At 41.6% G+C, this 144179-nt stretch overlaps 3 protein-coding genes across 12 annotated transcripts; 2 read left to right on the top strand and 1 right to left on the bottom strand.

The window, feature by feature from the left end:
* The first annotated feature begins 561 nt into the window (after positions 1–561).
* Positions 562–85590, top strand: TMEM150C (transmembrane protein 150C). 6 transcript variants are annotated; one of them, XM_008525790.2, is made up of 9 exons: positions 562–731; positions 3463–3630; positions 69484–69573; positions 70434–70487; positions 70613–70645; positions 71093–71160; positions 76760–76887; positions 79530–79707; positions 83354–85590. In XM_008525790.2, the coding sequence occupies exons 3-9, from the start codon at positions 69494–69496 to the stop codon at positions 83560–83562; spliced, it is 750 nt and encodes a 249-aa protein (XP_008524012.1). In that variant the 5' UTR covers positions 562–731; positions 3463–3630; positions 69484–69493; the 3' UTR covers positions 83563–85590. The 6 variants fall into 6 exon arrangements, with proteins under 6 accessions (XP_008524012.1, XP_070470644.1, XP_070470643.1 ...); XM_070614544.1 differs by lacking the exons at positions 562–731; positions 3463–3630 and adding exons at positions 3782–3893; positions 56497–56581; XM_070614543.1 differs by lacking the exon at positions 3463–3630 and having other exon boundaries at positions 605–731.
* Positions 85591–99404: 13814 nt separating this feature from the next.
* ENOPH1 (enolase-phosphatase 1) lies at positions 99405–131788 on the bottom strand. Its single transcript, XM_008525791.2, has 6 exons — positions 131420–131788; positions 112339–112440; positions 110704–110906; positions 108303–108435; positions 106223–106346; positions 99405–100530 (listed from the first exon to the last, which is right to left on the bottom strand). The coding sequence occupies exons 1-6, from the start codon at positions 131501–131503 to the stop codon at positions 100391–100393; spliced, it is 786 nt and encodes a 261-aa protein (XP_008524013.1). The 5' UTR covers positions 131504–131788; the 3' UTR covers positions 99405–100390.
* A 486-nt stretch (positions 131789–132274) lies between these two features.
* Positions 132275–139337, top strand: HNRNPDL (heterogeneous nuclear ribonucleoprotein D like). Of its 5 annotated transcripts, XR_545755.2 has the most exons (9): positions 132275–133103; positions 133901–134069; positions 134172–134333; positions 134814–134945; positions 135100–135214; positions 135753–135923; positions 136274–136366; positions 136740–136844; positions 137532–139337. XR_545755.2 is itself a non-coding variant. In XM_070614538.1 (8 exons), the coding sequence occupies exons 1-7, from the start codon at positions 132661–132663 to the stop codon at positions 136342–136344; spliced, it is 1263 nt and encodes a 420-aa protein (XP_070470639.1). In that variant the 5' UTR covers positions 132275–132660; the 3' UTR covers positions 136345–136366; positions 136740–139337. The 5 variants fall into 5 exon arrangements, 3 of the variants coding, with proteins under 3 accessions (XP_070470639.1, XP_008524014.2, XP_070470640.1); XR_011538639.1 differs by having other exon boundaries at positions 136274–136844; XM_070614538.1 differs by having other exon boundaries at positions 136740–139337.
* Positions 139338–144179: the final 4842 nt, after the last annotated feature.

A 144179-nucleotide genomic window follows, 5' to 3' on the forward strand; every position in this document is an offset into this window, starting at 1 on the left:
TTTTAGTCAAAAATACAGTCTTTATCGGTCATTAATATGTCTGGTACAGTGAAACAACAAAAACCTCCATACTTCCCTGGCAAAGAGGAGTGATGGCAGACTCCCTCTGTATTTCTCCCAGCCTGGGGCTTCTCCCCTCCCACACTCACTAGGCTGCCCAGCTCCTCCAGGATTAAAGGGAGGAAGAGAGAGAGAAGGAGGCAGAACGGCCTTGGGGGACTCTAGCCGGCGCGTGGCTTACTCTGGCCATGGAGATGACACTTTCTCTCATGGGCACTTTCATGGGTTTGTCAGAACCATCCTCACCACCACCACCCTGGGGAGTCTCTCACCACCCATTTCCTTGTCTCAGGCAAGTTCATTTTGTCTCTGATTGGTTGCTTAGATCCCCTCCTCCCCGCGGTCCCCTCCCCCTTCCCTGGCCCCTGGGCATCTGGAGGCAAATTTCCAGCTTCTTTCTGCTGAGTTCTCTGCCTTTCCAAGCAGCGCTGTTGGGCAAGATCAAAGCCAAGCCCACACTGTCTGTCTCACTCTTAGACTCGTCTTCCGTGGGAGTAAATTACTTCCCCCACCATAGTCCCTACCCTGTGTTCGAGCCGCTTTGGCAACCCTGGCCCTTTAGATTTCTCAGGCATGAGCCAGACACCAGTCCATGGTGTTCACCAAACAGCAGGGGACACATCCTGAGCTCTCTGAGAGGCCTGCCTGAAGTCCCTTTCATCAGACTTCAGGTGAGAGAAAGCCCCCTTGGCCCATCCCCGGGCGGGGGGGTGGGGGGGGTGCATAGGAGGGGCCTCTTAGAACACTTACAACATCTTTTACAGAAACCCTTCTTAGTCCACAGCAGTCTCCATTTCAACCCTGTTATACTTCAAGATAAGTGACAGGTTGAGGGAACACTCCTTTGCGAGTCCTACCTGGTAGTCCTGCGCCCTGTTCAGAATGTGAGAATGGTGGGCAACAATTACCTGGGGCCTCTGTCAAAATGAAAATAAAATAATAGCTCTCATTTAACATCCTGTTTCCAAATGTATTCTCCTCTTTGCAATGATCTCTATAAGGTTTTCTTTAATAGGTAGATGTTGGTAAAGGTCAAGTGCCGTTTCGATGAACTTTGTATGGTTTTGTTGTTTATTGGAGATTATTTGAATTATCGGTGGTTGGATAAGGATTGGCAATAGCTTTGTTATACAGCGATCTTTTTTGTTATAATGAGATTCATTGCAATCTGACCAGCAGCTGGATGCCCAGAATCCCTGGGATCGTTAGTTATGAGTTGCGCTTCTCAAATCTGTTTTTTCAACTGAATCAGGGAAGTGATTTGAATCATAAACAACAACAAATTGGCTGCCCGAATGAAAGGAAATGAGCCAGAATATAAAATTTCTTTGTAATTCTAATTGTTCTGTAGTGGTTTCAGTTAGATAACAAGTTGACTTGTATCAGAAAAACCACCATCCCTACTCAGGTGGATGCACGCCTGTGCTGCCCCCCAGCAGGGTCAGCAGACTCGCTAGGGCAACATGGTGTCAAAATCACTTTGTTTCCTCGTGGTCCTGTGGACCCTGCATATTGGTCTCCATCCTACCCTGCAGTTTGTGGCCGGCATCTACCTCCAGGCCTTAAACGCTGTTTGTTCTGTACTTGGCCCTTTCCTCAAAGCCTGAAGCATTTTGGAACCCTGTCGACAGATCATTTAAGAACACAGGATGAATCTTTATATACATTTTTAAAAAAGACAACCAGCTCTGGGATAGTATCTCGATTTTACACCCATACATGATTTAAAATATCTAAGGTCATATTGAGCACATAGTGGACAAATTCTGACGGGTGGGATATCAAGTCCAATAGAAGAAAGACAAATGCACGGAAAAACTTGTCTTGCTGGTCTTCAGTTCTCTTGAAGCATCACTAGAACCCTCAAGACATTAACAGAATCTGCTTATAGCAGCCAACTCTTCTCCGTGGCCAGCATTTTAACATAATATTTGAGCTGTCAATGTCACTGTCAGGAATGTAATTTATTTCACTCTTTATGTTTATTTGGATGGGCATTTTGGAGATGAAGGTAGCAGTGATTTAGTGCTGCTGACAAATGGCACTCAGCCTGATGTCCTCACCAATCCAGGTTGGTTTCTTAAGCAGAATTGGGCTTGGCTCTAGGTGAAAATTAAAATGTTCAAATAAATTAAACATAGCATAAGGGTTCTCATTCCTCCCATACAGAAAAGCAAAAGTAAGGGCATTTTACAAATTGGGATCCTATTTCCAGGAAAGCCAGTGACTCAGTCAACGGCGAGTCAGAATCACCTGTGACTCTCTGTAAAAATATCATGTCCAGGCCCCATTTCTCCCCTCAGCCCTCACCCTAGGTTCTGACTCAGGGGGTCTGAGGTGGACCCAGGTATTTGCATTTTTTGAAGCCCCCACTGGTGATTCTGATGTACAGAGTTGAGAGGGATCACCAACAGCTTGGGTGGACCCAGAAGTTTTAAAAGAATGGATTGGAAGAAGGTCTAGCTAGAGGACTCCTTCAGTGACCACGCAGAGCAATGAATGGCATAGAGGGGATGGAGGGTGGTGGGAGTGTCACATCAGAGCGGGGGTTCATGAACCTCCTCAAGCAATTCTTAACTTTGAGGGAGTCACAGATCACTTTGAGAGTCTCGTGAAAGCCACAGCTACGCTCCTCAGAAAAATACACAAGGCTAACCCCCACAAAATTTAGCACATACTTTGAGGGGATTCTAGATTAGAATTAAGTTTTTGGTTTTGTTCTTTTAACCAGCTGGATGACAGTCCCATTCATTCAGGTAAGGAAAATGAGAGAGGCCAGCTTCCTGGCCTCAGAAAGCTCACAGTCTAGTAGCCAGGAGAAAGCAGTAGCAACAAATCAATATGCACAAACGTAGACAATGATCACAAGAGTTGTGGGGGAAGGGAGAGTTCTGGAATGTTGATTTGGAGAATTTGAACCTTGTGCTTTGAGAGGCAACAGATCATAGGAGACAGGTGTGGTATGAGGCCCCCCCAAAAGAATGGAGGTCAGTCTGACTAAGGGAGGTTGATAAAGGAGGACCTACTGTGGGAGTCCCAGGAGGCTACGTTTGGAATAGAAGTTCACAGACAGCGTGTGATAAAAATGGCATTGATCCACGCTGCTGCTGGAGGTCACCGACCTGGTGCCACCGGTGGGTTGGGGTCTAGGGTGGGGTAAGTTGTTAACATGCCGATGAATACGGTTTTATAACAGACTCGGAGGAGACACTGGGAGGAAGAGAGCAAGCTGGTGCTGGGACGGCGGCCTCGGAGCCGCTGTTCATCGCCAGGGTCAGAAGTTGGCCCTGTGTTTGTTCTTGAGGATGAAAGAAAACCGCGGGAGAACGCTGAGCGGCGGAGAACCACATTCAGCCAGTGGGCATGGAAATGAATTTTAGCTGCTATGTGCAAAACCCCTAGGTGTGTGGACCGAAGGAAGCCAGCCAGAAGGTTGCAACGGGTCAGGAATAAATAACCAGCAGGCGGAGGATCCCAGATTCCGTGCTGCCTTTTGTTGGGTGAGGAGCGCCAGGCAAAGCGTCCACAAAGGCTCTGGAAAGCAGCGGTCCACGCTCGGCTCCACCGCGGGTAACTCTTGGGGGCCCCGCGGGGTGGGAGCAGCTGGAGGCCCGGGGCGGTCGGCTCTCCCCCGAGGCCTCGCAGCCGGGACCCCAGAATAAGTCGGGGGCGGGCGCGGCGCGGCGGGAGGGGGCCGGGCGCGCAGATCCCACCCCTTCCTGAAGGAAGCGCCCTCCTCGCCGCCACCACCGCCGCCGCCGCTGCCGCCGCCGCCGCCGCAGCCGCAGGTCACGGCCCCGCGAGGCTGCCGCGGCCCCGCCGCACCGGAGCAGGTAGGCGCGGCGCCCCTCCCCCGCCCGGGCCCGCCGGGCAACCAGGGGGCGTCGGCCCCGCTCCGCGCCCAGCCGGGAGGCGGAGATCCGGGCGGCGGGGTCCTCCCGGCCGCGGGGCCCCGCTCGGCTTCGGCGCCCTCCCGCAGCGCCCCGGGCGAGGCGCGGTGCCCGGCGGCGTCCCGGGCTCCCGGCGGCGCTCCCCGCGCCCGGAGTGGGGAGCCGGCACGACCCGGCTCCGCCGCCGCCGCAGTGCCGTCCCCGAGCCTCCGCGCCGCCCGCCGCCTGCGGCTCAGCTCCAGTCCTTTGACAGGTGTCCCCGATCGCCGCCCCGTGCAGATCCCCGGGCCTGTTGTGGTCGGGTGGTCTCTGGTCAAGTTTGGCCTCCCACTCTCACTGCCGTTCGCCGTTCACTTTACCGTGAGCCAAGTCAGGCTGGGTTGAGAAGCGGGGGACCCGGGAAGGAGGCACGAACTTGCCTTGCCCTGTGCACCGCCCCCCGCCCTAAATGCACAGTCTTGCTTTCCTGTCCTGGGTGCACACTTGGGAAGAAATGGGATTTTCGGTTTCTCCGGGAGACGGCGGTGGGTGGGTTACCGAGGCTGTTTGGTCGTCCGTTGCAATAAAAAAGTGATTAGCTTTGGGTTATGGAGAGAGCCCTTGCCTGGTGATTTTTCTCCTCCTGAAATGAATCAAATCGAGAATGAGAGTGGTTTTCCCATTTTAAATCCACAATCCTTTTCTCTCTACTCATCCCTCCCCTGCGTCCACCCCTACCTCCATAGCACTTTCTTATATCCGGAACACTGCACTGGTTTTTTGGTCGGGCTTATTGCAGCCAGACTGTCTTTCATGGCTGAGCCAGGACTGTGACCACGAATGTGAGAACGTAGCCTGGTTGGGGTGGAAGCTCCTCTTCTCCAGGAAACCCGCTCCGACTTCCTGCTTGCCAAGTGCTGTGAGGGAACCAAGGATACCAATAATATGTTTTTTAAAAAAGTTCTTGGATCTATTACAACAGCACAGCCTAAACGGTAATATGAGTTTCTGCTTCATTTCTCTGCTTGAATCAAAGGCAAATTTTTAATAATGCAGGGCTGTAACTCCATCCTGGACTGCACTTCATCAAAGGATAGGCAAATGTGGATGTATAGAGTCTATAATAACAGTTAATAAATTGACCTACTTAAAGTTGTCAAGGAAGAATTGTTAGGTTCACATATGTGATATTTGCAGATCAAAGAATTTTAGTCTCAACTCTCATGTATTAAATTCCAAACTTTTTCTTCTCTTGTGTCCTAGAGACACCATGTTTCCAAGATTAGCTGTAGCTGCCATCTCTTAATGAACTAGAAATGTGAGTTTAATCTTCAAGGCAAAGCATAGGAATTTTAATGGTGTGTCTTTATTTATACATTATTTAATAAATGTTTTGCAAACTCCCTAAATTGGAAGCTCAAAAACCGGACATGGTAAATGAGAGGATAAAGAAGTTTTGCTAACAATAATGACTAGTTGGTAGATGTTATGACTTTGAACAAACATATTAAAGTATTTAGAAAATGCGTGTTTATTATATTCTGCCATTAGCTGAAGGCAATGTGTTTGAATTATTTAAAGCGTCTTTATAGCAGTTGCTTAATTCGTATATTTCTTATCAAATGCCTTTCACAGGTTGCCTTGTGAGGGGAGATAGTTTGCTCTATGGAGTAATTTTTTTTGCATGCACATAATAATGCCTAATGTTTAGGCTTTGTTGTAGAACGGCCACAGACCGCAGTCACGCTCACAACGACCTTGCAGGGTTTTTGTGCTCACGTTACCTGCTTTGTGATCCTCAAGAGGGAGGATACTTTGCTTTGCAGTCTTGTCTGTACCTCTTGTTTCCCCTGTGACCTAGGCACACCTCTGCAGCACAGTGGCCAGATTAGCAAGGCAGCCTGGAGCCACCAAAGAGGAAAAGCTGGCTGGCCCCTGCAATCCTAGCCATTGGGTTTCATTATAATCTGGCCATTTGGGATCAGTTCAGAAACCAATTAAGCAAGACAGACACTGACAAGATAATGTATTACCTCTCACTCTCCCCTTCCCGAGAAGAATCTACAGCACTCAGAATCCACACTCCCGTGGTGATTAGAGTTCCGTGAGGCTCAAATGAGCTATGTGCTAAAGTTCTCAAAATGTGATACAAAGACCAAATGTTACTGAATCCGAGTTTAAGTTCATGAAAAGGCTAGGAACAGTCCCAGGGGTGTAATAAATATTTTCCTTATCTTAAGGCAACAACAGAAGTGCATCCCTACTTGTTTAACTGTGAACTTTTATTCCTGGAGCTGACGTGCCATGCATCTTTGTGTTTTTTCATAAGTTGCTCTAAGGACTTGCAAACTAGCTCGTAAATTAGTAGAAATTTAACAAGCTATTGTTATCGCCAAATTATCATTTCCTGGCATGTTTGGATCTTGAAAGATAACTTGTGTCGATGGAAAGTCTTAATGCAAAGAGATTTTAGACAGGCTGATTGGAATGATACTTTGAGATAATAATGGAATCTTTGGCAATCGCCTTGAGATTCAGCCCCACAAGCCAGCTCTGCTAGATAGTGCTTGGAACTCTTTACCAAATGAGAAATGAACAATTTTCTTTTTAGCATGTGTAAATGGCCTTTTTCTAGATCAGTGCTGTCCAATAAAACTTTCTGCAGTGGTGGAAATGTTCTATAATCTGCACCAAATGGTAGCCGTGAGCCACAGGTGGCAATTGAGCACTTGCAATGTGTCTAGTGTAATTGAGGGAACTGAATTTTAAATTTTATTTAATTTTAATTAATTTAAATAGCCACATGGGGCTAGTGGCTACCATATTGGACAATGCAGTTCTAAATTCTCTCCACTCGTTTCCTGCAGAGATACCACTTGATAGCAATTATCCCTTAATTAGAAGAAAGTGGAACTTGGCATTGATAGAACCAGGAGTTAAGATTTGACTCCGTGATCCTGTTGTTATGAAAAAACACTTGCAACTACTCTGAAGAAGGTGTTTTACGTTGAAGTTCAACTCTACTCTAAAAATAAAGTTTCTTGTTTTAATTTCCAAGTGTTGGCTAGCCACAAAAGTAAGCATCCCCCAGAGTTGTTTAGATGCTTGGCCTCAGGTGTCTGTGTTCTTGAACTTATTTTATTATTTGCTGTTTTGCACAATATAGAATCGTTTCTTCTTAGAGTCAGTTTCTGCACTTTTCAGTTTTTCAAGGGGAGGGGGATTTGGAGGGAGGTAGGAAGCTGATGGTGATGCAGAACTCTTCCCCACGCCCTCTCCTGCAATCACAGAAGCCCTGTGAGAAGTCTGACGAAGGAGTACCAGTGCCTCAAGGAGTGGCTGAACTCTCTGCCTTGGCTGGGCCCTTCTTGTTTGGTCTCTTTCCCTTGGGCTTCAAACCCAGATCCTCTCACTCAGCCCAGCCCCTATGGATAAACAAATCCACTTAAAAAATAACCTACCATTATTTTTAGTAAAACCATTGAAATGGGATTTTATTTAGCATCTACCATGTTGGCTCAGTTTTTAAACTAATTTGCTTTCATTAAAGCCGTTATTTTGACCATTTAGAGGGACACACTTTTAATTAGACTTTTTCACAGGACACTGTCTCTCATATTCCTTGGGTGAGTGACGCTCTGTCCCCCAGCCGTGCGCCTGGGAAATCTCTCCCCAGGCCAGAGCTCAGGGTCCTGGGGCTTCTCCTTCTCTGGGAGACACTCTCCCTCAATCAGGTATTTAGAAATTTCTCAAATGTGTTTGTGCATACTAACTAAAATATAAGTTAACCCCTAAGTTGTCTCTGTCCTTAAGGTGTTAACCCTCTAGGATGACATTTCCCAAATTAGTGTCCACCCCACAAGGGGATGGGCATGCTCGAATAACTTTAGGAAACGTCCCACATGATCTTCTTTTTTTGGAGATTTACAATGCACAATAGCATAGTAAAGCCTCTAAAATGAGATCTATATACTTATTTAACTTTTTTATTGTTAATGTTTGCCAAAAATATTGTCATACAACACTTAGCATAGTATTTTTCAAATCACACATCCTGGTCATGAGATCAATTTAACAAGTTAGGGTCAGCATTTCTTTTAATGAAATGGAACATAGGCTGGGAATTATCATTGCATCCCTCCGAGAGAGGGTTACTAGTGTTTGATGAAACTTTTGGGTCCCAGTGTAGAGCAAGTGCAAGGCCACGAGGCAGTGGAGAGTGGTGGTTAAGAGCGCTACAGAAACAGGCCCCCTGGGTTCCAATCCTGACTCTGCTCTGCCCAGTCCATGTGTAGTAAGCACTATATAAGCATGGTCATTATTTGTATTATTATATAAATGTATGTATGTATGCCGGATCACGATGTAAAATATAAAATACTGCCTTGGAAAGTAGGCTTGGGACCCACTTTGGGAAACATTGATCTAAGACATATGTAATAGCTAACAATAATGAGCAACGTTACTGAGTACTTACCAAGGGCTCCAGGCTGCCTGCTGAACCTGGGCAGCCTGGTGACAGAGCCCACGAGTTCAGCCACCTCGCCTCCCATACTGCAATGCAATGGTGGTAGATAGATGGACGTCTGCAGACCTGTGAAACGCCAGCATTGTCCAGCATTGCACAAGTGCGGAAATGAGCTGATGACAGCTATTTTCTGTGTCAGATGAGGCCAGATGGGTGAGAGGGAAGTCATTGCACATTTAGGCCGGAAGAGACCTCACTGCTGCCAGCCTGTGGCCTCTGAAGGCTAATGCCTTTGGACAGAGAGCCTGGTGCCCAAAGAAACCCGAATGACCCAGAGACTAACTACAAATTGTGTCTCCAGACTTCAGTCTTCCTTCTCACTTCCTAACTTACGCATGCTGGTTTGTAGCAAATAGTCACAAATATTCTGAATAGATATTTCCGTCCCATAAATCACTCACTTTCTTCTACATTCTGAATTATTTGTTTTTCAAAATTACTTCCTGCCCGTAAATGCTTCACGATATATTCTTAATAAATGGAAAACAATGTTGTTTTAATAATTTCATATAAAAGGAGATATCTTTTTGTCATCGTTGTTGTTGTTCTTGTTTTGAGGACGATTAGCCCTGAGCTAACTGCTGCCAATCCTCCTCTTTTTGCTGAGGAAGACTGGCCCTGAGCTAACATGCCCATATTCCTCTACTTTATATGTGGGATGCCTACCACAGCATGGCGTTTGCCAAGCAGTGCCATGTCCGCACCCAGGATCTGAACCTGCGAACCCCGGGCTGCCAAGAAGAGGAACATACGCACTTAACCGCTGCGCCACCGGGCTGGCCCCTCCAGCTTCAATTTTAAGATATCTCCTGTGGCCGGCCCGGTGGCACAGCGGTTAAATTTGCATGTTCCTTTTCTTGGTGGCCCGGGGTTCGCAGGCTCGGATCCCAGCTGCGGACATGCCACCGCTTGGCAAAAGCCATGCTGTAGTAGGCGTCCCACATATAAAGTGGAGGAATATGGGCATGGATGTTAGCTCAGGGCCAGTCTTCCTCAGCAAAAAGAGGAGGATTGGCAGTAGTTAGCTCAGGGCTAATCTCCCTCAAAAAAAAAAAATAATTGAGGCTGGAAATCTTTTTTTTTTCCCAGTGCAATCTAGAAAGTAAAACTCATTTCATTTTAGAAGTAGATTTCAGTTTTCCTCAAAGGTCAAACTACATTGAAGTGATCGCCTCTCTGTAGACTGTGCCAGGTAGGAGAGAAGAGGCAACAGGCTGTCATTGTGGTTACTTTTCTTCTTGAAAAGGTACGGGGAGGCCAGCCCGGTGGCATAGCGGTTAAGTTCTCACCCTCAGCTTTGGCAGCCTGGGGTTTGCTGGTTCCCATCCTGGGCACGGACCTACACACGCTTATCAAGCCATGCTGTGGCAGGCGTCCCACATATAAAATAGAGGAAGATGGGCACAGATGTTAGCTCAGGGCCAATCTTCCTCAGCACAAAGATTTAGGATTGGTGGCAGATGTTAGCTCAGGGCTAATCTTCCTCAAAAAAAAAAAAAAAAGTACAGGGCTCTGTCTAACATACTAAAAATCCTTAAGATATTCAGACTTTGTTCAAGGCTGTGGAATCGTCCATCTCCGAGAACAGTGTGCAGACTCTATCTGTAGAATACAAAGGAGTGAGATGAAGTGTCTTTGAAAAAACATAAAAAGTCATGTAACACTTTTAGGCAAGTATAGACAAAGCTTAAGAAGTAGTTGTGGTTAACTTCGGCAGTAGAGGAAATTAGCCTGTACTTTACATGGTGTTATTTAAGTCTGAAGCAATTATAGTGAATTATAATGGTTTTCAACTAAATGTAAACATGAATGTCTCCAAAAATAGCATAGCCTTACTATCATCAGACATTTCATTTATTAACAAAGTAGACTTCTTGTGTTTTTTTACACTTATGATGACTTAGCTGCCAAAGAAATATTTTAGATGGTAATCACTGGAAGTTTGAAAGCATAAATTAAAACTGTACATAACTAAAATGGGTATTATATTTTTTTAACTGGGCTGGTCAATAAAATAGTCTTTCAAATTATTTTTCATTCTGTTGATTCATAAGTGAAAAGGTGTCAATTAACAAATGTTGATACCATTGTAAAGCAATCCAAATAGAAATATTATTTTTCCCTGAACTTGGAGTGTTTGTGAATTATAATTCTGTGGTGGAATTGTCCTGTGATTTCTAATGGAAATACAGCTCCTGGAATTTCAAAATTCTACTTTTCACTAAGACTTAAAGTGTATTTACATAGAAATGTTGGTAACTAAACTGTGCCTACATGCTGTAGCAGGAATATTAACTTGTGGGTGGCAGTTTTTCTTCCTTGTGGTATTATGTTCCCACGTAGCCTAGACTTCAAAAGTATGTCATTTTGAAAAATTATCCAGTGTTGTCAGTGACAGCACAGTGTTCACAAGAACCATATTTATCTCCCTGTAATTTTAGCAGCTAATAGACTTGTTCTTGAGAAAGCTGATTACCTTTTCCATGACATTTTGATTGGTGTTTTTCCATTTTAATTTGAGCTTATATGTGGCATAAAAATTGATTTAAATGAAAAGGAATGGGTTGCCATTTGTATACCAAAATTTTTGTTGTATGTGTATGTGTGTAAAAATAAAGACAAAAATTTTCCATTAACTAATCTAGGGAAAGGATATTATTGTGATCAAATAGTGACACATCGTGGTCTTGTGAGATCAGGCCTCTGAACCAAGTGAATGTTCACTTACGAGCCATAAATCTGGCAATTCAGAAATGGTGTCCTTTATTAGCTATTGGGCAATATTTGTGAAATCGAAAATTTGTGAAATTGGGAAATATTTGTGGTCTCTGGCTCAGAGTAACTTTTGTTTTGCACTGTTACTTCCTCCTTATTCATAACACAGATTTTAACTCATTTTATCACATGGGAAATTAAAGAGGATTGTTCTGGATGATAACTGCTCCCCTACTGAGCATCTAAGAGCTAGAAAAAGCCTTTGAAAGTCACGTAATTTATTTCTTACAGTCTTGGCATGACCACGGTCATCACAGAGAGGTGATGTGTAGACTCCATTCTACTTTTAGACTATGAATATTTTACATTAGTTCTTGACATGCTGTTTATCCAGGCTGACTTACCTGAACTTTGATGTTGAACCAAGGCTCACTTCAGTTTCATGTATCTCCTGGTTTGCTTGCTTGTTGAGTATTTACCTTGTCTTTTCAATTAAATCATTGTTTCTTTGTGTATGAATTGTATTATGTAATTTTTTGGTATCCCGCTGGGTTATCTGAGGACAGAGGTTGGCAGACTATTTTGTAAATAAAGTTTTTTGGAACACAGTCATCCGCATTGGTTACATATTACCTGTGCCTGCTCTGCATCACCACCGCAGAGTTGAGTAACTGAAGCAGAGCCCATCTGACCCATAAAGCTGAACATCTCTACTATCTGGCCCTTTATAGGAAAAGTTAGTCAACCCCTGTTCATCTGATACTCTTCCTATGGGGTCCTTGAAGAAAATGTGAAAAAAATGGCCTATTACAAATTATATATGGCCAATTGCTCGCTTTAGGGACAGATTACACATCTGAATGACCAAATGAATGTTGAATATTTTCTCTCTTCCTGTTCCACTGGCCATTGACTGTGAAAGAAAGTGTCATCAGCTAGTCTTAGGTGTTATATAGACCTGGGTCACTAGCTGTGTAACCTTGAATAAGTTACTTATATCTTTTAAGCCACTGTTTCCTTGTGTACAAAATGAAGATAAGAATGATACCTCCTGGGGCTGGCCCCCTGGCCGAGTGGTTAAGTTTGCGTGCTCCACTGCAGGCGGCCCAGTGTTTCGTCAGTTCGAATCCTGGGCGTGGACATGGCACCACTCATTGAGCCATGCTGAGGCGGCGTCCCACATGCCACAACTAGAAGGACCCACAACTAAGAATATGCGACTATGTGCCAGGGGGCTTTGGGGAGAAAAAGGAAAAAAATTAAATCTTTAAAAAGAAAAAAAAGAATGATACCTCCTGTTGGGAGATAATTCTCCATGCATCCCATGCATTTCGACAGGTCTTACAAAGAGAGGCACTGACTGCCTTCTTCTCAAGGATGTTCGTGTAGTGAACAAACAGTCTTGGATGATAGGGATAGTGTTGCCCTCAGAAGTAAAGTGCAGGCATGCTTTTATCCAGTATAATAGATTTGAGTTCCCCCAGCTCAGAGTTCCTGTCCAGTGATGCTACTCACTGCGAGTGCAGGTGTCATGTGGCCCTCTTTGTGACAACCTGCAGGAGTTGGAGCTGGGGAACTGGTGCAAGAAAATGCTGATTACTCCAGCTACTGCTATTGCTGTGAGTAATAAAGTCTTTTGTCTCTGACCCCGAAGTCTTGTGTCTTCTCCCAGCATCCATGAAACTGGGGCAGGCTAGCTCGTGCAAACAGCATAAACTCTCAGACTTTCACAGTTCTTGGACAACTATTCTATGGATTTTTTATGAGAATTGAATAAGGTAATGAATATAAAACATTTAACACAGTACCTGGCATATAGTAAGTGCCCAATGAATGTTAGCCATTAATTACTATCTAGCTGGCTATTAACCTCCAGTGTGAAGTCGAGTCCCAGTTTTGTGTGGACAACTAATATCTTAAGATGATGTTTTTTCAAACTGTAGGTCACCGAGGCTATGCAGTTAAGTAGGTTTATTTTTTTAATGAAACAGGAAATAGAATATAATTGAGTAATAAAATATCCAAATGTAATATGTAGTAAGGATAACTATTGATTTTTAGGACTTTCAGTTTCAGTTTATATATATATATATACATATATATATATATATATCTGTATACAGGATTATGATAAAAAATGTATTTTTTTATTGTTGGTCAGGGTCAAAAAAAGTTGGAAAGCCACTGCTGCCCTAATACATGTATGGAACTGTTCAGGAAAACTTTTGTTCATGAGAGCATCAGATTACTTTCTTAGTTCTCCTTCCTGAAAAGGGCTCTAAAGGGCCATCCTGACACATCTAGATGTCACTGCCGAGAAGAAAAGACCAGAGATTCAGTTTGTTCACCCTCTGCATACTACATGGCTCAGTTTTCCCATGATTGGCAGGAAATGAATATAACCACCCAGGTTGTTTTCTGAAGAAAAGGATTTTTGTATATTAGCACTGTTCAATAGAACTTTCTGTGGTGATGGAAATGTTCTGTTTCTTCACTGTCCAATACAGTAGCCACTAGCTATTGAGCACTATTGAGTGCTTGAATATGCAACTGAGGAACTGAATTTTAATTAAAAAAATTTAAAATTTGGATTAATTTAAATTTAAATAGCCATTTGTGGCTATTGGAACACACAATTTTAGGTTGAACGCAAAAGTGTGGTTTCCTCCAGTACAATTAACAGTATGAGTTGGCTTCTGGTACTATCCTAAGGTGTAGTGACCTTCCACTGAGTTGTTCAAACAGCCATTGACCCTTGCCCATGGCTAGCTTGAGCAGACACTGGGGGAAAGAAGTGCTTGACAAGCTGCTACCTTGGACAGCGCCACAAGCCCGGAAAATGTCGCAAGGACATAGGGGGCAGAGGTTCTCAACCCTGGCTGTGCAATGGAATCATCTGAAGAGCTGAAAAATCAGGCTGCACCCCAGGCCAATTAAGTCAGAGACTTTTTCTTTTTTTAAGATTGGCCCCTGAGCTAACAACTGTTGCCAATCTTTTTTTTTTTTTTTGTCTCTGCTTTTTCTCCCCAAATCCCCCCAGTACATAGTTGTATATTTTAGTTGTGGGTCCTCCTAGTTGTGGCATGTGGGATGCCACCTCAACATGGGCTGATGAGCAGTGCCATGTCCGCGCCAGGATCCGAACTCGCAAAGCCCTGCACCGCCGAAGCGGAGAGCGTGAACTTAACCACTCAGCCACAGGGCCAGCCCCTAAATCAGACATTTTTAAAAAACTTCCCCGGGTGTGCTATTGTGCTCTCTCAGCTGGGCAGCATCACAGGTGGGCAAGGCAGCCTGTGTGCTTTGATGCTCCGTCATAGTACCAGAGGCATGCCTGTGGTCAGAGGGTAGGGGAATGGGCACATGAAAGACAGTGGACCCCTATCTTATCTTAAGCAGAAAGACTCCAGCTTATCTTTGGTGTTGGGAGCTGAGTTGTTTTCCTACCCAGTTGCCCTGGCAACAGAGGCTCCCTTGCTCAGTGAGGCCAAAGTGCGAATTTGTGTATGACAGAGTTGAGTTTCAAAGATGGAAAAAGATGGGCTCTTACTGACTGACTCACATGTTCAGTGCCTTCCATTTATATATTCAGTAAATATTTATGGAGTCCCTACTGTGTGTTTGAGATATGCTGTTCTTGCTCCATCTAGTCGGGGAGACCAACATGTAAACAGTTATCATACAGTAGGGTAAGCATTATTATAGAGAGAAGAATCATAGGGGCCTTGAGAGCACCCAAGAGGGGGCACTTATGGGGGGAGAGACATCAGGGGGCTTTCCCAGAGGTGGTGACACCCAGGTTGAGTCTTATAGTATCAGAAAAAGTAGTCACATGAAGAAGGGAAAATGAAAAAAAGAGCATATACAGCCTGGGAGGAGGCCGTGGCCGACATTTTCTGTCCCTCTCAGACTGAACACTGTAAGACAGCTCCCTCCTAGGGGAGACCCTCCCTGCTGTTTTAGTAAACCTCATGGGATATCCTTCTCCTAACCAGCCTTCATTATTTATTCACTCACTCACCTATTCGTTCAACAAGTGTAATTTATTGAGACATTACTATGTGTAGACATGATCTGGGTGCTGGTGATGGAGCAGTGAACAAGCAGACAGTGTTCCTACCTTCAGGGAGTTTTATATTCTGGTGGGGAAGACTGACCAGAAATAAATGAGGAAATAGTATAGTGTATGGCTATGTGCTATGGAGAAAAATAAATTATGGTCAAGAATTTGGAGGTACTGGCCATCCACCTATGTCCACAACCACATCGTCCTACCGCCTGCAGGACCGTAACTTGTGCCAACACGACCTCTCATACCCACCTCCCCTACCCCCATATATCACATCTTGTACTTTCACTACCTCTTAACTTTTTCACTTCTAGTCCTCTGTTGATTTCCCCCTATTTTTTCCTCTTCACCCTGGGAAATCCATGATTAATAAAGTTCTCGACGTTTTTGGCCGATTACTCTCTCACCCTCCTAAATGGGTCACTGCATAAAAAGGCTTGTCATCCCCAACTTTGAGGCTAACTGTGGTAAACCACCTCTCACCCTTCCTCATCCCTACGCTCCATCCAGCTCCTAGTCACTTCTGTTCATTTCTTGAAGAACTGAAGATCTGGCTCTGTGTCTTCCCTTACCTCCCTGACTTTTGTCATAGTCCTTGGTGACGGCACCATCCTGGCTCATCTGACTATGAATGTGTCTCAGAATCCATTGGACCTTAGTGAGTTCACCTCCACTAAACCATCACTACTCTCTTCCAACCCTCCATCCAAATTCTTGTCCAGCAGGTACTTTTTCACCTCACAAATCTTAACCCTGGTATCCCATTCTCTGAACAAAGCTATATCTCCTTCCAATTCTTTCATACCCTACTTCCTCTGCCTCGTTAACTTGAGATGTCCAGTCTCTTGACTTCCTTCTACTGTCAAACTCTTCCTTACACATGCAAATATATTCATATGCATCTTTATCTCCTTTCCTCAGAAGATGTGGTATCCATTTTTCCCCATGTTTAAGGCTGGCCATTACTTGAACCTTGAATGCCATCTCCTCGTGCCTCCTTCGGAACCTTTTCTCTGTTAACATTCCCTTCTCTTCTGTGGTCTTGTATCTCTCTCTACTCTTTACTGACTTCTTCCCGTCAGCCAAGCATTTGCAAGTTTCTTCCATCCTAAAAAATAGTCCTCCTAGGTTAAGTAAATTAAGGTGGATCTCTATAAGAGAATACTATACAGTCATCTGAACTATTGGTGGAAGTGTATATATCTCACGTGGAAAGATGATCACAAAAATAAGTGAAAAAGTATTAAAACAGCTTTATTAGTGATACTCTTTTCCAAATTTTATTTATTTATATTTTTATTTTTAATTATGATAAAATACACGTAATATAAAATTACCATCTTTAACCATTTTTAAGCATACAGTTCAGTGGTGTTAAGTATATTTACATTGTTGCGTAGCCAATCTCTGAAGCTCTCATCTTGCAAAACTGAAACTCTGTGCCCATTAAACCACAGCTCCCCATTTCCCCTCCTCCCCCAGCCCCTGGCAACCACCATTCCACTTTCTCTATGAATTTGACTACTCTACGTACCGCATGTAAGTGGAATCATACAGTATCTGTCTTTTACTGAGTGGCTGTTTCACTTAGCATAATATCCTGAAGGTTTATCCATCTTGTTATAGCATGTGTCAGAATTCCTTTCCTTTTTAAGGCTGAATAATATTCTATTGTATGTATAGGGCACATTTTAAGTGATTTCATTTTTGAAGAAAAATAAATTTGTTAGTATATGTAATTATATATAAAATATATACACGCACACGTAAAAGATTGTACATCAAAATGTTAAAAGTGATTTTCTCTAAATTGTGGAATTTTGGATACTTTTCATCTTCTTGTTCCTGATCTGTACCACCTAAAGTATTTACAATGAACGCAGTTCCCTGTTGTAAAGGCCAAAAGAGACAGACCTTCAGTGGCTCCCCGTCAGCTCCAGTCTAGTCAGCCCCATGATCGGCCCCTGCTCTCCTCTCCAGCTCACCTTTCACCACTCCTTGCCTTACCCATGTGCTCAGAGCACCACAGAACTCTGGTTCCTGCACACACGGAGGTGGATGCCTTGGGGCCCCTGCCCAGGCCACCGCAGCTGCATGGGAAGCCTCCACATCCCCGAAGGCTCAGCCGGGGTCACTTCTTCCTTACCTGCCCGCCCCCACTCTCCGTGCTGGGTCGGCTGCCTCCCTTTGGAGCTTCCTACTTCCCGGTACCAGTCTCTGGTGCTGCGCTTGTTTCCTAATTATCTGTGAGCTGCTTGGGGGCAGGGACTGTGCGTTCGTCTTTGTATTCACAGCACTTAGCACAGAGCCTGGCAAATAAAGCTGGGCAGCTTGGGGAGCCGCTGCTTGTTCAGAGGGGCTGGATCGCTGGATGCTCAGAAATGAGGCTGGAAAAGTAGGAGGAAGACTTGCCCCAAGGCCCTTCATTCAACCACATCCTGCTGCCCCTTGCATGAACCCTGTAAAGATTTGGAAATACTTCACATTCCGCTAAAAATAAATTAGATATTAAAATTGTTGAGGAACACTACATTTCTATCTTAATGATACCGGTGAACTCTGGCCCCCGTCCTTGGTCATGTGGCTATGCTGGGCCTCCCATTGTGTTGGGCTCATAACATGCGTTCGGTAAACAGCCGTCAACCTCTTTAATGACCCCGTAGTTCCCTGCCATCAACTCTCTCTTCTCTAAATTCAGTGACTTTCACAGGCTGAGACAGGAGTTATTTGGGAGCCCAGAACACCTTTATTGTCACCCTCCAAGTCATAGGATAGTGACTGGCTGCTTACATTACGTGTATGATTGATCCCGGTCAGGACCCTTTTGAGAAATAAAAAAGTCGAAAGACCTACTGCTGGCATAGCTTTGGGTGCTGTGTTTAAGCACCCTGGTGAGTTAAGACTTGACTAGTGAATCCTTGTTGCACTTGATGTTGGACTGAGAGGGGCTTACGCTCGTATTGTGAGTAATAGTGGTTTACACTGGAAAGCTGTAATGGGCCTCTCAAATTTGTAAAACAAATTCCACAGGCTGGTACAGTTTAGTAGTTTGAGATAATTCTCTTACATGTAAAAGGTGGCTTCTAGGCCTTCTTTACAGGGGGATTAAAAGGGCAGAAGGAAAAATGGAAAATAGTTTTAATTTCCGTGGAACTGAATCAGTTGGGGCCATCTTCAGCTTCTCAGCCCACTAGGATTTATCTTGTTTTTCCTTGAGCAAAGTGGCCCACTGTAAGGGATTCACCCAAAGCATCTGAAATAATTTTAGCAAAAATTATTGATGACAGGACATTTAATGTTTGAAATGATCTACTTTTCAACTGTTGCACCAATACGTGGTATATTGGCCTGTGCTGTTCGCATCAGAATCACAGTGGCTTCATTTAGTGTTTCCTTCTTACCAAGATCGGACTCTTTTTGTAGAAGTTTGGCTAGACTACATAGTCCTGGTTATGATGTTGTCTTTTTTCTGTTGTTTTTGCCCAGTAGGCCAGAAAAGGAAGTAGCAACCTCACTTGGAACAAGCATTAGACTTGGAGATAGGATGTCAGCATTTAAGTCCCGGCCTAACCACCCTCTATACTGGCTACGTGCTTGGATAAGTTATTTAATTTATGTGTTAGAGTTTCTGTTGTTCATCAGTGACATGTGGATTTGTTCGTCAGTCTTGCTCACTAAACTGTAAGCTTCTTCAGGGTAGGGGTTGTGGCTCGCCCATCATTGGAAACTCAGTAGGTGGGATGGGGCCTGGCAAGTCAGAACTCGAGAAATACTTGTCGAATAAATCAGATTCATCTTACTTCTTTCATGGATTGTTTGGAAGAGTGGGTCGGATGAGCAGCAGTACAGTGTAGTATCAAGAGCACAGACCTGTGGGGCTGGCCCGCTGGCACAGCGGTTCAGTTCGCACGTTCCACTTCGGTGGCCCAGGGTTCGCTGGTTCGGATCCCGGGTGCGGACAGGGCACCGCTTGGCAAGCCTTGCTGTGGTAGGCATCCCATGTAGAAAGTAGAGGAAGATGGGCACAGATGTTAGCTCAGGGCCAGGCTTCCTCTGCAAAAAAGGAGGATTGGCAGCAGATGTTAGCTCAGAGCTAATCTTCCTCAAAAAAAAAGAAAACAAAAAAGAGCACAGACCCAGAGTTGGGCCCCTGGCTCCCAGTCTTAGGGACATGACATCAGGCAGGTTACTACCCTCTCTGCATCTGGGAAAGTGAATGATTGTACCTGCCTCCTAGGATTCTGAGCATTAGATGTGCCTGCCACAGAGGAAGTGCTGTATACATACCAGTTATTGATATAACATGTGAAAGGCCTTTGCAGATTGCTAGTCACATAAAGGTAATATTTATTCGATGAGGTCTTGCCAAGTATTGGACACAGCGTGAAATACTTACAGCACTGTGTCTTTCTCTAGCTTAACGAATGGTAATTCCCTTCTGTTTCACATTTTCCCAAGGCCAGCTAGGGTGCCTTTCACTTGGACCCTTCTAATGACACCCTTGATGTGAATGTAAGGTTCAAAGAAGGGCTGACCTTGGGCTGCCCAGCCCGGAACTGCTGCTTGCTCTCTTTTTCCACTGTTTGCTGTGTAGAAATAACTCTGGTCAATTCCCAGGCATTACAGATTTTTAAGATTGTGTTAAATAATAATGATTTCATATGGGAAATCAGTGTAGTAGTTTCTACGCTGGTGTCCCTGCCTCCGGCCTCTTGGTCACTTGAGTCTGTCGTGCACAGTGCTGTCTGCCTCATCTTCCCAGCATTTCTCTTTATAAGGTTTCCTTGGCCCAGGAACGCTGGTTCCTGGACCAAACCCAAGCTACTGGTGTTGGCGTTCAAGGCCATGCATAATGTGAACCCATTTTATCTATCCATATTTTTCTTCCATTTCCTAATTGTAGACTTTTACTGCCCTCTCACCTGGATCCAATCTTCTTACTTTCGTTTTCATGGTTCCCACACTGAAATGCCCTTGCTGGCCCATTTTAGTTATTTACATTTGCCCACAGCTTTTCTTTCTTTCTTTTTTTTTTGTGAGGAAGATTAGCCCTGAGCTAACATCTGCTGCCAATCCTCCTCTTTTTGCTGAAGAAGACTGGCCCTGAGCTAACATCCGTGCCCTTCTTCCTCTCCTTTATATGTGGGACGCCTACCACAGCATGGCTTGCCAAGCGGTGCCATGTCTGCACCCAGGATCCGAACCGGTGGACCCTGGGCCGCTGAAGGGGAGCCTGCACACTTAACCGCTGCGCCACGGGGCCAGCCCCTGCCCACAGCTTTAAGGCCCACCTTTTTTTGTAGACCTTACCTCTTCCTAAATACTGATTGGCTTCTTCCTATATTGTTGCATTTGATTATATTTAATTTAGAGCATTATGAGGTGCCCTTTTAAAAATCAGTATCTTCTCATTAAAGATTCAGACCAGTGCAGGGGAAAAAATTGTTTTTAAGAAAGGACTCAGCGGCTGGCCCAGTTGCACAGCGGTTAAGTTCGCACCTTCCTCTTGTTGGCGGCCCGGGGTTCCCCGGTTCAGATCCCGGGTGTGGATGTGGCACTGCTTGGCAAAAAGCCATGCTGTGGTAGGCGTCCCACATATAAAGCAGAGGAAGATGGGCATGGATGTTAGCTCAGGGCCAGTCTTCCTCAGCAAAAAGAGGAGGATTGGCAGTAGTTAGCTCAGGGCTAAACTTCCTCAAAAAAAAAAAGAAAGGACTCAGACTGTTAACTTGATAATATTCAAATTATTATAAGTTTACCAGCTAGGCATTCAGGAAAACTATACTTGTTTTATAGGCGTAAATAAAAACAAATTAACATTTCCTCTTGGCAGCAGTAATTCCACCCTACTGCACATAAAAAAAGCCCTGGAGTCCAGACCATATGCGGTAAAACAAAATAATATTGTAGAGCAAGACAGGGTTACTGTTGCTGTGAGGGGACTCATAAGTCTCTATATCTGGACTTTTATAATGCATGAGGCTTCAGCTGCTTCAGTATATCAACGTTGCTTCACTATTAGACTATGGATAGCCTATGGAATTAAGAGTCAGAACCCTGAAATCACTCAAGTATGTAGTAGGATTCCATAAATGTTGTCAACAGACTCATCTGTGGTCTGTTTTTTGCTCCTCCCTGATTTAGTCTGATTTGTACATGTCAATTCACCTCTCTGTACGCATTTAGTACATCTTCTAAAATACCAAGATCTTGTTAAACTTAAGCTATAAGGAAGTAAAATCCTATTGTTAGAGTATGAACATATTACCCGTATCATGAGAATCAGCATCATCTTCCTTTTCTTTCCCCCTCTTTCTTCTTTTCTTTCACATTATGTGACATAATTATATCCTCATCACAAATATTTGAGGGGCTGGCCCTGTGGCTGAGTGGTTAAGTTCGTGCGCTCTGCTTCGGTGGCCCAGGGTTTCACCGGTTCGGATCCTGGGCACAGACATGGCATCGCTCATCAGGCCATGCTGAGGTGGCGTCCCACATGCCACAACTAGAAGGACCCACAACTAAAAAAAATACACAACTATGTACCGGGGAACTTTGGGGAGAAAAAGGAAAAATAAAATCTTAAAAAAAACACAAACAAATATTTGAGGTAGGTACATTAATCTACTTTTCAAAAATAAATAAATTCGAATACACTGCAGAAGAGGCATTCAAATCTAGACCACTCTTTTTTTTTTTTTTAACCCAACTTTTTAAAATTTTTTTTATTTTTTCCTTTTTCTCCCCAAAGCCCCCCGGTACATAGTTGTACATAGTTGTATATTCTTCGCTGTGGGTCCTTCTAGTTGTGGCATGTGGGACGCTGCCTCAGCGTGGTTTGATGAACAGTACCATGTCCGCGCCCAGGATTCGAACCAAGGAAACACTGGGCCGCCTGCAGCAGAGCGCGCGAACTTAACCACTCGGCCACGGGGCCAGCCCCTAGACCACTCTTTTATTATACCAACTGGTATTTATTACAGTATAAAAATAAAGTTTAATATGTGAATGAAAAAGATTTCAGTGAGTACTTTTAAATAACCACAGAGCTTTGCAGGGGTTCACGTTTCCCTAGAGGAAATTAGCCAGGATAAAAAGGAATAAAGTACAAAAGAAATAATGCACAGGAAAAAAAAAAACTTTTTAAGAAAACGCCCTTCGATTTTGAAGGCTGCCAAGTAATGAACACTAATCTCTTCTTTATTAATTTAACTACTGAAAGAACAGGTAGAGACATCGATGACTTATTTCATGAATCTCCAAATAAAACTAACGTTCTTCAAGATGATTAAGTAGATTGTAAAGAGGGACTTAGACACAAATTTCTTTATGTAGTTGTGTGTTGTGTGTTTCAACTGTTATTCCAGATGAACGTTAGAAACACTGTCAAATTCCAAATTAATCCCCTTGAGTTTTTTTATTGAGTTCTTTGATCTCTGTAAATTAATTTGGTAACAGCGGCTTTCTTCACAATATTTTAATTAACTTTCCAGGAACATTGATTCCAGTTTTTGTGTCTCTCAAAGTTTTGTGGGGTTTCTTCATGTACATTTCTTATTACAGATAATCCTAGATATTTTATGGTTTTTCTTGCTGTTGTAATTCTATTATGTTTCCACTTTTTTCTGTATATAAAAGCTGTTTGAATTTTCCTCTTTTATCCAGCCCTTTATATGAACTCTCATTAATTCCAATAGTATTTTAATCAATTCTCTGGTCTCATTGTTGCAGATAATAATTCTATTTCTGTATTTCTTATAACTAGACCCCTTATTTCTGTCTCTTGTCTTATTGAATTGGTAAAAAACTGTCAGAACAGTGTTAATAATCATAGTAATAGTATTCATTCATCCTAGTTTTGTTTCATAGGAAAGCTCTTTTTTCACACCAAAAAATGATGTTGGCTGATTGTTTTCAAGAAATACTCATCATAGAATCCTTCTGTTCCTAGTTTTCCTAGATATTTTGTAAGGGATGAGCACTGAACTTTATCAGTCTTTTCAGCATCCTCTTAAGGATTCTCTTATTTGACTTATTAATATATTGCATTATATTCATAATATAATGCTGTATTTCCTAGGATAAACTCTCCTAAGTCATGGTTTATTTTTCTTTTAGCATACTGTTGACTTCAAATGCAGTTTTCTATTTGGGGCTTTTTACTCATATTATTCATCAGGGCAATATGTATGTGTATTATATATAGTTGCGTTTGGGGATCACCTTGTATATACACTTTTTTTTAGGTATAATTGATATACAACATTACATTAGTTTCAGGTTCAACATAATGATTTGATGTTTGCGCATATTATGAAATGATCACCACAATCAGTCCAGTTAACATCTGTCACCATACATAGTTACAGAATTGTGTTTTATGATGAGACCTTTTAAAATTTATTCTCTTAGCAACTTTCAAATGTGCAATACAGTATTATTAACTATGGCTCCCATGCTGTGCATTACATCCCCAGGACTTATTTATTTTATCACTGGAAGTTTGTACCTTTTGACTCCCTTTACCCATTTCGCCCACTCCCCTGCCTCTGGCAACCATGCATCTGTTCTCTGTATCTGTGAGCTTGGTTTTTTTTTTAGATTCCACATATAATTGAGATCATACGGTATTTTCTTTTCTCTGTCTGACTTATTTCCCTTAGCATAATGCCTTCAAGGTCCATCCATGTTGTTGCAAATGGCAAGATTTCATTCTTTTTTTATAGCTGAATAATATTCATTGTGTGTGTCTGTGTGTATATCTATCTATCTATCTATCACATTTTCTTTATCCAGTTATCCATCAATGGACACTTAGGTTGTTTCCATGTCTTGGCTATTGTAAATAATTGGCTATTGCAATGAACATGGGGGTAATTGTACATACACTTTTATATCCTGAATTTTCTTCTTTCTATAATGTAAACATTTTCCTCTGGCATTAGAAATTCTTCAGAACATATTTTAATGGCTGCACAATATATTATGGATGTATTATAACTTCCTTAACACCTTAAAAATATTTTTCATTGCTTTAAGTTTTTCCTAATTTTTTGCTGTTATAAATAATGCAAAGATGAACATCTTTATATATAAACCTTTGTTCATATCGCTGATTGTTTCCATGGTATATTGGTTTCCAAAGGCCACCAGAACAAATTACCACAAACGAATGGCTTAAAACAGCAGAAATTTATTTTCTCACAGTTCTGGAGGCCAGAAATCCAAAACCAAGGTGTTGACAAGGCCATGCTCTGTTTGAAGGCTCTAGGGGGAGAATCTTTTCTTGCTTTTTCCAGCTTCTTGGGACTCCTGGCCTTCCTTGGCTTGTGGCAGCATAACTCCAATCTCTCCCTCTGTGTTCACATGGCCTTCTTATCTATGTGTGTCTCTCTGTGTCCTCTCCTTTTCTTACAAGGGCGCCAGTCACTGGATTTAGGGCCTACCCTATATCCATGATGATTTCTTCTTAGGATCCTACAGTCATGCTCTGAATGATGATGTTTTGGTCAGTGATGAACCACATGTACAACAGTGGTCCCATAAGATTAGTACCGTGTAGTCTAGGTGTGTAGTAGGCTATACTATCTAGGTTTGTGTAAGTGCACTCGAAGATGTTCACACAATGATGGAATTGCCTAATGACGCATTTCTGAGAACATATCTCCATTGTTAAGTGACTTGTGACTGTAATAGCATCTGCAAAGGTCCTATTTCTAAAAAAGGTCACATTCACAGGTAACGAGAGTGAGGACTTGGATATATCTTTTTTGAGGAGGACACAATTCAACCCACTGTGCTTTCTGTGAGTAGAAATACAAAGCCAAAGGATAAGCCTTCTAAAAATAAGCCTTTTGATACTTACTACCAAATTGTCTTCTAGAATGTGAGAGGGCCCAACTTGTTTATCATTGATGATATAAAGAGTACCCATTTATCTACATCTTCACCTGCATTAAGTATTACCATTAAAAAAAAATCTCTGACTCTTGGAAAAGATAAAAAGGGAAACTCATTATTTTAAAAATTCTATTTCATTAATTGTTGGTGAAGTTGACAAAATTTTTATGTGTTTATATGGACATTTGAATTCTTCTATTGTAAAATGTTTGTTCACGTCTTTTGCCCATTTTTCTTTCAGTGCATTAGCCATTTTCTTATTGATAGTGTCATTACTTATGAAGAATATTAGCCCTTTGTCATGATGCTTGTAAATATTTTCCGAATTTCTCATTTACCTTTCCATTTTACAAATGTTTAACTTTATGTGGTCAAATATATCAGAATTTCCTTTGTGACTTCTTCCTTTGTTTCCAAACTTCAGAAAATACTTCCTTATTCAGATGTTAGCTAGTTTCCTAACCATGTTATAGTTTCAAGTTTTATATTTTACTCTTTATTTCACCTGAAATTTATTTATGTGTATTATATGAGATAAGGATCTAAGTAGATGAGGTTTTTCCCCTCTTTTTAAAATTTATTTTCCAAGCACATTTGTAAATAATTCCTGTATTCTTCATTGGTTCCTTTAAGGCAGTGTTCTCAACCAGAGGTGATTTTTGTCTCCCAGGGACATTTGACAATGTCGGGAGACCTTTTTGGTTGTCATAACAGGAATGTCAGTGCTCTGGGCATCTAATGGGGAGAGGCAGGAGGATGCTAAATGTCCTGCAATGCATAAGTCAGCCCTCCAGACAAAGAGTTGTCCTGCTGCAAATGTCAAGCATGCCACTGTTGAGAAACCCTATTTTAAAGTTTATCTTAAACTAGTGAGCCTTCCGCATATTAGATATTAGATGTTATTAAATATATAAGCCACTGCTGCTACTCGCTCCAGAACCTATGCCATAGGTGCTCTTGTGAGAAACAGCTTAGTCCCAGGTCAGTGCCTACATTTCCTTGGGCCTCAACCCTCCCCACCCCAAATTGGAGGCCTTTTTACTTATGGAACACACCTCCTGACGGAATTGCATGCCCTCTCCTTGTTCTGGTTTTCGTGGTACCTCTCAGGTGTACTGTATTGTAAATTGGTAAATCTTCATATTTTCCTGATGCCTCAACATCCCCACAGACTGGCTGGGAGCACAACGCCGCGGCCCGGCCCCCCCGCCCCCCCCTTATACTACAGGTTAGTGTAATAAGGCTGGTCCCTGCCGTGAGTTCCCCTCTTGCCCTACCCTCACTGTGACCTAGTGACGTTCAAATGCGCCAAGGAAGTCCCCTGGCGCCTTTTGCTTGGGTCCTCCACTCCGTCCTCATTCTGCTCCCCACCTGCTGGGCTGAGCTGCTCCTCCCACGTGTCCCCCCTCTGCTCCCCTTACCCGCTTGCTGGGGCCTGTGTGTATCCTCAGCTCTTTCACTTTCATATGCCTCTCCGCGGGGTTATTCCCTGTCCGCACCAGACTGATCATCAAAAAAGAAAATAACCCCAAACAACATTTTAAGTAACATAATTCTTACAACACGATTGGCGAGGAGGACAGGATGATCTAAGGCACCGACAGAAAACCCCACGGAGATGCCCTTGGACCGCTCCTGGCTGACTGCTGTCTCCGTTCTGTGGGAAGGCTCTTCGTCTTGGCCGCTGTGCGCTGCCGTGTGCTGCCCCAGGCTCCCTGAAAGTATTGATCGTGCCTCAGTGGAGCGCCCCAGGATCCTGTCTGCCAGCCGTGGCTCGGCAAGAGAGGGAAAGTCATCTTGTCGCTCCCCGGGACACAGAGCCACTGGACAGGTGGGCTGTCATTTCGCCTGCAGCCCCCAAGGTTGGACTAATTAGGGAAGAACCCCTGCCGGTGCGGTGGTGCAGGCGCTACGGAGTGGCACCGAGCGCTGTTAGCCGGGAAAACAGGGTCGCTGTGTCCTAGAGTACGGGCTGGTGACCCCGTCCACACCGCTCAGTGGGTCTTTGAGTGACACTGGTGAAAGGAGAGTACTGCCTCCTCGGAGAGTCCGCATGGGGCCCTGGAAGGGTCCTTCCTGCCGGGGTTGGCGACCCCTTCTCTGCTGCACCCCTTGCTGCTGTCCCTCTTCCGTCCCCCAACCCCGTGGGATATCATGGATCCTATCCATGCCGACTGGTGGCTCAGTGTTAAAACGAACAAACAAACAAAAAACAGAGGAAGAGAGGCAGGAGCGTTTTGATCCGGCTCCCCTAAGACGCCTGAGGGGTCTCTCAGCTCTCGGAGATTCCGCAGCGCCTGGTCAGTGTTTCTGGGCACTTGGAAGAGCTGCTAGCTATTGACATGCTAAGAATTTCCTTAAAATTAAATTGTCACAAAGCACAGCATTTAAAAGACAAAGTTGAGGGCACTATTGCCAGCCCCTCTGAGGAAGCACTGGAAAAGATTTTGTTTACCAAAACAGAAAAAAAGAGACGAGGGGGGGCAAAAAAGGACAGATGATCCCGTGGTGGCTAGGGGACAGTCCCAGGGAGAGGCCACTGCCTAGAGACACCAGGTGCCATCCTTCTCCCCCCTTTCCTCTTACCAACGAGAGACAGAAACCAAAGCCCAGGGCTTCAGGTGCCTAAAGCCTAAAACAGAAAAAAAAGGGAGGCGGAGAGGGGAAGGGAACTGCCACGTTTGGTGGCTACAAACCCAAGGGAAAAAATGAAAGAAAAAAAGGAATTTTAAACTTTACATACTGAGCAAACCCCAGATCTAGCAAATATAGTGGTAATCCTGAATTACTTATTAGTTTAAAAAAAACAAGATAACAACCCTAAATACAGGAAAAAATAAAGATGATTAAGTGAATTATGTATACGCATATATGTGTGTGTGTATATATATATAACTAAGTTAAAAGAAGTTTCCATAATTTGATCCAATTGGAGATCCAACGTTTATATTCAATTTGTATATGCTGAGGAATTTCTGTAACAAAAAGATAAAAAGGATGCTGATTGGCTTTTGCGCCCCTGTAACCTAGATTCTACGTTACCTTGAACATTTGCTAAAATGCACCAATTGACAAAACTTCCAGGACTTAGTACTGGGGCTCAAATTATAGTTATACCTGGGCAGCCTGCTATCTTGAAAAGGTAAGTAAATATGAAATAGAGGAAAAATAGGTATGCCTCACTTTAACTGTAACCTTCCTAAATTTCCCATAGTCATAGTATACCCATTGCCTTGAAATATTCCATAGTAGACATAGATGCCCTAATATAATGAATAATAAATTTAATGTAAGTTTTTGGTGCTTACAAATTGGCTTGATAAATGCAGCCCCGTGAACCCCAGTTAAAATAGTTAATATATTGGGGCCGGCCCCGTGGCCGAATGGTTAAGTTTGCACGCTCCGCTTGGGTGGCCTGGGGTTTCGCTGGTTCAGATCCTGGGCGCAGACATGGCACCGCTCATCAGGCCATGCTGAGGTGGCGTCCCACATAGCAGAACCAGAGGCACTCACAACTACGACTATATACCAGCGGGGCTTTGGGGAGAAGAAAAAGAAAAAAAAAAAGATTGACAACAGATGTTAGCTCAGGTGCCAACCTTTAAAAAAAAAAAAGTTGGGGCTGGCCCGGTGGCGCAGCGGTTAAGTTCGCACATTCTGCTTCAGCAGCCTGGTGTCCGCTGGTCCGGATCCTGAGTACAGACCTACACACTGCTTGGCACGCCATGCTGTGGTAGGTGTCCCACATGTAAAGCAGAGGAAGATGAGCACTGATGTTAGCTCAGGGCCAGTCTTCCTCAGCAAAAAGAGGAGGATTGGCAGCAGATGGTAGCTCAGGGCTAATCTTCCTAAAAAAAAAAAAAACCTTAATAAGGCCCAAAATAAATTAAGATAGGACCTTCAAAGATTAAAACTTGTGATATAAAACCTAATAAAGAAAGGAATGATTATCCCCACTACTTCTCCATTTAACAGTCCAATTTTGCCTGTTCTTAAATCTGAAAAGTAAATAAATGGCACCTCATGATGGTTTACTACGACCTCGTTGCTATGGTCCCGTCCACCAAGGCTCCCATACCCAATACCCAATATTGTTGAAATTACTGTTTCTATTCAATCAATGACCAGTAACTTTTTTTTTTTTTTTTTGAGGAAGATCAGCCCTGAGCTAACTGCTGCCAATCCTCCTCTTTTTGGTGAGGAAGACTGGCCTTGAGCTAACATCCATGCCCATCTTCCTCTACTTCATATGTGGGATGCCTACCACAGCGTGGCTTGCCAAGCGGTGCCATGTCCCCACCCGGGATCCGAACAGGCGAACCCCGGGCCGCCAAAGCTGAACGTGCAAACTTAACCGCTGCACCACTGGGCCGACCCAACCAGTAAACTTTTGCTCTTACAGAGTTTTGCTCTTATCGATTGGCTAATGTGTTCTATTCAGTCCTATTTCAGCAGTCTCTGAGCTGCAGTTTGCCTCCACCTCCGAAGGGACACAACATACCTTTCCCAGCTCCCCGTTTGGGTACCTTAACAGCTTTGCTATCACACTCAATCTCTGCAGACAAGACCTTGGCTACATCCACCTGTCCTCCAAGAGCACAAGTATGACACTACGCTGATAACATCCTCCTCCAAGGAGAGTCATTTGACACACGTGTTAATGACACGTAAGTCCAACATCATTTAGTTTTTGGGGGTTCTAGTGACAGCATACTCCTTGGTTACAAATTTTATTTACAAATTAAAATCAACAGGCCCCCCTCTTAGTTCTTTCAAAAACTCCTTCACCGTTGAGGCTTTGTGGTCTCTTCTCCTGCCTCGTGGAGACTCTGAACCACTTATGATGGCCACTGGTTGCCCCCGGGCTTCTGATACAGGAAACCGTCCCTCTCGGTTCCATGCTGTACATCATTAAAACAACAGATGACTGGCTGCCTCCAGGGTTCTCCTGGAAATAGAGGCTCTCACAAACCGCGAGCCTGTGACCCTCATATCCACTTGCGCTTATTCTTTAAATCATAAAAACAGCACCCACAAGCTCGGCATGGCTACTAGGGCCTCCTTAAGACAGGTTGGAGCTGAACCTTGGCCTTTTGACATATTCTGCCTGCAGGAGGGGGTGGCTTCCCTTGTCCTCAGTCCCTTGCTAGATGCCAGGGTGCTGGAGGAAGTCACCCCTCCCCTGGATGCCTGGCCTACCTGGGGAGCCTCTTGGGATTAACTGAGTGCACAGCAATGAGAGTGGCATTGCTAACCCCATATGTGATGGAGCTCAGTGGGATGCTGCTGTGTTCCTTCCTTTAGCCAGAATGTCCCTGATAAAGGATGGGACCCAAGAAACAACATACTTGGCCAAACTTAGGCAGTCATCTTAGCACCTGGATGCCATAGCCAACAAATGGCCCATCTTCACATTGATTGTAAACTGTTGGGTTGCTGCCTAAAAATTATCCCCTTCAGGGTAAAATATTTTATAAATCTCTTGCCAAAATATAAGTCAAAATCATGCAGACCTCTACCTATACTAAGGTCACAGCACAAAGCTTCTCCAGGACACTCCTTATTCCTTCAGAGTTACAGACGTTACTTCTAGTAACCAAGACACACATTTGCACTTTCAAAATACGCAATACTGGATCTTGGAAGAGGCAGTTAATAGAACTGTCGTGTGCCTGATAGGTGCCAGATAGCTAGATTAACTGAGACATATGGTCTTCTCAAACCACTCCTTTTCAAATTCCAGTACAACAAATAAACTCTAATAGTTCTCTATCTTGCCCCAGGCCATAACTTATTTTTATAAATTTTAATTCTCACCACCATCCCATAGGGCTGGAGGTCAGATCAAGGGCATATATTCTCCTAGGACTCATTAGTCAAAGATTGTCCCACAGGCCAGACAGCTGCTCATCTGATATAGGACCCATTTGAACCTAAACTTCCACCAAAAATAAACAAAAAGCCTATCAGATGTGGCTGCACACTGTTCTGTTGACTGTTGGTCTTGTTACTACTGGTTTGGTTGCTTTCATTGGTTTATGATCTGGAAGCCAACAGCACCTCAAGTGGGTACCCTCTTGGAAAGGATACCCCAATCCCACATCCCATACAACATTGCCGTGGCCCAAAATCTCACTGCTGGAGATGACATAGCCCCAGATGACGTTACTCCAACCCAAGACCTTGCCATTGGAGGTGACTTTACCTCTTACACTAACATCTCCACCACAGGGATACCCCATGGATCACCTCTCCTGTGGCACAAAGTGGACACATATTTTCTTTTCTTCTTAAGTTTTCTGTCTGCTTAGCCCATGATTCTGGTATACTCCTTGCTCTCTGCTAAAACATATACCCTACACTTCTGTGCTTAAAGGGAAATCTGCTGGAGGTTACTCAAATTAATGGAACTTATCTTTCCCTGGGAGGCACCTGCCTTGAATCAGTCAACCCCTTGCCTCCCTAGGGAGAGGACCACCCATCCCTGGATGCCTTTTCCTATACACCTCCCCCTCAGCTTTTCTACCACAATCTCTTGCCTCATGTCTCCAACCATGACCACTACAATCACTGTTTCCCCTTGGTTAAACACAATACCACATTCTCAAGGGTACATTGCCCTCTAAATAACGGCACCTCCAGGTACCAATGGGCCCAGACTCATAGGCACAGCACCTTATATATTTTTCTTTGTTGACTCCCCAAAATAGTTTCCCTAATAAAACCATGCCCCAGTGTGCAGTGGGTACACTGGGGATTCCCGTAGTTCTTTATCCACCAGGCCCTTCCTCGTTTCCATCAACCCAAGGATGCCAGGCAAAACAGACAGTATTTCTTACTTTCATAATAGGACTTGCCATAGCCACAGGAGCAGTCAGTGTTGGCACCAGAATAGTGGCCTCTCAAACAAAATCAAATCATAACTGGCAACCAGCACCTTTCAGCGGCCCTTTCAGATCATTCAAAGGCTGCACAAAACATTGTCCCTTATGCAACAAAGCCCAAATGGTAATGAATAACAGGCTGGCTCTTGATGACTTACTAGCCAGTAACCGCATTGTTAACTCTGGACCAGTATAGGCCAGACTCCTATAGGTATTGGAGGTATAGGAGGAATGGGCCATGAGGGAAAGATCTCTCATAACATAACCAACATCTTCCAATAGATTCCCTCAAAACCAGAGATGCCTGGCCTGTTCTCTTGGCTGTTGCCCACAAAGTGGGGTGCCTCGTTGCACATTTTCTTGTCATATGCCTAGTAGGACTCTTCCTAGCTGTCACCTTTATGAAGGTTGCCTTCCAGTGGCTAAGTCAAGCCTTTAACAGCTTCACAATCCAGGTGGCAAGTGTTATCTGTCCCAATTAGTATTGGTAATGATACTGAGACATCACAGTGTTGAATGCATTATCAGTTTGAAACACTTCATATTTTCCTGCTGCCTCAACATGCCAGCGAACAGGCTACGAGTACCCCGCTCAGGCAAACACCAGTGTGATAAGGCTGGTCCCTACCACAAGTTCCCCTTCTCCTCCCCTGACTGTGACCTAGTGACATTCAGATGTACCAATGAAATCCCCTCTTGTCTTTTGCCTGTGTGTTCCCCCTGACCCCCAATAAAGGCACTTGCCCTCCAGTTCTCTCTCTCTCTCTTTGCTCCCCGCCTGCTTGATTGACCCAGCTCCCTGCCCCTCCCATGTGGTCCCTGCCATGCCTCCCTCTGTGAGTATCATCAATCTCTCTCACTTTCCTATGTCTCTCTGTGGCATTATTCCAGGTCTGCACCAGACTGATCATCAAAAAAAACCCATTTTAAGTCACATGATTATTCCTTACAACACATGTACCTGTGACCCCCATCCCTGCCAACCAAACTGCTTCTATTGTACGAAACATCAGATCGTTCCAAACAAACCCTCCAAATTGGGTGGAAAAAGATGCAGCATTTTTCTGGTGATGCAATAGTTGACACACAGAAACAATTTTACCTCTGTAACAGTATAGGAATTTGTCTTGGGACTACTCTGTTAGTTACTTTGTTTGTTGGTTTTTGCAAAAGACCACATTATTTTTATTAGTGAAGTGTATGACATACCTTATGTATATACTTTAAGTTTATGGTAATACTTTAACATATGTTAGAGCAGCCCCCTTCTTGGATCTTATTCCAGATGAAGTTGGAATCTTACTGAAATTTTATGAAAGCTGCATAAAGCTGTGGCCAACCTTGGTGGTTTAGTGATTAAAATTCAGCACATTCACCCCTGTGGCCCTGGTTCCTTTCCCGGCCAGGGAACCACACCACCTATCTGTCGTCTGTCGGTTGTCATACTGTGGTGGCCGCATGTTGCTGTGATGCTGAAAGTTACGCCACTGGGATTTCAAATAGCAGCAGAGTCGCCCATGGTGGACAGGTTTCAGTGGAGCTTCCAGACTAAGACAGACCAGGAAGAAGGACCTCGCCACCCATTTCCCAAAAAATTGACCATGAACACCCCATGAATAGCAGCGGAGCATTGTCTGATAGAGTGCTGGAAGGTGAGAGGATGGAGCAAAAAGACCGGGCAGGGTTCCGCTCTGCTGTGCACAGGGTCGCTGGGAGTTGGAATCGACTCCACAGCACTAACAGCAACAAACGTAAAGCTACGGTCGTTAAACTTTAAAGTGTATTAGCATCACTTGGGGAGCTTGGTGAGAAAGCAATTTTCTTGAAAATCTACCTTCGCCCTCTTGTGATTCTGTTAAGTCTGGGCTCAGCCCCGGAATCTGCATTTTAATAAGCATCCGAGGGATTTTAAGGCAGTAAGCCCTAGACCCCATCTAGAGATACACTGCTGTCAGTAATTGACACAGTACTGACAACTTTTTACTGCCTCTGCATTTATCTGGGTTGTCTTTTTATCTTTTAGCACAGTCTTCCCACAATATGTTACATCTTGCACCTTGTGAATGTTTTTTTTTCTATTATGTTGTGTAGTTATTATTGCTAGTACACAGGAAAGCTATTGATTTTTAGGTGTTGGTTTTGTATCCAGCCACTTTTCTGTTCTCTCGTTAAATCTAATAGTTTTTCAGTTAAACCTTTCGCAATGGTGAGGTGAGGGCGAGAGTGGGAAACCAGCCCAGCACCCGGGAACCCTTGATTTTTGCCTCCTCCTTTACGACATTATACCTATCTAGTTTATGTGTCACTGCATTGTCCGAAGCTTCCAAGACATTGCTAAATAAACACTCAGAGGGCCCACCCTTAATTTGTTCCTGATTTTACAGAGAACACCTCTATTATGGTTTCATCGTTAAGAGTGATTCTGGCTATTGATTTTACAGGGACCTTCTTTTTTTTTTTTTTTTGAGGGAGATCAGCCCTGAGCTAACTACTACCAATCCTCCTCTTTTTGCTGAGGAAAACTGGCCCTGAGCTAACATCCATGCCCATCTTCCTCTACTTTGTACATGGGATGCCTACCACAGCATGGCGTTTTGCCAGGCGGTGCCATGTCCACACCCAGCGTCCAGACCGGCGAACCCCGGGCCGCCGAGAAGAGGAGCGTGAGAACTTAACCGCTGCGCACCGGGCCGGTCCTCACATGGACCTGCTAAAAATTATGTTAAGGAAATAGCCTTCTGTTCCTAGTCGTCTTAAAGATGCTTTTTTTTCTTTTTTAAAATAAGGAATGGATGTAGTATCTGTAGGGAGGAAAAATTCTTTTTCCTTCTACCCCTCTATGTTCTCTGGCTGGGGCCCTGCAAATTGACTGGCAAAAGACAAATGAACAAGAGAAAACAAGGTTATGAGCATGTGCGTCCTGATTACACGTGCAAGCACCCAGAGATGAGGAACTCAAAGGGGTAGTTAGAAATTGCGGTCTAATATAATGTTGTATGTCAATTATGCCTCAATAAAAAAGGAGTTTGGGGTCTATATACCTAACTTGCCATGGGAGGGGGAGAAGGGGCACTTATGGAAAAGCAGATGACGTCCTGAAAAGATGAAAGGGCCCTTGGGAGAATGCTGAGAGACACGCTAGGGTGTGATAATGTCTTCCTGGGTGCGGTGCTGACGTTCTGTCTCTGAGAAGAGGTTAGAGTTGGTTCTGGGAGGGGATTTATGACAATTGAGTTCCTTTAGGAGGCTCTTTTTTTGGCAGATAAGGGATTTCAGGAACTCCAATGCCTTCAACTCAAGATAATTCTTATGTCAAAGAGACATATTCTGGGGTGGCATGTCCTGACCCCCTGCAAATCTTACTCGATGCCTTCTCCGTGTTTATTTAAGTGATAATATTATCTTCCTTTTCTTAAAAAAAAATGTATATTAATAAAATTCCTAACCCATCCTCACCCTTCTGAAATAACTCATACTTAGTTATGGCTTATTCTTTTCACATGTTCTGAATTTTAGTCCCTGCAAAAGCAATCTCTCACCAACTGTGAGAGTTTTAATTCTAAAAGGTAGCTTGCCACAGTTGTCAAAACCAAGGTTTTAGAGTTCAGTTTTGAGTACATAGCTAAATTCAATAAAGGGAAAGTTCTAGGTGGTAACCTCTTCCAAAGCAAATCAGATTTATTGATATTAAAACTTGTGCAGATAGGTAACTTTTTTTCTGATTCAATTTCTTTAATCAGAAAAATTCCTGTGGTTTTCTAATTCATTGAGGGACTGAATGTGCTTTGGTCTTGAAGTCTCCTTGTATGTTTTTTCAAATCTGGCTAAATACTCCTTAAACTACAGTCATTTAAGAAAATTATCAAAGTACTTGATATCCATCAAGTGATGCCGGCTCGGTGAGCTGAGGAATCAAAAGAAAGACTTCTTGGACTCTCAAGGTGTGGTAGTAGCACTCCTTTATTCAGAGAATAGCAGGGGGACAGGACCCACGGGCAGTGAAGAGCTGCAATGGGTTGAGGGCAGGGCTAAATTTATAAGGCATAGGTATGTGAGTTCTTTCTTTTTTGTTTTTTTTGAGGAAGATTAGCCCTGAGCTAACTGCTGCCAATCCTCCTCTTTTTGCTGAGGAAGACTGGCCTAAGCTAACATCCATGCTCATCTTCCTCTGCTTTATACGTGGGACACCTACCACAGCATGGCTTGCAAAGTGGTGCCGTGTCCACACCTGGGATCCGAACTGGCGAACCCAGGGCCGCTGAGAAGCGGAACATTCGAACTTAACCGCTGCGCCAAGGGGCCGCCCCGTGAATTATTTCTTTACAAGACAAAGGAAAGGTCATGTAAAAAAGTCGTTAAAATGGTATCAGTGCAGGTGGGGTCTGGTTACTGAGTGATCCTGTAACTTTGGATGTGAATCAGGTGTGATCAGGTCAGGACGTCCTGAGGATGATAGAGATCAATATGTAGGACAGGGCGCCTTGGGCTTCTCTCCCCAGGGCACTCTTGATCCTCATCACAAGTACTGCCTGATGATCAATCCATGTATTGAGAAGATGGAGCCAAAAGAGATCTTTCTGAACTACTCAATAGACTTACTCACAAGATCTAAGGACAACAATAATTGTCCTTTTTTTGTTGTTTAAGGGCATATAGTGTGGATATGTAAAAAAAATCAATAATTCGTAATTTTTGGTAAAGAATCATAAAACTTCATTGATTCAAAACTGTGAGTTATCTTTTATTTTTATTCAGAAATAAACTTGGCCTATAGTTTTCTTTTTTTGGAGGTATGCTTATCACTTTTGGTATCAGAAATATTCTGTTTCCAAAAAAAATTTCTTTGAAAATTTTTTCCATGTTCTAGTATGATATCTTTAACTTTAATATTAGCTTTTCCTTAAAAGTTTGAAACTGTTAAAGGATAAAATTCAGAAAAAGGTAAATTTATGGCTTTCATACAGATATAAAAATAAACACATGTTGTAGACTTTATTGTACTCATTAATCAGTGAGGGACCCAGGTCAATGTTATAACCAGTTAGGAGAGATCTTTAGAAATGGACACATTTATAGACCCACAATGCTGAATTGTAGATAAGCGATATTGAATGAATGAATAAATGGACAAATAGAAGCAAAAGTGATTTTTTCATGGGGAAGGGGGAATCAAAGTTCTACCAGACAGAACAGAATTTGCATGTCTATAGACAAGCATCATTTTGCATTGCTCTCAGTTACCTGTAACTTACTGTTGTGAAATAGCTCCCATAGAATCGGATAACCTGGAGGGCTGGCCTCTAGATGATGCATAGTTTTCCATTGAACACAACTTTTTTCCTACAAAAATGACACATTAGTAAAACTAAAGAAATCATTCATTCAACAAAAGTTTGAATTTCTATCCAGTGCCAAGAAGCTTTTTCAATTTCTTCCTGAATTTGATCCATTTGGACTGTCTACATTTAGAGTCAATTTCAGAAATTCATATTTCCTAGAATATAATCTGTTTCATTGAGATTTTAAAATGTATTAGTGTTCAATTGCTTATACTATTCTCTTATGATTTTTTAATAATCTGTATTTTCTAGAACTTTCTCTTTAGTACTTTTTGAATTCCTGTGATTCAAATATCAAAAACTATTGAAAGTTAGACAGTGAAAGTCTCTCTCCTGTTTTTTCCTCCATTTGCCTTAATTCTCACTCCACCCAACCAGTAACTCCTATTTGTTTTATGTTTATGTGTGTGCGTGTATATATATAACTAAATACATATAGTTTTATATATATTGTTCTCTGTGTGTGTATCTGTATGTGGATACACACCCTGATCAATGTAAATACATATTATAGATACTTTCTAACCGTATTTTTGCATATTTTTATTTTTATTTTTTAAGACTTTTAAAAAAAATTTTCAATTTTTTTTTTTTAAGATTTTTTATTTTTCCTTTTTCTCCCAAAGCACCCCGGTACATAGTGTGTGTTTTTAGTTGTGGGTCCTTCTAGTTGTGGCATGTGGGATGCCACCTCAGCATGGCTTGATGAGCGGTGCCATGTCCACGCCCAGGACTCGAAATGGTGAAACCCTGGGCTGCCGAAGCAGAGCGTGCTAACTTAACCACTCGGCCACGGGGCCAGCCCCTATTTTTAAGACACTTGATTTGTCAAATTTTCTGTGGTGGAGGTGGTGGTAGTTTAAGAACAAGCTCTTGGATTTCTTTATGTTAATTTGCTCTTTTTTTTTCATTGATTGTTGCTTTTAACTTTATTATTTCCTCCCTCTTTGTTTCCTTATATTTGTCTCTTTTTCTAAATTCATGATGAGAATGCTTCTTTTTTTCTTCCTTCCTTCCTTTCTTTATCATAATGAAAATATTTAACACCACCAGTTTATCCCAGAGTATAGCTTGGGCTGCATCTTCCTACATATTTGACAAATCCAGAAATGCATTATGCATTATCTCTAGCACTGAGTATTGTCATTTTTATTAAAATTTTTACTGACTTGGTAGGCAAACATGTTATCTCATTGTCTTATTCATACTCTTGTATAGGCTCTCCACTGGCTTCTTGTCAGCCTGTACAAACCATTGTGCTCAGTTTTGTCATAGTTCCCACCCAAAAAGACCTTTCTTTGATTCTGCTCTTGTTCAAACTATTGCTCCATCTGTCTGTTTACCAACAAAGCTCTTGAAAGAGTACCTCCCATTCCCTTCTCAACCCAATTGTAATCTGGCTTCTGACCTAGGACTCTATGAAAATGGTTCGTGCCAGTGTCACCAGTGACCTCTGAATTGCCAGATCCAATGATCTCATCTTGTTTCTGGTCTTTGTTGAGCTCTCAGAACATTTGATCTTGTTGACCATCTCTTTCATTTGAAACTCTGTTTCCCTGGCTTTCATGGCAATATTCTTTCCTCCTTTTCCTCAGCATCCATGACTACTTTTTCACCCTCTCTCCATTGCCCCCTAAACATGAGTGTTCTCCCTGGCTGCATCCTTTCTTCTCATCCCGCACAGTTTATCTGGGTTATTGCCATGGCAACCTTGGCTTGCATCTTGAATCTTGCCTGGAACCTCTATGCAGTAGCTCTCAAATTTCTGTCTTTAACTTCACCCTGTCTTTAACTTCACCCTCTTTTTTGAGCTACCAGTTATTATTTCTAACTGTCTCATTCTCTTCTGAATGTTCCAGAGGCATCTCAAGTGCAACTTGTCCAGGCTATCAAACTTGTCCGTTTCCTTAGGCGTCTTGATTTTCTTTTTGTTATTCCTATCTTAGTTAGTAAAGCCTTACGTGTTACTAAGTCTTTATCTCTGCTCCCTTGTATTATGCTGCGTCTGCCTTGCCTTGGATGCGTGACCCATCCATCTTTTATGCTCTTGTATATTGACTGTTGATCACTGCTAGAGAAAACTCTATGGAGACAAATTCAGGATCTCCCATCTAATTTAGGCCTTCAGTGTGGAACAGGATGGTTTTTATAAGTCTGCTCACTCTCCCCAAACTTCAAAGTGATTACCCTCTTCAGACCCCTATATCCCACTGCCTTCTCTCTCTCTCTCTCAAGAGATGTCTTCACCCTAGCTTTTTACTTTCACAGAGGAAATGGAGATTACCAGGATGAGTTTACTGAGATTTCCACTCTCCTGTGTTTCACCTCTTCCCTCCTGTGGTGGATAATCCTCAAGTACCCTTGAGCCAGTTCCCATACCTCCTGCAGGATCTGGAGCCGTTGGGTGCTCATTCCCTCTCTCCATGTTTTCAACCTCTCCCAGCTTTCCCATTGGCCGTAAAATATGCTTGAATCTCTCTTTTTGGAAAAAGAAGCTTCTCTCTTGACCTCTACGTAGATCTCCCTTTACTTAGGACTGCATATCTTTCCTTCCTTTCTTAGCCAAGCTTCTCTTGAAAGTGGTCCACGTTCACTTCATCTACTCCCCGCTCCCTGTCATCCTGCATCGTCACAGTGAGACTTCTACCCTACAATTTTGCTGAAACTGCTCTGATAAAAGCCATCACTGATCTATTAACTGGCAAATCCCTCGGCTTCTCTTCAGCCCTCAACTTGACCTCCCTGAAGTCTTTGAGACAGCTGACGCTCCTCCTTCTTGAAACCCTTCTGTGGCTTCCATAGCAAAACTGTGTCTTGTTCTTCTCCTGTCCGGCTGATTATTCCTACTCATTCTCCTTTGCAGCATTCCCTTTGTCCTCCCATTCCAGGTGTCCCCCTTCCTCTGTCCTTGGCCCTGCTGAGCTCTGCTCTCTCCCTTTCCCTTCCCACTTGCTCATCTCCTCCCTGTGTGTGCTCTCCTGAAGTGGTGTATCCCCTGCACTTTCATGGCTCCCACTGTCACCAGTATGCTTAGACTTCCAAATCAGTATGTCCAGCCTGACTGTCTTCCTGAACTCCAGCCCTGGATTGTCACCTGCCTTCTGAACATCTCCACTTTCATGCCTCAAAGACACCATGAAACTTGATTAACCAAGATGATGGGCAAAGAGGGCCAAGGAAGTCGAAACAGTAAGAGAGAAGGGAGAACAAGAGAGGGTCATGGGAAGGGGAAAAAAATTGTAAACAAATTTTCATGCTTCTCTTGCTTTGCCCCTGCTGTGTCTAGGGCACTGGCCACCCCCATCCCCACTTTTCTCCACTAGAGCTGTGGTTCTGAATGTGGTCCCCAGGCCACTAGCATCAGCATCACCTGGGAACTTGTTAGACATACAGATTTTCAGCCTCTGCCCCAGTCCCCGTGAATGAGAAACTCAGGAGTGAGGCCCAGCGATCTGTGTTTTAATAAGCCCTCCAGGTGATTCTGACGCCTGCTGATGGTTGAGAGTCCCTGCAGCAGTGGGTTTCCTGTTCATTCTCCACGGCCCGGCGTCAGTGTTACCTCATCTGCAGAGCCCTCCCCGATGATCTCAGACAAAATTAATGACTTCCTCCTCTGTTCTCCCACAGTACTTTATTCATGCCAATTATACAGCACTTATTCTATTATACTTAGCTCTTTAAGAGTCCTTCCTCCCCCATAGATTATAAGGTCTAGGGTTATTATTGATCTTTATATTTCCAACACAGGGCACCGCGCCTGGCATGAAGCAGACGTGTGTTACATTATCACAAATTACATCCGTTTTTTCTCCCATGACCCCTTTCACTCCCTCCTGACCATTTCTTTTTCTTCCTTGAACCTGGCTTCTGTGTATGAGTAAATCATCAGGATGAGATCTTACCATCCAAAAGCAATGTTTTCATTGGGTCCAACTTTCAACCCCTTCATTTCTCTGAGTCAGGGTTCAAAGAGAGAAGCAGAACGACAGGTGGAGATAGATAGATTACCTGTGATGGCCTACAGGTTTTGGACTTACGCGATTGTAGAGCTGGTTAAACTGGGCCAAGCTGTTGTCTTCACGTCTGTGCTGGAGCTTGAAGTTCACAGGGCAGACATTTGGGAAGAGAAAGATAGATGAAAAGGGGATGTGTCAGGGGGAGGAATACTGGATCCAACAAGCACACAATGGAACTCATGAGCATGAACTGGAACCCATGAGGACAGACTGGAACCACGTCAGTTCTCCTGCCTCCAACCTGGAGGAAGTGGATGTCCTGCCACAGAAGTGGGTGCCTCCTGCTGTCCCAGCGGCTGCCACACACGGAGGAGGGAGGTAGCAGATAAACAACCACGTGCGGGAGTTACAAAAGCGTCTGCCCCAACCTTCCGAATGTAAAAGCAAAAGAGCTCTGTGCATCTAAAATTATTCCAAAATAAATGTGGTTTGTTTTTAATGGCTGTTGCTTCACTTTCACCTCCAAATCTCATGTGAAAAATGTCTCTTGTAGCCCACTCTCACCAGAAATATCCCAGCAAGGAAATTCTGGAAAACTTTGTTCAGGCTAGCCAAGTTGACACATTACAAAGCCACCACAAAATGCATGTATCTGATTCTCACATGCCTGGTATTTACTCTCTGAACTAAAAGATCTGAGATAGGAGCAATAGTTTGCAAAAAGAACCCACTGTGGGCTGGGTGGTGAGGCAAAACCCTTCCTAGATTGGCTGGCAATGGAATTGGTTCCAGAGAGATGGATAAGAATTACATGAGGACATCCCAGGGGAGAGAAAATCATGACTCAACGGAAGACCCTGAGTCGCCAGTGAACGGCATAATTATGCTGAGTATACCGTCTGTACTGAGGTAAGATAGATTTTAGAAAGATTATCAGTAAGAATTAAAAGCAAAACCATCTGAATTTACTTAGAACATCATCCACACATTGTAGTTAACGGAGGGTTTTTTGTAAGTAGCAAGTGTAATAAAGGATAATAGAGTGTAGTGGAATGTAGTGGGCAAGAGCTTGGACTCAACCCTTTACTAGCTGTGTGACCTTGAGCAAGATATTAAACCTCTGTAAGCCCTTGTATTCTCATTTGTAAATTGGCAATAATAGTCTCTACCTCATAGAGTTGGTGCGATGACTTAGAGAATTCCTGCTGCCAGTATCTCGTCATCACCGCTGTTGTTGTTACTGTTGTTGTTATTATTTCCCTACCAATACTTTGCAGGCCGGTTGATTCCAAAGGCTCAGTAATACCTTTGACCTCTCTAAGTAGCAGGTCAGTTTAGCAGATACGATCCAGCATTGATTGCCAGAAATTTGCTCTGCTTATTTTTATGCTTCCTTTAGATTCAAATATAGTTGCCCTTGTCTCCTCAGCCCCAACCCGAAAATGCATTCCTGCGCTTTCCTGTAAAAGCTCTCTTTTCTTTGTTTAAGAAAAGGGCTTTGCAGCTTTTCTCTACTCCCTGCTCTCCTAGCCCTTCAGCAAGGATGGTTTTAGAGCCCAGGGTACAATGGCTGGAGCTCCAGCTACCCTGCCCATTCAGGAGGTAGTGGCCTGACCCACTCTCATGTCCTAGAGGGAGGAATGGGGTGATGTTAAGGTGATGGTGTGGCCTCCCTGTAGCAGAGTCTAGGGACTTGTTTTGTGGGGCCGTGGAAAAATTGACCAATGTTTGCCCACAGCCGTGGGTATCATTTTATAACCATAGCCAGAAGCTGTTAAGTGTTTTTCTGCCTGAGAGAAAAGACTGGCTATCTCTTTATCTTTGTTAAACAATAAAAAAACAAAGAATGGAATGTTATCCTTTAATTAAAGAGCTATGCTAAGCTCTTTCTTTATCCTGATTGTCACTGAGTTTTCATAGATCTTTATCTCCTGTGTATCTTCACTCTCATTCCTCTCTCCTCCCATCTTTAATTGGGTTTTCTGGTTTGTGCCCACTTTAACGGGAGACAAATCACTGAAGTAGAATTTGGAAATAATATAGTCCCTTCTGGTTTTATTACTCAATTTCAGTATTGATTGGATCCACAAAAGGTACTTTCACTTACATACCTTTCTTTTAGAACAAAATCTACTGATCCTATCAATGCAATAATTATTTTTTCCTTCACTAAACCCAAGCTGACTTTACTACAAGTACAAAATTTCCCTCGGTGGAATAAACTAAAGGGTTTCTATTCATTGAAAGTTGTGTACTGCAGGCCCTACCTCAGCTATGTTTTCAAGAATGAAATCTATCAACCATTTTTTCTGCTTATACCTCCCACCTCCAAAATATTTTTTTATTATTATTTTATTAAGATCATAATAGTTTATAGCATTGTGAAATTCAGGTGTACATTACTGTTTATCAGTCACCATATATATGTGTCCCTTTACCCCCTGTGCCCACCCCCCAACCCGCTTCCCCTCTGGTAACCACTAATCTGTTCTCTTTGTCCATGTGTTCGTTTATCCTCCACATATGAGTGAAATCGTGCAGTGTTTGCCTTTCTCTGAGCGCCTTATTTCATTTAACATAATACCTTCAAGGTCCATCGATGTTGTTGCAAATGGCACAATTTTGTATTTTTTTATGTCTGGGTAGTATTCCATTGGATATATATACCACATCTTCTTTATCCATTTGTCAGTCGATGGACACTTGGGTTGATTCCACATCTTGGCTATTGTGAATAATGCTGCAATGAACATAGGGTGCATAAGTCTCTTTTAATTGTCAATTTCAAGTTCTTTGGATAAATACCCAGTAGTGGGATAGCTGGATCATACGGTATTTCTATTTTTAATTTTTTGAGAAATATCCATACTGTTTTCAATAGTGGCTGCACCAGTTTTTATTCCCACTAGCAGTGTATGAGGGTCCCCTTTTCTACACATCCTCTCCAACATTTATTATTTTTTGTCTTGGTAATTATACCCATTCTAACAGGTGTAAGGTAATATCTCATTGTAGTTTTGATTTGCTTTTCCCTAGTAATTGTGATGTTGAACATCTTTTGATGTGCCTATTGGCCATCTGTTTATCTTCTTTGGAAAAATGTCTGTTCAGATCCTCTGCTCTTGTGATTGGTTCTTTGGTTTTTTGTGGTTCAGTTGTGTGAGTTCTTTATATATTTTGGAGATTAACCCCTTGTTGGATATATGATTTGCAAATATTTTATCCCAGTTGGTGGGTTGTCTTTTAGTTTTGTTCCTGGTTTCCTTTGCCTTGCAGAAGCTCTTAAGTTGGGTGTAGTCCCATTTGTTTACTTTTTTCTTTTGTTTCCTTTACCTGAGTAGACATGGTATTTGAAAGATACTACTAAGACAGATGTCAAAGAGTGTACAGCCTATATTTTCTTCTAGGAGTTTTATGTTTCACATCTTACCTTCAAGACTTTAATCTATTTTGAGTTAATTTTGAGGAAGGCGAAAGATAATGGTCTACTTTCATTCTTTTGCATGTGGCTGTCCAGTTTTCCCAACACTATTTATTGAAGAGACTTTCCTTTCTCCATTGTGTGTTCTGGGCTCCTTTGTTGAAGATTAGCTGTCCATAGATATGTGGTTTTATTCTGGGCTTTCCATTCTGGGCTTTCCATTCTGTTCCACTGATCTGTGTGTCTGTTTTTTTGTGTTTTTTTAAAGATTGGCATCTAAGCCAACAACCGTTCCCAATCTTCTTTTTCTTTCTTTCTTTTTCTTTTTCATCTTTCTCCCCAAAGCCCCTCAGTACATAGTTGCATATTCTAGTTGTAAGTGGCCCTGGTCATGCCATGTAGGATGCCACCCTAGCATGGCCTGTTGAGCGGTGCCATGTCTGTGCCCAGGATCCAAACCGGCGAAACCCTGGGCCTCCAAAGCAGAGTGCACAAACCCAACCACTCGGCCACAGACCCTGTGTGTGTTTTTGTACCAGTACCATGCTGTTTTGATTACTATAAGCTTTGTAGTATAATTTGAATTCAGGGATTGTGATGTCTCCAGCTTTCTTCTTCTTTCTCAGGATTGGTTTAGTTATTTGGGGTCTTTTGTTGTTCCATGTGAATTTTAGGATTCTTTGTTCTATGTCTGCGAGCATGTCATTGGGATTCTGATTGGGATTGCATTGAATCTGTAGATTGCTTTAGGTAATATGGACATTTTAACTATGTCTATTCTTCCAATCCATGATCATGGAATGTCTTTCCATTTCTCTATGTCATTATCAATTTCTTTCAGTAATGTCTTATAGTTTTCAGTGTATAGATCTTTCACATCTTTGGTTAAATTTATTCCTAGATATTTTATTCTTTTTTGTTGCAGTTGTAAATGGGATTGTGTTCTTGAGTTCTCTTTCTGCTGGTTCATTATTACTGTACAGAAATGCAACTGATTTTTTGTAAGTTGATTTTGTACCTTTAACTTTGCTGTAGTTGTTGATTATTTCTAATAGTTTTCTGATGGATTTTTAAAGTTTTTCTATGTATAGCATCATGTCCACAGCAAAGAATGAGTTTCCTTCTTCCTTACCAATTTGGATACCTCTTATTTCTTTTTCTTGCCTAATCACTCTGGGAAAAACCTCCAGTACTATTTGAATAGGAGTGGTGAGAGTGGGTCCCCTGGTCTTTTTCCTGTTCTCACAGAGATGGCTTTTAGCTTTTCACCACTGAGTATGATGTTGGCTGTAGGTTTGTGATATATGGCCTTTATTTTTTTTTTTTAATTTTATTTTATTTCCTTTTTCTCCCCAAAGCCCCCCCGTACATGGTTGTATATTCTTCATTGTGGGTCCTTCTAGTTGTGGCATGTGGGACGCTGCCTCAGCGTGGTCTGACGAGCAGTGCCATGTCCGCGCCCAGGATTCGAACCAACGAAACACTGGGCCACCTGCAGCGGAGCGCGCGAACTTAACCACTTGGCCACGGGGCCAGCCCCGATATATGGCCTTTATTATGTTGAGGTACTTTCCTTCTGTACCCATTTTATTCAGAGTTTTTATTATAAATAGCTGTTGGATCTTGTCAAATGCTCTCTCTGCATCTATTGAGATGATCATGTGGTTTCTATTCCTCATTTTGTTAATATGGTGTATCACATTGATTGATTTGCAGATGTTGAACCATCCCTGCATCCCTGGTATAAATCCCACTTGATCATGGTGTATGATCCTTTTAACGTATTGCTGTATTTGGTTTGCAAATATTTTGTTGAGGATTTTTGCATCTATGTTCATCAGCAATATTGGCCTGTGATTTTCCTTCTTTGTGTTGTCCTTGTCTGGCTTCGGGATCAAGGTGATGTTGGCCTTGTAGAATGAGTTAGGAAGTGTTCCCATCTGTTTCAATTTTTTGGAATAGTTTGAGAAGGATGGGTATTAAATCTTCTTTGAATTTTTGGTAGAATTCTCCAGGGAAGCCATCTGGTTCTGGACTTTTATTTTTGGGGAGGTTTTTGATTACTGTTTCAATCTCTTTACTTGTGATTGGTCTATTCAGATTCTCTATTTCTTCTTGATTCAGTTTTGGGAGGTTGTATGAGCCTTAAGAATTACCCATTTCTTCTAGATTGTCCAATTTGTTGGCATATAGTTTTTCATAGTAATCTCTTGTAATCCTTTGTATTTCTGTGGTATCCATTGTAATTTCTCCCCTTTCATTTCCAATTTTATTTATTTGAGTCTTCTCTCTTTTTTCTTAGTGAGTCTGGCTAAGAGTTTGTCAATTTTGTTTATCTTCTCAGAGAACCAGCTCTTTGTTTCATTGATCCTTTCCACTGTTTTTGTTTGTTTCAGTTTCATTTATTTCTGCTCTAATTTTTATTATTTCCCTCCTTCTGCTGTCGTTGGGCTTTGTTTGTCCTTCTTTTTCTAGTTCTGTTAGGTGTAGTTTAAGATTGCTTATTTGAGATTTTTCTTGGTTGTTAAGGTGGGCCTATGTTGCTATGAATTTCCCTCTTAGTGCCGCTTTTGCTGCATCCCATATGAATTGGTATGGTGTATACTCATTTTCATTTGTCTCCACATATTTCTTCATTTCTCTTTTAATTTCTTCATTGATCCTATGGTTGTTCAGTAGTATGTTGTTTAGTCTCCAGTTATTTGTCACTTTCCCAGATTTTTTCTTGCAGTTGATTTCTAGTTTCACAGCATTATGATTGGGAAAGATGCTTGATATTATTTCAATCTTCTTAAATTTATTGAGGCTTGCTTTGTTTTCCAACATATGGTCTATCTTTGAGAATGTTCCATGTGTACTTAAGAAGAATGTGTATTCTGCTGTTTTTGGATGGAGTGTTCTAAATATATCTAGTAAGTCCATCTGGTCTAATTTTTCACTTAATTCTACTATTTCCTTCTTGACTTTCTGTCTCGATGATGTATCCATTGATGTAAGTTGGGTGTTGAGGCCCCCTGCTATTATTATGTTGCTGTTAATTTCTCCCTTTAGGTCTGTTAATAGTTGCTTTATGTACTTTGGTGCTCCTGTGTTAGGTGCATATGTATTCATAAGTGTTATGTCCTCTTGGTGGAATATCCTTTTTGTCATTATATAATGCCCGTCTTTGTCTCTCATTGCCTTTTTTATCTTGAGGTCTACTTTGTCTGATATAAGTATGGCAATACCTGCTTTCTTTTGTTTGCCATTTGCTTGGAGTATTGTCTTGCATCCCTTCATTCTGAACCTGTGTTTTTCTTTACAGCTGAGATGTATTTTCTGGAGGCAGCATATTATTGGGTCTTGTTTTTTAATCCATCCAGCCACTGTGTATCTTTTGATTGGAGAATTCAATCCATTTATATTTAGAGTGATAATTGTTATATTATGGCTTAATACTGACATTTTATCTCTTGTTTTCTGGTTGTTTTGTATTTCCCTTGTTTTTCATCCCATGTATTTCTGACTGCCATTTCAGTTTGGTAATTTTCTATGATGGTTTTCTCTTTATTTAGCATTTGTGTCTCTATTTAGTGGTTACTGTGAGGTTCATATAAAAGATATTGTAGATGAGATAGTCCATTTTCTGATAGCCTCTTATCTCCTTAGCCTAAGCAATTTCTGTCCCTTTTCTCTTCCCCATCTAAGTTATTGTTGTCACAATTTATTCGCTTTGGTGTTATGAGATTGTGATTGAAATGAAGTGATTATAGTCATTTTTTCTGCTTTCCTTCACTTTATATTTAATGTTATAATTGTTTGCTAACCTGTTCTGATGGAGAACTGCAATTTTCTGATTTTGTCTGTCTGTTTATCTCCTTGCTCAAGGCTTTGTAAACCCTCTTCTTTTTTTCTTTTTTTTTTTTTTCCATGTATGAGGGCCTTCTCGATCATTTCTTGTGTGTGGAGGGGGGTCTTGTGGCAATGAACTCTTTTGTTTATCTAGGAAAGCTTTTATTTCGCTATGATATCTGAAGGATATTCTCACTGGATAGAGTATTCTTGGCTGAAAGTTTTTGGTCTTTCAGAATTTTTAATATATCATTCCTCTCTCTCCTAGCCTGTAAGGTTTCTGCTGAGAAATCCACTGAAAACCTGATAGGGGTTCCTTTGTAAGTTATTTTCTTCTGCCTTGCTGCCCTTAATATTTTTCCTTTGTCATTTACTTTTGCCAGTTTTACTGCTATATACCTTGGTGAAAGTCTTTTAGCACTGATATAATTAGGAGTTCTTTTGGCTTCATTTACATGTAATTCCAGCTCCTTACCAATGTTTGGGAAGTTCTCAGCTATTCTTTCTTTGTACAAGCTCTCTGCCCCTTTCTTTCTCTCTTCTCCTTCTGGAATACCTGTGATCCTTATGTTGCATTTCCTAGTTGAGTCAGATATTTCTCAGAGATTTTCTTCATTTCTTTTTTTTTTTTTTTGAGGAAGATTAGCCCTGAGCTAACATCTGCTGCCAATCCTCCTCTTTTTGCTGAGGAAGACTGGCCCTGAGCTAACATCTGTGCCCATCTTCCTCTACTTTATATGTGGGACGCCTACCACAGCATGGCTTGCCAAGTGGTGCCATGTCCACATCTGGGATCTGAACCAGCGAACCCTGGGCTGCCAAAGTAGAACGTGCAGACTTAACCGCTGTGCCACCAGGCTGGCCCCTCTTCATTTCTTTTTAATCTTAGTTCTTGCTATTCCTCCATCTGAAGCATTTCTATATTTCTGTCCTCTAAATTACTAATTCTGTCCTCCATATTGTCAACTCTGTTTTTTAAGGATTTTTGGATTGATTTTTATCTCATTCATCATGTTTTTCACCTCCAGCATTTCTGTTTTTTTTTCTTTTGAGAGTTTCAATCTCTTTTGTGAAGAATTCCCTCTGCTCATTAATTTTATTCCTAAGTTCATTGAACTGTCTTTCTGAGTTTTCTTGTCACTCATTGAGTTTCTGTGTGATAACTATTTTGAGTTCTCTGTCATTTAGATTGTAAATTTCTGTGACTGCAGGATTGGTTTCTTGAGACTTGTTATTTTCCTTCTGATCTGGAGTGTGAATGTATTTTTTCATGCTGTTTGATGGAGTGGACCTTTGCCTGAGCATAGCAGTAGTATCTGGTCGCAGATTCCACCTGCCACCACTGGTGGGGGCAGGAGCTGTGTTTTCTGAGCCCATTGTGTCACTGGCAGTTGTGCCCAACCGTTGGAAGCTGTTCTGACAGAGCCCATCTGCATTTGCTCACTAGCTGCCACTGCTTCACACATGTTGGTGCAGGTGCTCTGGTGCAGTCCCCTGCGCTGAGCAACTGGCCAAGCTGGTGCACCAGGTGGGATGGGGAGGGAGGAGGTCCTTTCTTTCCCACCCGTGCTCCTGCTCTGCCCTCATCAGCAGCCTGCCTGGGTTGCTTGGCTTGGTGGGGTGGCCCCCATGGTAACTAAGCCACCTGGGTGTGGAGCATTCCCATGGGCTGAGAGGCAACTCTGAGAGCGAGAGCATTCCTAGGAGGATTGCCTTTTCCCTGTCTCCTCTCAGAGTCGCACGCTGGCCCCTGCGTGAGGTCCCATGCCCTAGAATCCTGCTGTTGGAGATGGGGAGGAGAACTACTTCCCTCCTTCCACTTCCTGGGGGACCCAATATCCCTGCCTTCAGATGTACAGCTGTGTGGATCTCTCAGATGTCTGTTGTGCTGTGTGGATATCCTCTGTTGGTTAATGAATGTCCTTTTTGTTGTATCTTAGTAGGGGAGAGCCTAAGGGAACAGCTCACTCCACCATGATGCTGACATCACCCCAAAATATTTTTTGAATTCATCGTTTCATGATGTCCCAACTGCTGCTCCTTTGGTTCAGGATACCAGTGTCTCTCTCCAGGAACATTGCAATAGCTTCCTGCTCCCCTAATACTATAGCCTTACTGAAACCCTCTTCACTGATAAAATAAGTTCGTGATCGAATTGCATTTCTGTGGCTTTGTCTGTACTCTGCCCAGAATGCCCTGTATTTTCATCTGTCTGGTGAATTCCTTCAAGACCATCTTAAATGTCACCTCCTGTGTTAATCTCTTCCCTCTTTCCTCACTGGGATTATGTATGCCTTATTTTGGGTTTGGTGGGGCTTGTTTGTATTATGAAAGTTACTACATTTGCACTTATAATTATTCAGTTGTGTCTGCCTCCTCCTCTAGACCCCTTGAGGACAGAATCCTTGCCCTCTTTGTACCTGTGCCTTTCCTGCTACCCATACAGTACCTGACCCAGATATGTCACTTGGTAAATACTTGTTGTATGACTGAAAATACAGTCGTTTTTTCAGGTGGTTATGTAAATAAGAAGGAAAAACATAATAAATAAGTCAATTACTTGGATATTTTTCTGAAGAATCTAGAGAAAGCTGCAAGCAGCTTGTTTGCATTTTAAAAGAAATGGGCTTTTCATTTACAGCTAGAGGATGAAATGCAGGGCTCCCAAGACACACTTCTCTCTTTTTAGAAGTGTGTTGTGTCTCCATAAATGTATAGTGAATGTCTTTGGAAAGAGAAGAACACAGATTTTTCTGCTGCAAAAAAAAAAAAAAAAAAAAAAAATCAAAGAATAAAATGATACTTCTGAGAAACTTTAGTTTCTGCACCCAATTTTGAATTATAGTCTTGTTTTTAGTTGCTGTGTTTTAATAAAGTAGGTTATTTTGACCCTACCCACTCTTTCCTCTCATTCTTTTATCATCATATAGAATGCTTCCAGACCATACAGTTGGCTATCTGATGCCTCTCAGGGTAGTACACCTTTTGATTTCATGCATTAAGATGCCAACCTTTCTTTGTACCCCAAATAAACAGAATCATCTCTTTATCTCTGTAAATCTATCATTTACCCCAACTGGAAGTAAAATTTCCAGTGCTACTGACCCCTAACTGATTTCCAGAATATATTCTGTGATGTTCTGTTGGAGCTTACTCTCATCATATCAAAAACCATTTCAAGGATTTTCAATGTTGTGCTCTCTCTGCACTGTTTCATCTTAGTCAGTTGTGGATTTGGGTGAGATAACAAGACAGGGCACACCCAGGCTAGGTCACCAATCCCAACCAAAGAACTCGTGAGGAAAAGAAGTGTGGTTAGAACATGGGGATGGCCATCCTTCCTGTGGCCTTCTAGCCTGTTTCTCTACCTCCCATGTCTTTGTATTTCAAGATAATACTGTAACAAAGAGCAAACTTAATCCTCCTAAAGTGCCGTCTTCACCTCATCACTAATAAAGAAACACTCAGTGCCCCCCCATAACTCAAGAATGTAGTCCCCCTTCAGTCCTTCTCCTGATGCTGTCCAGGCCCCACACAGCCTGGCTGCAGACACCTCCCAAACCTTGCCTCCCACCTCACATCTCTTCAACCAAATGCCCCATGCATCAGCCCCACTGCCTCACGTCCTTCTCTCCACAAATATTTTCTATTTCCTTTTTAGGCAGTGTCTCTTTGGTAGCCTTCCTTTCCTGTTTAGTATTTTACAATTTTATTTATCATCCAAGGCCCAGCTCAAATGCCACCCTCTCCTTGGACCCTGCATGGTCAGAATTAGTTACTCGTACTGTAGTGTAGACACAGATCTTTGTTTTCAACTTATGTATAGCAACTATCAAGTTACTCCTTAAGTGTAGTTATTTGCATCGACATTTCTGTTCCTTGAGCCAAAATTCATGCTTTTGTTTTGCTTTTTCAATTCTTATGTTTCCCATTTCCTAGCACAGTGCCTTTCATTCATTCTTCACCAAATATTCATCAAACACCCTACTATGGGCCAGGACTTGTTCTAGACTCCAGGGATAAGAAAAGAAACAAAAGATAAAAATCTCTACCCTCTTGGAGTTTACATTTAGTGTAAGAACAAAGTCTGTTAATAAAATAAATAGGTAAAATTTAGTAATAGGGGCCATGGAGAAAAATATGGCAGGGCAGTGTAGAAAATTCTGAAAGTGAGGGATGAGATTGATTTAAAATGGATGTTCAGGGGCCGGGCCCATAGCCAAGTGGTTAAGTTCGCATGCTCCACTTTGGCGGCCCAGGGTTTGGCCAGTTCGGATCCTGGGTGTGGACATGGCACCGCTCATCAAGCCATGCTGAGGTGGCGTCCCACATGCCACAACTAGAAGGACCCACAACTAAAAATATACAATTATGTACCGGGGGGCTTTGGGGAGAAAAAGAAAAAATAAAATCTTTAAACAAAAAAAAAAAAGATGTTCGGAAGACAAGACACACAGATGACCCTAACAGATAAATGGAAGGTGCTCAGCATCACTAATCATCAGGGAAATGCAAATCAAAACCACAATGAGATATCATCCCACACCTGCCAGAATGATTATTATCAAAAAGACAAGAAATAACAAGTGTTGGCAAGGATGTGGAACAAAGGGAATGCCTGTGTACTGTTGATGGAACTATAAATTGGTGCAGCTGCTATGGAAAACAGTATGGAGGTTCCTCAGTAAATTAAGAATAGAACTACCATATCATCTGCAATTCTACTTCTAGATATTTATCTGAAGAAAACAAAAGTACTGGCTTGAAAACATATCTGTGCCCCAATGTTCATTGCAGCATTATTTACAATAGCCAAGATATGGAAAAAACCTAAATGTCCATAGATGGATGAATGGATAAAGAAGATGTGGTGTATATATACAATGGAATATTATTCAGCCATGAAAAAGAAGGAAATCTTGCCATTTACCACAACATGGATGGATCTTGAGGGCATTATGCTAAGTGAAATAAGTCAGATAGAGAAAGTCAAATACCATATGATCTTACTTATATGTGAAATCTAAAAAACCCAATCAAACCAAGCTCATAGATACAGAGAACAGATTGGTGCTTTGTCAGAGGCAGGAAGTAGGGGTGGGCAAAATGAGTGATGGTGGTCAAAAGGTACCAACTTCTGGTTATAAAATAAAGTCCTGGGAATGTAATGTACAGCATGGTGACTATAGTCAATAATACTGTATTCTATATTTGAAAGTTGCTAAAAGAGTAAATCTTAAAAATTCTCATCACAAGAAAAAAAAACTTGTAACTATGTATGGTGACAGATGTCAGCTCATTTTGTGGTGATCATTTCACAATATATACAAATATTGAATCATTATGTTGTACACCTGAAACTAATATAATGTTATATGTCTATTATACCTCAATAAAACAAAAATGGATGTTCAAGAAAGGTCTCTTCAGGAAGGTACCACTTTGGTGAAGATTTGCGGGGGTGAGGGAGCAGTCATATGCATTTCTGGGGGACAGTGCAGGGAGGTGCCGGGGGCATCCAAGGTCTGCATGGAGGCCAGGGTGCCTGGAGGCAGGGAAAAGTAGTGGGCAAAGTCAGAGGAGTGGGCGCTGGGAGGTAGGGGCCTGGGCATAATGCCATGTGTTTTGAAAGGATCTCCCTGGCTCCTGTGGTGAGGTTTAGGACCTCTTTGGGATCAGGATTTCCTGGCACATTGCATACGGGGTGTGTGAGAAATTGAGGTGTTTAAGGTGACCCTGAGGCTTTGGGCCTGAGAAACGGGAAGGATGGAACTGCTGTTAATGGAGAAGTGGAGACTGCCGGTTTGTTAAGATCAAGATGATATCTGTGACTTCTGACGTATAAAGGTGCCCACAAAATGTTAAGTAAAAATCTCACACATCTACATATGAGGGAAAATGTTTACCTATCCCGGAAGGATATGTGTTTAACTGTTAACAGTTTAGGGCGTGGCATTCCTGAGGGCTTTCACTTTCCATTTTCCAATCTTTAATTCCGTGTGTATACAATCCACAAGTCCAGTGATATGAGGGGAACAAAAATGCACAAGGCTTGGCCCAGCCCTCAGTGTGTGTAGAAAGAGGGCAAAGAGCAGAGCTGGTTAAGCGAGAGCCGTCGTACCCGGGGAGTCTACCCAGGTCCAAGGTCTCCGCTCTCAGCTTCACAGCTTTCTTTCATCATTTACGAGCTGCTCAAACACTGGAGGCCAATTCACAATGAGAAGTTCATGAGACGTTTCTGAATGGAGTAGAAATGTATTCACTGTGAGGCAAAAGTAGCATTAATTGTTGGCTTAGGAAAATCCTTTCTTAGGAGTAACTCCATTCAGAAAACCATATTATAGGCCAAAAGGGGATTTGGTAAATATAGATCTAGAACAATAAAAGTGAGGATATTTATATCAAGCAAGACTGGTTTGGCAAATTGCTATTCTTTACTGTCGGGTTGTTTCTTTCCAGAAAACAAACACATCCTAGAAGAAAAGCAGCTTTTCCCGTGTCTCGCACTGTTCACACACACTCAGAATTCTGAGGGTTTGGCTCAAGCAGTCAGCACATGTGCCCTTAATTCACACCAGTCAAGGAACAATTCAAGATATTAGGGGGAGCATAGCTGATTTGAGAATCTGAATAACATGCTATAAATTAGTTATCTGCAGAAAGAGAACAGGTTATCTGTTTACTCACGAATACTGTCTTTCTACAAGAAAACTATTTTCTCAGTCTGTTCTTTGTGAGGGGACCGAGTCCTGCAGAGCTGTTAAGGGTGAGTTATGCAGGTACCATGGCTGGGAGGGAGAAGCAGCACAGGCAGGTGGCAAGTCCTGAAAGGCAGAACGGTGCTCATCATGCAGAAGCTGGGCAGCCACACCACAGTGGGGAGGAAACTGTTGGTCTAGGGGTGGTACAGGAACAAAAGGCAGGAATTTGGGAGAGATGGCCTGTGTGTCATAGAAGCTGCTTCCCCGACCTTCCCCCTTTCTTTCCCCTCCTGCCCGAAGGTACTGGGCATCAGCATGTGATCCCTCTTCACAGGGATGTAGAGATGGGCCACAGAAGGGAGCTCCACCTGAGCTGTGAAAGGGACAATTGGGAGAGCACTGTCCTACAGAGGTACCCAGAACCAAAGCCAAAGCATCCTTGGTCTGCTTGGAGGGCCACCAAGGGGCACGATGCTGGGCCAGCGTATTGAGCAGCTTGGAATTCCAGCTTCACGCCAGTCACCGCTTTCAGAGGGTTGGGGAACGCGCCAGTCTCTTAACAGCACTTGTAGGTTGTTGTTCAGTTTGCACACCTCTACGTGCTTCCATTCCTTGGTTAACTGTGGAACCACATTTGTTGCTGATTTTCCTAATTTTGCCCCTAATTCTGCAGGCATACCGTTATACCCTATAGCCTCCTACATGCTTGAACTTAGCATGAACTGACGTCCTCTGTGGGGATGAGGGGTTGAGGAGCATAGAGAAGGTTGATAATTTATAGGGTCTGATCCGGGTGGTTTTCTGTACCGGGTGCTGTATGAAACGAGAAACTGCTTTAGGTCAACCTTCCACAACGTGCGTGCAAGGCCCACTGGCTGTGGAGGAACAGGCATCCGGCAGCTGACTACATTTTACGCGTCCCTGGTCTCACTGGTTTTCATTCTGGTGATGTAGTGGTTCTGGGTGTTTGGGGGAGTTTGGGTTCTGAGTTGTTGATTAGTTCTGGCCGTGGGAAGGATGCAGGGTGATGTATGACCGTCTTCAGTTCCAGTCTGAACTCCACAGAGCAACCTCTGGTCTGGTATATTTCATGTGGTTTTTTTTTTGTCCTTCCAAAGAAGTCATCAGCATAATTTCTAAGAGACTGTTGGAGGGGTTTTTGTACAAGGTCACGCCTTGCTTCACCGAGAGAACATTAAAACCTATCCTCCGTTCTCTTTCAGGTTCCTCACTGAATTCCTAAGCAGTCACCATTAAGCTGGAATAAATCTGCAGTTCTACTTTTTTTTTTCCTGGATCACAAGTCGGGTGGGCATCAGTGATATTAAGACAATTATTGATGACAATAGATTACCGATTATAGAGTGCTTGCCATATGCTTATCAAAGAGCCTTATATGTGTTAACTCCCTTAATCCTCATGGCAGCCCTAGGAAGTAGGTAGTATTATGATCCCATTCTGCAGATGAAAAAATTGAGGCATAGAGACATTAAACAATTTGTACAGCGTCACCCAGCAACTAAGTGGCAGAGCCTAGATTTGAAACTGGAGAATCTGGGTCCAGGACATGTACTCATGGTTCTAGCTCTGTTCTGTGTTCCCACTATAATGGAGTGGAAGAATTATCATTTTGACCATCACCTTTGGTATAACACGTCCACCAAGCAGCTGCCAGTTTGTTGGGTGAGGACATCCAAGTTCAGTGTTTGGGGTTTGACATCACACGCATTAGCCCTGCATTTCTCAGCCTTAGCGGTCCGCCACTAGCCATGGTAAGAGACCCCCTAAATTTCCTTCTCAGATCCCCTTCTCTTGAACTTACTGGACTTATCTGTCCTTTGGGGATTTTTCGTTTGCTCTGGTTAGTTTCATGTTTGGTTGTTTCTCTTCCTTGAACCAGGCCTGAGGTGGTGGTGTCAGAGCCTAGCAAGGGGGTGCCAGCACTGTGAGGAGTCACTGTCTCTTTGGCACTTGGCGCTGTGACTGTGGGCCAGAGAGGGTGTTGTGATGCTCTTTCCAAGTTGTGGACCAGAAACTTCTGGGCACAAGGATTTCATTTTCAGTTAGCTTGTGGTCAGACTGCTTCACAGGGTTTTGTGTGTTTGTTTTTTGCCTTAGGGATAGAAAGCCACATGAAATCATTGCATATGGCAAAGAGCCTAGAAAAGATTCTTTACACCTGCTGAATCAGGCATGTCGAGAGTAATCACCTCCTTGTCATCTATAAAATAAAATTAGTAACGTTGCCCAGCCTTTTTTATACCTCCCAGGATACTGTGAGTATTCCTTTGTTCCAGATCTATAAAATACAACTAGCTCTTTAGGGAAAAGGTATGTTTGTGTATTTATAAAACTTTTGTAAAAACTGTATATAAAAGATTGGTCACTGCTAAGTGAGGAAGCCATTCCCTGGCCTTCATTCTTCCACGTTCTTAGGAAACCACCTAGTCACTTGGAACATCTGATTCACCAGGGCAGGAATCTGTTAAATTATTCTTGCCTAAGAGTCCACGCACCTCTCAAGTAGCTCATGCACAGAGTGACTTTGTCATTTCTATATGGAATAATGTGAGGTGTCAGATAAGATATTTGGGTTGCAGTTAACAGAATATCTGAATGTTTTAGCTAAAGTCAAAGGTTCAGCTGCTATAACAAGAAACCCAACAATAATGTGGCTTAAAAATGGAGTGGTATTTTTTTTTCTCATGTAACAGTCCAGAGTCAGTGTCCCATATCAGTGGGGGAGGTTCTTGATAGCCAGGGTTCATGACAGCCAGGCCATGCTCAACGTGGCTTCTTTGTTCTGGTCATCACCATCTCAGCCCATTGGAAGGGAGTGTTTGAGAGATGTGTGTGCCAAGCCAGGAAGTGGCACACATCTCTTCTGCTCCCATTCCATTGGCAGGAATTTAGTCACATGGTTACTTCACCGTGCGGAGGAGGCTGGGCAGCTAAATGCCTAGCCATTCTTCTAACACAATGGAAGAAGGAAAGAATGGATTTTCATAGACAGCCAACAGTGTTGCTACAGTCAGTTCCTCTGGGCCTTAACTATCAGTGAACGCCCTACTTCCAATACATAGAACACACTCGCTTCATCCCAAGGGAGACGAACAAAAGCCCATCCAGTAAATGTATGACCTGAAAGTCCATGGTCCCTGGGTAATGCACAGTCCTTTCCGTCAGGTTCGGATGTGGTTCCTAATGGTCCGGCAACCTGTGAACTAAAAGGCAAATTATCTCCCCTTCTCCACTCGTACTCGATATACAATGGCGGAACAGGGGTAGAAAACCACAATTAAAATTCCCATTCAAAAAGGAGGAGAATGAAATGCACACAGCAGCCCCGGGCCCATAGCAATCCTGGAATCCTGGGGCAGGTAATGGGAGGGTCCTCTCCCTGGCGCAGGAGGAAGGTCCCTGATTAGACCCTGGCTCTGCTCTTCGGGAGGCCCCCTGTGTCCATGGTTCTGTATGTCCCTAGGCCTTGCCCTTGGGGGAGGGGTGCTCTTCCTTTTCAGTTTCATCTTTCACCAAATCTGAAGAAGGGTGTTGGGGATATGCCCTCCTTGGTGGCTGTCCAGCTTTTGCAGCCCACTGCCTGCTGATGTAAATTTGGAGAGAATAGCGGTCACCAGGTTTCATGGCTTGGCTATGGTATCCTTGCAAATACAGTTCCCTCAGAAACTCAGCTGGCGTCTGATCTATTAACTTCCAGACAGTTCGCATGCTGCAGTGTCTTCCAAAGTTTCTTCCAAGACCTGGGTCTTGAGCCTGCTTTATTTCTTTGCTTCCTTGCCCTCCACACCTCCCTCTCTTAGTTTAGTGGCAGCTGTTTTGAGGCCTCTGGAACTAGACTTTGGAGGAAGGCAACACACTTTTTCTCATCTCAGATCTCGTGCTGTTCTGGGTATGGAAGCCATTGGCTTTTCCAGCCCTTCAAGGCACCAAATTTGTACTCTTCTGTGCAGACTCTTTTCAATCATCTCTCCTAAATTTATAGGCTCAAAAGGAATGTGGTCTGCCTTCCAAGTCAGACCTATCAGGTGACAGTTTTGTCTTTTTTTTTTTTTTTAATAATCCAGAGACTTTCTTGGCACAGACCAGATTTTTGTAAGACATTTCCCCGTGTCTCTTCTTTTTTTTCAATTGTGGTAAAATATCGTAACATAAAATTTACCATTTTAAGTGTATAATTCAGTGGCATTAAGTACATTCACATTGCTTTGCAACCCTCACCACCATCCATCTTTAGAACTCTTTTTATCTTGCAAAACCAAAACTCTGTACCCATTAAGCAATAACTCCCCACTCCCCCTCTCCCCAGCCCCTGGCAACCGCCATTCTATGTTCTGTCCCTGTGAATTTGACTACTCCACGTAGCTCATATAAGTGGAACCATACAGTGTTTATCCTTTGGTGACTGGCTTATTTCATTTAGCGTAATGCCCTCAAGGGTCATCCATGTTGTATCATGAATCAGAAGTTCCTTCCTCCATAAGGCTGAATAATATTCCAGTGTATATATACCATATTTTATCTATTCCGCCATCAATGGATGTTTAGGTTGCTTCCAACTTTTGGCTGTTGTGAAAAATCCTGCTGTGAACATGGGTGTCAAACACCTCTTCAAGTGTCTGCTTTCAGAGGTATGTATCCAGATGTACATATCCTGGGTATATATATTTTGGGTATATATCCAGAAGTGGAATTACTGGATCACATGGTAATTCTGTGTTTAATTTTTTGAGGAACCACCACGCTGTTTTCCACATCAGCTGCACCATTTTACATTCCCAGCAACAGTGCACCTGGGTTCCAATTTCTCTACATCGTTGCCAACGCTTGTTATTTTCTGGGTTTCTTGTTTTTGATAATAGACATCCCAATGGGTGTGACGTAGGACTTCATCTTTTTTTGATGATGTGTTGGGTTTTTTCTTACTTTTTTTATTATGGTGCAATATCTATAACATAAAATTTACCATTTTAATCATTTTTAAGTGTACAGTTTAGTGGCATTAATTACATTCACAATGTTGTACAGCCATCACCACTCTAAAACTTTTTCATCACCCGTTGATGAAGTTTTTAAAAGTAAATTTTAGACATTATGACAGTTGATCCCTAAATACTTAAGTGCATCTCTAGAAAATAGAGACCTTTTCCTATGTAATACAATACTATTATCATATGAGCCTTCACTCACATTCCATTGGAGAGAACTTACAGTGCCACAATTACTTGAAGGGGAGGCTGCTAATTATAATGTAGTTGAGCACCCACTCATTCAATTATAACAGAAGAAGGAAGAATGGATTTTGGTGCTTTCCTAAACTACAGTAAAGTAACAAATATGTAACTGATTCACATTACAAGAATTTTGGGGTCTGGCAATATTGGGAGTTTGGTATAGTGTCTCAATGATGCTACCAAGGAGTCAGTTCTTTCCACATTTTACTCTGCCATCCTCAGTATGTTGTCTTTGGATCTTCATGTTTGTTACCTCATGGTTACATGATGGCTGCCATAGCACTAGCAATTATATTTTCACAACAGCATCCCAAATGGGAAAGGAGGAGAGTGGGCAGAAAAGATACTTTCCATTATCAGGGATGCAACCCCTCTGATTTGCTACTCGGTAGACTTCCCCTTGCATCTCACTGGACAGCTGCAAGGGAGTCTGGAAAGATTCTTGTCAAAGGGGAATGCGATATCTATGATTGGCTTGGCCAGTCATGACTTATACCCTTGGGCTGAACACATTGCAGTCCTGAATAAAACTAGTCTCTCTTAGCTAAGAAAAAGAGGAGAAATGACCTTTGGGTTGGCAATTATATCTGCCACATGTGGGCAATATTTTTTAATATTATTAAAGGTATAAATGGACTCTGAGGAGGATCTTGGCATAGAAACTCTAAGAAGATATCATCAAATTGAAGTACTGGTAGCAGGGACTTCCTTCTGAGCTTATTCCGTGAATGGTGTAGGGACAGTGTGTTCCATCTGTTTCTGAGGAAAAGAATCCTTGGGGCCACCAGCGTGAAAGGATCCCTGTAAGTCATCTGTCAACTGAATGAAGGTGATTGGTTTTAGGAATCAAGAGACTATTGGGGAAAAACTAGTCACCATTGGTTCAACTTAGGAGTCATCATATTCTTTTGGAGATGGTAATATTTTACAGAAATCCTTTACTAATTAATATACTGTCTCTCCCAGTGCTCATGAAAATTATTTGGGGGCAAAATTGACCTCATATGTTGAAAAATATTCTTTATATCTGATTAAAGGAAGTCATGTATTCTTAGGGTGACACCAGGTCACTCAAATTATCATACTTTCCCAAACTTAGGACTCAGTGAAAACAACGTTTTAACTGTCAGCATAATGAGTTGGTTGTATTGGAGATCTCCCCATGCTCATTTATATCTGAGAGCCTACAAACATTTTAGGGACAAAACCAAACCAAACAAATAGTCTTTGTCATTACCACTTATAAATGAATTACGAAATAACACAAGCTCTTCATGTTTGCTTGTGACACAAATGGAAAATAACTTAAGATTCCCAGAAGGTTCAAAAAAAAAAAAAATCAAGGCTGCTCTTGGTTCATAGACACTGTGACAATCCTGGGTGTTAGTGGTGATTCACCCATCTTTCCTGCTCCATTCCAGCTGGCCCTGAGAGCAGAATGAAAAATTGCTTTGGCATGGAGCTCATTTCTTAATAAATTAAAAATGAAAAGAAGACAACTGAAGACCCCAAAGATCACTTGCAGTGGAATATAGTTAACATTTATTGAAAAGCCAGCAGAGGCTAGGCACCGTTATCAGTGCTTTAAATGTATTTTCAACCCTCATAAAAACCCTATGAGGTCAGTACCGTTATTATTCCCATCTCACTGATGAAGAAACTGAGGCAGAGAGGACTTAACAACCAAGGTCATACAACTAGTACGTGGCAGGGCCGGGATTCTGAGCCCTGGTGAGCTGCCTCTCACCATTACCCCGGGTTGTACTAAATCCTTCCAAGTCATAACAGGCAAATCTTTTCCAGCCCCACAAAATATTACTTTAACTTCTGGGATATTTCACTGTCATTATTATAAGTATTTTCTTCCTAATAAAGTTTTAAAATCTGTAAATGAAGATGACCCAGTGGGCTTTACTTTCCCATTTGTAGATTGGAGGAGTTTTACTGTCACCTGATAGAATAGGAAGTTTGTGTTCAAGGATTATCGTGGAAACAGGGTGCTATATTCTTTGACTCCAGCAGCTTCACCAGATTAAACTAAGAATCATCTGTTTGGAATTTGGTAAGACAGGTGTGATTATATGACCTCAACCTTATCAAGACCCTGTTTTTGAATCAGTTAAAGTAGTTGGAGTCTCAGGTGCGGAGCTAATGTGGGCTTAAAGTGACACTGTTTGCTTCCATGAGATTGTCAGTTTTCAAATGGCCAAGTATTCACAGCTAGATTTACAGCTAGAGCCTTTGCAGCCAGAAGACTTACAGAGGAACAAAAATGACAACTGCAAATGTTTGATGCAATTCATTTTCTCTCTGAGGAAGAATGAGAGCTTTAGGGGGGCAGGGAGCAGATTGGGATTTTCAGCTTCTGACTCAAAGGGTTGAAGAGACCCCATTATGCAGTCTCACTCCTGCCACAGATGGGATGACAGAGAGTGAAGAGCACTCAAACTTTGAGAATGGTATTTATTGGAAGAACAGAACACATGATAGAAGTGTACAGAAAGTTAGCAGTGCTGGCTCTCTAAGAGGATTTGACCATCTGGATAACAGCTTTGCAAATCTTGTAGATAAATTATACCATTTGGAGGAGAGTCTTCCAAACTGAATCTAAATGCCAGAATCCTTCCAAGAAGGTTTATGCAATTCTGGCTTTTTTCTCCTTTTGTCCAAAACTCATTAGGTGACATTTTTAGTCCAGATAGAGTTTACAATTTGGGACATGGGAACAACTATCCTAAGTTTTTCACCACTGGAAGATTAATATCAATGGAGTAAATATTACACAGAATAAAAAAGAAGTATAATTCGGGGCCAGCCCAGTGGCACAGTGGTTAAGTTCGCACGTTCCACCTGGTGGCCCCGGGTTCACTGGTTCGGATCCCAGGTGTGGACCTATGCACCGCTTGTCAAGCCATGCTGTGGCAGGCATCCCACATATAAAGTAGAGGAAGATGGGCACAGATCTTATCTCAGGATCTCAGGAGCAGTCTTCCTCAGCAAAAAGAGGAGGATTGGTGGCAGATGTTAGCTCAGGGCTAATCTTCCTCAAAAAAAAAAAAAAGAATAATTCATAATGCAAAGATAAAACTATCTCAGGAGGGTGGAGTATTCCTTCCTTCTCCCCATCTTTCCGTAAAAAGCTAAGGAAAAATGTACTCCCCTAGCTGGTAGGTGCTATGTTGATATAGCTCAGAGAAAGAGTGGAACTTGTCTGTCCTAAGAAATGTAAGTAAGGTTTGGGTGACACCTTCTAATGTAATTGGAAGCAATGGACCAGTTTATTTTAATGATGTCTGGAAGAATGGAAGAAAGAACCATCTCTGTTTTAACTTTTCTCAGATAACATTGAGGCAGTGAAGAGAGTTAATTTAATAGATCTATTCATTTATTCTTTGCAGAGGTACTTCCAGTGAAATATCTGAACTTGTCAAGCCAGAATAGCTCAGAGAGTCTTATGAAACCAACCAAATCAAACCTTCATCTCCTGGCATCTCCTGGAATCCTCCTCCAGCACAAAGAGCAGGGAGCACATCAGTGTTGTTTCTCTACTGCAGCTTCTTGGTCACATTATAAGCTGGTGTGGGCTGCTTTAGAAGGACAAATGGACTATTTTGGACAAGAAAAGAAAAGTATGTGTAACAGAGTCCCCTTCTTTGGTTAACACAGTCCCACCAGGGAGGGAGAAAGAAGTGAAAGGACCGAGATATGTCAGATGGGGCACTGGTAGGTTAACAAAACCGGAAACTGGTCCTGAAACAGCTTTTTACTCTGATCTTCTGGTCTCCGTGATAACTCAAAGGTGGGTAGGGAGGTGAAGTAGGTAAGGGAGCTTTCCCTATACACACACACACACACACACCCCACTCATTGTTCTGTTCTTAAGCTCATGCTTGTCAGTTGCCAAAAGAACCGGGCATGGTAGGGTATATTATGGCTCAAGTGTGTGTTCTTCATTATAAGAATCTCCCTTTACTACTTCAGAGAACTGACTTAGATCATCACATATTTCCTGATCCTTGTCAAAGTGATTTATAAACTGTCTAGGGTCTCACCCAATTCAGTAAGACAAGAGAGACCTATAGTTTAAAAATACATAACCAGATCACAGATTTAAATGTAAAACTATAAATCTTGTAGAAAAAATACAGGAGAAAATCTTTGAGATAAAAGGCTAGGCAAAGAGTTCTTAGGTTTGAAATCAAAAGCATGATCCATAAGAGAAAAACTTGGTAAGTTGGATCTTATCAAAATTAAACTTTTGCTCTGCAAAAGACCCATGCAAACAAGTGAAGTTACCTGCACCATATACAAAAATTAACTCAAGTGGATCAAAGACCTAAAGGAAAAGAGCTAAAACTATAAAACAGAGTAAAACATAGGGGGAAGGATTCATGATATTGGATTTGACAGTGATTTCTTGGATAGAACACCAAAAGCATAGGCAACAAAAGAAAAAAATAGATAAATTGGGCTTCATCAAAATTCAAAATTGTAGTGCATCAAAGGACACTGTTAACGGAATGAAAAGGCAACTCATGTAATGGAAGAAAATTTTGCAAATCACATATCCGAGAAGGGATTATCCAAAATGTATAAAGAACTCCGACAACTCAACAACAAAAAAACCAAACAACCTAATTTAAAAATGTGCAAAAGGCGTGAATAGACATTTCTACAAAGAAGATATATAAATGGCCAATAAGCACATGAAAAGATATTCAATATCACTCATCATTAGGGAGATACAAATTAAACCCACAGTGAGATACTACTTCACGCCCATTAGGATGGCTATACCATCAAAAAAACAGAAAATAACAAGTGTTAGCGAGGATGTGGAGAAATCGGAACCCTTGTGCATTGCTAGTGGGAATGTAAAATGGTACAGCTACTCTGGAAAACAGCTTGATGGATTCTTTAAAACTAAACATGTAATTATCATATGACTCAGCAATCACAATCTTGGGCATTTAGTCCAGAGATATAAAAACTTACGTTCACACAAACACCAGTACACTAATGTTCATAGCTTCTTTAGTTGCAGTAGTCCAAAACTTGAAACAACCTAGACATCTTGTAATGGGTGAATAAACGAACTTGGTGAATCTATACCATGGAATACTACCCAACAATGAAAGGTACAAAACTACTGATGAACACAAACCTTAGATGGATCTCCAGGGAGTTATGTTCCCTGGAGTCAAAAAAAGTCAATCCCAAAGGTTACATACTCTATGATTCCATTTGTATAACATTCCTGAAAGGATAAAACTGTAGAAATGGAGAAAGGATTAGTGGTTGCCAGAGATTATAAAGGAGGATACAGGGGAGGGAAGTGAGTGTAGTTATAAAAGGGCAACACAAGGGATTTTGGAGGTGATGGAACTCACCTCACATTGGCTCCCCTTTTAGGAAGGTCTGTCTGTCCTGTACCTTGACTGTAGTGGTGGTCACACAAATCTACACGTGATAAAACTGCATAAAACTAAAAACACAGGGGTGCATGTAAAGCTGGTGCAATCAGATGGAGTCAAGGATTATCTCAATGTCAATATCTTGATTGTTGATATTGTCCTGTGGTTATACAGGATGTTACCACTGTGGGGACAGACTGAAGGATATACAGGATCTCTCTGTATTATTTCTTACAGCAGCATGTGAATTTGTGATTGTCTCAAAAAATAAAAAAATAAAAAGGCATAACCCATGAAAAAATCCTGAAGAAACACCAACTTGGTTCCACTGGAAGCTAAGAATACAACTAGCTATAGACTTATTCTTTCTCCTCCCAACGCATCCTTTTGAGTTAAGAAAGGGCAATTTCATCTATCATTAGGCATGAGTACAGTATGGTTTTCTCAGAGTTTCGATATAAGGTTGCCCTATGAAAATTAAATAGTAAAAATAAAATAATTTAGGAGAGTAGCCATTAGCCATCTTAGATGCTTCCAAAACAAAATAAGAAAAGCAGTGCATGTGGAAAGATAACCAATGAGTAGAATCTCAGGAAGACAGGCCCTCCTTCAATATGTGTATAAGGTTAAGGTATTCATTCATTTTTTTGGAGAGCCATCTGAAGAAAGAAACTATTACTATCAGGAAGGATGTCTGCGTCCTTCTAGAAAAGCAGGAGTCACGAGATGAAGAAAGTGTTGAGCCATCCTGAGCCCTGCTTTAGAGGGAGGGTACCTTGTCTGAACACAAGTATCGATCTGCTTGGCAGTTATAGTTGGCAGAGCTGCCACTTATGGAACATGTGGTATGTGTGAGGGGCTTTGCCTGCATCGTCATTAATCCTCAGCATCATCCTACAAAATAGAAGTTATCTCCATAATTCAACTAAGGCTTAAGAGATGAAATAATTTGTCAGCGATCACACAGCTAGTGAGTGGCAGAGCTGGGTTTCAGTCCTATGCCTTGCCATACCATTTCCATTCCACTATACTGCCTCTCTTTAAAGTTAATTGGCATATAAAAGTATTGTAACTCGATGCTATGGTCTTAGAATTATCTCATTAACTCTGTTCATTCTACTTTCCTGCTTCCGAGTTTTGATTTCCCATATAGACGTTCCTAAAAGGTGAGCCAATGTGAGTATTTGTCCATGTGGCAGCTGTGTTTCTCACTGTACATTAATAAGGTGGCAATCTGATCTATTCACCAGTCTGTTGTAAAAATGGTTAATAAGCATCAGTTCTTCTGGGGCTGATAATTCTGGGTACATTGGAGCATTCTGTTCCTGCAAAAAAATAAGATACTGGACTTAGCTTAACCTCCAAGGTACTACCACCTTGTGAGGCCTCAATCTTTGACGTTCTTCTCCCTCCTAGAATTCAACAATCTTCATTTAGCGAGATGGGGAAATGGTGTTACAGATTTAAGTAACTCGCCCAGGCCCATAGAGTTGATTATTGGCAAAGCTAAGCTTGAGAACTAGGTCTCCTAAGTCTTATTGCAGTGTAACCATTTTGGCTGTACTCATCCTGTTGGACCACCCTATTTCAGGGGCAGATCTAGAATAATTGGTTTACACGCTCAATCAACATTCCTGTTTTCTGTACTTCCTCTACATCTTGGCCACTAGTGGAATTGTTTTTTGTTAGCATAATTGATAGCTATATTATGAGCCCACAATTTTCTGTACATAAATAAATGAATAGACACTAACTAGCCATGTTGTATATGCTTAAAATGTTCATCATTCTTTCACATGATATAAACTGGGTAGCCATGCACCACCGGTTCATACAATAGCTTTTAGGTATTTTATAGAGTGTTACATATAAATAGTTGTATTCGTTAGACCTCACCTCAATTATTTCCACCACCCAGTATAGTACCTGGCACAAGTAGGGTGTCAATACTTGTGAACTGGATTGGATAGGATTAGATTGGACTAAATTGATTGAAAAGTGGCTTTAATGTCTTTCAGCTCTTAGACTCTGTCATTTATTTAACACTCTTGCCCAGATAAGTGTTCAGACGACAGCATGACTGTTCAAAGACACATTATGAGGCCCAGGTGTCTGTCCCCTGGCCTGAGAGGTCTACTTAATCAGGTAGGTCAGTTCTGGGAACTAACGCCTTTCTGACACCTTGCAGGTTGCCAGCCTCAAGGGAGGGCCGTGTTCTCTCTCTGGTCTCAATACTTGGAAGGTCCAGGGAGTCTCAGCACGTGAAAGCAGATAATCATGGAGGTGCTCAGAGATGTGGCAGTGCTGGTTCAAACGCATAAATGATTTGTTGCAGTTCATTGTAAAACCCAAAACAATGAGCATAGGTATCTCCTTAGAGGTACCTATGAATCACATTCTGTTTCTCAGGTCACCTGTGGAGGTCACTAGGGCAATTTATTTTCTTGAAACAAGTGTTTTTTGCCTTAAGGATTGTTGATATCCAGTGTCTCAAATAAATTTTGTCTGATGGTTTTGGGCAAAGAAGTAAAGTAATAATTAGTTATTACTTTCTGTTCTATACCAATAATTTTTCATAGACACTTCTGAAGCTTCTGTTTTTCACTTCATTTTTGTGGAGAAATTTTTATTCATATATTTTTGCTTTCATATAGAACATCCAAAATTCCTGACATCTGTTTTTTCTTTTCATTGTGTTTGTTGGCACTAATTTAAAGTTATACACAACGCATTCTTTTCTAGAGCATTCATCTTTAGTGTTCTGAGATAGTTGCTCAATAACATGTCATGAGAAGAGTTCAGATTTGGAAAGCATCTGTCATTTCCTCTTGCGTTGCTAATTTATTTAGTAACCATTTGTTTCTAAAACTCTCATCTGCCAGGCTGTAAACCTATGTACGTGTTGGATCCATAGACCTAGAAATCCATAAATGTTAATGATAACACTAGAAGTAGGTTGGAGTATGCCTTTGGTACCTAGCTCTTCTCCTAAAAATCTTTACCCAAACCCTTTGTTCTTTCTTTTTTTTTTTTTTTAAAGATTTTATTTTTTATTTTTCTCCCCAAAGCCCCCCCTGGTACATAGTTGTGTATTTTTGTTTGACTTGTGGGTCCTTCTAGTTGTGGCATGTGGGATGCCACCTCAGCGTGGCCTGATGAGCAGTGCCACGTCTGCGCCCAGGATTCGAACCGGCAAAACCCTAGGCCGCTGAAGCGGAGCGCGCGAACTTAACCACTTGGCCACAGGACCAGCCGCTGTTCTTTCTTAAACACATTGATACTTATATTAGGATAAGTGTCTTTATGAGACTATTTCCATCAGTTCTCAACTAAGACTCTGGAATATTTAAGATGGCAGACAAGAATCATCCAATGTTAACTGCTCAAGGAATTTACCACATGCGTAGGTGGCAGTAATGATACTGATTTGAATAATAGTTTCATAAAATACACTTTTTTTCAATTAAAGTAAACTTCCTTTCCATCTTGAAAGAGTGAAGTACATTTTTGCCTTAGCTATTAATACCTGTTCATTTTATTTCAGTGGTACAGGCATGGATGGGAAGAAATGCAGTGTATGGATGTTTTTACCTCTTGTATTTACTTTGTTTACTTCAGCTGGATTGTGGATAGTGTGAGTATTTTCTTATTTTATTATTTAAGGACTCCAGTGCAATGTAGATAAAAATGTAAAGTTTTGATAGTATATGGTGTACCTATATGAATGTATTTATAAATACTTTAAAATAATGTTTACTAAATCAACCTTGCAAAAGTCCCCATTTCTCTTCCCTTCTTCTGTGACCCAAAGTAAATAACAAGAGTGAGTAATAAATTTGCAAAGCAGGTAGTGAAGAATACTGGTTTTATTTTGTGTTCCCATGTTCTTCCAGGATTGAACATTCTGTAAACTGGTGATATGGATTCATTATTTGCAAGATTTGCTAATTTGACACAAACGTGCTAAGTATTCCATTCACAGTACAGTTCATAGTCCAGGTTTTTTGTGTGTGACTGGGTCTAGTATGTTTATAAATTGTTATCATTACATTGGAAGTCTTGGCTTATCACAAAACATTCCCACACTTGCTTATGTCAAGTACCATTCACTTTCAGAAAGTTGTTTTAGTCCCTTGCAGTTCATTAAGAAAGGTGGACACATATTCCTGAGAAATTAGAAAATTTGAATTCTAATTTTAGTTTGCCCAAAGTTATAAAGTCTTATTTCTTTGTTTTCCAGTTTTCAGATTATAATGATGGCCATTAATTTGGGAGGGGTTTCGAAAATTACAGAAATATTATTAATAATGACATTTGAACTTCAAAGAAGTAAGTGATCTATAGGTAAAGCATTGTAGTAACAGAGCATTTTCCCAGTTAGAAAAAAAATGAGTATGATTTAATGTGGTTGGCCTAATAAATCTGGGAAACAAATGTCTTGTTTTTTGAAAAAATTTCTTTTTCATATAAGCTTTTATTGTTCTTTCTTCATAGATACTTTATAGCTGTGGAAGATGACAAAATTTTCCCATTAAATTCAGCTGAAAGGTAAAGTTCATCTCTGAATAATGCATCGTTCATCAGTAGACTTAACAAAAACTTTGCCTTGGGGAGGTTAAATTGTGCACAAATGACTGTGCTTTGACCTGAGTTCTCTATTTTTTGTTATCCAGGAAACCTGGTGTGAAGCATGCACCATATATAAGGTAACTTGATAACTCTCTTCCCATCTGTTAGATCTTGGAAAAGTTGGGAGGGTCTCAGTTCCAGCTATTCTAATGAAGTAGCATGGACTGAGTGGCTTATAAAGAACAGAAATTTATTTCTTACAGCTCTGGAGGTTGGAAGTCCAAGATCAGGGTGCCAGCATGGTCAGGGTCTGATGAGAGCCCTCTTCTGGGCTGCAGACTACCACTGTATCCTCACATGGCAGAAAAAGGACAAGAGAGGTCCCTTTTATAAGAGCACTAATCCGTTCACCAGGGCTCCATCCTCATGACCTCATCACCTCCCAAATGCCCCACCTCCTAATACTATCACACTGAGGGTTAGGATTTCAACATAGGAATTTTGCAGGGACACAAACATTCAGTGCATTGCAGAGGGTTATAGATTTTAATTCAGTAATAGCAAAACATTTCATATTTTTCAAGTATTGCAGGCGATGAACCTCCTGCGAGCTGTGTGTTTAGTCAAGTTATGAACATGGCAGCATTTCTAGGTAAGAAGTGCATAAAGAATGTTCTGTGTCCTTTGGTACATTTCTTTTTTATTTTCAATTCTCCTAAACCCATATCAGAAACATGGTGGGCCTAGTCGATAATTTGGTGTCTATCATGTCAATATGCTGAAGCTAGCTTTTTGTTTTGACGGTCTTTTTTCTCATAAATCCTTTATGTTCACCCCGCTTACCTTACATTTTCTCTTCCCTTTACCATCTTTATCGTTTCAGTGTATTCTTGACTTTATTTCTTTTGCTGCATGAAATAATATATTTCACGTACCATAAAATCCTGCATGAAAATGTAATATTGTGCAATATGTTTGCTTTAAGAAGAATGCCTTAATTTATTCCTTCGCTGGCAAAGATGAAAAATGCATAGGCTCTATGATAAATATTGATGTGTGTAGATATTGTCTTTAAATCTAAAGGTCAGCATTAGCATTAAGGTGACACTCTCGCTTGTGTCTGTACCCATTGGAAGCTGGCAAATGGAGACGTAGGTTAAAAAAGAAGAAAAAGAAACCTCTGTACTCATGTCTGGCCCCAAATCCCCACTTTTTCTTCAGGGCCCAAGACCCTCATTTAAAACCCCGCCCCTGTGTTCTGTGAGTGCTTCCGTGACTTGGTGGTCCTCCAGGGATCACGGGAACCAGCCGTGTCTCTGTCCTTTTCCATATCAACCTTGTATACCATCTCATCAAGGCCAGGCCTCCCCAGTGTCTTTCAAAGGGTCAACTAACCATCATCGTTGGCAAACTGTGGGGGATGGTCCAGTGACAGCTAAATTTTTCAACAGTGGTTTTCTGGAAATGGTACTTTTGATAGTGAGACTTTCACTCCAAGTAAAAGATAAAGATGATGTTATTACTGAGGGAGTATTTGGCTTTCATGACACTTGTCCCCCAAAGAGGGGACTTGTTATTTCATTTATGTATAACTCCTCCCGACCCAAAAAAGTTCCTACTCACTCTTAACATGTTCTTTTTTAATGTTTGCTATAGGAAGAGGGAAGACCTATAGAACTCACTGGAAAATCAAGGGAGAGGGTTGGCCCAACATGCACCGTGGGCCAAATCTTAGTTCAGAAGGCTCAGAACAGGAGAAACATGGAGAACGTTCCCTATGAGGCTCAAGAGGCCTCCCATGAACCTGTGAGGTTCAAAGAGAAGAAAACTGGGGAGCTTCTCTGCAGGTGCTAAGACTGCTCGCTGAAGCTAACCTTTCCCTACACAGGCTCTCCTAAAGCGTATCCCCTTTGCCTGAGCAGGAAGTGTCTGGCAGGCATGGGATGCCATGCCAGCAGAAAGGAAAAGGTTAGCCGTACCCTGATGCTGGGGTTGCTGAATCTTTAGAGAAGCTCTTCTCTTCATGCCCTCGGCAGGCAGGATTTTCATGTCCCAGATATTCCCAAGCTCTGAGAAAGGTGGTACTGACAGCAGCCAGTGCACCACGGCCGGTCCTCATTAGTCAAGTCTTGTCTTCACTGCCTTCAGCCTCAGAGCTGCTGGGAGCTTTATACTCACTTTTTTCCTCTACTCTGGACACCACTCTTCTGAAAAGATCTAATAAACTTACTCATACCAAGGCATAAGTGACTGCTAGGGAGATATTTGCATTTAACAGAGCCCAAAGCCCCAAGAGTGAATCTTGAACTGAGGGGTCAGGGACCTTCCTAGCCCCTCTGCAATCACACCACGTCGGCCTGCAGGTTGGAACCTACTCATGATTATCCCCATGGGAGCAATAATAACAGTAATTAATAGCAGTCATTTGTATTCCACAATGCGAAGTGCTTTGCAAGTACTACTTCATCTAATCACAATATATAAAGCTTATAAAAAAGCTGCTACAAACTGGCTGTCCTTCACTGGACTTTAAAGAAACCAATGAACATGTTGGAGGCCACATATTGTTTCCTTCATATTTTTAAGAAAAATTGATGTTTCCCAATAGTCTTTAGTATAGAATCTATAAAATACCAGTTTGCACAGCTCACAAATTTATCCAGTTATAAAGCTTATGATTAACTAATTATAAAAGCATTCCCAAAAACAAAGTAATGAAAACAAGTTCCCCTCTTCCAGATGACATTTGTCATCATCTTATTCTCCAGTCCGCTGCTCCACCAAGAAGCAATTAAGCTCTTCCTAGCTCTTGCTCTAAGATATTGCAGCATCCAGTGTTTATTCTTTATTATCTTTCATCATTTTAGTGCCATCTGGTAGACACAAAATGGATTAAGATTAGTGTTCAGTGGGAATAAACCAAAAATAATTTATTTATCAACTCTGGGAGTGAAAAAGAGTCAGTTTACTAATGATTCTTGCTTTAAACGGTGGATGCTTTCGTCTCCCCAGGCCTCTCGCTGTTAGACCTCAGACTATTACTTTAGACACATTCCTGACTTTAAGAAACAACCTGGACTGCCTGTAAGATGTTTTTTTGGTAGCCCTGTAGGTTATAATTTACAATCTACAAATGAGTCGGTGTAGCATTTATTAAAATTAGTTAGCAAAGATCTTTTATCTTTCTGATGGACCAATCAAAGCACGAATGCTCAATTATTTTCTTTAGAGAATTAGTTATGCTCTTTGTTCAGAATCCACACTTTTATTTCTCCTCAGGGGAAAAAAAAGACCTAAGACAAATTTGTTGAAAAGAATATTATTTTCTGCCCTGGAGAGGTTGTGAGGAAAGGCTAACAGCTGAATGATTTTGGTCACCTAATAGCAGCCACTCTCCCTCAGCCAAAACGTATTGATTGCCGTGTTCTGCTGCAGTCATAAATAGGAATTACCGATGCATAAACAGTAAAACTAAACAAAACAAAAAAGAATTTGGCCAGGCACCAGTTTAGAACTGCAATGAAGAGCTACTCGTTCAAATTTAAAATGCCAATCAGCTCAAAATAAAAAATTTAATAAAGAAAATAAGCAATTATTCTAGTATTTGTGTTCTTTTAAAATAGGCAGATAAATTAAATAGGGGACTCTTGTATAGCAAAGGACTGTTCTAAATACCGAAAAACAACAGAAGGGTGGGTTTTAAAAATCTTTTCTAAAACTGTTAGCGAAAGCCAAAATTTTTAATGAAAGTAAAAACTATTGATCAGAATGTTAATGTGGTAAAAATTGGCTGGCATATTTAAAGATGGCTTTGACAGTGCCCTACTGCCCAGAAGTCTTGTTCAAGAATGTATAATTAAATCACTACTTCGTTGAAAATGAACTTCATAACAGACAGCCTCAATCGGCCTCCATTTAAACCTAACTGCTAATATAACTGTTAAAGCACCAACATCTTTATTATTTCCACCACCCTAAAAATTCAACTAGAATCTATTTTAAAAGAAAAGTATGCCTAGTCTGAGCTGATTAATAATGGAGTTAATAGGTAAAAAGGAGAAAGTGTGGTGTTTGGAACGCAATTCTGGAAGTTAGGAGCGTTGGGTTGAGTTCCTGTCTTCAAGTAGGTTTCCTTTTCCTACTTAATTTCGTCATCTGTTCATGATAAAATGATTTATCATCCATATTACAAATGGGAAGCCCAGCAATGCTTGGGCCAGGAGATGAGACATGTCCCATGTTTACTGGAGAGAAATGAGTAACATGGAGAATGGCCAATGACTCTTTCCTCTAGCCACAGTGGAACAAACGGACTGGCTAGGCCCACATGAGGAGCCATTTTAGTGTCTGCTTCAGCAGGGATTTAGGGCTTAGGCCAAAGTTCCAGCACGATCCTATTCCTCTAAACTAAATGACAGCCACCAGAGAGTTCCCAGGGTAACGCTTTTCACTAGTTATTTTTAAAAGAAACGAAATGTACCGTCTTGGTATTTTGTCATTATGTCCTGACTAATATCCATACACGCTTCATTAGCAGATGTCTCCCATGATGCCCTGTGTTGAGGTTTCTGGTGTTATCTAATAGCTTCTCTATCTGATGATCACTGTGCATCAGAGTGCTTACGTTCAGCTTCTCCTCTCCCACTTCCTCCTCCTAGTCCCATCCTAAAAAGTAATAAGAAATAGTGCTGATTTTGTCACCCTCTAGGATAGTGATTGCCATTATTAATAGACTTCTGATATAATTCCATTAGGTTGGAAAACTATTGTCAACTCAAGTATTATTTATTAATTTTATGATCAATAGTGGACATTAACTAAAACAAAACATATTAAAAGCTAAATTAGAGCTGAACAATTTGAGATTTCATATATTATGGTTTATTTCCATTTTGTTTCCCAAATCCAAACATTAGCCAAGGTATATCCCATTCTTTGATCAGAGGCGCTTGAAAGTGAAAGTCAACTTATTGAGCTTAACTTCATAGCTTGAAACTATGAGATTCAGCATTCTTGGGAAATGCCAATTTATGGATAGGTTTTCTTTTTTCATGGCTACTAATAATGGCCTTAATCAAGGTAGAACATTTAGCAAATAATTACCTATTTAATTGCTGTATAAATAGGGTAATTCTTGAATTTCTAATTTTCTTGCCTGCTAAACCTTAATGTCAGAATAAATTGTTTTAGGAAGTAGTAAGTGCATTTCCTTATATGTAGACATAATTTATATTAACTACAAGTGCTTTTTTTTTAATCATGTGTAGACTAACCTCTCCCAGCTTTCTGTATAAATATGAAAATAGCCCGGCACTAAGCAATTAATAAAAGGAGATTCTTATATTAGTGTCTTGAGTATGGACCATCCTCAAGGTTACTCTTAGAAGTTGGGTTTGAAATCTAGGTAACTTCCTTCATTCTCTGTTCAGATTCTTTAAGAAAAATTTGCTTCAAAAGATAGAGTGGTCTTTTAAAATGAGTAATTAATATCCTTTGGAAGAACTGAGCTCTCTCATTATAACCAGTATGATTTTTAGTACATACCAACCTGCACAATCTGCTATCCAGATTTCATAATTTGATTACTATAACTGTTCTAATTTGGATTAACTGTCTTTGTCCTTTCACCATGAACCCCCCCCGCCCCCACCCCCCAGGTAGACTCAGAGGGAAGGGGGAGTAAGGCAGTAATGAAGGGCTCTGTCTACCAGTCTTTGTCTTCCTTTCTATCCCAGGAGGGATTTCTCTCTCGCACAGGGACCAGCAGGTTTATCGAGACGTGGAACTTTGTCTTCCTCCCCACGTTTCCTGCCCTGTGTGTTCTGACACTGTTCTAAACTAAAGGATGACTGAATCAGGGAATTCTCCTGCCATGGGCTGTCTTTATCCCCGTCTTATTTGTTGTGTGTCCAGCCTCTGCAGTGTTCTCCTAAGCCAGTCTGCCTATGCTGACCTCGTTTTCGGAAACTCTGAGAACAACACTATTAACAGTTCTGTCATCCTTGCATCACCCAGATAACATGTAGCACAGCTGCTTCAACTCCTCTCCTCTTCCCCCAGGTTAGGGATAATAAAACCTCTAAATAATCATAGGCATCTATGGAAAATTTCTTTAAAAAATTGTCATTTCAGAGATTTAAAAATGTACTGTAGCGATGTTTAATTTTGCACATTGTGGCTTTAGAATTGTGCCTCATAGTCTAGGTTTATGATTTAAATTTTGTAATTTTAACATTTTGTTATATTCCCAGCTCTTGTGGTAGCTGTTCTGCGCTTCATCCAGCTGAAACCAAAGGTTTTAAATCCGTGGCTGAATATTAGTGGATTGGTGGCGCTGTGTCTGGCTTCCTTTGGCATGACCTTACTTGGTAATTTTCAGGTACTTCACTTGGCCTTTTTCACTTCCATCTCACACTTCACCTATCTGATTATCATAGCCTCTGAGTTAAAGTCACTATCTGCCCATATACTTCTGCACAAATCTGTAAAAAAATGCTAATAGTGGTTCCTAATCTGCACAGATTCTCCAGCAGTCAGCCCTTATGGTCTTTCAGCCTGGTCTCCCTAAATTCACATTACACATGTGAGGTTGCTCGCTATGCATTGGAAACACAGCATGGCTATTCAGGAAAGTAGCTACTGAAATAGCTGTATATTTTCTACAAAGGATTTCAAAGTGCTTTATACTTTTTTCCACAATAAATTGTATCCTAATGTACCTTTCTAGAAAACTAATAGGATCATTACCTTTCCATAATTAAACACGGAACATCCTTTTTGGATGAAAGCTTGCATTTCAGATTAGCAAGTTCACACACCAGTCAAGTTTGGAAATTCAGAATTTCCCTAGAACACCTATGACTTGTACAGATATACTAACACTAACTCTTCTTCCCAGAAATTTAGAAGCCCAAGGTCACAACATTTAAGAATAATGTCCCTTGCCAACACGATCATACCCCGCTCTTGACCCGAATGACGTCATTTGTAAAATAGGCAAGGAGACCCCTGAACTTTGACAGTAGGTGTCTGATTTCCCTGCCTTCTCTCCCTCCCCAGCATCCTCCAACCGATGCTATGTGTTGTTGCTGGAAACTTCCTCCTTGCAGTCAAACACTGATCATCACACCTCTCTGTGTCTATTGAGTGAAATCCAAATGGCACAGACATCCAAGAAAATATGGTAGTGGGTTTTCTAAGACTGTCTCTTGTTCTAATCCTCAGTCCTGATAATTCAGGATGACTTGTTCCCCAAGACTTCCTCTGGCTTATAGTAGCAGCTCAATAAGTATTTTTGACTTGATGGGTCATTTGCAAGATAGGCAATCCCACCAATTTCCTTAACTAGGTCTAGATCTCATCCCATGTCAAGCTAGACAACAAGAAAGCTAATTCTTAGAACATGTTGGCTAGGACAGTGAATTTTCAGGGGAATATTTGAGAGGTTATCCTGTTAAGCTCCATAATGTTAGGGCATGGAGCATTTGTTAGTGAGATTTGGGTGGGAGTCCCTCCTCCACTTACCTGTCCATGCTGCGGGTGCTGGCATGTTGTAAAGTGCTCAACAATTATCATTTCTCTCAGCCAGGCCTGGAATGGAAGTTCCTGAGTAGATGTTTTGTTCTTTACTAAAGTCCTAGAAGAATCCTAGAGATTGGGTTGTGTTGGTGAAGCACAAATATTCAAAACCATGAATGATGATGCTACATATGAAGAACACTTTCTGGAGTATCTACAGAGAATACACAGGAAACAAATAAGAAGTTAATTGCTTGTGGGGAAACCAGGTGGCTAGTATATGAGATGGGAGACAGACTTTTCGATCATACTCTTAAAATTTGTAAAAGTTTGAGCCATGTAACTATATTATCTATTTTTAAAATTAAGTTAAAAATAATAAGTGAATAGACTATATGCAGTATGGAAAACCAATTTCCTAGAAGTAAAATTTGATTTGAGGAATTATTATTTAAAATAAGTATCAAAAATACATTTTTTGAACTATGAGGGAAAAAAGTGGCTTCTTCCAAAAAACAAGACAAATCCTACAGCCAAAAACAATAGAAAAAACTGTAAGGGGAAAGTAATATTGATTTGATACAACCATTTTTCACAGATGAATGTCAAACAATAAAACATCTGAAGGCAAGAGCAATTCAAAAAAAATATTTTCACCATGTTTTAAAAGCCATCTTTTCAACAATAGATTTTATTTTCCTATATGTGCAGTTTAAAATATACGTAATTAATAAAGGTTTTTTAAGTGACATATATTTTTAAATACAACTGGGTAATGATTGAGGAGTTTACATTTCTAACCCCCAACTAAAATAACTTGAATGGGTCTCCTTTAACCTATTAAAAGGCTTGACAAGGACTCTTCAAACCCTATTGTCCTTTAATGGGTCTCCAGATATGGAAAAAGCTCATAGGTAGCAGTTTTCTTATAAAAGGAAAACAAAACAGAACAAAGTCCCATTAACAATGAATTGGTCACATTACATAAGCCAGTTTTGTAGGAGTGAAGAACAGCCCAAGTATTATTAGTTGTCTGTGCCAATGAAATCTTGACCTACCTAGAACTGGTCCTCTTCAGTCAGTCAATACAAAGCCAGATCCTGGGTCTCACTTCTTAGTATGGAAAACAAAGTTTTGGGTGCACGTTTGTAGAAATTTTGACATTTCCCTTTTCTGTGTAACTCTCCTGCCTTTTCTTTTACTTTTCCACAAAGCTTTTCTGGAAAATAAATTCGAGGAATAGATTATCACTGCCAGTATGGCTGTTCTAAAGAAATCTTTTGAGTTTTGGCGGTAATATTAATATCTCTTCTCCTCAGAGTTCAAGTCAATGGAGAACAGGCATAAAGAGCCAGTGGAGATGAAGCACTTTCATCTTTCTAAAGTCTATCATCCCATTATGGGGATATCAACTTACCTATTCTTCTCTCCCTCATGTATTCCATTGGCTTGTATGTCTTTTCCAAATGGACCTCCACACGTCATTATCTGTTCATCCCATAGCTCACGAATGATGAGGAAATCCATAATGTTGGAACTTCCTTGACCTTTGGATTTGGCACATTGACCTGCTGGATCCAGGCTGCACTGACACTCAAAGTCAACATCAAGAACGAAGGACGGAAAGTTGGAATTCCACGAGTTATTCTCTCAGCATGTATCACTCTCTGTGTGGTCCTCTGTATCCTTTAAATGTGAAAAGGTTCTTTGCCAGTGAGAGTAAAACATAGAGGGGCCGACCCGGTGGCGCAGTGGTTAAGTGAGCACTTTCCGCTTTGGCGGCCCAGGGTTTGCCTGTTCGGATCCCGGGTGTAGACATGGCACCACTTGGCAAGCCATGCTGTGGCAGGCGTCCCACATATAAAGTAGCAGAAGATGGGCACAGATGTTAGCTCAGGCCCAGTCTTCCTCAGCAAAAAGAGGAGGATTGGCGGTAGATGTTAGCTCAGGCCTAATCTTCCTCAAAAACAACAACAACAAAAATAGATAACTTGTCTATGTGGAAAATTGCCACTCCCACTTGGTTAGGATATACTATCAGATCATCTCAGAATCTTAGACAAAACAGAAAAGTAAATGGGTATAAAAACTAAAACTCTCAGACCTATTTTTTGTGCCAAAGAGGAGATGGAGAACTAAAAAGAAAACAACTCTGCCTTCTCGAGATTGTTTTAATCCATAGGAATGGTGTCATAGATCCTCCTTACCATTAATGATATAAAAGCTTCCCTTTGTGAAAAGCATAGAGTGCATAACCAAAAGAGAATTGTGATTTTTTCCCCCTCCATCTCAAAAAAAATTTTACTTTATTAATGGCCTTGTTATTTCATTTACTTTATTAACTCTAAAATGAATTTCGAGGAACAAATACATTTGTATCTTTCAGGAAAATAAGTAAGCTTTCCTGGAAAACAAAGTCAAGAACTAGATTACCACTGCATGTATAGTTGTCCTAAACAAATATTTTTGAGGTGCTGTTCATTTTCCTTCCTCCCCTCAGAGTTTGAACCAATGGAGAACAGACAGAAGGAGCCAGATGGGGATGAGGAAGTCAGCCTTTATTCCTGGGAAACTTGGAAAGGAGAATGCCATAGGTCTCCTATCTCACACCCTGGAATTCAACTTATCCACCCAGTAGCTACCAGAGAAACCAGGGAGAGGCAGAGGAAAGCGAGCGCTTCACTCAGCTTAACCCCAAACAGATCCCAGGGAAAGAGACTAGTCTAGGACGGAGCACAGGGACCCCCACTTACTGGTAGTGTGGCCCAATGGAAGCTGGCCAGTTCCAGTCCCATCAATCAGATCAGTCACTCATTCTGTGGTGATCCTAAGTGTTCACTCCAGTAGGTCCTCAGGACACCAGAGAGGAAGGGAAAGGTTCCTAGATGGTAGGCTGTATAGTCATGCGCTGCATAACGACATTTTGGTCAATGATGGACTGCATATATGACAATGGTCCCATCAGATTAGTACCATATAGTCTAGGTGTGTAGTAGGCTCTACCATCGAGGTTTGTATAAGCACTGTAGGGGAGGAAGAAATTTTCCTCTACCCTCTAGGTTCTTCTGGCTGATCTAAGAATTAAATAGACATGAGACAGATTAACAGGAGAAAAACAAACGTAAGTTTAATAACATGTATACATGGCAGAAACCAGGAAAACCAAGTAACTCACCAAAATGGCCAAAGCCCTCACCTTAAATACCATCTTCAGCTAAAGACAAAAGAAGATCTGGGTGGGCAGAGTCAGGGATTTCAAAGGGAAGGAAGGCGATTCACAGATAGGTGAAAAGGAGCAAACATTTGGAAAACAAGTGTTAGTTTGGCCACACAGAAGCACACAGAAGGGAGCCCAACAAACAGGCTTTTCTGGGTTCCTCCTTGTCTGCCACCTAGTTCATGTCATGCTAAAGTGATAGCTGGCTTCCCAAGACAGGTTTTTTTAATCTGAATTCTTTTAGGCAGTTCAGGGAGAGGTAACAAGAAAAACTTTCTGAGTCCTTTGTTTCTTAAAAATAATCAGCCTAAAATAATCCTCATCTTAAAGAAACACATTTTGGGGTGGCAGATTTTGTCCACTTCAGTACACTCTCTGATGTTTGCATAAAGACGAAATCGCCTAATAATGCATGTCTCAGAGTGTATCCCGTCCTTAAGCCATGCATGACTGTGTAGCTAACACAATTACACATCTTCAACCATGTAATAGCCAATATTTATTGGGCACTTATAATGTGCTAGGGGTTATTCTAAGCACTTTAAATGTATCAACTCCTTTAATTCTTACTTAACGACTAAGAATAGGGAAACGCAGAGGTTAATTTACCGAAGATCACACGCAGTAGGTGGTGATCTTAGTTTAAACTCAGGCTCAGGTTTTGCACGCTTAACCACTGTGCCATCCCTCCTTTGAGAAGGTGGCTTTAAAATATGAAAACAGTTAGCTTTCAGAGACATTCTCTGGTAAGCGGAGTATTTGAAGTCTTTTATTTCTTCTTCCCTTGCAAACTGCCATTCAATCATTTTACTGGTTTTCTGAAGTTCTACAGTCACATTAGATAGAAAACATTTAAGGACTTGAAATTTAAGCTGAAAAACTTGCTATTGCTAGCAACCTGATAGAATATTTGATGAGTAAAAAGATCAGAACTCTGCCAGTATGAGATTTGGACATTTATCCCTTCTCCATTAAGTGATAAGTTAATATTGCTTTGGCAATATTTTGAACCCTCCGTCAGAAGAGTATTGTAGACTCTAAATTATTCTGAGTTATGAGCTTATACCAAACAGTTCTGATCCATGTGGTTTCTGAAAACTTGGAACCATCTCTTGGTTCCCGGGTGAATGGATCCAACCCTAGTCAGGGGAGCAGAATTTGGCTGAAGTAGTTTCACATACTCTTTTGCTCTCTGAAAGTTTCCCAAGATTTTAGGCTTAAGTTTAGAATTAATTTTAAGGAAGCATTTCTGATTTTTCTAAATAAATGTATTTAGTTCTCTTGGCCTTTCACTGAAGCATGCTATGAGCCCTCTCCTTCCCCATCTGCATATATACTAATGTGCGTATGTGTATGTATGTATGGGGGGGTGTGTGTACCCCATATACATTCAGGCATAGGAGTCTCATCTGTTTATTGTTTCTTTAATTGCATATTTTCATTGGGGCACAAGTTTAAGTGTTACACCAGGAATGAAACTAGCCTATACAGTGTTGTCTGAAAGACAATAGTAAAAATTGGACAGAAGAGGAAGAGGGGCCTCTTAGACATTATCAGTAGCGTGGAGACAGATGCAGCTTAGACGGAGGTAGTTAGTGATTTCGTCTGTTCAAAATTATTTCTGCAGATATAATGATGACTGAATGCATGGTCCTTTGCAGTGATTTTTTAAAAGATTATTTTTCTGGCCAACTAATTACTTCGGAATTGTAATCCTTTAGCTAATCTCACAGTTTATTAAGAAGCCATGGAGTGTGGTGGTTGAATGCGTAGCCTGGGAGTCAGAGGGCTTGTGTTTGAATCTCAGCTCCACCAGTTTATACCTGTGTTACCCGTTTGGCCTCAGTTTCCCTATTTTTAAATGAACTGATGATGATAATAGGATGTTCTGAGGAATAAGTTAGATATTCCGTGAAAGCACCTAAAAGCATGCTTGGCACAAAGAGCTCAGTAATGTTATCTCACATTATTCAGGTCGATGTTTGTGTTCAGCAGCTCCGTCAAGCTAAAGGGGGACAGCCAGACTTTTCCTGTAAGCTGTCTCTGCCCTGAAAAGAGCCCAGTTCTGATGTGGCTGATGGGAGTACTTTCCTTGACTGCTTCCTCCCAGACTTCATCCTCATGTCCCAAGGCATCCACATGTATGCAGCCAGGGTCCAGTGGGGCCTGGTCATGTGCTTCCTGTCTTACTTTGGCACCTTTGCTGTGGAATTCCGGCATTACCGTTACGAGATTGTCTGTTCTGAGTACCAAGAGAATTTCCTAAGCTTCTCAGAAAGCCTGTCTGAAGCTTCTGAATATCAAACCGACCAGGTGTAACTCGTCAGTTTTTCCTTGCTGGTGAGGCAGGTGTGACAGTGTGGGAGGGACCAGGAGGACACACTCATAGGACTTGACACATAACCTCATGACACATTTTACACACACACACAGACACACACGTTCATGGCCACATTTGCCAAACGAGCTTTTCAGGGTGAGTTATTTCTTTAATGAAAAAGCACAAGCCCTTATGTGTCAAAATACATGCTGTTACACGGAAAATATATGCACGACAGAGCAAGAAGCTTGTGCATGAACACCTCTCTTCCCCTCTCTCTCCAAGTCCCCCCTGCTCTTCTCATTCTCTCCACACATTTCAGACATCGTGATCGCCCTACCATGGAGTGGGGCAGGCTAAATGCAACATGGGAATAATGCCAACTCCCGAAGTTGCCTTCAGATCCAAAGGGCTTGGAACCAGCTCATGAGGAAGTTCTGAATCTGGCACTACAACTCTTGAATGGAAACTGTGTAGAGAAGTGATCCTGTGTAACCTGTGGAAAGGCATGGGATCGAGGATAGGACTTTCCCACAAAAACTCCCTTCATCATTGTTCAGTGGTTGGCTGCACGCATTCAATGAAAAGATTACGCTACAAACTGTGAGCGTGAAGCCCACCACCGTGATTTGGATTTTACTGTGACTGAGAAATATTTCCAAATGTGAATATTTGTAGGGACATTGTCTGCCGGGAATGGAACAAGATGGCGGCAGCAAGGATGCGGTTTCGTTTTTGCTTCCATAGTATGCTATGTACAGTTTTTGTTTTATATTTCAGAGTTTGCCTTCTTTTTTTTCTTTAAGTAGCTACTATGAGCCTCTCAAAAAGGCCTCCTGGACAAAGAAGATGTGGGCCAAATGCAAGAGCTGAGCTTGTTTTGAGTTCGACCATGATAAAAGGAAAGAAAAGGTCACTTGCAGGCTTAATTTGCTGCTTTTATGTTTGAAGCTAAGAAAATGTTCACAGAAAAGCACAAAGAAATATGTGTGGAGGTAATAAAAAGAGCTCCTGCTGGACATTTATAAAAGATAGGATTTTTAGAGCATCTTGTTGGAAGTCCAAATCAGAGGAGAGTTTCTTAATATGTATCTATAGCTCAAATTTGGTATTTGGGGGGTGGGGCGGGTTAAGGGCTTTTCCTACTTGGAATTTGTAGAAGCCAATTAAAATATTACCCTCCCTCCCAAAAAAAGTGGCGCAGCTGGTCCCCTGCTGCCCAACACGTGGTTCCCACCTGCTGAGAGTTCAGAACTCAAACTGTAGGCCTGGGCTTTTGAGGCTGTGCTTCACAAAGAAGAGCAGACTTCTGAATTCGAAATGTGCTAGAGTGGGCCAAGTTGACGGACTCTCCATGAGTGCACTTTGTTTCAAGAAACCCCCAGATTTACTTCCTAGGGGCCTGGGATTTCATGGAATATAATGTGAAAAACACTTTTTTAATTCAAACGCTGAGTTTCTTGAGGAGGGAGTCAATGACTTTTCATCTCTATACTGATCCCCACCCCCTAGCGCAGTGCCTGGCACAACATTAGGTGCTCAACAGCTGTCAATGGAATAAAATTACCGGTCATTTAGGGTAGGAAAAAGGAGTGTCGGAGACTCAAAGATGAGTCAGGGAGAATAGAAGACGGCTGTTTCGTGGACAGGAGTGGAAGAAATCATGACTAGGGGTCAGATGGCGAGTGAGAATGCCTATAAACGTGAGTAAAATGCGAGGAAAAGAATCAAGCAGAAGACATTCTCCTATTAAAAAGGCATCTTACTGTAAATAGTCCAAGGTGACATTTATTATTTTTGAATACTGCTTTTGTGTTTTTTTTCATTTTTACATTTTAAAAATTTTATCAGAGAACAAAGATTTATGAAGCTTCCTTTTACTCTACACAATCCAAATTAAACAGCTTTTGGTGATGCGCTGTACACTTTCTTAAGAGAATATCTAACAGCACATTTTAGCAGAATCAAGCAATGACTGGCATTATTCATTGGGATCTGACCACTAAATAAAATTCTTTTATGGAGAATTCTGGTTCCTTTGTTTTTTACCCTAACATTTCTTCCCTAATACTGAAGAATGTATAAAACTCAATCAGACATTAGGTTGTAAAGGAACACCTCAGTGTCACACTGGCAGCATATTTCCAGGGTGTTTTCCAACATGAACAACCAATTTTCTGATTCTCTGGACACCAACTGGGTGCCTGTAGTTCAGTTCTGACACTAACTACCCAGAGTTATCATCAGACCCCGCAGGTTTAAGGGCTCAGTCCCACAAGACTGCCCTCACTCATTTCAGATGCCATGCCAGGTCACCCACACCTGTGACCAACTTAGCTATAAAACTGGGGGTTCCCATTACTCCCTTCCCTTTTAGGTTTGATAATTTGGTAGAATGGCTCACAGAACTCAAGAAAACACTTTACCTCCATTCACCTGCTTATCATAAACGATATAATTCGAGATCAGCCAAATGGAAGAGGTGCTTAGGGCAAGGAAGGGGAGGGATGCAGAGGCATGCCATCTTCCCAGGGTTCAATGTGTCCACCAAGCCAGAAGCTCTCTGAATCTCACTGTTCAAGAGGTTATAGAGCTCCATCTCCAGCACCCTCTTGACCCCATTCCTGGAGGTCAGTGGGTCAGGAGGTCTCATCACTTCATCTTTTTTGTGACCAGCTCCATCCTGAGGCTGTCTAGGGGGCCCACCCTAAGTGATCTCATTAGCATAAACTCAGGGGCTCATTATGAATAACAAGACACTCCTATCACTCAGGAAATTCCAAGAGTTTTAGCAGCTCTGTGGCTGGAACCCAGCACAAAGACCAAATATATTTTTGTATTATACTACACATATAAAGATCAAGATTACAGAACCTGCTGGGAGTTTTCTAGGAGGCCAAGACCTGGGAATCTGCATTTGGAATGTGCATCCTGGGAGGATTCAATGCCGATGGCTCAGAGAACAAAATCTGAAATACACTAAACGACATCTTTTGGTAGTCCAGCTAAATCTCTTGAAAACAAAGTTGCCCTCCTGGTTAAGAGAGACATATTTTAGAAGCAATGTTAACATTTTAAAGGATCAATAGTTTTGATTAAGTGAACTGACAGTGTTTTATTACCTGTGTTATTTATTGGGTTTTCTTTGCCCCTGCTATGGGAATGTCAATGAAAATAACCCATAACCAATCTATAAATGAAAATTTGGGTGAGATTATTCTGAACCAAAATGTGAGGACCACGGCCTGGGGCCTTTCTTCCGGAAGGAAGAAAGGGCAGCAAAGAAGTGGGGTGTACAGAGTGGTTATATACCCCCAAAGAGGGTGTTTCACATAGGATTGAAATGTCCCTTTTACAATAGTCACAAGACTGCTCTGTCGGCACAGCGATTGATGGATACAGCAGGTAGGTCTGCTCTTGGTGGACACAGCAGGGTGGCAAGTCTGTTGTCTTGTCTCGAGCTGGGTGGTCAAAGGTGAGCTGGGTGATCAAAAGTGAGCACAGCAATCCGTTCCTAGCCTAAGGAAAGATGCTTATCCTTAAGGAAATGCCAATGTGGGGGGAAGTTGCACCTTTATCTTAAGGGCATTTGTTCTTGCTATAGTAAATGTTTAAAGCAGATATACAATGCATGCTCAATGGCCATGTCAGGCCCTTTTGGAAAAACAAAGGCCCAATTAGGTTCACACTAAATGGCTTCCTCATATACTCCAATATATCCTATTGCTTGCTATTTCTGTTTGTCATGAAAGTCAAACTTTCGTATCTTGAAATTTATAATCTACTGGTTACAATGGAGACTGGACCACCACTGTTTATTTTGTTTTTGTCCTTAGGCATTGTGTCAGTCAGGAGAGGTTGGGTTTTACTATCCCAAAGTAAAACTAATAAAACAAAAGTTCATTTCTCATATTAGACGTCTATCCAGGTTGAGGAAGGGGGCTCTGCTCATTGCTATGAGTCAGACTCTGGCTGAGAGAGGCTTCACCTCAACACGTTGTAGGGAAGGAAGACATTTTCCTCTACCCTTCTAGGTTGTTCTGGCTCGTCTAAGAAATTGACATGAGACAGAATAACAGGAGAAAAATCAAACAAAGTTCATTAACATGCACACATGGGAGAAACCCAAGAAAACTGAGTAACGCATCAAAATGGCTGAAATCACCACCTTAAATACCATCTTCAGGTAAAGACAAGAGAGGATACTAGGGGTAGTGGTTTGGGACTGCAAAAAGGAGGAAGGCAATTCACGTGGAGATGGAAGAGCAAATGTTTGGTAAACAAATGTTTGCCACGTTATGCAGGGACAATGGGACATGGGGAGGACTTTGATCAAATGGGCTAGGTTCCTCCCTGTCTACCACACCTAGTTCATATTATACTGTAGTTATCTACGGTGATAGCTCCTTCCTGAACAGGGCTTCTATCTTAAATTCTTTTAGGCAGTTAGGGGGAAGGTCAAAATTTCTTCCCGAGTCTTTTGTTCTTAAAAATAACCAGCCCAGGGCCGGCCTGGTGGTGCAGTGGTTAAGTTCACACATTCTGCTTCTCGGTGGCCCAGGGTTCGCCAGTTCAGATCCCGGGTGCAGACATGGCACTGCTCAGCAAAAGCCATGTTGTGGTAGGCAACATATATGTGGTAGTCCCACATATAAAGTAGAGGAAGATGGACATGGATGTGAGCTCAGGGCCAGTCTTCCTCAGCAAAAAGAGGCAGGTTGGCAGTAGTTAGCTCAGGGCTAATCTTCGTCAATAAATAAATAAATAAATAATAAATTAAAAAAATAACCAGCCCCAAATAATCCTTTAGCCAAAGAGACACATTTTGGTATGGCAAGTTCTGCTCCCCTACACATGCTTCCACAATTGCTGACAGCCAAAAAAATGTGGCAGACTGCTCACTGGTTCCTAAAACTCCTGCTAGGAAGTGACAAATATCACTTAGCTTACATTTCATTGGCCAGAGCAAATCACAAGGCCCTATCTGAGTGTGGCACTCCTATCATGTGCCCAGAATGGGAGAAACATTTGTGAACCGCCTAGTGACTACCACAGGATTCACAGTAAGTTTTTAAGACTTCATTAGTCATTGTCATTCCTTTGAAATGGGAATTCCAAAGAACTGGTAAAGAACCCATCACCATACAAAAATAAGAGAAAAGGGGCCATCTATGGGATGGGGATAGAGCACCAAATTACAAGTGCAAAGAACCATCTAAATAATAGTTGAATGAGACATATGCAATTCCACTGAGCCTAAAGACTCTCGGCCACATCTAAAATGTGCTATGTCCCCCAAAGCAGTGGGAAGCAACAGTTTGGTGGAAGAGGAGGAGTCCACGTATGAAATAAGTTGATTTTCCCAATCCTCAGCTCCATATCAGTTCGGATTCCCCATTAACACTCCTCAAAGTGAGGGTTCTCAGAAACAGCAAATATCCAAACCTGAAGTCCAGAGAAGGGAGGATGGGTGAGGAGGCTAGGTTCCTCAATGGAAAAGCAAAGATCTTTCCATCAGCATAAAATATGCTTTCGTTTCCCCTATCTTTAAAAAAAACAAAGTCCATATTTGCTGTCTCCAGTCCTTCTCGAATCCACTCTAATCACACACTTGCTCCTACCACTTCCCTAGATCCTTTACTCAAGTTCTCCGAAGACCTTGTAACGTTATATACAGTGCTTAGTTCTTTTAATACCTTATCTAGACCCATACGCAACACTGCACAAATTGATCAGCACCTCTCCACCTCCTTGCTGAAAACACTTTCTTCACTTGGCTTCCAGAACCTCATGCCCTCTTTCTTTGCCTCCTGCCTCACTGTCCAGTCCTCAGTCTCCTTTGCTGGGCCCTCTTCCTGACATCCTAACATCGGAGTGTCCCATGGCTCAGCCCTTGGAACTCTTCCTTCCTATCTGCACTCTCGGTGGCCTCATCCAGTCTTCTAGTTTTACATATCGCCATATGCCGACATCTCTCAACGTCTCCAGCTCAGACCTCCATCCTAAATGCCACACCTGCAGATTGAACTATCTCTGTGACATCTCACTTGAAGGGCAGCTCAAGTTTAACATGTCCTGATCTTATCCCTTTAAATTCATTCCTACTGGAGTCTTCCCATTTAAGGACAACTCATCATTCAGTTGCTCAAACTGAAACTTTGAAGTAATCCTGTCTCTTCTTTCTCTCACACCCCAAATCTGTCAGCAAATCCAGTCTGCTCTACCTTCATATTACACTAAAATTCATCCACTGCTGCCATCTGGTCCAAGCCACTTCCATCTCTCCTTAACTTTTATAATAGCCTACAAGAAGTGGTCTCTCTGCTTCCATCATTTGCTCCCTTCAGATTGTCTTCAACACAGCAGTCAAAATGATCTTGTTAAAAGCTAAATTAGGGACCAGCCTGGTGGTGCAGTGGTTAAGTTTGCATGTTCTGCTTCTCGGCAGCCTGGGGTTCGCTGGTTCGGATCCCAGGTGCGGACATGTCACCACTTGGTAAAAGCCATGCTGTGGTAGGTGTCCCACATATAAAGTAGAGGAAGATGGGCATGGATGTTAGCTCAGGGCCCGTCTTCCTCAGCAAAAAAAAAAAAAAAAAAAAAAGAGGAGGATTGGCAGTAGTTTGCTCAGGGCTAATCTTCCTCAAAAAAATAAAAGCTAAATTAGGGGCTGGCCCCGTGGGTGAGTGGTAAGTTCATGCACTCTGCTTCAGCAGCCCGGGGTTTCACCAGTTCGGATCCTGGATGCAGACATGGCACCGCTCATTAGGCCATGTTGAGGTGGTGTCCCCCATGCCACAACTAGAAGGATCCACAACTAGAATATACAACTATGTACTGGGGGGATTTGGGGAGAAAAAAAAAGATTGGCAACAGTTGTTAGCTCAGGTGCCAATCTTTAAAAAAAAAAAGCTAAATTAGATCATTCACATTCCTCTGCTTAAAACCCTCCAATGGTTTCTCTTATACTCCAATTAAAAACTCCAATCACTGAAATGCCCTACAAGGCCCAACAAGACCTGCCTCTCCATCTTTCATTCTCTTTTCCAGTCCCTCCAACAGTCAGGTGTGCTCTGACCTCAGGGCCTTTGCACTTGCTGAGACCGATGCCCTGGACAATCTTCCTCCAGATGTTTAAATCTCTCACCTTCCTCATCTACTCAGATATTACCTTTTTGCTGAGGCCTCCCTGAACCTCTCAAATCCAGTGCCCCACCCTCCAGTCCACCCCAGCACTATTGCTCTTTCCAGCTGTATTTTGCTTTATAGCATTTTTAAAACATGATCCTTTGAGTAAAATTCTACCGTGCATAATGCTAACACATTTTACTTTACTTATTTTGTATCTCTCCACCCCTAAAATGCAAGCTCCATGAAGACAGGGGTTTTTGTCTGCCATGTACCCAGCACTGAGAACAGTGCCTGGCACGGAGTTAAGTGATTGATAAATATTTTAAAAATAAATGAATGACTGGTGGCCCCCAACCCCTGACTTTTTAAAGATTTAGTCTCTTAACCACGAGCTGTTCAGTGTTCAAGGCTTTTAGGAAACAATGGCAATGTGGTGGGATTTCAGAGGATGCCACTGTCCTCCTGCTTCTCATAGCAAACAGCTTTGTTTCTTATGGAGGACGTTCTAGATTATAAAAAGGGTTATTTCTTATGATGTCCGCAGCAACTAGTACACATTAAATACCCAAGTTCTGGGTAGGAGCTGAAATAATCCTTCTGCAAACTCTGTGTCAGGACCTGATTCCCTCTCATGCAGCTTCAAAAATAAAATGGGGGCTAACTGGGTCCTTACCTGACAAAAATTGCATGAATGTCATGTTTTTAAGACAAGAAGCTGAACTGACCCTGTAGGTCATACTGAGATTTTTTACTTTAACTCATCAAAAACTCGGCCTACAACTGCTGTTGGGGTCAGGATAAAGAACAGGATGTAAGCTGAATGAATATTTCTGTAGCAAGCAGAACTAAGGGATTTATTTAACAGGCAATATTAGAATAACATCTAATACCACTAGATTTTTGTAAACCAAATTTAGATTTGTAGCCAGGGAGAGTTAAGAGAAATGAGAGGAAAGGGCTTTGACTAAACACAGGAACAAAGTCGATTCAGGGATTAGCGGTACTCCAGAGATGAGTCCGTGACACGCTTTTTGCTTTGCCTGGCAGGAGACAGCTTCCTCCAAACACAGTGGACTTCCAGAGCATCTCTATAAACACAACCAGGACTTGCCCTTGAAGCTTTAAGGACTACCTTTTTCTAGTACAAAACCTGAAAGCTCTATGCCTCTTATTTGTAGTCTTTTTCTACTCCATTGCATTTTATTCTGTAGGTAATAAGGGACTCTGGGAGTTTCAAGCACAGGCTGTTAAGAATGGGAAGAAAAGAACCAATTTGTGAGGCATTATGAAAAAGACAAAGGGTGTCATCTGTTGCCTATGTAAGGAGGGTGAACGGGAAAGAAAAATCAAAGACATTTTGAGGTTTCAAGCCTGCATGACTGGGAAGATGGGGACACTTGCAAAATCTAGGAAGATAAGAACTGCCACTGGGTGGAGGGAGGGAGAGGGAATCATGAGACAATCTGGATGCTCCTGACTGCACACTCCAGCTCAGGCCCTTTAAAAGGCTAGCTGTGCTGAGAGGGATGAAAAAGTCTGTCCCCTGCTTGGTAGCATTTGATTCACTTGGTGACTGTTCAATTTACCGTGGCTGCCCAACAAATTACCACAAAATGTAGTGGCATAAAACAACTATTTATTATGCTTACAGATTCTGTGGGTCAGGAATTCAGACAGGGCACAGCAGCCACAGCTTCTTTCTGCTCCATGGTGTCTGACGTCTCAGCTGGAAGACTTGCGGGCTGGAGGCTGGAAGCACCCGAAGGCTACTTTATTCCTATCCTGGAGATTGAGGCTGGCCATCAGCTTGGGGCCTGAGTTCCTCTTCACAAGGGCCCCTCCACCTGGGCTAAGTTGAGCTCCCTCACAGCACGGTAGCTGGCTTCCTCAGAGCAAGCGTTCAACCCCCAGCCCCTGAAACAGGGATACAGAAGCTTATCCTTTCCATAAGCTAGCCTGGGAAGTCACAAAGCATCACCTCAGTTGTCCTCCCGGTTGTAGCAGTCATAAGCTCCCACCCAGATTCAAGAGGAAAGATCACAGGCCCCCACTCTCGGTGGGAGGAGGGTCAAAGTCACAGTGTAAAGAGAGCACATGAGGTGACATCAGTGAAAACAGAGGAATAAGCAACACCAAAAGTCCGTCCCTCCAAAAAACAACAAATAGACTGGCAAAAGCTGTCAGAATCAACTTTTCAGAATTCTGGAAACTAAGTAAAAGCTTGCAGCAACCAGGGGGATGCTAAACCAAGAAAAACAGCTGAATCTCAGTGAAAACAGAATTTTGTGGTGTTTTAACTTACCTTGGTCCATCCCTGCTCCCCAGCTTGGTGGTGGCCTTGAAAATAACAGGTAAGAACACCACAGGGAGCAGAACAACGGACCGCATTCGTGAAGGACTGTGGTTGGGTGAGTCGTGTATCAGTCGGCTCAGGCTGCTGTAACAAAATACCACAGACTGGGGGGTTTAAACAACAGAAGTTTATTTTCCCACAGTTCTGGAAGCTGGGAAGTCCAGGTTCAAGGTTCCGACCCATTTGCTTTCTGGTGAGGGCTCTCTGATGTCTCTTTCTTCTAAGGACATTAATCCCGTCGGATTAGAGCCCCACCGTCATGACTTCATTTAACCTTAGGTACCTCCTGAGGCCCTGTCTCCAAACGTAGTCACACTGGAGGTTGGGGCTTCAACATATGAACTTGAGAGGGAGAGGCTGGGGGTGGGGGAAACAGTTCAGTCCCTAAGAACCTGTCTGGTAGCTCTCTGGAGGACTGGTTCAAAGGGTTTACCTTTACGTTACCTAACTAAGAATCCTGCCACTGCTGAGGCAGCCAGCCAGAGGCATCTGTCAAAAACATTTAAAGACGAATGTATTAGTCACAGCTAACTGAAGCAATAAATAACATTTGGGGCAAACAATAGACTAACCGAAAAGCCTGAGAGGAAAGAATGGAGAATGAGATGCTTTGGTAAACAACGGCTTTGAAATGCTCTGACATATTCCTGGAGTTATGGGTTCAACTGTGTCTCTTCAAAAGGACATGCTGAAGTCCTAACCCTTAGTACCTCAGAAGGAGACCTTATTCGGAAACAGAACCATTGCAGATACAATCAATTAAGATGAGGTCATGCTGGAGCAGGACAGGCCCTTAATCCAATACTACTGGTGTGCTTATGAGAAGACAGCCATTTGAAGACACAAATACACAGGGAGAATGCCATGTGCAGGTGGGCACAGAGATTGGAATAATGCCTCTACAAGCCAAGGAATGCTACGGATTGTCAGCTGTCACCAGGATTGAAGCTACGAAGCATGGAACAGATTCCCTTTCAGCGATTCCAGAGAAATCAACTCTGCCAACACCTTGATTTCAGACTTCTGGCATTCAGAACTGTGAGAGAATCAATTTCTGTTGCTTTAAGTCACCCAATTTGTGGTACCTCGCAGCCCTAAGAAACTAATACAATATGTAAATATTTTTACAAACTATAAATGTATTTGTTGTCTGTAATTCCTTGTTTTCCTATCTGATGTAAAAGACAACTGCATAAAGCAATAATTATAAATCCATGTTGATGGGCACACATGTATAAAGATGTAATTTGTGACAACAACATAAAGCCGGGGGAGAACAGAGTTATATCGAAGCAAAGTTTGTACCCTATTAAAACTAAGGTAGTATTAATTAGAACTAGACTGTTATAAATTAAGATGTTAATTAAAATCCCCAGAGAAACCACTAGGAAAATGACTCAAGAATATATCGTAAAAGAAGCGACCAAAGAATTAAAATGGTATACTAGAAAATATCTATTTAACACAAAAGAAGGCAGTAATGTAAGAGTGAGGATCAAAAGCGATATAAGAAATATAGAAGTCAGTTTTGAAGTACATAATACAGTATTGTTGACTATATTCACTATGCTGTGCATGAGATCTCCAGAACTTACTCATCTTCTAGTTGCATGTTAGTACCCAATAGCAAAATGACAGAAGTAAGTCCTGATCAGTAACTACATTTAATGTAATGGATTAAAATCTTCAGTTAAAAGGCAGAGACTGGCAGGACAGATTTAAAAACATAATCCACTATATACTGTCTATACAAGACAGATTTTAGGTTCAAAGACAAAAAAAAGTTGAAAATAAAAGGATGGAAATGATATGCCATCTAAGTAATAACCAGAAGAGGGCTGGAGTGGATACACTGGTATCAGACAAAACAGACTTTCAGACAAAAAAGGACATTCACTGTAATGTCAACGGTGAATCCATCAAGAAGACACAACAATTATAAACACATACAGATCTACAACAGGGCACCCAAATAAATGAAGGAAAAGTTCAACAATAATAGATGGAGAATTCAATACTCCACATTCAATAATGGATAAAACAACTAGACAGAAGATCAACAAGGAAATCGAAGACAACACTACAAACCAACTGGACCTAGAAACATCTATAGAACACTCCATCCAACAACAGAACACACATTCTTCTCCAGCGCACAAAGAACGTTCTCCAGGATTTAGGCCATAAAGCAAGTCTTGATAAATTTTAAAAGATGAAAATCATACAAAATATGTTCTCCAAGTACAACGGAATGAAATTATAAATCAATAACAGAAGGAAATTTTAAAAATCCACAAATATGTGGAAACTAAACAACACGCTCTTAAACAACTAATGGGTGAAAAAAACAATCACAAGGCAAATTAGAAGATACTTTGAGATGAATGAAAACACAAACACAAGATACCAAAACCTATGGGATGCAGTCAAAGCAGTGCTCAGATGGAAACTCAGAGCTATAACTGACTACATTAAAAAAAACGAAAGGGGCTGGCCCCATGGCCAAGCAGTTAAGTTTGCATGCTCCGCTTCAGCAGCCCAGGGTTTCATCATTTCAGATCCTGAGCACGGACCTAGAACCACTCATCAAGCCATGCTGAGGTGGCGTCCCATGTAGCAGAACTAGAAGGACCTACAACGAGGATATACAACTATGTACCGGGGGGCTTTGGGGAGAAAAGGAGAAAAAAAAGGGGAAGGAAACAATGAAGATCAGAGTGGAGATAAATAAAATAGAGAATTAAAAAAAAACAAAAAGTCAGTTATTTGAAAAATCAAGAAAATTGACAAACTTTTAGTTAGACCTCATATTCTCTGCTCAGTTCAAACTAAACTTACTTTTGTTCCCACCACTCCACTGGGCTGCGCTTGTCCAATCCAAGGGTCTCTGCTATTCTCAACTTACTTGAATTCTTATCACCACTTGACACATTTGAGCTTCCTTCTTCATTTGGTTCTCATGCCACTCTCCAGGTTTTCCTCCCTTGAGGCCCATCCTTTTCCATCTTTTTCGCTGGCTTCTCTTCTTACATTGATCTCTAATGTTGGAGCCTAAGGGGTCTGTCTAGGCTCTCTATCAACACTCTTCTTATGTGACCATATTCCAGACCTTTTAATAGCATCTCTAGGCCAATGAACTCCCAAATCTGATCTCCAGCCAGGAGATCAGAACTGAACTTTAGACTTAAATCCAACTGCTTTTTGGTCATGTCTACACTGGCATTTCACACTCTACATGCTACGTCAGTGGCACCACTGTTTTCCCAGTGGCACCATCTATCCAATTGCTCAAGCTAAAAATCTAGGAGTTACCTTTCCAAATTCAATCAATACATAAGTGCTATTGTTGTCACTCCTAAAACATATTTTGAATGCATCTACTTCTATATATTTCCATTATTGCCACCTAAGCCAAGCCACCACCATCCTTTATCTTCATTATTCCAATAGCTTTCTATCTTAGATCTAATAGATTGGCTCTCTCAAGCACCATTTTATCCACTAATTAGAGAAGCTGGAAACCTAAAAAGACGTCCCAAACACCCTTATATGTAGAGTTCTGGGTTGGAATTAGACATTGCCAAATAAATGCACTAGCACAAAGTTTGTAAAGAGACGCAAGACAGAGGCAATCTTCCCACTGGTGTGGCTGTTGGTAAGCAAGGTCACAGAGTGCAAGTGTTTGGAGGAAGTTGTAATGGTTGGACTCCTTATTCCATCCATGAAGTCTGGCCAGCTTCATGGATGTGAGTAGCAGTGTCAGTGGTGGCAGGCTCCCTGAACTCTAGATTACAACTACTGTGGGTGATCTTCCACTCCATGGTCCAGAGGTAGTTCCCCTGACTGCTCCTCCTCCAGTCTTTCCCATTGATTTCTTCACGGAATGCTCTTCCTTCTACTTTCTTACCTAATTAGTCTTTCATGTTGTTCAGATTAGGTGTCACCTTCTTAGCACCTCCCTGTGAAAAGCCACTCTATCCTATTCTCTCTGCATAGCACTTACTGGTATCTAACTTTTTGTTGCTGTTTATTTATTGGCTGCCTCCTCCAAAAAATGTATCCACCATGAGAGCAGGGAGGGACTCTGTCCTCCTATAATAGATCCAGAGCAGACTGTAGATGCTTAATAAATATTTGAATGAATAACTTGGGTTAAACCTGCAAGCAGAGTGAATTCTACTTCTGTTAGATACAGTTACTCCAATGTGTTAGCAAAAATTGCAAATAATTCTTCAATATTAGATTGAAGATAATAGCATTTTGCCATCTGGGCATGGGTAGTAGGAATAACAAATTCTTTTCATTTACCTATTTCATCACATGTTACATTCATCTTTGTACTCTGATGGGAATTTTAAAAACCTGAAAACAAGTCCTTTTTAACAATGTGGCTGGAAAAACTGGCCATCCAAAAATCGCTGATTTTTTTTTAATGTGACTTAGGGGACAAGGCGGGGAGACAATTAGCGGGCGGATTTCATTCAGAATTATTGCCACTTTTTCCAAATTACTCTGACTCTTGCAATATCACGCTATTGGCTCTTAAGTATAAATGAACTATACTCATTTCTCTTAATGCTACCTCTTAGCTCCATCTGCTGTCATCTGTTGGCCTCACACTTGATAAGGTCTCTGGAGAAACAGCACCATCTGCTGGCAAAGGCTGCTGTGCACCTGTCTTGGCAATAGGCCAGTGGCCAATTCTAAACTGGGAGATCAGTTAGACTTCGCAACTAAGGCCAGCCTTCCAGAGTGCCAAGCAGGAAGCCCTGGTACTCCAGGAGTGCTGATAAGATGAGAGAACCCCCTTTGCCTGAGGCTCCTCTTCTAAGAAACTAACTTGAGTTGTGACCCAAGATTAGACATCAGTGCCACTGTGGGAAGGAGCAGAACTGATAAGAGGGCTTTGTCCCCTGTATTCTCTACAAATAAGATGCTGAGAAAATTTAGTGCCCTTATTGTCTTTTTGGAAATTTCAGAGGTGAGCTCCTTCCTCCTTCCCTTGCTAAGGACCATGAATTTATCTAGATTCACCTCGTCGCTCCCTACTCACTTTCTAGGCAGTTTTCCTCCCTCATGACCAGTCTGCTTTGTATCTGAAGTTTCTAAGATCTAAGATCTAAGCTGAAGAATCAAAGATCCTTCTCTGTCACATTAATTATGAATGAGTTTCTTAGGATCTAAGAAATAGTCCACTCACTCACCTTTTTCTCTTCCTTTCACACCCTACTTTCACAAAATGAATCTGATACTGCAACTTTCTCTTAATTTTTGTATCTATCTCCATCCTCAACTACTCAATTAACTATAGTTTTTCTGGTACCCTTTTTACCAAATTCATATGTCAAATCTAACCCCGAAGGTGATGTACTTGGAGGTGGGGCCTTTGGGAGGCCTTTGACAGAGTCCTCATGAATGGGCTTAGTGTCCTTATAAAAGAGGCCCAAGAAAGCTCCTCTGCCCCTTCTGCTATGTGAGGTTAGAGAGAAAACTGTGGTCTGTGGGGGAACAGGCCCTCACCAGACACTGAATTTGCCAGCACCTTGATCTTGGACTTCCCAGCCTCCAGAACTGTGAGAAATAAAATTTTGTTGTTTAGAAGCCCCCCAGTCTCTTAGTATTTTGTTACAGCGGCCTGAACGGACTGAGACGCTTCTCCACCTCACATCTCTGCTGACTAGATACTGAGCACCCTCTTTTCCTTAAATTCTTTTCTAAACTAGACCCTGGTACATAACTTTCTCTCATTGCTTCCCTACTTTTCCAATTATTCCTTTACTATCTTAAGTGACATCTTTTTCTGTCGTCTTCTCATGAGCTTTTTCAGAAATTGTATGAAGTTCAGCCTTTTATTACCATTTGCAGCTTTGCTATTATTTACAAATTACTCCTATTTCTAAGATTCACTTAAATTCATTTCCCTTTTACTACTCTTCTATATTTTCATAATCCTTAGATTTCTTAATTAGCTATTAGAAGATAAAAATTATCAACATAAAATCTTTTATATTCTTTGTCCTCTCATACTTGCAAGGCTAATTCCTTTTCCTTATTCAAAACATTTCCAAAATTATTCCTCCAAGATTTATTGCAGTTTTTCTTGATTAATTATGAGAATAATTGCCTCCTTCAATAAATATCCTATCTTCTATAACTCAAATATAAGATTCTCAAAAATCTAAGAAACCCCATTTATTTCCTGAATGCTTACCATCCAAATGAAATAATGACCAATGAGGTTAGCTATATATGCACACATAACCAAATAACATCAATGAGTTTCTAGTGGTATTCCATTAAAACACATGCATACCCATACCCCACACATACACAATTAAGGCAAAAACTAAAATAAAATTCTCATTTTTCAATCTCTCTTTACTTTCTCTTTTGCTTATGGCACTATGTGGTATAGTTTAGGGGCCTACATAAAACTGAGTGAAGAAGAAAATGTTTTTATTAATCACAACATGAAATTGACATGACATCCCATCAGAACTGAACCAGGATAAATAATGCTATTATAAAATTTACATTTCTCACATCTATTTCAGAGGAAAATATTACACATTAGGGCTCTTCTAGGTCTTATGGAGTGATTTCAGTAAACCTTTCTTTAATAGTAAATAGCAATTAACATATATTCTCAAACTGTGCTAAGTAGTTAGAAAGGTGACTATAAAATCTATAACGACAACAACTGGCAGGATTAGGACGGTTTTGTTAAACATTAAGAACCACATTTCTATTTTAGCTGTTGCATCAATGCACCATTTTCATTGGTAAGGCAACTGCTTGCTGTGAGTGCCACGATGATTAGCAAGTTTCTTAAGTGACACTTTATTAATCAAGACTCAAATGAGTTTCCTTTCCCAATTTTGCTCTCTTTTGGAGCAGAAACAAACAGCTTTGTCTTTTGTATATAGGGAGGATGATTATTAAGAATAAGTCTTTAGAATACTTCCAGTTTTTAAAACAACAAGGCTTCTGAATAACTTCTCAAACCTACCTTTCCATTTTTGTGCACAACTTGATAAACATAACACATTCGATCTGTATTGTAGCAATTTCTTCTATCCAGTATATTTTGCCCTCAATAAAGGTTAAAGTTGTGGTTTCAAACAATGTCTACATATAAAGCATCTTTAAATAAGGAACAGATTTTTTTTCCACTTAATCGCCTGTGAAAGGTAATTCGAACATACACATATATATGCTTGCATACATACGTGTGTCTATCTATGTATTCCTTTAAGTAAGTTACTTTCACCATTAGAACAGAACTAGACTACAGGGACAATCCGTGGAGACAGTGTCGTGTCCTCCGAGGTCCTCTGAAGCGCCTAGGGTGAGGCAGGCAGGTCCAGTTCGCCGAAGGAGGTGATGAGGCTGTAGTGGGTCTTCTCATCATCCGTTAAGCCCGCGTTACCAGGTCTCACCACCACGGCTACATGCACATCCGCTTCCTCCGCAGCACTGGCCTCTGTGAAAATCAAAATATGGGTCAGAAATGTCAAAACATCATGTCTGAGATTTGCTTCAAAGTAATCAGGGGGCTGTGGGAATATAAGAAAGAAGCCTGGCCCTGATTTGATAATTGTTGAAGCTGGAAGATGGGTACATGGGGGTCTGACTGCATCATTCTTTCTTTCACACAATTTTTAACCTAAAAATAAAAATTTTAAAAGTATATAACTGTACCTGACAGACTAGAATGGCAGTGTGTCCGAGATTTTTGAGCTTTTATCAGGTGCTTATGAGTGCAGAAATCAGAGCCACGTTCTGTGCATAATCTCCCTCCGCACCCTCCCATCAGTCCTACAGAAACCTGAGCTGTCCCCAGACAGCAGGCTGTCAGTAGGAACACCACTTAAGCAGATGTGGGACAAACAGTATTCTATGATCTAATCAGACCAAAATACCTGCTCCCACATCTGGAGCTCAAATTGGTCATACCCGCTGGCTGGGCTGCCCATCTTCTTTGCCTGGCAAATTCCTACTCTTTGATTTTCAGCTCAAATATCTTATCTTCCAGAACCACCACCATCTGTACTGGAGCAGCCTGTGTGCTCCTTTAACACCTTGTATCTAGCTGTATCATGACAATATGAATTGGCACATTATTACCTGTTGCCTCTCTCCTCATCACACCGAGTGCCTCAAGATAGATGACTGCATGGTGGGTAGAAGTAAAAACAGGACTAGTAAAATGAAACTAGGTAACCCAGGTATTGCAGGGGATATCTCTAATACACCTTGGGTTACATTCCTCTCTCCATTTTGTTTCCATGTGAAAGATAACAGCTAACATCTTATATTAACTTAGCATCTACTATGTGCCAGGTACTATTCTAGGAACAGGGATATGTGAAGAAAACAAGGCTCCTGCCTTCATGGAGCTCCCATTCTTACCTAAACCTTCACAACAACCCTGACATGGTTAGTACTACTATCCCTGTTCTATGGATATGGAAACTGAGAGCTAGCAAGTGGTTTGAAGCTAGCTAAAGTCTGACATTGTGAATCTGACTCTAAGGTCTGTGCTCTGGAACAACGGTCAGCAAATTATGTCAACAACAACAGCCTGCCACCTGCTTTTGTAAATAAAGTTTCAGAGGAACACAGTCATGCCCATTCATTTGTGCACTATCTATACAGCTGCTTGTCCACTACCAGGACAGGGCTGAATGGTTGTGACAGACTGTAGGACCTGCAAAGCCTAAAATATTTACTATCTGACCCTTTACAGAACATGTTTGCCAACCCCTGCTCTACAGCACTCCTACCCCAAATGTGGTCTGTGGCTCAGCACTGTGGGAATCACACTGCACTGTTGTTAAAAATGTAGCATCTCAGGTCCCCAGTGTGGAACTACTGAATTAGTATCTGCAATGTAACAAATCACTCCTCTGCACAGAGGGTGAGTTTTGATCAGAAGTTTCAAGGAAAGAAAATTGCTAAGAGAGGAGGCATTCTAGGCAGACATAAAATATACACGTAAATATTGGAAGAAAGGAGCAAGTCTGTGTGGGAGATAGGACACAGGTCAGAGAGACGGAGCACACTTGGACAGAGAAAGCAGAACATGAAGATGGGGCCGGCCTCGTGGCCGAGTGGCTAAGTTCACGTGCTCCTCTTCGGTGGCCCAGGGTTTCGCCAGTTCAGATCCTAGGCACAGACATGGCACTGCTCATCAGGCCACGCTGAAGTGGTGCCCCACATGCCACAACTAGAAGGACCCACAACTAAAATGTACAACTATGTACTGGGGGGATTTGGGGGAAAAAAAAGATTGGCAACAGTTGTTAGCTCAGGTGCCAATCTTTAAAAAAAACAAAAACTGGTGAAGAATCTGAAATATGTTCTATGGAATTTAGATTTGGTGTAATAAAAAACCTCAGCAGTTTCTCAACCTTTCGGAAAACAGTCGCAGCATCTGAATGGATTAATTAAAGGGCAGCGGTACGCAGGGAGGTAAGAAAGTCCAGAGAGAGCCAATGTCTCTGCCTCTATCCACCTCCACCAGTGTCTGTCTTCTGCTCTTCCTGTGAGAAGGCTGTCACCTTCCTAGAGCAGAGTGCTGACCACTGCCCCCTGTGTGTGGAATCCCTCCTGAGGCCAGCTCTGCAGATGACGTTCTACTCACCCCCAGTTCCTAGCCTGACTGCCACAAGCAAAGCTTTCCTCCTGACTAGCAGCCCAGCATCTCCACCACGCTGAGCCATCATGATCCACGTGGGACTCAACACTAGCCAGTGGCTGTTTCACATTCAGCCTCTTACCTAGATCTCCAGGGGGCAAAGTGTGGTCCCTAAGCATCTACTTGTTCTTTGGTATAATATTGAGACACTTAACTCATACTTGACTTAAAACCCGGGACCTCTTTCCTGTCCTCCAGGGGGAAAAAGGCTTTCAGTTCTCTCTTTCATACTTGGGTATTATTTGGAATATGAACTTAGTCTTCCATTCTGCCTTGGTGATGGAAGTCTGGACACGTGGTACCAACACACAGGATCAGAGATAACAGAAAAGAGCAAGGCAAGCAGCCAGCTGCCTAGCCCCATCCCAGTTACAGATGAGCCCAGTTCTGGCCCTGCTGCCTAACCACGCATTGGGTTGGCAGAAGACAAGGGGCAGGAATAAAACCTCCTTGTGGAGGACTCAAACAGCAAATTTCATTTTAGGGCCAACTCGGAGATTATCTCTATTCTCTAAAATTAAGAATAGTTTCTGGTATACGGCCTAAGGAAATGGCTTAAGTGAAAAGAGAAAGACTTGAAATTATAGATGTACTATGATGGCAGCTAGAAAAAAAATGTGGCTAGAGACAAGAATAAGAAGCTCTAAGTGGTCTTAGGGCAGGGGTTATAATGTAACCAAAAAGTAGGGGATAGAGTGAAGGTCTGGGGATCATAATACACTCAATCCCAGAATGCTCAGGGCAGGCAGACCTTGTGGGGAGCTCCAGCCACAAAGCAGATCTCTAATTCTAAGCCTGAAGAAACTTACCATCCAAAGTGCTAGGGAAATTAAATAGAGGGCTAACCAAGGATTTTCATCTCCAAGTGCCCCTTTTGATGATTAAATGGAAAAGCAAAGAATGATTGAAGAAAAGCAATTCACAGATTAAACCAGTTAGACTCAACTCAGCTGAGCAAGGCCTATCTCCTTTCCATAGGAGCAAAACAAAGCAAAAGATCTTCAAATTATCATTCCTCACAGAAACTGCTGGCACTGCCCCCAACCTATGCTGTCAGTAAAGCAACCTCCCGAGCCCAGCACTCGAAGCCCCCCAAAGCCATTCAAGGAAGAGGGGATATCGTAGCTTTGAATCAGTCAAAGGTTTCTATACAGAAATATGACAGACAAATATCTACAGTACATTTAGTTCAAAGTAGAAGCCAGGCGAAATGGCGGTTGTTGAGGCTAATGCTCGTTGATGGTACATTCATGTGGCCTGGCTACCTAGTTACACAATGAACCTTGAAGCAGCGTGTCCGTGCGTCTGACTCTCTACTTCAGTGCAATAAGACACATAAACGTACAGTTTCCAGGATATACAAAAATGAGACAACAGTTTGTAGAAACCCTTGGCCTATGAAGCTGACAGGAGATGCAGGACAGAGGGTCATCTCCCCTAAATCTGCTGAGTTTTCAAAACTCAAGGCAAGAAATGGCAGCATTCTGGTACCATCTACCTACATCAAAAATTCCAATCTAGATCCACCAAGGCCTGAAATGTAACAGAGACAGAAACAATTACTGGATGTCCATTGCACGTCAGGTAAAATGAAGCCTGTTCTACCTCTCTTTCTCTGGAAAACATTATAACTTCCTAAAGGCATTAGATGATCTGTGCCGGTTAAGATTTTCTTAAAAAACTGCTAAACTGCTTAGCAAATTAGTGCTTGCTTATATACCTATAACTTATGCCTGACACAACAGACCAAAAGCTCAAGGGTCAGCAGCCAAGAAAGAATATAGCTCACACACACCACCTCCAATAGGATGCTTTTGTCAGCAGCCTAGACTTGCCGTGGGCCCTACCTCTGAAAGTCCTTGTGAGTAGGGGTGGCTCCAGTTCTGGGACAATAGACATAAGGTCTAGAGAGAGGAATATTGCCCAGGGGCCCAGGAGTCAGGTGGAGTCTACCAGGCAAGAGAGCACTCCTCTGCCCCCTCTTTTCCCTAAGGCCCTTCCCTTCCCCAGCCTGCCAGCACAGACACGGTATGTCAGAGCGGCTACACAGTACACAAAGGCCTGTTCTGGAGGTAATCAGAGCGGCTACGCAGTACACAAAGGCCTGTTCTGGAGGTAAACAGAAACTTACAATCCAAGATGAGGGGAAGAAACACAAATATGTAAAACTGCCCTCAAATACAAGTGCAATTATAACACACCAAAAGTAGACTCCCTGGGAGATGCATAAACTAAGGAGAATGACCACGCAATCAAAAGCTGGAGCCGGGAGGGGGGGCGGGGGAGGAGTCTGGGAAAGCCTCATCAACCAGGGGCTTTCAGGTAAGAACCACAGAGACCACCTCCCCCCAACACCCTCTACCTCCTCGCTTGTTGCTCCTTGCTTCCTCACCCACTACCACTTCTTCCTGTAAATCTCTAGAGCACTCACATTCTTACACAGACGCTGGAGTGCGAGTTTTACATTTGGTCAAAACTACTATTGAAATCACCTAAATTGCCAATAGAGTATAGTATATACTGTTTTGTGCATTCAGTCCTTAAATAATAACGCATATGCAAACGTATCGTATATAATAAAGAGGGCCATGCTGGGCAAAAAAGATGTCTATCTCAGGGGCTGGCCCCGTGGCTGAGTGGTTAAGTTCGCGCACTCCGCTGCAGGCGGCCCAGTGTTTCGTTGGTTCAAATCCTGGGCACGGACATGGCACTGCTCATCAAACCACGCTGAGGCAGCGTCCCACATACCACAACTAGAAAGACCCACAACGAAGAATATACAACTATGTACTGGGGGGCTTGGGGGAGAAAAAGGAAAAAAAAATAAAAAATAAAATCTTTTAAAAAAAAAAAAGATGTCTATCTTTATAAACAGGTGAATCACATGCAGTGAGGCCTAAAGACCACAATGTGAGGGGAGGCTGGGGGACTGAGACCACCTGAGGGAAGGTGGAGATGAGGTTCCACTCACCACGGGCAGTGCTCATCAACTGGAATGACAGTAAGACAAAATCACTCCAACTACAGCCCTCTTTCTCTCTCTCTTTTTTCTGAGGGTGTATAGCAGACCTTACTGCTGTTAAACACATTTGATGCAGGTCCTCTGTGACCTTACTGTCCTTAACTAGCCATGCACCTACCCTCACACTCTTGCCCGCATGCTCCTTCCCACCCTTAAGTCTTCTTATTTTCCCGTCTCATCAGAGAGAGTGTGTGTGTATGCAGAGGGATGGATGGGGAACCAAGGATGAGTTAAAACGAGAAGAATTAGTCTTTCCAACGCTACTTCCCCACACACAATGCCCAAAGATGGGTCAATGGAGAGGGAGGCAGGTAGGTTGGCTCTTTCTTTTTATAAAACTGTTTTATTTTTCAAGGGTCCGCACATAGACTTTCTTTAAAGAGGCAATGTGCTCGCAGTGTTAGGCTCAGCTCCTATCCTAGAGTATACAATACAGGAAGTCAGATTACTCACCTAGAGTTACGTCTGTCAGAAACAAGATGTTGTTGGTCGAGCACCCAATGCTGTCTGCAATCTTTCGATAACTCTCACTCTCCACTTTGTGTCCAATCTTGGTATCAAAGTGACCATCAAAAAGCTGAACAGAGAGAAGGAAGAGGAAGACTGATGCTCCAGATCCACTTGCCACCCGAACCCGTGTCTCTCATCCCCATCTCTGAAACATGGGACAATCATGGTGACTTCATCCACTCAATAAACACTCACTGAAAGTCTACTTAATAGAGAACTTTATGGAGGCTATAAAAAGTAAATATAAAGTAAGACTTTATAGAAATAAACATTTGGAAAAAGAACACTACCAATTAAATGTATATAAGATCACTTTATAATCTACTCGGTTTTCTTAGATGAGCACTAATTTTACATCCAAAATCTTTTAAAATATACATGCCCTACTTTCCATCCTTAAAATACTATTTGCACTCACACTGCTTATTGGACTGAGTTTCATTCCTGACGAAATCTGAACACTGTCCTTTTGAGCCCAGAACAAAGATTTCTTTAACCTGCCTCATTAATAAGCTGTTACTTTACTTTCAAGAAACTTTCATTTTCTAATTAAAACATTTTGAAATTCTACCCAAGAGCTAAAATATACCCTTGCCATCTTAGAAATAACTGGGGTGAAATGTATGACTTGCTAATTTAACTGACAGTAATTAAAATAAGTCCACATTTAGGATCAGGTATTATAAAGTGATCTTTTAAATGTTTTCAGAACTTCTCAGACTAAAAACAAGCCTAACGATCATTCAAAGACAAATTAAGGTACTAGTAATATTATGATTTTTTTAACTTTTAACAGTTAAGATTGCTTTTGCATATTTCCTCTCTCAAGCTGGCCTCACTTAGTAACTGGAGAATAAACCTGTATTATTGAATTAGGCAGGTAAGGACTGTGTCCTGCCTACCATCATCGTATTATCTGATTCATCAGAGAGAGCAGAAAAGGAGTTTACATCTGTATTCAGAGAACAGTTACCAATAATTAAGGAGCTGTATTACTGATTTGATGTTTGATTTAAAACTAAGATTAAAAAAAAAAAACTAAGATGAAAAGCAGAGAAGTACTAAAATGAGAATTTAACCATCTCCAAAGCCAAAGTGTTCTCTGTATAGGGTAGAGGCTCAACAAATATTTATTTAAAAAAACAGTTGATTGAGTGACCTACTGCATATCTCTAAGTTCAGCCTTATTCAGTCAGCATTTCTTTGTAAAATCCTAAATGTATTCCCTTTTCCCAATGACCAACCTGTCCTCCAGGGGGTGTAGGGATGGTGGGACAGAGGGATGGCAGGAATTTTCTCATGCACAAGAAATGTAATAGGTGGCCTTGATTTATCAGTTTAATAATATGCTCAATTCTCTTACATGAGAGTGTTGTTTTGGCTGAAATAAAATCTCTCTCTCTCTCCAAAGTGCCAAAACAAATGAATCCACCTTGTAGTCTGCCGCATTCAAGAAGTTCGTGTGTTTTTTTTGGATAGTGGCATGTGCCACTATTTTACATCTTACCTGCTACTTTAAACAATCAAAAGAAGCAGGCCATTTAGTTTCCTTTGGGTTGACAATTTTCTAATATTGGCAACATAGTTGATTTACAAGCTAGCTCAAGTCTTATTTAGCTGTATTTTTTATCCGCACACACATAAAGTTGGTCCTAGTACTACTGACATCAGAATCACTTACGCTGGATATTTAAAAATGCAGATTCCTGATTCCCACCCCAGATGTGCTGAGTCAGATTTGCTAGGAAGCAGGGCCCAGGGACCTACAGTTTTAATAAACTCCCCAGGTGATCTTTATGCCAACTAAGTTTAAGAACATTTGATGCAAAGACTGGTACCACAGAAACATTAGCCTTCCCTATAACGTATTCCCCAATTTTTCCACTTCTCTGTACAACTTGCTTGGCAAATATAAATACAAGTATCTGAATGGAGATTTAGCTTATAACTGTAGCACATTCCTTTAACATTCATTATTTCATGCTTTGATAGTGTCAAAAAACAAAGTAATCAGGTAACCTACCTCAAGAATATCTCCCTCTGTAGAATGCCCAAATAAGAGTTTCTGTGCCTCCACACTCCCTGAAGAATAGATATACACCTTCATTCCGGCCTCTCTCCATTTCCTGACTGCTGGAACTACATCTTCAAAGAACCTAGAGGGAAGACCATGAGTTAAAATGCAGGAACGTGTTATCCAGCCAGATAAAAACCAGCCAAACTAGTTGCCACGAGTTTCTCTATTTGTGCCCGAATAGTCACCACAAGAAACAACTCCATGAGACTGTGAACTCCTGCAGATCTAACAAGTGTGTCACTGGAGATCCAGGATCACAGCAGATTAGAAGCAACAATTTAGGTGGACAGAACAGTTCCTGACAGCCCAACTAATGACAGTAAAAAGTGATTGCATGGGGCTGGCCCAGTGGCATAGCGGTTAAGTTTGCCTGCTCTGCTTTGGTGGCCCAGGGTTTGCCCGTTCAGATCCCGGGTTCGGACCTACACACCAGTGACTCAAGCTATGCAGTGGTGGCGTCCCACATACAAAATAGAGGAAGACTGGCACGGATGCTACCTCAGAGCCAATCTTCCTCACCCCCCCACCCCCAAAAAAAGAGATTACAGATAAAGGGATGAAATAAGAGTGATTTTTTAAATTCCCAAGGAACTCAAAAAAGCAAACAAAAATATTGTACTATTATGTAATCTTTGATGTAATTCATAACAAGAAAAGGTTAAATTATGTCCAGTGTGCCTCAAGAAAGCATGGAAATGCAGCCAAACAATTAAAGAAAAAGCACTTGGGGGCTCAAAGCTATTAATCTTTGATTGGCTGGAAAATGGAACCACATTTCTTGAGAACTAAGAAAACCTAAAGTTTTACTATATAGAAAAAAAATTATGTAAGAAATCACTTAGCAGCCTTGTACCATCTCACATTAGCTCATCAGCAAACAGTGTCTGGTTTCCTGATTCCTGACACTCAGCCTTGTTTACTGGTCCTACAGCACCTTCCACTTAGTGGTGGAAATAACCTCACAGGAGATGGGTGAAACGAGAAGCACAAGGAACTTGAGAGGTGGAACCAGTCATCTTTAAAAGATTAACTGGAAAACGTCAGAGAAATCTTCTACTGGAGAAAACAGCTTAACACACTGCACTAATTGAAGGAAAGAGATCAAGCCATTCCAAACCAGCACACATAATTGTGGGTTACTTTGAGTGTTACTCCGCATTCAGGGAGACAAGATTTTTCCACGTTGAATTTACAGGCTGTTATTGCTCCAAAGCAGGGCTTAGAAGTCTAAGATAACTTATTTCAAGTGCCTGGTTTTACAATTAAGGAACCAAAATGAAGAGAAGGAATGGCTTACTCCTGTGAGCATAGTTTCCTGGCTCCACTCTCTTGTTTTACAAAGTGAGCTAGCTGATATTTCCAGATCATTGGCCTATCCTGAAATTCCAATGCAACCTTTAAAAGGTGGAAGCCCCTTGGGGCTGGCCCCGTGGCCGAGTGGTTGAGTTTGCGCGCTCCGCTGCAGGCGGCCCAGTGTTTCGTTGGTTCGGGTCCTGGGCACGGACATGGCGCTGCTCATCAGACCACGCTGGGGCGGCGTCCCACATGCCACAGCTAGAAGAACCCACAACGAAGAATATACAACTATGTACCGGGGGGCTTTGGGGAGAAAAAGGAAATAATAAAATCTTTAAAAAAAAAAAAAAAAAAAGGTGGAAGCCCCTTGTAAAGTACCTAAGTAAAGGAATGGCATCTCACTTGACAGAAAAACAAAAAACTAGACGCAGCTGGAAACGGTCTTGGATCTTAGGGTTTACATCAGGCAAAGGCCTAAAATCCTTAATGGCAGTGTCTTATTAAGAATTTCTTGACAACACCGGACTCATGAATCTCCTTTGGCAGAAGTGCTCCCAGGAACTCCACAACCAGGACTCAAAGGGTCTGTGGAAGTTGCTGGAAGAGCTTAGAACAGAGCGGTACTGCTGACACGCTAAGTAACCCCAAAATGACAGGGTACCTAATTTCATAGCATTCTTACTTCTTAACAGAGCAGAAAGCAGATAATCTAAGGGTCCTGGGAAGCAGTCCAACAGTGCTGTCGCTCATATGCTAAGAATCAAACATGATTTAGTCCAAGTTCCTACTTTCTAGGAGGCTGTTTCAAACTGGCATTAAAAGTCCTTCAATCATACCACAAAACCAGACATGCAGGTCTGCGGAATTCAGCCGGGTGAAATGCTTTAATCCCAGATTTGAAAAAACAACACATTCACTTGTTAGAATAAAAAGACTGTTGATTTTATCTACTTTAATAACCACACAACTAACGCTGGAGAGAGAACACCAGTGAAAACTGTATTTGGTTTTGGGAATGGCGAAATGTTTAGTCACTGGAGCGGCTACATACTCTGCCTTCATGCGCCCCGCTGTGAACGCTGCCCTCCACATGTGGCCCTGCAGCTGCTTCAGCGCTGTGGTCTTTCGGTCCAGAGACATCTGCCAGCACACATTATCCACCACGGCCTGGATCACCTGTTGCAGGTCAGCCGCCCCATTGTCAGACACAGCAGGGATTGGGACAGCCCCTTCCAGGTGGGAGTCCTCTTCAGCCTTTAAGTCATAAACAACGTGAAGTTTGTTTCTTACTTACGCATAAAAGATCACTTAAAATGAGACTGGAAAATGATGCAGACCAACTTTCTCCAACTATTCTCAGCACTGAGCACCCTTGAAAATTAAAGTATCCTATACTTTGAGGCTGATATGAATGATTGCTAAAAGAAGCTAGATTATAATTAATAAATTCACATTACCTTCCTATATTGCTAAAGGCTAAATTTAAACCAGAAGGCATGTTGTATGTGAGGAGAGAGAGAGCACGTAATGATAAAATGATATAGCAAGACCTGGTTTGTTGATTCACTTACTAGGATCAACAAGCCAGGACTTTAATTAAATCTGATCATTTCCTCTGCACCATAACTAACTGAGGAAGAAACTAAGAAAATCTTAATAAAATTAGCTTATGCCTAGAAGTCAATGAAAAGAAGCTGGTGAAGCAATGACTAAGGTTGGTTAACATTCAATCTCCTGTAAACTCCCATATCTTGTAAAAATTCTAACAGCTATTTACAACAATGACCCTGTAACAATGCATACGTCCAGTCTCTAAAGACTCAATGATTTACACACTACAATGAGGGAATATGGATGTATGTTTCAACAAGAGTTGAGACATTGAAAAAGGTAAGGGAGGGGAGTGTTTCAGACTAACTCTGAGATATCTAGAATATTCAACAAACCCAAATACTCCATGCCCCAAAGGATGTGACTATATTTCCAATCCTACCCTCTAACAATAAAAAACTTACAGAGAACATTCCACATGGTCCAATGTAGAAAACTAACTAGAAAGTAAATGCCAGAGAGTTCGCGCTGCACAGCATGTAAAATCTTTGCCACTGAAGCAATTTTAATAAGAAATACAACAGAACAGGAGTTTCACAGCATACAATACAGAAGGAGAAAACAGACTAAAAACCAGGGGGAGAACAGAGCAGAACAGAGCACGTGATACTAAGGCGGGTATAAAGGCTAGGCCAAGTGTGAGCTGGGGGAGAGGTGTGGAAGGGACGTGTGGGCGTGAGGGCCCAGGAGCACTGTGGAGGGGTCAGCAGGGGCTCATGCCACGAGGCAGGTGAGTGGAGAATAAGATGGTGAGGTGCTGTCACTTGGCGACATTAACGAAAAATGCAATGAGATGGCACAAAACCTTTTGCATTCCACCCAAAAAGGGTTTAGTTTCATAAATACATATTTTTGTGCAATTGAAATACTCCATAAAGAGGCAATTGTAGAGACCATGATCTGGCCATTTAATTATGCCCTGTGCATTCCTACGCAGGCAAGTCACTGCAACTTCCATCCCTGTGATCCAGAACACTTAACCTGAAGCACACTCAGAGCATACTCTAAGTCTCTAGGTATCCTCAATTCTAAGACACTTGGGAATGTGGAAGCAACAGAGCAGAAATGTCCCAACCTGTCTCCTCAAAAGACCGACATCCTCCTGGCACTCCTCTTCTTCCCAATGTGTCTGCAGATACTCTTTAACATTTTCTTTGATGTAAGGAAATAAAATGTCCTGGATAAAAGAGGAAAAGAAAAATCAAGAATTAGCTTTAGTCATTTGCATGAGATCAAGTTCAACAATCTCACCTTAGCTAATTGCAGCAAAGAAGCCACTGAAAATGTCATTGAAAATTGCTGCTGTGGATAAATGAGTGAGACAGAGACAGATACCAAGAAACAAATGAACTAGATCAAGAGTCAGCAAACTACAGCCCACGGGCCAAATCTGGTCTACTTCCTGTTTTTGTAAATGAAGTTTTACTGGAACACAGCCACACTCATTTGTTTACACAGTGTCTATGGCTACTTTGGGGCCACAATGGCAGAGTTGAGTATTTGTAACTAAGACCATATGGCCTGAGAAGTCTAAACATTTACTATTCAGCCCTTTACAGAAAAAGTCTGCTGACTCCTAGACTAGATTGATAGACTGCGTCCTCGAGGGCAGGGATCAGGCGCGTCTGGCTCACCGCTGTACCCCCAGTGCACACCCCAGTACTTGGCACACGTACGTGAGATAACTCACATATCTGCTGAAAGAATGGTGTCCATTCATGACAAACGTTTAAAAAAAAACCCTGATCACCACGATTCTTTCTTGGTAATCAGACTACCTATAGAATACTCTATAAGAAACTGACATGCAAAACAATTCAGAAATAAATAACCTGTCAGTAATCCACGCATTGGGAACATGATTTCTCTTAAATCAAATTTTTTACATTTACTTGAAATTATAACATAGGTATCTTTTCAAATCAAATGTGGCACATTCAGTAATTTTTTAGTGTCTACTACATGCCAAGATATGCTAGTCCCTGAGTGGGGCATGGAGAAGGGGATTGAAAAGCTACATAAGTCACAGTCCCTTTTCTCAATAAGCTTCAGAATCTAGTGGGAGAGATGGAGGAGTAGCAGGCAAACAAAGAATTGTAATGTGGTGTGATGGGTGAGACGAGCAGACTACGGGCAGGATGCTGCTGCAAATCCAGGGTAGAATGGCTCTGCAACAGTCTTAGCAAGAACCAGAGTCTGAAAAAACAGAAAACGAGTCTATGCTGTGAGTCTAGGCCCCAAGAATAAAATTCAGAAAAGGCCTTATACCATTAAAGGAAATCCTATAACCAAGTTGAATTCAAGAGGTCTGTTTATTTAAATTCATTACTCATTTAATTATTCATTTACTGAATGCTCAGTACAGGGCAGGCCCTTGTGGGAAAAACTGGAGATATAATTGTGAGCAAAAACCATACATGATCCCTAATCTCAAGGAGCCTAGTAGTAGAAACACACATTATACTTAAAAAGGTACTTTAATTAATGCTACAAATAAGAGGTACATAGTACTATTAGGGCACAAAATAGGAAAATGTGCCCTAGTGAGGGAGGTCAGAGAAGCCTCACTGGAAAAGTGACAAGAGAACTGAGATGTAAGGCAGCGATGCTCAAAGTGTGACTGAGGACCCCCAAGAGTCCTGAGACCCTTTTAGGGGGCCCACGAGGCCACACTATTTTCATAAGAGCACTAAGATATTATTTGCCTTTTTCACTTTCATTCTTGCAGGAGTGTATAACAGAGTCTTCCAGCAGCTACAGGATGTGTGGTATCACAAGAGACCCAAAGCAGCTAAGAGAATCTAGCTGTTCAATAGCCAGACATCGAAGAGGCCTGCAAAAATGTAAAACAACGCCACTCTTTCAACCAAGTTTTCCAAAACAAACAAACAAAAGTTTTTTGTAAAAACATATTTATTTATTTATTTTAACAAAGTAATGGGGTTTATTCTTATTGAAAATGAATTAATATTTTTAAATTTCTCAGTTTTTATTTCTAGTATGGTAAATGTTGATTGATATAACCCACACAAACAAAACTTCTTTGGGCCCTCAGAAATTTTTAAGAGTATAAAGGAATCCTGAGAACAAAAAGTCTGAGAACCACCAAAGGTGAACAGGATTGAGCCGGAGAAGAGTAGAGGAGAGCACATTCCACACCGAGAACACGGAGCAGACGGCAAAGGCTCTCCACAGGGTCACCTCATCCAGCGACTGCACAGGCCAGAGGTTTCCACATGTTTCCATGCCACCTCAGGTGGGCAAAGGGCCCTTAAGGTAAGCAATCCTATTCCCTGCAAAGAGGGCTCACTAAATGTAATAATAAGAGTAGACTCCAACTCATGACACACCAGCACCCGCCATCACAGGGTCATTTGTGCCAAAAAGCACACCTGTCTCTTCTGATGAGCACTAACCAGACCCTGCCCTGCCCAGCTTCGTGGGATGCAGGGAACATCTGAAATCACCGATCTGCGCTTTCCCCCTCTGCCCTTTCTGCCCTTTCCGCAGGCTCCTCGTTACAAGCTTCTGGATCTCCACACTTTCTTAAACACTGTCACAAGAGTGTGAACGAGGGCAAAAAGAGAAGAAAGAAGCTGGCAGAAAACTTTTTATTTTCCACTAACAGCCCTGAGGGATGATATGGTTAGGACGTAGTCAATACATCAATATGAACAAAACCATGTTTTTTCAGTGTGCACAGTGTTTCCCTGACTGAAGCAAACAAAAGTTTGGCTACATAATTAGAATTTTTTAATATTTCCAAAGACCCAAGTCTAAGTTCAACTTAAACTGCACTCCCCAAATGAAAATGCACAACACGAGAAAGTTATTATGGCTTTTTTTAAATGCTAAGAGTGAAGCATTTACCTCTCTTCATAATATGTTATTCAAATTTCACCTGCCCTAATAAAAATAAAGAAGTCATTCAATTTTGCCTGTTCTCATGTGGCATTCCAGTAAGTAATGGATCATTCAGCAGACTCAGAAGCATGTAAACAGTGATCAGGCAAATTTTTTTTAGCATACTTGACAGAAAAGCCTTGTTTAAGCTCAATAAAAACTCATTCTTGATCTAAAAGAAGGAAAATGAAGAGCTAAGATTGACAACTTTTTCTGCAAGTGATTCCTTTTACCATATGATATAGTTCTGATTTTCTTTAAATACTTAGTTTTTCCCTCATGCCCCTCCTTATTCCTTCCTTTCTCTTTCTTAACATCTCTCCCCTTCTCGTGCACTGGGGTAGGACTGCAAACCGGCCCCCCACCTGAGAATGCTATCCGAGAAGATGTAGTAAAACTGAAAGCAGAGACACACAGCTATTCCTCTCCTGGGCACAACCACAGAGAAATTCATATGCACATGTGCACAGAGGCGAGTAAGATGTTTATTGCAGCACTGGGAATAACAGCAAAATAACTGGAACCAACCTAAATCCTTATCAGCCTGAGAACAGATAACTGGGGTATATTTATACTCTAAAACATGACACAGCAGTTAAAAAAGAATATACTAAAATCATATTTACTAATATGAATATAAACTCTAACGTATGAATAAAACTAATACAAAATGGGCTGTACTCAGGGCCTCAGTTACATCTGTAATGTTTTATTTCTTTAAGATCTGAAACAAACATAAATTCAAAATTTAATCAGCTTTGTGGTGGGTACATGGTCATCACATTAATCTTCATTATTGCTTACTTAAAATGTTTTACAAGTAAAAAACAAACAAGTAATTTTGATCCCTTATCCCACACCTGCTTCTTTCTCACTTGGTCATCCTCCCCAAGTGTCATACCTCCAATATTCACCAACTCCCAAACAACTGGAAACATTCCTGGGGGGAAGCCTGATTAGACTCAGGGCCTCCCAGAGACTAAGGAGGTAAGTACTCAAGAGTTATAAAAATGCATGTAGCGCTACACTACTTCCGTGCTTCACGAAGTCCAATTTCCTGTATCTACTGCTTTACTGGTATCAAGAACAATTCACGAAGAGTCTGAATCCTGAGAGTCCCGGTCCCTAAACTCTGTGGGAGAGGAGATGAAGAGGACAGACTCCCGGTAGCACGCCAGGCCGGAGTCCCACCGCTGCCTGTTACCAGCTGTGTTCAACTAACTCATCCTCTCTGAGCCTCAGTTTCCTCATCTGCTAAGTGAGAATAATAATACCAAGCAAACCCACTGCAGTAATTAGAGATAACTACACAGATGGAGAGCACCCAGCATCCTACCACTTATTATATTCTCCAGCACAAACATTTAAACTGGGCAAGGATCACCTTTGACCCAAATGCTAGTGATAAATAATAGTAGAGAAGTTCCCAGAGGATAAATCACAAACACAACCAACTCATTCATTCAACATTCACTGAGGAGCTACTGAGTGCCAGATAATGGAGTTTGAACCACAGCCCCTCTCCTCAGAGGACTCAGAGAAACAAAGAGTGCAAGATTTCAAACAATTCTAAACTTTTAGGAAAAGCTTTAAAAGTTAGAGATTACTTTAGAATTCCTGATCATCCAATTTGCCCCTTTCCTCCAGACATAAAACTCCCCTGTGCACTGAGTAAGCACAAAGCTAGGCAAAGAAGTTAGAACTTAGTATAATACCTGCAATATCAATATTACCTGGGGTTGGCATGTTAGTAGAGTGTTTTCTATTTTAGTGCAAAAGTGTTACTGCATACCATAAAAATGCATGGGGCAAAGAACTAAACCGTGAAAATTTCATCCATTCTTTCAACACACTATTGAGCACTGAGCATGTATTACGTGAGAAAAATGAATTGCCTTCAAGTTGCTTATTTTAAAAAGCCAGTAATTATATCATAGCCTGACATGTGCTATACCATGTAAGAATGCTCTAAAAATACTTTTTAAAGCTAGTGTTTCTTACCCAAACCTGCTCACTGAACATTTTCAGGCTTTAGAAGTAATTCCAGAAGTAACTGTGATGAAAAATGTTTCAACTTCAGTTATAATCCATTTATGGATAATTTCAGAATGTTATAGTATGAAAAAAACGCTGCAGTAAATGCAGGATTCTACAAACCCGAGTATTTTTAGTCCACCAGGCACCAAAAGGGTTGTTACAGTTTAATAGTACACACAGAACTAAATGAGAGCATTTGTCTTTCAGGGGGCTATGATTAAATTCCACTAAATGCTGGAGGGGATGCTATGCAAGCAGCAATTTATATTACGCTCCAGAGCTCAATGGTAGTTTTCTGAAAGAGCTCCATTAAGGGCCACAAAATTTCTGAAGATCTAATTAAAGAAGTTGCCTCATAAATGTTTAGAAGTCCAAATATGGATTTGCTTTAAGGTCAAGTGGTTGTTTAATGAAAAGGTCATAGAATCAATAAAAATAAAACTGTTACTATAATATTTACTCAAGTCTTCTTTGAAGAAAATGGGTAATAAAAAGGTAATGGGTGATACTTAGAGTACAGCTGTTTAAAGAGACTACTTTAAAAACCTTCCAAAGGAACTACATAGTGCAAATGATTTATAGTATTTGAGATGTTAATTTTTTTTGAGTTCATAATAGTTTACATCAATGTGAGATTCCTGTTGTGCATTATTTCTTGACTATCACTACATAAGTGCTCCCCTTCACCCCGTGCCCACCCCTCACCCCGCTTCCCCTGGTAACCACTAAACTGTTTTCTTTGTCCATGTGTTTGTTCAGTCTTTCTCAGTCTGGCTTCCTTCGCTTAACATAATTCCCTCCAGGTCTTTCCACATTGCTGCAAATGGGATGAATTTGTCTTTTTTTATGGCTGAGTAGTATTTCATTGTACATATATACACCACATCTTCTTTGTACAATCATCAGTCAATAGGCACTTAGGATAGTTTCCATGTCTTAGCTATTGTGAATAGTACTGCAAGGAACACAGGGGTGCATATGCTACTTCAGCTTGTTGATTTCAAGTTGTTTGAGTAGATACCCAGTAGCGGGATAGCTGGTCACAAAGTAGTTCTGTTTTTAGTTTTTTGAGCTATCTCCATACTGTTTTCCATAGTGGCTGCACCAATTTGCATTCCCACCAGCAGTAGATGAGGGTTCCCCTCTCTCCACACCCTCTCCAACATTTGCTATTTTTAGTCTTAGTGATTATAGCCATTTTAACAAGCAGAAGGTGGTATCTCAGTGTAGTTTTGATTTGCATTTCCCTGATGATTAGTGATATTGAACATCTTTTCATGTGTTTATTGGCCATCTGTATATCTTCTTTGGAAAAATGTCTGTTCATATCCTCTGCCCATCTTTTGATCGGGCTGTTTTTTTTGATTGTTCACTTGTGTGAGTTCCTTATATATTAGAGATTAACCCCTTGTCAGATATATGATTTGCAAATAATTTCTCCCAATTGGTGGGTTGTCTCTTTGTTTTGATCCTAGTTTCTTTTACCTTGCATAAGCTCTTCAGGCTGATGAACTCCCATTTATTTTTTCTTTTGTTTTGTCTGAGGAGACATGGTAAATCGGAAAAGATCCTTTTAAGTTCAACATCAAAGAGTGTATTACCTATGTTATTTTCCAGGAGTTTTAGGGATTCAGGACTTATCCTCAAGTCTTTGATCCATTTTGAGTTTATTTTTGTGTATGGCGTGAGATAATGGTCTACATTAATTCTTTTGCATGTGGCTGTCCAGTTTTCCCAACACCATTTATTGAAGAGTCTGTCTTTCCTCCATTGTATATTCTTGGCACCTCTGTCGAACGTTAGCTGTCCGTACATGTGTGGTTTTATTTCTAGGCTTTCAGTTCTGTTCCATTGATCTGTCTGCCTGTTTTTGTACCAGTACGATGCCATTCTCACCACTATGACTTTGCAGTACATTTTGAAGTCAGGGATTGCGATGCCTCCAGCTTTGTTCTTTTTTCTCAGGATTGCTTTAGCAATTTGGGGTCTGTGGTCACCCCATATGAATTATAGGATTCTTTGTTCTATTTCTGTGAAGAATGTCATTGGGCTTCTGATTAGGACTGCATTGAATCTGTAGATTGCTTTCGGTAGTATGGACATTTTAACTATGTTTATTCTTCCAATCCACGTGCATGGAATCTCTTTCCATCTCTTTATGTCATTATCTATTTCTTTCAGTAATGTCTTATAGTTTTCACTGTATAAGTCCTTCACCTCCTTGGTTAAATTTATTCCTAGGTACTTTATTCTTTTAGTTGCGATTGTAAATGGAATTGTACTCTTGAGTTCTCTTTCTGTAAGTTCATTATTAAAGTATAGAAAAGCAACTGGTTTTTGTAAGTTGATTTTGTACCCTGCAACTTTACTGTAGTTGTTAATTATTTCTAATAGCTTTCCAATGGATTCTTTAGGATTTTCTATATGAGATCATGTCGTCTGCAAACAGCGAGAGTTTCACTTCTTCACTCCCTATTTGGATTTCTTTTATTCCTTTCTCTTGTCTAATTGTTCTGGCCAAAACCTCCAGTACTATGTTGAATAAGAGTGGTGCTAGTGGGCATCCTTGTCTTGTTCCTGTTCTCAGAGTGATGGTGCTCAGTTTCTGCCCACTGAGTATGATGTTGTCTGTGGGTTTGCAATATATGGCCTTTATTATGTTGACGTAATTTCCTTCTATCCCCATTTTGTTAAATTTTTATCATAAATGGCTGTTGGATATTGTCAAATGCTTTCTCTGCGTCTACTGAGATGATCATGTGGTTATGAGAAGTTAAACTTTTTTGAGCCAGAAAATTAAACAACACAAAGGAAACACTGGTGGGCTAGTATTTCTCTATTAATCTCAAAGGACAAAAAGAAAAGGAAAATTAAGTGGCTTGATGGGTCTTAAAAACAAATCAGACTCTCTACGCAAGAAATAACACAGGTTACAAATAGACTATAGAGTGAAATTCTATTCTGAGGAATATCTAATGCACAGAGCAAAATCTAGGGGAAAACAGACATAAATGTTTACAAAAGTTCTCTCTGAGTCATGCGATTACAAGGAAAAAACTTTTTTGCATATCTATTTTCTACAATGAAAATGTATAATCTTTGTTTAAGTTGAAATATAAGTGACATATAACATTATATTAGTTTCAGGCATACAACGTAATGATTTGACATATGTATATATTTCAAAATGATCACCACAATAAGTCCAGTTAACATCCATCACCACAGTTAACAAATTGTTTCTTATGATGAGAACTTCTAAGATCCACTCTTTCAGCAACTTTCAAACATACAACACAGTATTATTAACTATAGTCACCATGCTCACATTACATTCCCAGAACTTACTTATTTTATAACTGGAAGTTTGTACCTGCTGGAGCACTTCTAATGATGGGAATTCACTACTTCTTGGAGTGCTCCATGACATCCATCAGCTTCAGCAGTTGTAGTATCAGCACTGCTCCTTAAATATCCCCCTTGAAGACCACAGTGGGAACCACCAAGAGAAGTTTTGGTGCTCTGGCTGCTACGCAGAGCGGCAGGGGCTTAGAAATTAGAACTCGCAGTCCCTATCTTCATAAGGTAAGCCGGGACATAACCATTCCCCTTTGAAGGCTGCAGCCTTTAGGAATGAACGGTGGATTTCATTACCTGCATTCAAAATGAATTAATACATGTGTTGCTGATGGCACAAAAGTGTCTTCTAAATCCCATTAAAGAGATTAAACTGTAATTAAAGAAAGTTAAACTGTAATTTAATTAACTGCAATGAATCACAATGCACAAGGGAAGGTTATCATCACAAGGGGCTAACAGTTGGGATAAGGTTTAAAAAAGAAGCACAGAGGGGCCAGGCTGGTGGTGTAGTGGTTAAGTTCACATGCTCTGCTTTGACAGCCCGGGCACCATGGGTCCAGATCCAGGGCACAGACCTACACACTGCTCATCAAGCCATGCTGTGGCAGGCGTCCCATAAATAAAATAGAGGAAGATTGTCAAGATGTTAACTCAGGGCCAATCTTCCTCACGAAAAAAAAAAAGTTTTATACAAAAATAAGTTTTTACTATAAAAAGAATACCTATCTTTCTTTAGTGAAGGGGTGACATGAGGTGAGCTATAAGTATGGAATATTTTAAGAACCATCATACAAGACAGGACTTTTCAGAGATAAACACAAGATAGCCTTAAAAAGTTTATCTGAGGGGCTGGCCCCACGGCTGAGTGGTTAAGCTCACGCGCTCTGCTTCGGTGGCCCAGGGTTTCGCCAGTTTGGATCCTGGATGCAGACATGGCACTGCTCATCTGGCCATGCTGAGGTGTGTCCCACATAGCACAACCGGAAGGACCCAGAACTAGAATATACAACTATGTACTGGGAGGCTTTGGGGAGAAGAAGAAAAAATTGAAAAAAAAAATTTTTTTTTAATTTAAAACAAGGTTTATCTGAGCAAGATAAAGGCCTACCCACATATTTAAAAAGGTGTGTGTGGAAGATATGTATTAAAATTGGTGACTTTTGGGGGGTCAATCTGACGACATTTCTTTCAAGAAGGGTCCAAATGACTTCACTGTATGCATAGGAAAAAAATCAGAAGGAATAGTCACCAAACTTTTTTTTTTCGTTTGAGGAAGATTAGCCCTGAGCTAACTACTGCCAATCCTCCTCTTTTTGCTGAGGAAGACTGGCCCTCAGCTAACATCCATGCCCATCTTCCTCTTCACCAAAATTTTAATGGCCATCTCTGGGTGTGAGAAGCAAAAGAGGGCACTCTCTACACTACGCTTTTCTGTAATGTTTGCAATTTATAACAAGCATGAATTAATTTGGGGGGAAAAATACTTCCCTCTATCCTCATTAACAGTTTCCATAAAATAATGTATTTGGCATTTTAATTTAATTGTTAATAAAAATGTCAGTCTTTTATGGTTTTTAATTTCCATTGTTAGCTGACTTCTTCCTCTAAAACTTGTGGTTTTAGAAATGCTGGGTCAATGAAAATTCTAATGACACTCTAGAAATGCTTCGGTTAAATTGCATGCTGTTCAAATAAGATAAAGTACCACCTTGAGGAAAACTGAAATGGCAAGGATAGCAGAGACTGGGAGAAACTTAATCCCAGCCCCTCTCAGGCCCCTTCTGGAATGCACCATATCCCCATCACCAAGCATTTACTGAAGGCTTCTGTGCAAGCACTGTGCGAGGCTCTGGCCTCTGTCCTTGAGGAGCTCTCCGCATTGCTGGAAGACAGGACACAGAGACAATCTCACAAGGCAGCATCTGCTACAGTGGCAAATACATGGCCCTGCAGAGGAGGGAGAAAGAGGACTGAAATTCCTGCTCAAACAAAAGTCCTTTGAGAGCAGAAGCAGGTCTTACCTCTGTATTCCCACAGCCTAGCACAATAAATATTTTTTAAGTCAATGAGCACATGGAACCAACCTGTAGTTGGAGAGGAAAAAGTATGACATTCCAAGCGAGAGGAATGGTGGTGGCGTGAAAGGGCATGACCTGAATGGGCATGTTCAGCTATAAACGGTGTAAAGGAATAGAGAGATAGAAAGTTGGAAAACCCACATTCGTTGAAGTTCAGGAGTTGAAATTTTATCTCTTAGCCAAGAGGAAACCACAAGGGATTTTGATGGTGCAAAGAAAATCTGTTTATGTAGCTGTCTTCCTTCCTAGGTTGCATGAGGGTGGCAGGTAGGTCTGGAGGATTTTGGATCCCTAGCAGAGCGTGGCACATGATAGGTATTCAAATAAATGTGAGACAAAGGAAGGATTGATTATAGAAAGATTATGGAAGGTTCTGGAAGAATAAGAGGTCAGAAATTAAAGACAGAGGAGCTTTCTATACATCTCTTGATATACTCAGACCCAAGTAAGTGATTCTCCGAAGGCTCCTCCCTTTGTTTCAAGTTGAATCAACAAAAATCCTCTCACATACCACCACGGGTATGTCTCCCTTTGGGAAACATTACTCTAAGCAATAGGGAAAGTTGGGGGAATGTTAATCAAACCATCAACAACTACTTATTGAGGCAGTCCTGCCATCCCAGTGCTTCCACAAGTTCTTTGAGATTAGCAGTGTTCTGGGTCTCATTCTTAACGTATTTCTGGCTAGGGCCATAAGGAACAGAGGTGGAGATAATCACAGTGGGGAAAAAATCGAAAGCACGCAGCTTCCAATAAATGTTAGTTCCCCCTTTTCCTTACTGATCCTTCACGAGAACTTTCTACTCCACCAGTCTGATACTTCCTGCATCGTAATCAATGTTTCTATGGGGCTTGATAATTTTCAAAGGCTTTTGCATTCCATCTCATTTGATCTTCATCACCACTTTACAAGCATGGCAGATCCTACTACCCCATCCTTGCAGATGAGAAGCCTAAATTCATAGACTCAATGAAGACAGGGAACGTGCCTCAACTGCAGTTACTGGTGTCAATAATAAATAGCACAGGTAGAAGGCAGTGTCTGGCTTTTTGTCCCTGTGGGTGGTCACCTAGCGGTTTCACACTGAGGGCAGAGTGGGTATCACATACGTATTCTCAGAGCTGAGAACATTAGAAGTGACAATACTTATCAAATGGATGTTTAACCAAAGTTGAGAGATACTATCAGACAACGCAAGCTCTCTTCCTAGAAAGACCATAAAATTAACATAGCAGTTTTCATGAGAAAAAATGTCAACTTTAACATTTCCCAATTATTTTCTTCTAAAATATATTGTTGAAATAGAACATAAAAGAGTAAATTACCAGCATCGTTAAACAATCAAGAATACATTATTTCTAAAAGTGTTCTAACATAAAATATATTCCAAAGAAATTTATTAAACAAACACCAGGAAAAACATACAACCAGGATTCTCTTTTTAAAGGGAATCAAAATCTTTATCATTTTGATTTTCAATTAAATGGGTATCTGCTACTTCAAATAAGGATTACTTAGAGGATCAAGGATTTGTCTGCGTAATTCCTATTTTCTAACAGAAAGTTTATTTTGAGATCTTTTCTTTTCCCTCAGTCTAATTCAAAACTTTGCCAAGTTATTTCACTGTCTAAGGTAAAACTCCAGCCCTAAAAAGTCTTTACCAACCCCCACACCAACATAATCCTTAAACACCAACACAATCTTTAAAAAAAAAAAACCTGTCAAATCTTAAAAAAAAAATTATAGATCGTATCCAACACCATAAATGCTAAATTTCAAAACAAAAGCAGAGCCATTATAAAGTCTAACTCCACTGTAGCCTAGAACCTGTAAAAGCATGCTAGTCAGAAATGTTTGTGTTAACTAAGTGTGGTAGGGAGAAAAATGCTCCCCACCCTCCTATGTCCACGTCCTAAATCCCAAAATCTGTGAATGTTACTTTACATGTAAAGTAAATGATGTGATTAAAATAGGAATCTCAAGATGGGGAGATTATCTTTGGATTATCTGGTTGGGTCTGATACAATTACAAGGGTTCTTATGAGTGAAAGAGGGAAGTGAGAAGGTCAGAGTCCAAGTCAGAGAGGGAGAAATCAATCTGAAGATGCTACACTACTGGCTTTGACGACAGAGGAAGGGCCCACAAGCCAGAGAATGTGGACAGCCTCCAGAAGCTGCAACAGGCAGAGAAAGAATTTTCTCCTGGAATCTCCAGAAGGGACACAGCGCTGCCAACACCTTGATTTTAACTCAGTGAGACCCATTTCAGAGTTCTGACCCACCAGAACTGTAAGATAATAAATCTGTATTGTCTTAAACCACTAAGTTTGTGGTAATTTGTTACAGCAACCATAGGAAACTAACACAACAGGTTTAGCAAGGCACTATTTACCTGCCTATCTGCCAGGATACCCAAAGGCTTACTATGCAGGTCCCTATTGTACATACACACACAATTACATAAACATTTAACTGTACTATCTAGGTAGTCCGTCAGGTACATATAACTACTTTCTTTTTCTAATATTCTATTTGTCCTTTAAGAAAGACATTTTTGTTTTACAGTTCAGTTCTGGAAGACGATTTGCAAAAGCTGAGGAAGTGGCCATGTGCTTAATGCTTTGGTGTCTACCAGGCTTATTTCGTTATCTTGCTCTCTCCTGTATACAGGCTTACTCATCCACAATCAATTTACTTGACCTCTGAGAGGTTTCAGTTCTTGTTAATGACGACAGACCTCCTTTAATTCATCTGTACCCTCTTGCTTGGTCTGCTTTATCACCCCAAATGAGCCACTAGAAAAGAGCAGCGCTAACAGGCCTATGAACAGGTAGAACTTTCAAATGCGTATAGAGCCTAAATACTCAAAGTGTGGCCTGTGCACCAGCAGCCTCAGCACCATCTGGGAACCTGTTAGAAAACCAGCTTCGAGTCCCATTCCAGGTCTTCTGAATCAGAAACTACATTTTAGCAAGATCCCTCAATGATCTGTATACACATTAAAGTTTGAGAAGCACAGCTATAAAGAGCCATTGGCAAGGGTACCCGCATGCCCCACTTAATGGATTTTAGGGACAAATATCCTAATCAGGTTCATACTTTTGGTTAATGGAAGCTTCTTAATTATTACAAAGATTTTATTTTCAAACATGAAAAGTTTTCCTAAGGCGTAAATGAAAAACATGCCCCCCGCCCACTACTCCCACAAAATTTGTTGGGATGATGGATGAAATATTGATGTAAGTATATTCATTTATTTAATAGTTTTTTCAAGGGCTAAGCATTCATTAAACATTCACAGTAGCCTTATGAAGTAGATATCCCCACAGTACAGCTGAGGAAGTATGTACCTAGACTCAGAGACATTAACTAGCTTGCCGTAAATCATAGACGGAGGCAGCCAGAATGCTAATCCAGACCTGCGCGGTCTCCAAGCCTATCCTTGTAAATACTACTCTATGCAATCAATCCTCATTATTTGCAGATTACATATCTGCAAATTCTCCTACTCGCTAAAATTTACTTGTAACCCCAAAATCAATACTCGCTGTGCTTTCCCGATCATGAGAACAGGTACATGTAGCAAAAATTTTGAAACACCGTATGTACACATTCCCAGTGCAACATGACGCTTTTCCTTCTCATTTCACCTCTCGTATTTTAAACAAGTGTCCTTTCCAGAGTCTATTTAGTGCCACATTTTTCACATTTTGTGCTTTTTTTATTGGTGGTTTTGCAGTTTAAAATGGCTCCCAAGCAAAGCACTGAAGTGCTGTCTAGTGTTCCTAAGCAAAAGAAAGCTATAACGTGCCTTATGGACAAAATACAGGTGTTAGACAAACTTCGTTAAAGCCTGAATTACAGTGCCATTGACCATGAGTTCAATGTTAATAACTCAACAATATATATTAAATAAAGCAAACAGAAACACATATAAATCAAGGTTATGTATTGATCAGTTTATGAAAATTTTGTGCCCAGAGGCTCACAGGAACCTAAGCAAGTGTTTTCTATAGGGGCAACGATTCAGTATTTGCTAGTACAGGGTTCGCAGTGACTTTATAAAACATAACTACTGCAACTGTTGTTTCACGTACAGACTCGACAAGTAACAAGAGGAAAGCCACCAAATTAAAGAGCATTTTCAGGAAGAAGAGATCATTTTCCCCAAACTCAGAAACAATAGCTGAAGGTTCCTGACAGAATAACTACAGGGACTGGCGATGGTGTTATTTCATAGGCTTACACACTAAAAACATCAGAATGATACAGCGCCCAAGGTCAGAAAACAAATATTACCTCACCCTGGACAAAAATCAAGTGGTGGCTCTATGGGTGCATACAGCCCAGGGGCAGACAAGATTCCATAGGGTAGGGGGAAAGAATAAAACAATATTCATGTGTACATACTAGTTTAATCTCATCTTTAAGTTGCAATTTATAATTTACTAATAGTACAATAGTTTGTATACACAATTTATAAATTTTATTGGTAGTGCCTGCTCCAATTCTGCTGATGGTGTACACAACCAAAAAATGTTAGGCGATCACCACTGTAGACGATCAGAGCCAGTACCTGAAAAACTCCAGAGGCATGTGTCCCGCACTGAGGGGCAGGGCTGATGGCTTGGAGGACTCAGATTGACCGGGGACATCTAAGGAAACTGGACTCTACCGCTGCTCTGGCCCCAACAAGTTGTGATGATGCTCACACAGGACATCCCTCCAGGCATCAAGTGACTCATATGAGAAATTAATTAGCCAGCTGCAGCATTCACTAGATGATCCTAGCTAGCAGCCCTTCCTGCTCTAGAAAGTTGACAACTCTATGACTCAGAGAAAATAAGAAATAATAGCTGGTAAGTGAAACCACTGTTTTGTTGTTGTCTGGAGCCTAAGGGCTGAGGCATGATAGAGCAGTAGGCTGTCCAGAGAACATCATTTTCCAGACTAGGAAGACTCTACGGAATCCTATAAGATATCCTGGACCCTTACTGTTATCTTATATAGTTAAGCTGCATCATAGACACATTCAACTATAAGTGCTCAGACAGAAAAAAAAAGGAAGGGGAAAAATAACCAGAACCAGTGCTGGCAACCTGTCTGCCATTCCACTCAATGAAGACGTTCTGTTCCCTGGGACAGTCTCAGTTTCCCAGTGTCTCTTACAGTATGAGCTCAGTGTAAGGCTCATGTTTGACACACATTTTCCCTTATTTTTTTTTTTGAGGAAGATTAGCCCTGAGCTAATATCCATGCCCATCTTCCTCTACTTTACATGGGGGATGCCTGCCACAAGCATGGCTTGACAAGCGGCGCGTAGGATCGCGCTTGGGACACGAACCGGTGAACCTCGGGACGCAGAAGTGGAACGTGAGAACTTGGCTGTGCCACAGGGCTGGCCCTTGACACACATACTTTTCTTTTACATCACCTAATCCCAAACCAACTACTTCCTCTGGTGCTCAAGGGAAAAAGCAGGGATACGTTTCAACCCTAAAGGAAAAAATGACCGCATACACTTACTGAAAGATGGAAATTAGCCTTCAAAGAGGACTGACTTCCTCAGGGTATTTCAAGGGTAATTTCTTTTTTTTTTTCTTTTTTAAAGTTTTTGTTCTTAACCACTATGCTAAACTACTTCTTTTTTTTTTTTTTTAAAGATTGGCACCTGGGCTAACAACTGTTGCCAATCTTTTTTTTTCCTGCTTTATCTCCCCAAACCCCTGCTGTACACAGTTGTATATCTTAGTTGCACGTCCCTCTAGTTGTGGGATGTGGGACGCCGCCTCATCATGGCCTGACGAGCGGTGCCATGTCCGCGCCCAGGATCCAAACCCTGGGCTGCCACAGCGGAGTGCGCGACCTTAACCACTCGGCCATGGAGCCGGCCCCTCAAATTTCTGACGATACTCAATTTTCACAGTATACAGTGACTGCAGAACCAAATCCCCAAAAAAGTAAGACTCAATTTACTTATTAGTTATCCTGGTTCCAAAAGATCACTCCTAAACCTATCACCAAGATGAAGTGTAAACTGAAATTTGTTACCATATACTTTCATGGTACTTCGTATGGCTTAAAGTGCTTTCCTATCAACTGTGTCATTTTAACACACACAGCAGCCAAACAAAGATGACGAACAAGCACTGTGCTTCCCATTTCAGAGGTCGAGTGCAATAATGGAAAAAGTAAGAGTTTCTGAGTCAGACAATCTGGGTTCAAATCTCAGGCATACTGTTCAGTTTTTCAGAGCCTTAGTTTCCTATCAGTCAAATGTAGACAGTGCACACATCGCGCAAAGTTTCTCAGGATGAGCCAGTAGACAAGTCACATGTGTACGGTCCCAATGATTGTTTCCTTCCATCATTCCACAGGAAGTAGGGCTACATGTTCCAACACCTAATGCAACGAAAAAGCCCAAAGTAGAATAAACATCTCACACTTCCCAGCTCCATGCTCAGAGGTTCCAGAAGGATGTAATTTAGCATCACTTTAAAAGGTGTTCAAAAGATTAGTCCTTCAGATACTCTGCCTAAAGTTTTTTTGTTCAAGCAAATTTGTGAAATACCTTTCTCTTGAAGACTCACAAAGCACGTGTGTGTGTGTGTATCATATAAAGGCTCTGAGAAGTTGTGCAATAAAGAAACCCAGTTGAACACGTATAGCCTAACACTTCCCAAAAGTGCATTTAATAATTAAATCTTTTTTGCATAGATGCTATAAACATGCACAGACCTAATGTTCTTCTGAACATACTTTCAGAAACATCGGTTTTGACATATTAATGTGTAACAAATTAATAAGAATATTAGATTATCAGTAATATTATTAGCAATAGATTAAAAATCAATATTAATAAAATAATAATAAATTATAGGACAAGGCACAAGAAACTATCATTTTAAACAAGATCCTGAAATCATTGTTTTGCAGCCTGCCTTTAATTTGCCTATAGATCAATGTCAACCTCAAAAAAATCTATTTAGGCCACTAAGGCATTTTTACTCTCAGAAAGATCTCAGAATAAGTCCGCCATAAACAAAGGTTCTAAGAAGTGGCTCATACTATGATCTGGCAGAAGACATAGTAGGGGGGAAAGAAGGGAGAGGCACCTCATGTGTTGTAACAAACCTGATTCACATGAGGTATCTTATTCCCTAAATCAACTTTCCAAGAATGGGAGATACCATATACCACAACACTGCCTTCCTGTCATTAGCCCTGGTCTCCTGATGAACATGGAAAGCGAGAGAAAGCCAGAATGGAGATAGTGAGCTGTAAACTATAAACCACAAAGATGAGGAATCCTTTTTTCTCTGAGAACTCCAAGAAAGCAGTTATTCTGTCAAAATCAACAAGCAAAAGAAAGTCAATTCAATTATGAGCATTTGCGTGATCCTGAATATTTCTGCAGAGGCATCTGGTGTGATCAAAAATTTGAAAAAACTGCCAAACTGGATTTCTTAAGAACCTGTGCTAAGTGGTCAAGGTATTGTGATTCTTCTAAAAAAATTTTCAAGTCGTTGTTATATTGGAGTCCTAAAAGTGTACAATGATTTTATATTATAACCCATATCAAGAAAATCATTCTTCACAAGCAATTTTTTATTTTTTTGCTGAGAAAGATTCACCCTAAGCTAACATCTGCTGCCAGTCTTGCTTTTCCTTTTTTTTTTTTTTTTTTAACGTGAGCTGCTGCCACAGCATGGCTACTGACAGACACAGACAAGTGGTGTGGGTCCACGCTGGAACCGAACCACGCCAGGGAAGTGCAATGCACAGAACGTAACCACTACACCACCACACCACCGGGGCTGGTCCCACAGATAATTTTTAAAAATAAAACTAAATTTACACAATTTAAAAGCTCAATTTGCTGGAAGATGGGTTTTTCTTTCTTTGTAAACGATATCTCGACTATTCTTGTATGCAGGCCCTTCTGGTCAATGCTTTCATCTTAAACTTCTGGAAGTCATATAAAAAGACCAGGCCCAAAACATTCTTTAAAAATGATACTAATATTTGCTATTTCCTTATTTTGACTGACGAATAGAACATGTGTAAAAAAAGAACCTGATATAACGCAAAGTCGTAAGCTTGTGAATTAGGTGTAGACAAATGTTGGTTAACAGTGACACCCCAGAAGGAGGGCTTTGGGTAAGAGCTTCAAGCTCCCATGGTTTTTTGAGAAAAACGAAGGAAATCTAGACGTTTCTTCCACAGCCTGACCAATCAGCGCCGTGTGCCACAGAGCCTAGTCCAGCAACACACAGGGTGCAGTTCGGCCACGAACGGCAGGAGCGGGAAGGGGCGAAGAGCAGCCGTCAGCGCCCAAGACACCACGGCGCCCTCAAAGTCATCTTGACACTTCAGTCTTTCCATTTGGCGGGACTGGAGCCCCCCAGGACCCCGGAATCGCGGCCGCCGCCTCTCCAGGCCCCACGCGGCACAAAGCGGGCACTCACCAGCCCGGCGGGGGCGCCCACCTCGCCTGGCCCCGCGCGGGCGGACCCACCATCCTCCGCCCCTTCTCGCCACCACCTCCGTCCCTTCCCACTCATCCGTATCTAACCAAGGGCGGGGCAAAGATGGTGCAGCGAGAAGCACCCCCGCAGCCCGCCGCAGCCCTTCGACTTCCTCCCGTACCACTGCGGCAGCAAAGCCACACCGCCCCTCCAACGCCTTGTGTCTCTAGTGCAAGGTCGGCAATATTTAAAAATTTTTTTAATTGTTTTTAAGCACAAGTAAGTTCCCCGCTCCCTTCCGCCCCTCACCTTCACGAAAGCAATCGGGGTTGTGGTACCTTCGATATCTAACAGGATCACAGTGACTTCGGCGGGCACCGAAAGCACGACCATTTCCCCACCGGATGCGACCACCCGAATCGGCCTACTGGTAGGGAGCGCGGAGGGCGGCGCCGGCTGCGCCCCAGCACCGTCCGGGGCCTCCGACAGCCCCGCGGCAATCTCGGAGCGGGAAACCGCGCGTGGCCCGAAGCGCGAAGGGAGACCACCTCCGCGCCCCTGGGAGCCGAGAGGGCGGCGGCGGCGGCGGCACCGGGGCCCGGAACTGGCGAGCCGCCGGGGCAGGAGGCCGAGACCACGTGGGCAGGGAAGGGGGCGGCCCGCGCAGGGATCCGAGGGGGAGGGCGACGGCAGCGGCGCCGACGCCCATTGGCCGCCAGAGGGCCTCGAACCCGATCCGTCAAAATGGGCCTCGCGTGGGCGGGAACAAAGGAGCGAACGCGGGAGCCGGGCGCTCGGGCGCGCGCTCTCCGCGGACTGGTTGAGCGAGCGGGAGAGGCCCGGGGCACGTGCAGACGGGAGCCCCGCGAGTGGCGCGCCGGGGATGTGAGTGCCCCTTGCCCTCTACGGCACCTACCCCCTCCCCGCCCACTGCCTCCGCCTTTGCATATTTACAGTAATCTGACCGGGCCCGCGCCCCCCTCCCGCCCTCTGCCAGCAAAAGAGGTCGCGCCGGGTCCCGGTTCCGGCTCATCGGCAACGCAGGCCCGCCGCGCCCCCTCGGCCTGCGCGCCAGCGGTCGTAGCGGAAGAGGCGCTCGGGCCACGCCGCTGCCCGGAGGGGCCGCCGCGCGCCCGCTTCCTGTTGGGCTGGTTTCAGCCAGCTCGAGGACAAAACACGCGTGCGCGCGGCGGGCGGACGGGCTGACGGGCGCGCTCGCTGCCTCGCCGCCGGCGCCGGGCGCAGTCCGCCTTTTTCCGGAGCGGCCCGGCCGCGGCGCTAATCGGTAGCAGCCCCCGCCGCAGCAGCTCGGCACTCGGGGACCGAGGGCGGAAAAAGGCGGGGTTGACGGCTCTTGGCTAGGAGTGGGCTGGACCGGACGCCAGAGACAAAGGCGCTCAAGGCAAGAGGGACTGTGGCCCTGTGACGGCGCTGCTCGGGATTTTTGACTCCAGGACTTTTCGCCCTTTCGTTTTTCTCTTCTGACGCTTCTCTCCTCCCAAGCCCGCGGCCCCTCACCCGCGACGTCGCTCCTCACCGGGAGGGCCGCGATGGAGGTCCCGCCCCGGCTTTCCCATGTGCCGCCGCCATTGTTCCCCTCCGCGCCCGCTACTTTAGCCTCCCGCAGCCTCTCCCATTGGCGGCCGCGGGCGCCGCGGCAGCTCGCCCCGCTCCTCCCTTCGCTCGCTCCCAGCGCTGCCCGGCAGGGGGCGCGCCGAGCCCAGCGCCACGTCACCGCCCAGCAGCCCTCCCGATTGGCGGGCGGGGCGGCTATAAAGGGAGGGCGCAGGCGGCGCCCGGATCTCTTCCGCCGCCATTTTAAATCCGGCTCCGTACAACGCTCCGCCGCCGCTGCCGCCGCGACTCGGACTGCGCGCCAGCACACCCCGACCGACAGCTCCGCCGCCATGGAGGACATGAACGAGTACAGCAACATAGAGGAGTTCGCAGAGGGGTCCAAGATCAACGCGAGCAAGAATCAGCAGGATGACGGGTACCGCACGCTTCTCCCTTCTGCCCAGCGCGCCGCACGCGCCTTTCGTCCCTCGGGAGCCGCGCGCTGCCCCCATTCCTGCCCCGAGTCCGCTCCCCGCGTGCCCCCCGGGCTTCCCTGGCTTGGAGGGAAGAGGAAAGTAGGAGACGGAGGGGGTGACTGAGAGGCCGGCGGAAGGTGGGGGAAGGGCGGAGGGGTTGGAGGAGGAGGGCGGCGGCGTCTGTGTCCCGAGTGCGCAGGCGCCGCGTGGGGCCCGAGGGGGAGGGGCCGGGCTGGCTGCGTCGCAGGCTGCGGCTGCAGCTGCCGCCGCCTCTTCATTGTGTGTGTTGGTGCTCCGCGCAGTTTTTCTTGGGACAGTTTAAGGAAGTTTTGGCTTGGGAACCAGTAGACAACTGGGTCCCAGATCCCCAGAACGTGGTCTGATGAGTTGTTTAGTTGGAACGTTGGCTTGACAGCTGAGGAAGAGGGTGGAACTAAGTTGTGAGGGGTTGGTTTAGGAAGTTGGATTTTGTAACCTAAAATCATCGTTAACGTGTCATGTTGGCCTTGTTTAAACTTGGCATTGTGTAGTGTGGAGAGCAAGCTGTCCACTGTTTTCCATAAGTGACCTTGATGGAATTTGGGGATTTTTGTGGTCTGTGGTTATGTATATCTTTAAGCGTGTATTAAATTATCTGTACGTAGGAGTAAATTTCCCCGTACTTAGTTCATAGGTAAACATCATTAATCCCAGAACTGAAGTAATCGTTTTGGGCTACTGCTAACTTTTTAAAAAACAAAAACACTTTTATTTCTAGTAAAATGTTTATTGGAGGCTTGAGCTGGGATACAAGCAAGAAAGATCTGACTGAGTATTTGTCTCGATTTGGGGAAGTTGTAGACTGCACAATTAAAACAGATCCAGTCACGGGAAGATCAAGAGGATTTGGATTTGTGCTTTTCAAAGATGCTGCTAGTGTTGATAAGGTAGGAACGTGTTTTGCGTTGTGCTGCTTTTGTATACTTTTTGTGTGTTGTTCAGGGGCTTGATTGTACATTGCTGTCAGCTTAAATAAATCTGTCTTCTAGGTTTTGGAACTGAAAGAACACAAACTGGATGGCAAATTGATAGACCCCAAAAGGGCCAAAGCTTTAAAAGGGAAGGAGCCCCCTAAAAAGGTTTTTGTGGGTGGATTGAGCCCAGATACTTCTGAAGAACAAATTAAAGAATATTTTGGAGCCTTTGGAGAGGTGCGCTGATTCTATATTTACATGTGTTTTATATTTGATGTGTTTATATAACATTCATCCCTGGCCCACTTCTTACAGAACAAATTCACATGTCAGATGAGGATGGGATTAAAATACCACTCAGATCCCTTCCAATCACCACGTCTTAATCATTGCTTTCTGTGCTGTAATGCAAACCAATATCTAATTTATTTTGGCCAAAACATGGATGCTTTGGTATGGTCAGTGTTTGGACTTAATAACTATTGGTGTCTGTTCAGTATGAAATGATATTAAATAAAGCAAGTTTTGGTTTCGCTTCTAAATGCTTCACAGGTAAATCACTCTAGTTTGATGGTAATGATAAAGCAGCAGTCTCTATACAGAAGTCATCTGATTAGAATAACATGTTGAAGCTTGAAAAGGACTTGTGACATTCTAAGACCTTTTGGTAGCTTTTTACCATTACTGGGTGATCTTGAGTGTGCATCTTGATTTCAGATTGAAAATATTGAACTTCCCATGGATACAAAAACAAATGAAAGAAGAGGATTTTGTTTTATTACATATACAGACGAAGAGCCAGTAAAGAAATTGTTAGAAAGCAGATATCATCAAATTGGTTCTGGGAAGGTAAAGCCATTTTAATTATATTAAATGAAAAATTTAAGGAGTTTGTGTGCGTTGTGTGTGTGAAATTTTCAGTCTGCTTTGAGAAGAACAAAATGGCTTAACATTAGAATTTCTGTAACCATTCTCTTTGCTTGCTTTCAAAACTTGTTTATAGTGTGAAATCAAAGTTGCACAGCCCAAAGAAGTATATAGGCAGCAACAGCAACAACAAAAAGGAGGACGAGGTGCTGCAGCTGGTGGACGAGGTGGTACTAGGGGTCGTGGCCGAGGTGAGACTTAATGCTTGGGAAATGGCTCAATGGTTTAAGCTGTCAGCTGCCAAATATGAATAAACCCATAAGAAAGTAAATCCAAATTTAAACTTTTCCAACGTGGAAAATGCTTAGCTTAGTGGGTGGGGTTTTGTTTTTAATGAGTTGACTGGTTTCACTTCTTCAGAGGATGGCCACTCTGACAGTGTCATCACTGATGGGGAAATTATACTATTAAATGTATTTTAAATTACATGATACACCATGGAGTGATAGGTTTTCTTGGGCATTAGTCCTTGTTTTAAAGCCAAACAGTCTACCTGTCTTCACCTTTGTCCTGATTTTCCCTTAAATTTAGGAAGCTTGATACTGGCACAATTGGACTTTCTGCCCCCTTTTTTATGACAACTAGAAAAATAGTTTTTTCAAGCAGATAGCATTATGGATGTCTGTCCTGCCTTTTTAAGATTTGCAGGGTGAGAGACGGGAATGCGTCATTTTATGTTAGCATTGGGGTCAGAAGTTGTTTCCTAACGATCATTGTGCATTGTTTCAGGTCAGGGCCAAAACTGGAACCAAGGATTTAATAACTATTATGATCAAGGATATGGAAATTACAATAGTGCCTATGGTGGTGATCAAAACTATAGTGGCTATGGCGGCTATGATTATACTGGGTATAACTATGGGAACTATGGATATGGACAGGGATATGCAGACTACAGTGGTAAGAATATTTAACTTAATTTCATAAACCCAATGGTATTAAAATTCAGTGTTAAAAATACAGTCCCATTCTGAAATTGCTTGTGTGTATGGGTTTTCCATTTATTGAAGTGTTGAGAGTTAACATTTTTGAGGCATCTGATAGTCATAGGATGGTTACACTAATACAGGGGCTTTGATATAAATGTTCTAGAATAAATGATAATGATTAGTTTATAATGGCTATTAAAACATGATTAGTTTAATGTTTGGCATGCACAATTTTACACGTTTAATAGTTTTTAAATATACTTATAATGAAACCATTTCATAGAAACTATCTAAATACAAATTTTTGTCTTTTCAAAATAGGCCAACAGAGCACTTACGGCAAGGCATCTCGAGGGGGTGGCAATCACCAAAACAATTACCAGCCATACTAAAGGAGGACATTGGAGAAAACAGGTGTGTATAAGAGTACGAGAAACCAGTGGAAATGTCTAATTTAATTTAAAGATCAATAGACAAATGAAAAATAAGTAAAAACAAAATATTATGTAGCCTGTTTTTACTAAATTGTTCATTTCTTAATTGCTTTATGAGCCTGTTTTGCCTAAAGTGTCTATAGATCTTTAACTTTAAAGTCTTATCTCACTTTCTTTAGTATTACAGAAAAACTTAAGAGTTTTTCTGTTTGCTTTGTGTACCAGGTGGTCTAGAGGAATAATTAAACTTTTTTAGAACTATTAACAGGTAAAGTACTGAAATGGGTACAACTTAAGGAAAACAAGAATGTTGTCTTCTAACTCTGACATTATACCTTGTTTGTACCCGCCAGCGGGAACTTCATTGCAGGCCGTGTGTCACCCTGACCACGTCTATCTCTGGGGGTCGCACGTTGCGGGCAGAGCGCAAGGCATACACCAGAAAACGCTGTCCTGTGGTATGGTCTCTTCCAACTTCATGTACCAGCGTAAAGATTAAAGTGGAAAACTTCAGACTTTGGCTTCTTTTTTAATCTTTTTGAAGATTAAGTGTCTAAACTTAACTTAAATGGTTTTTTACAGGAGTTAAAGTACATAAATGCCTTTTTACAGCTTAATCATTTTGGTCTTCTGTTTAGTGTTGTATTTCAATTGTGGAGCCTCATTTTAAGTGTTCATTCTTTAAGATTTAATGCTTGCTTTTTCTTTTTATAGCTAATAGTGAAATCTACAAACCAAAACAAGAACTTTAAAATCTGGGATATAAATTAAAGATCATATGCACAAAACATTTCGTTTTCTTGCAGTATAATAAGCTTATTAGAAATGCATGTTTGTGATAGCATTTTACTTGGTTTACTAGAGATGCTTCTAGTAGACCTTAATCTAGCACAGTGCAACCTGTGAATATGGGAAGGTTGCACTCCCAGTTTCTCTTCTAAATAGATTTAAATTAAATACCATTTGGGAATTCCAGGGTGAATTTATTAATTACCCAAGCTGCATTTTGCCAATGAATATGCATGTGATCTTTAATTATTGAAGAAAAGAATAAAGTGAGGACTTAAAACAGTTCATGAAAGTGGACCTTTGAAAGCTTGTCAAGAGTTGCACAAATCTAATAGCTATTTTGTTTTTGTTTTTAGGAGGAGATTGCTAAGTAACCCATCTTGCAGGACGACATTGAAGATTGGTCTTCTGTTGATCTAAGATGATTATTTTGTAAAAGACTTTCTAGTGTACAAGGCACAACTGTGTCCAACTGTATATAGCTGCCAATTAGTTTTCTTTGTTTTTACTTTGTCCTTTGCTATCTGTGTTATGACTCAATGTGGATTTGTGTTTATACAAATTTTATTTGTATGATTTCATGTTAAACCTCAAATAAATGCTTCCTTATGTGATTGTTTTTCTGTGTCAGGTACTAAATAGCTCTGTAAAAGTGTAATTTTAAATAAGCAATAATTAAGGCACAGTTTATTTTGTAGGGACTGTTGGTCCATAGGGAGAAACTGTGGTCCTTTTTGAATAGCCAGCTACAGTGTCACCCCGTTCCCCATTTTTGTTAGATGTATTCTGTGCTCTAAGGCTCCATTTCCCTGTTAACCGTAACTGAGGCTTCCACCATACCTTTGAATAATGTTGTTTCCTTTCTGTGTATCTGGAAACTTTGTCATGGAAGTCCCTGTGAGAGTCATAGCATTGTGATTAGTGGAAGCTTTTTAGTAGACCATAAGTCTTCTGGGTTATGTTTTGGAGAAGAGTGCCTTTTTAATGGCAGAAAGCATTTTGGTAGCTCTTTATGAATGGAACAGAATTTGCTTTCTTGTCTTTGGAAAGCTGTTTGTCATGATTTGCTAAATACTTCTGACTTCATTAGTGGTCTGCTAAAAAGAGCTTTGACTAATCATGATTGTTCTTGGTAATAATGTCCAGATATACCCAGGGAAAAAGCACTGTCAAAGTGTGGTAGGAGCTACAGTTTAAGAATATCAAAAGTAGTTACATTGTAACAAGGGTTTTGGCCGATAGGTATGAGGTTATTAAACTTTGAGCAAAGGTTAAGATATTGGCAGTAGTAGCTGAGTAAATTAGTTGTGTTCTGTTCGTATTATGTCACAGCAAGCACCAAACTGAACAAGATGTTTTCTATTGGGGCGTTCTTAGGAAGCTGTGTTATTGGGTGTTAACTTATGTAGTATGAGTTCTTAGAAAAAGTCATGGTAGTAGATCTCATCATTTTTAATGCAGTTAGTGCATGAGTTAAATAGTTAAGCAAATCTGTATTCAGACATAGGAAGGAATAGTGGGAAAGGCGTACTTTAAGTCTTCATTCATTAATGCAGGTCTAAGCATGACTGAGCCGTGTCATTACAGCAGATCTTCCTGGTGCATTAAAAAGAGTTTCCGCTCTAGATTTTTTGAGGATTTCCTGGATAAATCTGAGCTTTGAGTTTTACATGCCGTGGTAGTTACTTGATTTAAGTTAAAAGTTTTGTTTCTGTAGTTCCATGTTAACTACTAGGATTTGGCGTTCGTGTGCACACATGCGGAGTAGCTGACCTCACCCTCAACCAAGTGTAAATTTTTTATGCTGATGAACCTGCCTTTTTTTGTTTTATTCGGTGCCTACAACTTTCTTTGTTCCAATGATGTTTGTATTTGCTGGGCTATCAAGTTAAAATGCTCTTGGCCTTGTTTTGCTCCTGTTTTGCTATTTGACCTTACACCTAGGCCAAGTACCAGTGTTGGCTATTGCAAGGAATTCTGTTTATTGCAACATGCAACCTTAGGGAACAGAAGGAAGATTTTCATTTTAAGTTGTCAAAGTCAGTAAGTGCAGTGTCTTTAGAGCAGTGAATCCTGTAAGTTCAAATTTATGATTGGGTGACAAGTTGACATTGAGATTGTCCTTTCCCTGATCAAAATGAATAAAGGCTTTTTAAACAAAATCAAACTTCAATCAAGTCTTGATATATATATCGACTTTGAAGAAATATGCTGCATCTAGAGATTATTGTCAGATCTTTTACAAAGATTTGGGGGAGTGAGAATGCGCTTGTTTTTTTCCCCAAGGGGGCTTTAGACTCTAGATTTAACTCAGACTGTTGGCCCCATAAATGCCAACTTGAAATATGCGTTTCCAAGGCTAATTGCTCTAGGCACTTGTGGTCAGATGAAAGGTTGATAAAGTTAAGATAAAGGTGTTATTCTGAAGTACTCATAAGCTAAGTAATTCGACAAGTTAATTAAAGGAGTAGGGGTAGAAATTCTGAAGTACCAGTGACAAGTATTTACTAGTCTGTATATCTTGTTAAATACCCTTCCCGAATGGTTATGACCAAGTTCTGTGTGGTGGTACTCATCCTGACAGAAACTTTCTTAGAGATTTCATTGATTAACAAGTTAATATTCCATAGTTTCATAGCTATGTTTGTAATACTATGAATATTAAGAGTTTGGGATACTAACATGGATAAGCAGAGCTTTTATTCCATTCTCTTTGATGCATCTTAGTTTTCATAATGATGACAGGGACTGAGCCATTAGCTAATCTTCATAAACTTTAATACAAAGACATCTGAAAAAATTGATCATCACTCGTTACCAAGATTTGATAGGATGTCAACCACAAGATACTAAGTTTTAGTGATTAAAAGTGGTTCAAGAATACTGCACGTATGTAGACTGCAATTTTTAGTTCAGAAAATTGTGTGGGGGGATGTGTATACCATTTAAATTGATGTAGTGTTAAAATCAGGAAAAACCTGTAAAAACCTTTCAAATGTTCCAACCTAAAATGCTGTTTACTGTGGTCTCAACTTTTTGAGCAAAAGCAATGCAACTTTATCTTTTGTATAAAATCATTCAAAAATATGTTGCCATAAAAATATAGCCTGTTTGTTTAGGTTTGGTTGGGGTTTTTTACTTTTCTTTGTTTTGAAATAGTTGAATTGAATGTGGAATTTTAGCAAGTTTTGGAGAATAGCAAAAAAACTCACCTTTAACTTCTCAACCACTGGTTTTTGTAAACTAGGAAAGGATACAGTGTTCTTCGGATTACAGGGCTATGTTGAACATTCTGAAGACTTAATTTGTACTACTTTCAAGTGGCAGTTTAATCTCCCATTTTACATTTCTGTCAGTACTTGTTCAAGAGCGTACTCCCATTTGGGGAGGCACATCATAATCTCAGAGGGTGGTGGGTTTGAAGTGTAGTTTGAAGAATATTCAACATAATTCTTTTTTACTTACAATCTGAATTTCAAATAATGCATAAGATTTTGGTTTCTGAAAGATCAGCACAAGTTAGAAATAAGTGAGAAACACTCTCCTGCAGACAAGGTTGCTCATACTGTTAAAAATGGTCATCTTTTGAGAATCTGACCAAAACTGAATTATCTTCAGACCAAAAAAAAAAGCTCATGTTTATACATGAAGAATTATTTTAAATACAGTTTCGAGGAAATTACACAGATTTATTTGAAAGCCATCTAGTTTAAAAGGCTCTTGAAATCGTTGGTTTTTATGGTAACAAGCTGTGTAAAGTTCATTGAGTTTTTGCTCTCATTGGTGAGGTAGCACAAGGAAGTTTCTTCAGATGTTCTCTACTTGGGTGTTTGTGTATTGGCTGGTGAACACTCATATAGGATGATGGTTTTATTGGAAGACTGGGATGGCCAACTCCGCAAAAGGCCCTATGCAAAACTTTAATCTCCTGATTTTTCGGAAGTTAGCTAACTGAAAATACAAACTCATAACGTTTTGGAATCTTAAATTTCTGTCAAGCTACTAAACCACCAAGCTGCTCTGAGGCCTAGATTTTGAACAGAAGCGTTTGTCACTTCTGGGAGTGATCTTTCTTTTGGTAAACGTCCTCCTCGCCCTGATTTTTTTTTTCCTTTTTCTCCTCAAATCTCCCCAGTACATAGTTGTATATTCTAGTTGTGGATCCTTGTAGTTGGCATGTGGGACGCTGCCTCATCATGGCCTGAGGAGCGGTGCCATGTCTGCGCCCAGCATCTGAACCAGCAAAACCCTGGGCCGCTGAAGCAGAGTGCACGAACTTAACCACTCAGCCACCGGGCCGGCCCCTGGAAGTGATCTTTAATCGTTAAGATTGGTTAGCAGTGTTCAACACAGTTATTTTGTGACTGCTGAGATCTTTTGCAGGAAAGAAGGATTTTATTACAATTGATTCATTCTTGTACCTCTGATGAAACGAGCCTGGGTAATCTGGAGCAACTAAATCGTTCCCATGAGAGATCAGTGTTATGGAATTGACCATGAGTATGTAGGTTGCTCTTGAACCATGAGATATTTGGGACATAGAGGTTTTTCATAGACAATGCAAGCAGACGGATGAAAGGAGGGTGTGATAGTAGGGTCTAAGTGGTATTTTAGGGTAGTTCCAAAATTTTTTATTACCAGGAAACCCTTTAAATATTTCTCCCCAAGGACTTTATGTTTTGAATGGCTTTACTTTTCAAATATGTTGTTCTCGTTATGTAATGACATTTCTATTAATGACAGGCATATAGCTATCAGAACTTCTAGAGTGTGATAATCAACATCATATCACCAAGTTATAATGCCATCTAAATTCAGAGAAACTATTTTTGTTAGCTTGTGCAGATTTTTTAATAGGTGATTTCTATCAGACTTTTAAAATACTGAAAATAAATCCAAGAATTTTCCTTACTACTTTCTAGGACTTTAGAACTGCACTTAACCACATCACTGAAGATAAGGAAAAATAAAAGGCATTTTTGAGTATGCATTACTTTCACAATCTGGAAAAAAATACTTTAAAACAAAGTATGGACACAATTACAATTTTTAAAGATGATGCAGTTGAACAACTTCATCAGAAATAAAAAGACCCCCCCCAAAATTACACCTTTGATCTCATTTAAAATACATACTTCTATTTTTTCATATATTTATTCTTTAGTTATAGTCCATGTAAACATAGGATTTAAAGCCTGTCAAAACTAAGAATAACTCCAACTGTGGCATAGGTCTTCCCTTATTTACTTAATTAAAATTATTTCAATTGCTATTAGCATGCTGTTTTGGACCACTATGATATAGACATTAACAAAAGCCCTTTTAGAGCTAGCCCTGGTGGCCTAGTGGTTAAGTTCAGCACGCTCTGCTTTGGGGACCAGGGTTCAGTTCTCTAGCACAGACTTACACCACTGTCAGTGGCCATGCTGTGGCAGCAGCTCACATATAAAAAGAGGAAGATTGGCAGTAGATGTTAGCTCAGAGCGAAACTTCCTCAGCCAAAAAAGAACAACACAAAACCAGGGGCCAGTCCCATGGGGTGGTGGTGAAGTTCAGCATGCTCTGCTTCAGTGGCCTGGGTTCATGGGTTGGGATACCAGGTGTGGACCTACACCCATCATCAGCCATACTGTGGCATCAACCCACATACAAAAAAAGTGGAGTAAGATTGGCGCAGATGTTAGCTCAGGGCTAATCTTCCTCAGGGAAAAAAAAAAGGGCGGGGGGACTTTTATTTTCCCTCTATTCCCCACCCAAAACAATGACAAATTCAGGTGTACCCCTCCACTTCCAATTCTGGGCTGATGATGGGATTTTTTTTTTCTCCATATCTTGGATCCCAAGAGAGGAGGATCTTCTTGGTGTTGGTGGCAGGTACACAGATTTGCCATTGGGCCACAGCCAAGATCCAAGATCCACAGTACTATGGGCTAGAGTTTTTTTAAAAATCTGAATCTTTTAAAATTCTCTTGGGTGTAAATATTTGCTGCTTGAAATGAAATCATTCTCATACTTCATTAAGGATACCAAGGGGCAAATTTATCTCTCTGCCTTTAAAAGAAACAAACAGACGCTCTTAACCAGGAAATACACAGACGTTGATTACTGTTCTCTTGACAATTCCTTTGGGAAAAGCATGCAAACTCTTAGTATAACTTGATTAATAACAATGGTCACAGTTAATTAACTCCATTTGTCACCATGAGAAAGGAAAAAAGCATTACATGATGTCAAATGTTCTCAGAATTACTCCGTAGACTGCTCCTAAGGTCATAATCCTCTTCTTTGTTTATTTAGCATTACCTATTCACATCCCCATGCATTAGCACAGTCCTACATATAGTGTAAGAGTATGTACTCAGGTGCACATATGTATACCTACCTAAGATAAAAGGTATATAATTTTTCAAAAAGTATTTACTTGCTTCTGCTTTCAAGCAACTATGGCCTAAGTAGTTCAAACCAATCCTTCTGAAGACAAGCAGGATGAAATATTTTTAAAAATCTTGAAAGAACTGAAAGAGCTAAAAAGATAATGAGAAATTCACCTGGCTAAAATCTAAGAGAAGGTCAAAACCTAGAAAAGTAAGCCTGGCATTCAAAGCTGGGTGTGATGGCCTTACCGGACAAAGGGCACAGAAGTCAAAAGCCTAGGTCAACCCCAGGTGGAGATTCTGATAGTCCAATTACTCTGTTAAACAAAGGGCTTCCAAGGGGCTATACTCTCAAGAAAAAAGACGTCCCAGGTTCCTCACCTGGGCAGTTAAGGGAAACTCAATGTCAGAATTTAGATTAAGATGGTCCTGGAAAGGAAAGAGGCCGTGAGTGCCTGGGAAAAGCAAATGAAAATCTTTTCTTCATCCTAGATTTCTGATACTTTTTTGATAGTTTTTCTGATAGTTTTTCAAACATAATGCCTAGCACATAATAAACAAAAAGCCACCACAACTGAGAATCAGCACAATGAACAAATCCAGGATGTATCAGATCTCCATGCTTATTAT

The sequence above is a fragment of the Equus przewalskii genome, chromosome 3 (genome assembly GCF_037783145.1).
Source record: "Equus przewalskii isolate Varuska chromosome 3, EquPr2, whole genome shotgun sequence".
Taxonomy (NCBI): domain Eukaryota; kingdom Metazoa; phylum Chordata; class Mammalia; order Perissodactyla; family Equidae; genus Equus; species Equus przewalskii.

Excerpts from the sequence above, each read along its gene's own strand:
- TMEM150C (XM_070614541.1), top strand. The coding sequence starts at position 4,875 with ATGTTTTTTAAAAAAGTTCTTGGATCTATTACAACAGCACAGCCTAAA. Across the intron at positions 71,161-76,759 it reads GAACATGGCAGCATTTCTAG|CTCTTGTGGTAGCTGTTCTG; the intron begins GTAAGAAGTGCA and ends TTATATTCCCAG. Across the intron at positions 79,708-83,353 it reads CACTCTCTGTGTGGTCCTCT|ACTTCATCCTCATGTCCCAA; the intron begins GTATCCTTTAAA and ends GCTTCCTCCCAG.
- ENOPH1 (XM_008525791.2), bottom strand. The coding sequence starts at position 131,503 with ATGGTCGTGCTTTCGGTGCCCGCCGAAGTCACTGTGATCCTGTTAGAT. Across the intron at positions 106,347-108,302 it reads CAGAGGGAGATATTCTTGAG|CTTTTTGATGGTCACTTTGA; the intron begins GTAGGTTACCTG and ends CTCTCTGTTCAG. Across the intron at positions 100,531-106,222 it reads TCTGACAGACGTAACTCTAG|AGGCCAGTGCTGCGGAGGAA; the intron begins GTGAGTAATCTG and ends TGATTTTCACAG.
- HNRNPDL (XM_070614538.1), top strand. The coding sequence starts at position 132,661 with ATGGAGGTCCCGCCCCGGCTTTCCCATGTGCCGCCGCCATTGTTCCCC. Across the intron at positions 134,070-134,171 it reads ATGCTGCTAGTGTTGATAAG|GTTTTGGAACTGAAAGAACA; the intron begins GTAGGAACGTGT and ends TCTGTCTTCTAG. Across the intron at positions 134,334-134,813 it reads ATTTTGGAGCCTTTGGAGAG|ATTGAAAATATTGAACTTCC; the intron begins GTGCGCTGATTC and ends TCTTGATTTCAG.